The sequence below is a fragment of the Meriones unguiculatus genome, chromosome X (genome assembly GCF_030254825.1).
Source record: "Meriones unguiculatus strain TT.TT164.6M chromosome X, Bangor_MerUng_6.1, whole genome shotgun sequence".
NCBI lineage: Eukaryota > Metazoa > Chordata > Mammalia > Rodentia > Muridae > Meriones > Meriones unguiculatus.
The window spans coordinates 65,483,329-65,627,507 of record NC_083369.1 but is presented as its reverse complement, the minus strand read 5'-3'; the positions used below and the strand labels follow the sequence as shown (position 1 = coordinate 65,627,507).

General features: G+C 38.1%; 1 protein-coding gene across 6 annotated transcripts; it reads left to right on the top strand.

Moving 5' to 3' along the window:
• Nucleotides 1–55,956: 55,956 nt before the first annotated feature.
• Acsl4 (acyl-CoA synthetase long chain family member 4) lies at nt 55,957–137,117 on the top strand. 6 transcript variants are annotated; one of them, XM_021662811.2, is made up of 16 exons: nt 55,957–56,212; nt 97,084–97,145; nt 103,471–104,001; nt 104,346–104,523; nt 105,439–105,548; nt 107,192–107,330; nt 109,522–109,672; nt 109,781–109,904; nt 111,567–111,638; nt 116,120–116,259; nt 117,330–117,502; nt 121,112–121,186; nt 122,887–123,078; nt 126,218–126,332; nt 126,978–127,135; nt 134,312–137,117. In XM_021662811.2, the coding sequence occupies exons 3-16, from the start codon at nt 103,651–103,653 to the stop codon at nt 134,467–134,469; spliced, it is 2,136 nt and encodes a 711-aa protein (XP_021518486.1). In that variant the 5' UTR covers nt 55,957–56,212; nt 97,084–97,145; nt 103,471–103,650; the 3' UTR covers nt 134,470–137,117. The 6 variants fall into 6 exon arrangements, with proteins under 6 accessions (XP_021518486.1, XP_060231377.1, XP_021518489.1 ...); XM_060375397.1 differs by having other exon boundaries at nt 56,151–56,212; nt 103,765–104,001; XM_060375396.1 differs by having other exon boundaries at nt 56,173–56,212; nt 103,762–104,001.
• Nucleotides 137,118–144,179: the final 7,062 nt, after the last annotated feature.

The following is a 144,179-nucleotide window of genomic DNA, read 5'->3' as shown; positions in this document are numbered from 1 at the left end:
ACACTGTGGGCACAGGCCAAGGAACACAGATCTACCCCAAGAGCCTCCAAAGGGAGTACACATCCTTGCCAACACCTTTAGTCCAGTGACATTTGTTTAACACTTCTGGCCTTCTGAACTGTATATAACAAACATGGTTGTTGTCTAAAATCATTAATTATGATAATTTGTTCCAGAAGCAACAAGATTTAATACATGAAGGTACTCAATAAACTTTGCAACTTGACAGATTCATTTTTTAAAAATTATTTTACCTATTCCAAGTCTTTTTTTATATTATTTTAGGCTAGCCATGTTTGTATTGTTTATATACATATCTACAGAAATGCCTTGTTTGATTTAAAAAAAGGGGGTCCTTACACATTCAAATACTTGTTTTTAGACTGCCCCTATACTCCCGGTTCCTTGTTGATAAGGCTACAATTTATGTCTTTTTTTCTTTACCTTTAGAAATGGAGTTCTTATCATCCAACTTAATTATTATGTACAAACTGACTGTACACGGTTGGTGGAAGAACAGGCCAGATAGGATTGTTAAATATTATCATCTCCAAAATGCCTAAAGACATTAGATAAGTATCTGAAGTCCTAGCTGTTAGTAGGCATGGCATAGAAATTGATTCAAAACAACTTCTACCTTTCAGTAGATTGCATTGTTTATATATTGTTGTACAATACTGCTACAATTTGCATTAAAAGGACAATTAGTACCAGGTTTTTTTTTTTTTTTTTCTGAACAAAGAGTAGACTGTTTCTATCTCGATTAGAAACTTAGCAACTCTAGAATCACATTAGGGAGAGCCAGGCCCACTGGAATAGAGCAGGTGATCTGAGAAGTTTCCAAAACTTTTAGTTCAATAGGTATTTATGATCCAAGGAGAGGACATTTTGACCAGTGGGTAGCACATCAGTAAAGCATAACAACATACAATAAAAATATATTTTGGTAGAGTGGGATGGTTCCTTAATGCACTATGAGCTATCACTCAAAGAGGGGCAAGAGCACTCTATGTAAAGATGAACGTTGAAGCCTGGCACAGTGGCACATGCCTGTAATGCCAACATTCATGGAGGTGAGGCAGGTGGATCTCTGTGATTTTGAGGCCAGCCTGGTCTACAAAGTGAGCACAGCCAAGGCTACAGAGAGAAATCTTGTCTCGGAAAAAAAAAATTGAACACTGAGGTTGGAGTCCTGCAAAAGTAAGCCAACAAATTCTTGGGGCTACCTGAATCCAGAAGATTCAAGAAGAGGAGTGTGATGATTTTGAATATTTAACCTCCAGAATTGTTCACTGAAGCCCTCCTGTTATGTGAGGCTTTGCCATGAAAGTCTTCAGAAATGAACACTCAATATATAAGCTCTCTGTTTACACTAGCATTACTGCTGGGCATTAACTTTTCATCATATCAGGCATAAATAAAACTGAGTGAAATACAGATGAATGTTTCAAATAGTTCACTGGAATTTATGTTGATCCTAAGCTGCCAATGTTTGCTTTGGAAAAAGCTACAGCTTCCTTAATAATTGATACTTAATTCTGATTCATGTGGAAAAAAATCAATGCCTCCTGCCCAAGATACTGTGCTGACAGATAAGACACAGTTCCAGGTTCCACAAAATTAATACTTTTCAAAATGCACATCTGATCCAGAGTGGGCTCAGAATGCTTATTTGGAGGAGAGAGAGAGAGAGAGAGAGAGAGAGAGAGAGAGAGAGAGAGAGAGAGGCAACACAAATGTCTCAGGGTGAAGTAAAACAGGAAGCAAGCAAAGAGAAAGCAGACAGCAGCCAGAAAGAGGAAACCAGAGGTTATAAGATAATAGTCTTTTTGTTCTTAGAATCATTATGTAATCCCCCCAAAGAACAAATTCAGTGCCTGAAATAAGCTATTTCATAGGATGCATATGGATATAAGCAGGAAAAATAGATGAAGACTTCTTTTATTCTGGTTCATAATACTAGTTAATAATTATAATTAGTTAGTTATTGTGAGAAACAACGTGCTATGGTCTCTGAAAGTCCATGCATACTTTCAATGACTATGCCAAGAATCCAAAACCCCCATTTATCTTTAGCGAGGCCTTTTCTCAGAGATTTGTTAGGAAGTGTGTGATCAGGGCTGGGAAGATGGCTCAGTGGTTAATAGCACTTGTTGCTCTTGCAAAGGACTCAGTTTTGGTTCTGTCTTAGAGTTTTTATTGTTATTATGAAACACCATGACTAAGAAGCAAGTTGGGGAAGAAAGGGTTTGTGTGGCTTTATGTGGCTTATACACTTCCACATTGCTGTTCATCACCAAAAGAAGTCAGGATGGGAACTCAGGAAGGGAAGAATCCTTGAGGCCAAAGCTGATGCAGAGAATGTATAGAGGTGCTACCTGCTGGCTTGTCCTTTATGACTTTTTCAACCTGCTTTCTTATAGAATCCAGGACTACTAGCTCACTAATGGTACCACCCACAATGGACTGGGCCCTCCCCATTGGTCACTAATTAAGAAAATGCAGTACAACTGGATCTCATGTAGGCATTTTCTCAGTTGAGACTCCATCCTCTCTGATAACTCTAGCTTGTGTCTAGTTGGCATAAAACTAGCCAGTACAATCTTCTAGCATCCACACTGCAACACACAACCATCCATAAATTCCAGTTTCAAGGAAATGAATACATACAAAAAAAATAAATATTTTTAAAAAAATTATGTAACCTTGAAAGAGTAGGCAACCTGTTTTTCTAGACCAAAAAAAAAAAAAAAAAAAAAAAAAAGGAGATTGCTCACTACCTACGGTGTAAGCTATACATTTTCCAAGTTCTGTGTTTCTTGATTTGGTTGCAAATTCTCCATCTATCTGGGTTCTCATCTATCATTTGTATAGGACTTGAGGGCAAGGGGAACCAATGTGAAAATGCTGATGCTTGTGGTATTGAGTGTGCTCAAAGTAAAACCCTTTATTCCTAAAACAGTAGCCTCATGCTTTCTGCCACTATTCATGATGTTTTGATGAGTTAGATTGCTAGCTGCCAGGTAGATAAAAATCCCAGATGCTGAAAATAACAAGCCATTGCCATCTATTCTGAAAAATACAGAAACAGATGCTAATAATCTAAAAATTAAAAAAAAACAATGCTATTTATCAAGAACTTGCAATGTGCCAGGCATGATTTTATGTACTTTATACAGTTTATATAATTTGGTTCTGTACTGGCTGGTTTTGTGTGTCAACATGACACAAGCTAGAGTCATCAAACAGGAAGGAGCCTCAGATGAGGAAATGCATCCATGAGATCCAGCTGTAAGGCATTTTCTTAATTAGTTATCAATGGTGGAGAGCTCCACTCACTGTGAGTCGTGCCATCCCTGGGCAGGTGGTCCTGGGTTCTATAAGAAAGCAGGCTGAGAAAGCCTGGAGAAGCAAGCACCCTTCTGTGGCCTCTGCATCAGCTCCTACCTCCAAGTCCCTGCCCTGTTTGTGTTTGAGTTCCTGTCCTAACTTCCTTCAGTGATAAACAGCAATGTGGAAATGTAAACCAACAGACCCTTTCCTTTCCAACTTGCATTTTGGTCATGGTGTTTCATGACAGCAATAAAACCCTAACTAAAATAAATAACAACAAGCTCTCTCTCTCCTCTTTTGAGACAGCATCAAACTGTCATTCTAGCTGAACTGGAACTCACTATTTGATTGCTGAGAAGACACACTATGACCATAGCAACTCTTATAAAAGAAACTCTTACAAAACTGCTTACAGTTTTAGAGGCTTAGTCCACATCATGGCAGGGAGAATGGCAGCATGGTAGGCATGGTGCTAGAGAAGTAGTTGCAAACTACATCCTGATCTGAACGGGGGTGGGGAACACCTCCTAAACCTTCTAATGCTATCCAAGTATTCTGTTCCCTGGTAACTAGGCATTCAAATATATGAGCATGTGGGACCATTTTTATTCAAACCACTGCATTCCACCTCCAGCCCTCACAGGCTTATAGCCATATCATAATGCAAAAGAATGCATTCAGTCCAACCTCAAAAGTCCCCATTGTCTATCACAGTCTCAATACTGTTTAAAAGCCCAAGTCCAAAGTCTCTTCTGAGACTTGTGGCAATCTCCTAACTGTAATGCCCTGTAAAATTAAAAAAACAAACAAACAAATAAAAAAACAAAAACAAAGCATTTCACATATTTACAACATACAATGGCACAGAATATACAGTACCGTTCCAAGAGCGTGGAAAGAGAAGATAGAAAATACAGGACTAACTCAAGACCAAAACCCAGCATGGCAAACTTCAAATTCTGCATCTCCATGTGTGATGTCAAAGTGCTCTTCAGATCTCCAATTGCTTTCATCTTTGTTGACTGTGACTCTCTCTCTTTCTCTCTCACTGTTTCTATACCTGGTTTGCAACTTTCCTAAGCATATATACCATGATTCTGACATCTCCAAAATCTTGGGATTTCCAAGGCAATCTAGGCCTCACTTCCATAGCTTCATACAATGGCCTCTCTGGGTCTCTGTGCATGAACACCACTGACACATGCCTGGCCTCAGTGGCTTTCCTTAGCCACAGAGAAAGACTCCACAGCCCCTTCCTTCTATCCTTGACTCTAAAGCCAGAACCACATGGCTGAAATTGCCAAGTTATACTGCTTGATGATGCCTAAATCAGTCTCCTCATTCAATTACATCTACTACAGATTTTTGTTTTTGGTAAGTTTTTTCAGTGCTTAGGCTTTTCTTTAATTCCTTGTCACAGTTTGGAAGCTTAATCGGGTGGAGTCTTGCCCCGAGATAACCAATTGTTTATTCCATTTAACCTCAGGCTTTTCTTTAAACTTTTTATCTCCTTGAGCACTAGACTTGGCTCCACTGGACTTTCTGGTGTTCCTTTTCTTCTCAAACTGTACATTTTCTATTTTTCCTTGCTCAGCACGCTCCTTTTCATTATAGATCTGAATAACAGTGACCACTAATAACCTCATGATGACAGAGTCAATATAGGTTGTCTTGAAATCTCCCCTACCAAAGCAATTTAATCCAAAATTCTTCACTTTAGTCACCAGTAGACTTTTGAACAAGGAAGTTATTTTCCAATATATCACAAGAATGGTCTGCAACACCTCTCTCTCTCTAACTAATATTCTTCCCACTGAAACTTCTTTAGCTGGCACTCCACAGTTCAAATCTCCCTCAGCACCATCTTTCATGTTTCTACTAGGATGAACCACTAAGCACTGCTTCTAGTCCACTTTTTTAGTCCAAACTCCCAAAGTCTTTCATATTCCTCAAACAAAAACACAGTCATGCCTGTCATGGCAATACCCCAGTTTGTGAAACCAACTTAGTCAGTATTAGTCTTAGTCAGTGATTTGTTGTTATGAAGAGACAGATGACCACAGTAACTCTTATAAGAGAAAGCATTTAATTGGGGACTTACAGTTTCAGAGGTTTAGTCCATTATCATCATGGTGAGAAGCATGGCAGCAGGTGTGGCGGGAATGGTAGGCATGGTGCTAGGGAAGTAGTTGAAAGCTACATCCTGATCCAAAGGCAGAAAGACAGATACTGGGCTTGGAATGGGCTTTTGAGACCTCAAAGCCCACCCGAAGTGACAGAGTTCCTCTAACAAGGCCAGATCTCCTAATCCTTCTAATATTATCAAAGAATTCTACTCTGCCATGAGTCTATGGGGGGGAGAGGCATTCTTATCTAAACCACTACAATTACTATACTTCTTCCTTGACAAATCCTCCACCACCCTTTACCTATACTTTTTTAATGTCATTCCTTATTCTTATCATAAAAGACCACCATTAAAAATGTGAAACAAAAGAAATTTAAAAAGTGTGAAACTGGCTCAATGCCCAAACATCCCATTTTTCCTTCCAGCATAGTAGTTAATAACCCAAACCTCTAGAGCCAGCCTCCAATCACTAGCTGGGTAACCTTAGGGGAAATTATTTAATCTCTCATTGTCTTAATTTCTATTTTTGTAAAAGCAGCTTTGATAATAGCAGGCACCTCCTAGAATTGCTATAAGACTCAAGTGGATTAATAAAATATACATAATTTTCAACAGTGCCAAACACAGTAATAGTCCAATAAGAATTAGCTATTAATTTAATGTTTCTGAAAGCAGAGTAATCCTGAAATTAGGCTTCCTGCCATATAATTTCCCATTTGATGGTGATTATGCTAACCACCCTCAATCTCATTAACATCAGTTTCAACTGAATGAATATCATTCAAAAAGTACATACTGTTCCTATAACAGAAGAATATTCCAATTCAGTTGAAGAATTTACCCTGACAGGGACCTACCATTGGTAAGTGTAACAAGGAATTCAAAGAAAGTTTAAGTATTGCCCTGATCAATAAAAAATTACATGCTACCGAGGAGATAAAATTAATAAATAAAGTATTAAATAACTTCTTTATTTTTTTTCAACCAACTTTTAATAAAGTGGAAAGGAGAAGTCATGAGACCACATGCTGAACTAACCACAAGGCAAGGCTATGTCATCTAGCTAAAAGTGAACAAACCTAACTGGCAAAATTTGTTTATTAAAATCTCTTTACTTTTTCTTTCACCATCCTGTGCCTCTGAATAGATACCAATATCAACACGAATAAAATGCACATCCTGACACAATGCACTTCACTTTAGGATCACAGTTAATTTTGCTTTTGAAAAACAGTTTGGCACAGCATAACTTCCTTTTCACCACAGTTTTACATCACCTTTATGCTTAGTAAACCTTGTTCCTCTTTACTTAGTTTCCATATCAGCAAAGGCAACCTGTTTCTTCCCAACATAGTTTTTCCAGATTTATTTATTTATTCATTCATTCATTTATTCATTCACTTTACAGCCTGATCTCAGTCCCTTTCCTCTTCTCCTTCCAGTCCTAACTTCATACTCCTTTCCCCATTTCCCCCTCCCATGGATATCAACCCAAACCCGGTACATCAAGTCCTACTAGGACTAAGCACATCTTCTCTCACTGAGGCCAGGAAAGGCAGCCCATCTAGGGGAAAGAAATCTAGAGGCAGGCAACATAGTCAGAGACAACACCTACTCCCATTGTTAGAGGATCACCAAGATGCATATCTGTTACCTATGTGTAGGGGGTCTTGGTCCAGATCATGCACGCCTCTGGTTGTTGGTTCACTCTCTGTGAGCCCCAATGGGCCCAGGTTAGTTTACTCTGTAGGCCTTCTAGTGGTGTTTTTGACTACTCCCTCCCCCGTTCCTTATATCCTTCCTCCCACTCTTCCACTATATTCCCCAGAATGACTAAATTATACTAAACATTCCTTGGCTGAGTATAAGGAAATGCTGGACTGTCTATATATCACAACTTCTTATCAGTATATTATCAGTTCAGAGACAGGTAAGAGTAGTGGAACTACTTAAGCTAACAAAGTTTTATATGGTATAAGTAAGAGTCAGGTCTTAAAGCACAGGCAACATTTTCTTAAGAAGAGGAGGAATGAGTGGAAACTATATTTACACCAGGTGTGGTGGTGCACGCCTGTAATTAACACTCAGGGAAGCAGAGTTTGAGGCCAGCTTCCTTTACAAAGTGATTCTATGACAGCCAGGGCTACACAGAAAAACCCTGTCTTGAAAAACCAAAACCAAACCAAAATAAACAATCAAACAAAAAAAAAAAAAACAAAACAAACTAACAAAATAAAACAAAAATCCATCAATGAAAAAAGAAAACTATATTTGCTTAACACTTTCTTCTTTGTACAATTCTTTTCTATAGATTTGTTTCTAATTTATGACAAGTGTTTGAGACAGAGAAAAAGGAATTTTTACTATCTTGTCCCATAGGTATATTCTGAAAATGTGGTTCTAGAGCCAGTAAGCAGAAGCCATTAACTACTTCCTCCCCCCTCCCCCGGGAGGGGGGCTCTCCCTGAAAGGATCTTATACATGTTAATCATGATTTTCATGCAAGTATATAAAAAGTGAACAGGTGTTAAAATTTATATTTAGTGGCCAAGGATATAGTACACCGATAGAGAACTTACTGAACATGTGTGAGACTCTGAATTCAATCCCTAGCAATGTAAACGAGAAAGTATGTTCAATTCATTTTTAATGAGAGAACCAGTAAGATGCCATAGCCAGTTTATATGAGTAGTTAATTATCATGTGTATGTACAGTAAAGGAAGATGGAAATAAATTTGGAAATGAGAAGGAAAGCCAGTTAAGCTCCAAGAAGACTATTATCTTCAACTTTGAGAGTGGTAAAGTTGCTAAAGTGAAATGAAAGACTGGAATTAGCTATCCCAGAAGTGTGTAGACCTGTTTATTCTTTCTCAGAGTCCCTTCACCAAATTAGGCACTTCGCCATGATGCAACAAGGAGGCCTTCCCCCTATGTGACCCTTTGATCTTCAAGCTTCCATCCTCCACAGCCATTAGTCAAATAAATGCCCAGTTTGTAGTTTGCCAAGAATGCCTGTCTGTCTTATTTGTTACAACATCACAATATAAAGGAAGGGAGTCATGCACTGTTACAGATATAACCACATACAAGATGAAATAGTAAACAGTACAAGGCCATAGCTTTGAAGGTGGGAGTTAGAGATATCTGGCAACATCCTTCGAATTCCCACACTACTCTAGAACTCCTTGAGATCAGTTTTATGTAGTATAGTCATTCGGGGGTGGGGGGCTGCTCTAATCCAGGATAATTTTGAGTTTAAGAAAGATCAAATGCCAGGGTTTCAAAGTTGTTAAGTGTTAGATGGTGGTGAGTACATTCCAGCCTGAGCAATTTCATGAGCCACAAACTCAGAAATTTAAATCACTATTTGTTTATTTATACCTAACACAGACTTTAAGATAAAAGAGATCAATATAAATGCATTTTTTCCTTACTCCCAGAAACTAGGGGTACTGTGTGACCAGACAAGACATTTTATTGAAGTCCTGATGAAGGGTTTGTGCAATCATGTATTTATGAATGCCACACATACAGGCAAATACATGAATATGTGGATTTCCCTTTAAACAATAATTACTTACATGATGTGATACACATATTCATACATAAAATAGTCCCCCATGGATGCAAGCACCTACATGATGTGCTCTGAGAGGTGATCTAAAGCTTTACTGCTTCCAGATGTCTCTGTCATGGTTTTATTCTTTGTGGCACCCCCATTATTAATGTTGCTGCTCTTGGGAAAGAGCTCCAGAATGTTCTTAAATTGCAACAGACTCCTTCAAAAAGACCTAACAAGAGTGGGATATAAGGTCTAGAATGCAGAGACAATAGGCTTGAGAAGGATGCCCTGTAGGCTGTTCTGGAAAGCCCTGGAAATGCCATGGGAGGTAAAGCCACTGAAAAGAAGGCTCAGGACCAAGAAGGGCACACAAGAAAGCATAAATACATAAGAAGAAAAAGTTGACAATTGCACAAATTGGTGCTGACCTTATTGCAGTATGGAATAATACAGATACATTAAGAATTACCCTGAGCAGATGCCTGTGGCACATATTTATAGTCCATACTACTTGGAAGGCTAAGGAAGGAGGATAACTTGAGACCAGAAGCTAAAGGCAAGTTAGGGCAAAAGAGCAAGAGACTCTGTTGGAGGGGAAAAAAACAAAACAAAACATACATACTGTGTAGAAGAACGAAGGCTCAAAACTCCAAGTCACCTATTGTATAATCTTGGTATCTGGTTGAAGAATATTTGGTTGAGAATTGATAGTCTGAAACTAGAGCTACAAATTAGGTATTAATTGTGGAAAAACTGGTTTTATCATCCAGGATTGAAAACGTAAATGCAAATAACCAAGAGAGCCATCTGTAAAACCATTTGAATCTTAATCATCTTTGTGATCTAGGTAGTCATTAAATGTCTTTTGGTGCACTGGGCTGGAGCAAATGAGCAGGCTTTGCCCATGTGCTATTTATAATCTCATGATGGAAGTAGAGAAGGCAAAGGCAGAACTGGAAAATGGATAACTTATGTTAATTTAGTAAGTCATGTTTATTTATTTATTTATTTATTTATTTATTTATTTATTGAGTACAAACGAGAAGATAAGTACATTTGACAGAGTTGAGGGAAGAATCTAGACTGTGTAGTTATTATACCTTTTCAGGCCATATCTAAGAGTGACAGACTTTTTAAAAGTATGTAAGTGATAGGGAGGAGTTGATAGACTCAACTTTTTAGCAGCATATTCATAGGTGGGATTTAAGTGAATGTAAAAATTATTCATTTTAGGCAAATCTTTATCCCAATTGTACTACCCAGATTCAGAAATTCAGATCATGTGTTATTAAGCATAATTAATGTATCTAGCAGGACTTTTTGAAAAACAAAAAGTCATAATTAGTTTTATAGGATCAAAATATATCCACATTCCTTACTGGCAGAAACTGGGGCCACTAGAAGAGCAGAGAAGATATTTTAATCAAGTCTTAATGAAGGGTTTGTACTGACATGCACTTATAAAAGTTGTGCTCATATTCAAATGTTTGAATATGTGGCTCATCCTTTAAAATATAATTATATATTTATGGGAGGTGACACAAATAGTAAAGCATAGACTTGGCCTTCCGTGTAAGCAGTCACCTACATAGTGACTACATAGTCGCATTTCCTTGAGGAAGCACACACAAGAGATACACTGTATCTTTGTGTCCTTGCCCCTCTTTCACACCCAAATCAAGTAAAAAGTGACATCAGAGCAATGGTTTGGAAAGGAAGCAGAAAACACTCTGCTCTGCTCTACAGTTTGCCGGTGTTGTTCCTAAGGTTTTAATTGTGGTCTGTTCTTTGATTGTGGGATAGGCCTATGCTTGTTCCCTAGGTGAATGAGACGTCTTAATTTAAGGGTGAGGTAAGGTATCAAAAAGAGTTGAGGTCATACCTCTCAGCGTTGTCTTTCAGTCCTGATTTATAACTGATGTTTTTCACTGCTTTATGTGACTCTGGAATCCATGTCTCTGAAACTTTCAGAATAGAAAGAGGGAAAGATGTGTTACCAATTGTTCTCTTAAAACTCAGTAGAGAAATGAGAAGACTTATCAGAAGTGGAGAGAACTGTTAAGAGGGTCAGGCAGAAAATTCCCACAAGCCTCATGAAGAAGCTCCAACCTCACTGTTCTATTTTGTTTACTGTAGTGTTTATCACTAGCATATGCTGTTTTGCCATGGTGTCTCAACTATTGTGAAGGACCACTTTTCACTTATTAAAAAATTCAAAGCTACTATGAAGTGATTATTTTAAAAATAATATTTAAAATGTATATTAACTGTACACCTTAATAGGGTTCACTCTGACATTTCAAGCATACTCTCATTCATTTGGTCATATTCAGCTCCCTTTGATTTTTCCCTATTTTCTACGCTTTCGCTCTACTTCCCATATCTTTACCCTTCCAAGTACTCCTCTATTAATTTACTGACACTCTTTTTAAAATTAAATTATTTTTTATTAATTACATTTTGTTCCCTCTGTATCCCAACTGTAGCCCCCCTCCATTCACTCCCAATCCCACCCTCCCTCTTCTTCTCCTATACCCCTCCCCCAGTCCAATGATAGGGGAGGGCCTCCTCCCCTTCCATCTAACCCTAGTCTATCAGGTCTCATCAGGACAGGCTGCATTGTCTTACTAAGTGGACTGGTAAGGTTGTTCTCCCCTCAGTTGGGGGTGATCAAAGAGCCAATCCATGAGTTCATGTCAGAGACACTCCCTGTTCCCATTACTGGGAAACCCTCTTGGACACTGAGCTGCTATGGGCTACTTCTGTGCAGGAGTTCTAGGTTATCTCCATGCATGGTCCTTGTTTGGAGTATCAGTCTCACAAAAGACCTCTGTGCCCAGATTTTTTGGTTCCGTTGCTCTCCTTGTGGAGCTCCTGTCCTCTCCAGTTCTTTCTATCTTCCCCTTCTTTCATAGGATTCCCTGCACTCTGCCCAAAGTTTGGTTATGAGTCTCAACATCTGCTTTGGTACCCTGCTGGGTAGAGCCTTTCAGACGCCCTCTGGGGTAGGCTCCTGTCCTGTTGCTTGTTTTTTTCTGTCTTCTGATATCCATCCCTTTTGCTTTTCTGAGTGAGGTTTGAGCATCTTACCCAGGGTCCTCCATCTTGCTCAGCTTCTTTAGGTATACAGATTTTAATATGAGTATCCTATATTATATGTCTAGTATCCACTGATAAGTGAGTATATACTATGTGTGTCTTTCTGCTTCTGGGATACCTCACTCAGGATGATCTTCTCTAGTTCACACCATTTGCTTACAAATTTCATGATATTCTTGTTCTAATTGTTGAGCAGTATTCTGTTGTGTAAATGTGCCACAATTTCTGTATCCATTCCTCAACTGAGGAACATCTGGGTTGTTTCCAGCTTCTGGCTATTATGGATAAAGCTGCTACAAACACGGTTGAGCAAATGTCCTTTTTGTATACTTGAGCATCTTTTGTATATATGTCCAGGGGTGGTATAGCTGGATCTTGAGGTAGCACTATTCCTAATTTTATGAGAAAGTGCCAGATTCTTTCCAGAATGGTTGTACAAGTTTACATTCCCACCAGCAATGGAGGAGGGTTCTCCTTTCTCCACATCCTCTCCAGCATGTGTTGTCAATTGAATTTTTGATCTTAGCCATTCAGATGCATGTAAGGTGAAATCTCAGGGTCGTGCTATGAACATTCCTCTTAGCACTATTTTGATTGTATCACATAAGTTTATGTAAGCAGTGCCTTCGTTTTCATTGAATTCTAGGAAGTCTTTAATTTCTTTCTTTTTTTCTTCCCTAACCCAGCTGTCATTGAATAGTGAGTGGTTCAGTTTCCATGTGTGTGTTTAGGCTCTTTGCTATTTCTGTTGTTGAGGTCCAGCTTTAGTCCATGGTAGTCAGATAGGATACAAGGGATAATTTCAATCTTCTTATATCAATTGATGCTTGCTTCGTGACCAACTATATGGTCTATTTTGGAGAAGGATCCATGAGGGACTGAGAGGAAGGTAAATTCTTTTACATTTGGGTGAAAGGTTCAGCTTCATGACCTTTGTTAGAGTCATTGTTTCTTTGTTTAATTTTTGTGTTGTTGACCTGTCCTTTGTTGAGAGAAGGGTGTTGAAGTCTCCCACTATTAATGTGTGGGGATCTATGTGTGGTTTAAATATTTTTTTAATATTTCTTTTACAAATGTGGGTATCTTTTTATTTAGGGCATAGATATTCAGAATTGAGATATCTTCTTGGTGGAATTTTCCTTAGATGAGTATGAAGTGTCCTTCCCCATCTCTTTTGATGAATTTTGGTTGAAAATCTATTTTATTAGATATTAGAATGGCTACTCCTGCTTTTTCTTGGGTCCATTTTCTTGGGAAACTCTCTTCCGGCCCTTTATTCTCAGGTAATATCTATCTTTCTGACTTGGGTATGTTTCTTTTATGCAACAGATTCTTGTGTTGTTTATGCATCCGTTCTGTTAGTCTGTGTCTTTTTATTGGAGAGTTGAGTCCATTGATATTGAGAGAGATTAATGACCAGTGGCTGTTAGATACTTTGATTTTGCTGTTGGTTGTGGTAGTGTGTTTGTGTGCTTGGCTACTTTACTTTTGCTGTAGTGAGGTTATTTATTTCCTGTGTTTCCTGAAGGTAGTTAGCTTTCCTGGTTGTATTTTTCTTTCTAGTATCTTCTGTAAGGCTGGATTTGTGCGTAGATATTGTTTAAATTGCTTTTGTCTTTGAATATCTTGTTTTCTCCATCTATGATGACTGAGAGTTTTGCTGGCGATAGTAACCTGGGTTGACATCTGTGTTCTCTTAGGGTCTGCATGATACCCGTCCAGACCCTTCTGGCTTTCATAGTCTCTTTTGAGAAGTCAGGTATGATTCAAATGGGTTTACCATTATATCTTACTTGGCCTTTTTCCTTTGCAGCTTTTAGTAATTTTTCTTTGTTCTGTATGCTTACTATTTTGATTATTATGTGACAGGAGGATTTTCTTTTCTGGTCTAATTTATTATTATTAGGCCTCTTGCATTCTTATATGCCTCTCCTTTAAATTGGGGAAATTTTCTTCTGTGATTTTGTCGAAAATATTTTCTGGGCCTTGGAGATAGTATCTTCTTTTTCCTTTCTTCCTATTATTCTTAGGTTTTGTCTTTTCGTGTTGTCTTGGATTTCTTGGAATGTCTGTGTCAGGATTTTTTTTTAGATTTATTATTTTCTTTGATGGATTCATCGATTTCGTCCATTGTATCTTCCGCACCTTGGATTCTTTCTTACATCTCTTGTTGTCTGTTGGTTATGCTTACCTCTGTAGTTCTTGTTTTCTTTCCTAAGTTCTCCCTCTCCATGATTTCCTCTGTTTCTGTTTTCTTTAATTTTTCTAATTCTATCTTCATATCTTGAACTATTTTGTTGATTTCCTTCACCTGTCTGACTGTATTTTCCTGTTTTCCCTTCAATTCCTTCACATGATTGTTTGAACATTCCTCTGTTTCTTTTATTTCTTTCAGTGATTTAATCATTTCTTCTCTGAAGGCCACAAAGTGTTCTGCTGCATTTTCCTGTATTTCTTTACAGATGGCCATAATCTGTTTGACTTTATTTTCCTTAATTTCTTTACTCATTTTATTTGTTACCTCCATTATCTTCTTCATAAGCATAGATGTAAGGTCATCTTATTGAATTTCACTTATGATTGGATGTCCAGGGCTACTTGCCCCTGGTTAACTGGGTTCTGGAGATGGCATATCGCTTTGGTTTTGTTGGTTAAGCTTTTCCTCTGGCCTCTACCCATCGGGATGTCTCAGGTGTTGGCTATTATTTTCTGGTGCCTCCTGGAATCCTGGGGTCCTGTGAATCTTCTTAGCAGGAATATGGTTTTTCCTGAAGGAGGCCTCCTTAGATTTTTGGGTATGGTCACCAAATGTCCGGTGCTTCTCAGGAAATGCCACAGCTCACCTCAGGCATATGGACCTGTGTGGTAATTGTAGTCAAGGGGGTTCCCCTCTCACTAGGAGATATCCTGGAGACAGCTGCCCTGCTGCTGGGTTTCTTGCTCTGAATTTAGTCAGCTGCTGCTGCTGTTCTTACACTGTGTTTTTCTGGGAGCAGCTTTCTTGAAGAACCAGGGAGCCCCGTGGTTTGGTCAGTTTAGCTAGGGAGAACTGTTTGCACTCTGAAGCAATATCTGGGAGCTGATCCCGTGAATCTCAGACTTCTCTAGGTCTGAGTTTGGAGCTCTGTGCCCCAGTACCCAATGGTAATCAGTGGCAGGTGAGTACAGCATTCATGTGTGCTGCAGGAGTCTGGAGCCAGGAGCCTCCAGGAACCCAGAAACTTTTCCAGAGCTGGGTGTTCTGAGGTTGGACCTGATGTTTCCCCCATTGTGGGTTTTTTTCCTCCCCTACAGGGAGACCCAGTCTGTGGTGTTTTGGAGTCCACAGTTCAGTCTGGGATGGTGAGTAGAGTACACAGGCGCAGGGGAATTGGCTCCTAGCTGGAGACTGGGCACCTGCAGGAACCTCGGAACTTTTCCTAAGAACTTTTCGGCTGAGTGCCCAGAGATCGGACCTGATGCTTCCCTTATTGTGGGATTTCCTCCTGACAGGGAAGCTCAGTCTCTGGTTTCCTGTGGCCCACAGTTCTGTCTGGGATGGTGAGTTAGGCATGCAGGCAGGTCTCTGGGCTAGCGGCTGAGTGCCTGCTGGACCACAGGACCTTTTCCAGGGATTGTCTGGGCGACCTGAGTTCGGTCTTGATTGTTTCCTTCACCGTGGGGGTTTTCTCTCGACTGGAAATCCCGGTCTCTGGTGTTGTGGTACCCACACTTCAGTTGGGATGGTGATCAGAGTACACAGGTGTATGGCTCTGGACTGGTGACTGAATGTCGGCCAGAACCTGGCAACTCTTCAGGGGTTTAGCTGGGTGTCCTGAGAATGGACCCCATTGTTTCTCACACCATGGCGTTTTCTCTCACCTGGGAAATGCAATTGCTGGTGTTTTAGGACCCAGAGTTCAGTCTATTGGTCGCTGTGCAGTCACTGCTGTCCTGCTCTTCAGATACATTATCCTCCTGGCGCCACCATCTTGGATCCCTCCCTCATGTCACTCTTTTAATCTTAGTTCCAAAGTATGAGAGAAAACATGTAATATACATTCTGTCTTTGGTTTATTTTGTTTAACACAACTTTTCATACACTTTCCTGCAAAAATAAAAAAAAAATACCCACAATTTCCTCATTTTGTATGTAGGTACAACATTTTCCCCATTAATTAATTTATTTACTTACTTTATATCCTGATCAGAGTACCTCTCTCCTCCCTGTCCTATGCTCACATCCCTCTCACATCCTCCTTCCTATGGGTACCAATCCACCCTGGTACATCAAGTCTCAGCAGAACTAAGCACATCTTCTCCCACTGATGGAAGATAAAATAGCCCAGGTAAGGCAAATTGATCCAAAGGCAAGCAACATAGTCAGAGACATCCCAGCTCCAATTGTTAGGGGACCCACATGAAGACCAGGCTGCCCATCTACTACATATGTATAGGGTACATAGGTCCAGCCCATGCTTGCTCTTTGGTTTGTGGTTCAGTCTCTGTGAGCCCCCATGGGCCCAGGCTAGTTTATTCTGTAAGTTTTCTTGTGGTATGCTTGACTCCTCTAGCTCCCTCTATCCTTCCTTCCACTCTTCCACAGCACTCCCAGAGTTAAGCTTATTGTTTGGTTGTGGGTCTCAACATCTGTTTTCGTCAGCTGCGGGATGAAGCCTCTCGGAAGATTCTGGGCTCCTATCTGCAGAACATAGTATCATTAATACTATCAGGGGTTGGATCTCACAAGTGGGGCTAGTCATTGGTTGGCCATTTCCTCAATTTCTGTTCCCTCTTTATCCCTGCATCTTGTACACAGGACAAATTTTGGGTCAAAGGTTTTGTAGGTGGGTTGGTGTCTCCCTCCCTCCACTGGGAGTCCTGCCTGGCTACAGGAGGTGGCCATTTCAGGCAGAGTTCATAAAGGATTTTGCTCTCACTTTTTTGGGCTGTTATGTCTTTAGGATAAAAAATGGAAACAATTTGGATCACTAGAGCTGTTTACACTTTGCCTCTGGCCTTACTGGGGCACCAGAGTTCCTTTTCTGAGGTCAACTGAACTAACCTTTTTTTCCCCAGCTTGCTCTGTTAAAGCTACAAGTTTCATGTTTCATATCTACTTGAAGATACTACCATGTCAGTGTCAGTTATGAAGGGAACAATATTGACATAGAGGAGCTCAAATTCCTTAAATATTAAACTTTTTACATTAAAAATATTTAGTTTAATTTTTTGAACCTAAAATATAATTAAATCATTTTCCTCCTTTCTTTCCCTAACCCTGCTCTCTCTCAATTTCATGACCTCTATTTCTTTAGTTGTTGTTTTTGTATATAAATATGTAATACCTTTACCTAAATATATACATTCAACCTGTTTAGTCTGTTTAGCATTATTTGAATGTATTATTTCAGGGCTAACCACTGACATTGGATAAACAATTAAGGGATTTTCTGGGAAAACTATGTTTCCTACTTTTAGCATTCCTTAGTTACCTGTAGTTCTATGTTGTTTTTATTTTTTTGGGAGGGGTGGTCCTTTCTTAGATATGGTCTCACTCTGTGGGCCAGGCTGACTAACAATCTACAGAGAGTCCCCTGCCTCTGTATGAGGGAGTAGGTTTCATGACATTTACATGTCAACATGTAGTCTATTTTGTTCACTTATAATTTTAGTAATTATAAGACATCATAATTTTTTGAGGATAGTCGGTGGATGGGAGGAAAAAAGAAGGCATAAGAAATAAGAATGGAAGGAGTTTTATTATATCGTCATATTAAAAGAAAGCTGAGTGAAGAATAAGGCATTTCCCCACACAAACCAAGGCCATCTGTCAGGTCCTTGGCAGAACTGAACAAGAAAAAAAGAATATTAAGTATGAAGTTCTCACTCTCAATTAAAAGTCATTTTGTTCTTCAGTAATGAGTAAAAAAATCATAGCTATTTACTTAGTATAAGCTGACTGTCCTTGGGCATTCTGAACTGAATAGAGAGGGTTGTTTATTTAATAACTGGAATAAAATTATTTTGTTATTATCAGCCACTTGCTGTGTGTCTTTTTATGCATTTACATTTAAATGATTCACTTCTTAGTGGGGAGCCTCACCTGGAAAATCTTACTGTCCCTAGCTACATATTTAAATATACTCCAGAGATGAGAAATGTTGGAATAGTCATTTAAGGAGAAGTTAACCTTTTGAGAAGATGGTGTTAAAAGGTTTCTAGCTGAAGGCATCATGCTGCCTTGTTCAGTTTCTAAAGTATAAAGCCTTGATTCTGTTTCTGAAGAACACTTCCATAGCTTTGGTCATAAGAAGACTATGTGGGTAAAATACCATTGAAACTTAGATTCACCATGCATACTATAGAAGCATTTTCTTGTGACATTTGTTTTCCACCTACATCCCTAATACCATGTTACAGATGAATCATTTTACTTTCTTTTTCTATTATTTGAGCTTTTTCTTTTTTTTTCTGAGTATGTATGTATGTGTGTGTGAAGGTTTGTTCATATATGCTTTCTACCGAATGCCATGTACAAGTTACTCTTCATGTTATCGTGATGAAATACCTAACATGAACACCTTAAAGGAGGAAAGATTTATTGTGCCCAGAGTTTCAGGGTATTCCTTCTTTGGTGACAAGAAGTATGGGTAGAGTAAAAAGAAGCAGAGAAAAGGGAAGAGGCCAGCACAGTACTTAGCTTTGAAGGACTTGCCCTCGGTGACTTATTAATTCCAATTTCTTACTGTTTACCACCTTCCAATAATGTCATCATATTTGGAAGCCATAAAGGGGTTAGTCCATGCATTAGTTCATAGCCCTCATGTTCTAATCAGCTCTGAAAAGTCCTTCACAGATGTAACCAGAGATTTGCTTTTCTAATATTCCAGGCATTTCTCAAGCCAGCCAAATTAGCCATTGCAGAGCATTTGGTTATGTGGTTATTTGGTTATGTTCTTTTGGTTAATATGTAGTAACTGTCTAAAGTTTTGCTAGCCTTTGTTTTCGGATGAGTAAAACTTCTGGTCCAAGAAAAAGTCTGTGATTTAAACATCATTCAAATCAATCTCTTTCTTCTTTTCTTCCTCTCTCTTTAACCTCTTTCAACCAAGACATTTATCTAAGTCTAATTCAGACATCCAAACAGGTCCTTTGAATAGTCACTACTTTTCTGGATGCTCAAGATTCTTGAATTGGCCTAATTGAGGGCTGAATCCTCTCGATAGGGAAGCAACAGTAGAAAGGCTCCATGAACTTTATAAGATTTCAAGAGGAAATTCAAAGTTCTCTCAAGTCATCAAGAGATCAAGGATTTGGGATGAAGGCATTTGATTCGAGACAGTAGAAAGGAGCTAGCTTTTTATTTGTGTATAGAAAAAAACATTGCTTATATTCAATACTTTATAAGACATAATGCCTTGTGTTTTCCAATGGGTGATTTTCAAAATTTTCATTAACATATATTAATTATGCCCAGTGATGAATTTCATTATGCCGTGTTAATACAAGTATATAATGTATTTTGACCACATTTACTAACCCCCTTTACCTTATGGCGTGTCTCTTGCTCCTGCCAATCCCCTTTCCCTTCACAACTAGTTCAATTCTTACTCCTCCCTCTCTCTTGGTGTGTGTGTGTGTGTGTGTGTGTGTGTGTGTGTGTGTGTGTGTGTGTAAATCAGGGATTTAATTAAGGTTACTTGCAGGAGCATGGGTGAAAGGTTATTTACAGAAGCATAGCCAAATTACTAGTGACTATACCACTGACAAAAATATTTCTACCTCACCTAGTAACCATTACCTGACTTACATCAGGGAGGAGTGTTCCATTTATAGCTGAGTATTTAGGTCTCTTAGTCTTGGCACTTTGACCAGTTATGAATATCCACCATTGTCCAATGCAAAAAGAAACGTTTCCTCTGATAGGAATGATCTATAGATATCCATGCATTTTAACTCATCTTATTAAATCTTCCCAACCTAGCAGGTGAAGAAGTTAATAATATTACCACAAGGAAACAAAAATCAAAAGAATAAACAATTACCTTAACATACTGTCCCAAACTCTTCCAACTGGAAGGGTAACTTTAACACAAAGGGGAATTTACTTGTTCATGTAACTGAATGATTCTTGGCAGAATTGACAGAAACTTTCCAGGTACTACAGCTTTAGAGAATAGAATAGTCTCAATATTGCCAGGACTTTTTTTTTTTTTTTATAGCTACTTGTTTTTGTTTCTTCTTGTCATTGCTCACTTTCATTCTGTACACAGGCTCTCTCTGGAGTGGAGAGTGTCCTCACTCATATGTTGTTAGAGTTCATGATCCAAGTGAGGGCTGTCTTTACTTAAGGCACTTTTGATAAGAACTCCAAGTTGCTTAGCTTGAACTATGTGTGTAATTCTTTGGGCTAGTGCCCTTTTCTCAAACAATGAAACACTTTGGTCGGAGAAGGCCTGAATCCTGTGCTCTCACCTTCATAGCCAGATGGGATGGGTACATCCAGATTTCCAGCTTACAAAGAAGATAAGGAAGCAATACAAAAAAAGGGGGATAATGTTAAGAAAAGATCATTAGGAATGTAGTGGGTATGTAGGGAAAAAAACCAACAGTCATTACATGCTACCAAACAAAAATTCCACTTTGTTATTTCAAAACATTACAGTAAAAGAATACAAAGAGAAGAAAAAAAAACTGGCTGAACATATAGAAGTATTTAAAATTTTTTTAAAGATTTGGGTATTCTGATTCTAGTCTATCAGATCTCATCAGGACTGGCTGCATTGTCATCTTCTGTGGCCTGGTAAGAAGGAAGGAGAGGAGGACCTCCCCTATCAGTGGACTTGGGGAGGGGCATGCGTGAAGAAGGGGGAGGGAAGGTGAGATTAGGAGGGGAGGGGGGAGGGGCTTATGGGGGGATACAAAGCGAATAAAGTGTAATTAATAGAAGTTAAAAAAATATAGCTACCTTCCACTGAACTAGACAGTAAAAGATTTTGCAAAAATGTAAAACATTGTTACTTTTTCCTGATTCTTTTGTGTTATAAAATACAATTTTAAATAAAACACATTTATATTAAAGATGATCAGTTTCACACACACTATATGTACACACACATATATGTATATGTATATGCATGTGTATGTGTATGTATAGGTATATACATGCATTAGAAGTCAGGATATGTGAAAGAATAAGAATGACTTATATGTCTCCCAAGGGCTTTAATGGCTCTAGGGAAGTCAGTTTGTCATTACCAGACAAGAGTCTTCTCCCTCCTCATATCTGGTCAGTTTACTTATCTCATACCAGCTACCAGCCTTCTTCCTTGATATTCCAGACCCTGGCACTTTAACCTTTAAGCCCTTCTTTTAACCCCAGCTACTGTTATCACTACAATATATATAACAATTTTCAGTTTTCATCATGGGCCCTTTCTCTTTATTATTCCCAGTTTTTAGATGAAGAAAATGGGGCACAAGAACACTACGTTCTTTTCAGATTTGCACATCGGATTCTAGCTAAAGAGCCATGTTGGACTGATGCTAGTGTGTGTGTATGTGTGTGCACGCAGGCTCTCACATGCACGTGTGAATGCCTGTCTTGCAATTCATCCTCCCTACCATCCTTTCTTAATTTCTCTACCCAGATGTCTTTATCCTCTTCCCAATACCTTTATCCTTCTGTAATTATCCATTTTATGTTTCTAAGTCAGCATTGTTGTTGTTTTAGGTTTCCACATGAGAGAAAAAAGAAAAAGAAAGAGAGAAAATATACAATGTTTGTGCTTCCCAATTTTGGTTATTTGGCTTAACAAGATGACCTTAAGTTCTATTCAAATTATGTAATTTTACTTTTTTTTTAAATCAGTGAATAAAACTTCAGTGTGTGTATATTTGTGTGTGTGTGTCATTTTATTTTTATTTATTTATTGATGGGCATATAGGATAGTTTTTTTTGTCTATTGTGACTACTGTCATACAAAAAAATGGAGATACAGGTATCTCTGTGTTATGCATCTTAGATTTCTCTGGGTATATACTCAGGAATAAAATCAGCTTTGGGTTTCAATTCACATTTTCAGGGAAGATATTTATAGAACTTTGCATGGCTGTGTATTTGTTTTTGTTTCTGTGATTATGTGACCAATGCTTGTTCCTATTCTCACCTGATGGAAATACAAATTCTATTAAAGGGACAAGATCTGTTTTCACTCAGCATTATAGATCATAGTAGAGTACCTGGCCTTAGTAAATTTGTTGCAATTATGTGTTAAATGAAGGAGAGGATAAATTGTACACTTGTAATGTTTTCTCTTGTCATTGCAGGCCTCTAATACTATTGCAGATAACGTAGGTGGATAAATGCACCTATCCTTACATCTCTTAAATTCTTCTCACCCCCTGTATCTCTTCTGCAATTTGTATATTTTTTTGTGATAACTCACCAAGATTGTCCATTTGAGGTCTGAAAGGCTAGAATAATTAGTTAAAACATGGTTAAATTCATGCTTAAATGGTTGAATTGGTTAAATTTATTCAGTTTCATTTGTTTTTGCAAAGAAAGTTTTTTTAATTTTATTTTTCTTATTAGTTACATTTTGTTAACTCTGTGTCCTAGCTGTATCCTGTTCCCTCATTCCCTCCCCAACCCCACACTCCCTCCTTGGTCCCCTCCTTCCCCCTTTCCAAGTCCACTGATAGGGGAGGAGGTTGCCCCTCCCCTTTCATTTGATCCTGTTTTATCAGGTATCTTCATGGCTAGCTGCAAAGTCCTCCTCTGTGGCCTAACAGGACTGCTCCTCCCCTGGGGGTGGGGTGAGGAGGTCAAAGAGCCTGCCCTTGAGATCCTGTTAGAAATAGTCCTTGTTCTCCTTACTTTGGAAAACTACTTGGTTACTGAGCTACCACGGGCCACGTCTGAGCAGAAGTTCTAGGTTATATCCATAGGTGGTCCTTGGTTGAGTGTCAGTCTCAGAAAAGACCCTGTGCCCGGATATATTTGGTCCTTGTAGAGCTCCTATCCTTTCCATATCATACTAACTCCCCTTCTTTCATATGATTCCCTGGGTTTGGTTGTTTTACTGTAAAAAACTCTTCGAGAAAATGTTTGCTACTTCCTGCTTTACACAAATGAATGTATTTGTTGGAAAACCATCTTGTGTATCTCAGGCTTGTCTTCAACTCACTAGTTAGCCAAGAATGACCTGGAACTATTGTTCCTCCTTCCTTTACCTCTCAAGTGCTATTTTTGTGACACCATTCCTATGAAAAATACATTTTCAATGCTCCAGATCTGTGTTTATCTTCCCACATATTCCTGGACTTCCTGGTTAGTTAAGCATGTAAAACAGTCATTGTGTGTGAGATCTTGAAACAAAAGTGATGTTGGGCAGCTGACAGTCTTTCCATGCCATCTTCACAAAAAAATTTATTTGTAGTCTTGACCCATACTCAGCTGACTCTTTTGGCCAATAACAGCTAACTGAATTTTTCTTTGTTTTTCATGCTTTCTTTTTATTCTTTTTCTTCTGGTCTTCTCTCTTTTACCTTGTCTCTTCTTTTCCTTGTTCTTCTTTTTCCTTTTCTTCCCTTGCCTTTAACAGTACTTGGATGCAATCTTTCCTCACCCACTTCATATATGACAGGCAAGCTTTCTGCCATTAAGCTACGGCCCCTACTCAGTATTTCTGATGTACAGCAGGTTCAGTTCTTAGCATCTTGCACAGATTACATCACTTTTTACTCACAACTCTGTAGTGTACAGAACATTATTGTTTTCACTAAAGTAGATTAATATGGTAAGACACAAAGGCTGTACCACATACTATTGTCACATTGATTATGCAAGTACTTGAGAAGGAATTTTACCTGAGATCTTGCTCAAGACAAGACACCATGCTCTTAAACGCTGTGCATTCCAATCTGCTTGAAGCCTTCTCTCTAAAAGAGCCATCTTATTCATGATTTCTAAATAGAAAGACACTTTTCCATGGTATAGAATTTAAGTAGGGCCACTCAATTTGAGGGTAGGATATAGAAGGCTTTTTCAAATGTAATGTTCTGTAAAGTGTCCCACCCACACAATTCAGTTAATGAATGTCTTTATTATTGTTGGAAGAAAAACGACAATGAGGAGGACAAGCTAGAAAACAAAGAAGTCTTTACCAGGAGTGTTATTTCATGCCAGCCCATTGTTAGAACAACAACAAAATGCTTCTGGGTATAGACTTGACAGTCTGGGGATCTGATTACCCCTTACTAGTTAAGCAAAAGTATAAATATCTCAAAACTTTGATCATTGCTCTTTTAATACAGGACAGAAGCAAGCATTAATCAATTAAAGCTAAAACTAAGTCAAGAATCCATATTCTTTAAAGCTTAAAAACAGGGAAAATACATTTCATTTACCTAAACATGACTGCAGTATCTAACTTGTTTTACTCAATTTTCTGACAGGATTTAACAGATCTCTTCAGAACAGTTCTGTCACAACTTCATCCAAAACCAAAGGTTGACATTATTTGGCTTCTTTCTACATTTTAATCACAGTTATTATGTGCTCTAGATAGTTCAATGGTATATTCTGAAAGACCCTCTCTTCTCCTTATAAACTAATCATATGATCTGAAGATACAGGTGCAGTAGAACCTAATTATCTAAACACTAACCAATTCAAGATCTCCTCTCCTAACAGATAAGCCACCCTGTTTTATGGCCACACACAGTTCCCATTAAATTTTCTGTTATGACTATAGCATTTAGAGTCAGCACTGACAACACTAAGACCCTACGTTCTCTGTATTCTGCTTTGTATGGCAATGGGCACACTCACTTTTTAATGTAGTCTATTATGGGACTTGGTTATTGTAAAATCTATTCTGAATATGCTAGTAGCTATCACAAAACACTTGATTTGGTGAGTTTACTAGTTTAAGGAGCAAGTAAATGGTTTGTCCAATTCCCACCAACAGCCTCATATTGTTTTAATGATGAAGAAATTTGTAAAGCTACCAGAATTTTCAACATAGCTGGATTTCCTCAAAAGTTCCATTACTATTTTGTATTGATGGCAAAAAGTACTTTTGATATATGAAAATACATAAAAACTCTGATGTTGCTCTCCATATTTTTGCAAATAATTACACACAGAAATATACTTATTTCGTGTCTTATTCTATTACTTGCTTAATTAATTTATTGTGTATATGAGTGCTTGCTTTACAGAGTCCTTTGTCTCCTCCTTTATCTTTAATATCAAACTCAGGTCAAGTTGAGTATGAAGGGATGCGTTATGTATTGAACTGTTATGCTAGCTCCTTGATGACCTATTAGAAATCTGTTGGATTCCTTGTTGTCTGTACACCGTGGTTCTTTTTTTCCAGGCGAAGAAACAGTAGAAATAAGAACCATTCATTCTACAACTACTTGTTGTATGCCTATTGTGTGGCAGCCTGTGGTCTAAGTGTTCAGAACATTGCAGTGGAACAATTCAATGGGGGAAACTCTGTTCTTGTAGAGCTTACATTCTTGTAAGAAAAACAACAGGAAGTAAGTACAGGGATTGAGGCATACTCAGTAGTAAAATGTTTATCCAGTAGATACAAGGCTACAACAAAAGATATCAGGGGATACAAAGTGCCACAGAGGGTAGCTGGGGAAAGCCTCATGACAGTATATAGCATATAGCATATAGTATATAGTATATAGCATATGATGAGATCTTAATGAGGAGAGAGATGTCAGGGAATTGAATTCAAAGTGAACAGTAGCAACTAAAGTAGTTGGGGAAAGATACTTCTTGAGGTTTTGTAGGAAAAATATGGAAGCTGAAAGGACTAAATGACCTAAGGAAGAGAGGAATGAGGTGAATGAGGCAGAGAGACATCTGGCCGGGTCAAATTTTTTTTTGTGTGTGTGCGGGTGTGTGTTTATAATATGATTAAAAACTAATCTCAGTTTTATACTTTTTGTTTCAGAGTTTCCATTTGTGAACTGGATGATTAATTAGGAATGTTTTATTTAGATATCTTGATATTTAGTTGTGGTGGTGGAAACAGCTTGCCTGTATCTGAGTTAGCTCAGAAGTCTTCAGTTTCACAGGAAACATGATTCAGAAAATAAAAAAACGAGCAGGAATTGATGCATGTATGGTGGGAGAGTTATCACTGAAACAAGCTAGTTCTCAGAAAGCAGCTTGGTTTTTGGCATGATAGTGTCTGACATTTAAAAAAAATGCTTTCATGTGGCTGGAGAGATAGGACTTAGGTTCATTTCCTAGCATCCACATGGCAGCACACACTTGTCTGTAACTTCACTTCCAGGGAACCTGAGAAAACAACAATACACGTAAAATGAAAATTAAAAAAAAATTTAAAATCCTTTCAGATCTGTGATCTCATCTGATTTTCAGAATTCCCAAGACATGAGGGAGGCCAGGGGTCATGCTGATATGGAATTGGAGGGAGTTTGTATAATTTGACCCACAATCACTCAACACATGAGTCATTTATCCAAGGCTCAGACTCCTGACTTTCAACACACTCATTGCTCTCCCCACCAAAAAAGACGGTTGAGTAAATTTTGACTCAGAGGTCAACATTCTGAATCAATCAAATTATTAACTTGTTTCTCTTACCTCCAAGGGCATAAACACATGAGCTAACAAAGAAGGAGGAGCCCCTTGTTTTTTTCCCCTTCCTTTATTATTTTTTTTTCCCTCAGAGTAGAGTCATAGACAGGCTGCCTGCATATGATTCTAAAAGTATAGCTCTATTCTCAAAGAAGAGCTGGCTGGGTAAGGCACTGACCAACTTGAAAATCACAAGAGTTAACTGTTCACTCCATTTCCTACCCTGGCAGGTAGAATACTAGAGCACCCTATGTTAAAACTACCATGGCTTCCACTTACCATGCTCTGATCATAGACCCAAAATTCTAAAAGATTCTAGCTCAGCTCCCTTTGTGTTATAGTTTTGATGGTTTTGCTTTGTTCAGTATTTTGACATATTAAGTGTATGTCACCTTATTCTCCACTAATTCTCTGTTAGCATTTTCCTGATGATAGTTGGTAAAAAGTAAAAGTAACCATACTGGCACAGTACCCTTCAACAAATAAAATCTTGATTTGCATCAGAGAGAGTCATTTTTTGGACACTGCCAAAAAATTGGGTAACCAAGGAGAACAAGGAATTCCCGAATTCTAAATTCCAGAAATTGAAAATAATCCATGAGTCAGTAAACTTCTATGACGAAGACTGAGGCCTAACTCTTAGTTATTTCCCATTTCATCTCTACTTATCCCACAGATAGGAACCTTATTATCTAAAGATGAATTCTACATTGTACTCATAAGTGCTCTGCATCCTACATTTCTAAATCAAACCTCTCGGCTCACCTTCAGAACGCTATATCCAGTTATATACTTGACCTCTTCTTGGGATGTCACCAAGCACCCTCAGCCTCAAATAACTTCCTTCCTGGTCTCAGAGGCTTGTTCTAGCATTCCGTACCATTGTTGTTAGGGATTCTTGGATATCTACCTGTCCTCCCTAGCCCCAAGCCTGTGGCTTGTTAAAGCTTTTGACTTCCTAAAAACATTCAGAATCAATTGATTTATTTCTGTCTCCATAAACTCCACAGGACCATCACCTGTCAGCTAGACTACTCTGTTTCCCTCCCTTATCTCACACATATATGTTTCCTCCCTTTCACTCTGTTCTCACTGCCTCAAAGGTAGTTTTTCTGTGATGAATACTAGAGCATCCTTAAGTTAAAACTGCCATGGCTTCCACTTACCATGCTCTCTCTGATCATAGACCCAAAATTCTTTAATGTAGCCTACCAGGTCCTGAGTGATCTAATATAGGCTTGTTTTGCAGCTTCATCTTAAATTCCTTCAATCTCCACACACATTAAAAACAAAACAAAACCGGGGTCTTATTACATACAGCAATCCAGCCTCATACTTACAATTTTTCTGTCTCCTGAGATGATAGGTATGGGTCATCACAGCCATCTAATCTTTACATTCTTAGCCATTTAGATCCCTTTGGATGTAGATCATTTGTATATTTTGATTTCTTTATTAGAACTGAATACATATTTTCTGTATTTCCAAACTCTCTTTAATTATCTTCCAGATTCAACTTTAAGAAATGTCCTTCAGATAGCTTTCCTTGGTTCCTTGACTAGGCCAATCAGCCTGTTATAAGGTATAACAGAACTGTGTGGTTAGGCTACTTGAAGACTTTGTTAAGTCAAAAGAATTTATAAGCCATGTGGTGCATGCCTTTAGTCTTTACACTCAGGAGGAGAAGGCAGGTTGATCTCTGAGTTTGAAGCCAGTCTGGTCTACAAAGTTGAGGACAGCCAAGGCTGTAACATAGAGAAATCCTGTTTCAGGAAAACAACAATATGAACCACCAAAAACCAAAACAAAACAAATTTATAGATAAATATCAGGGAGTGACAGTCAGCTGAAAAGAGCTGTAGCCCTTGCCTTCCTTGTCAAAGACATCACTATTAACTCTTTAGCAAACGTTTCTTTTCCCTTCTCTTTCTTCCACTCCCTACTATCCCTTGTCTCCTTACATTTCTTTTCTTACCTTTCCATCCATTCACATTCCTTGTTTTCTGCTATGTAACCGTAGTTTCTGAAACAGAAGTATGCTATGTCCTGCAGGCTGGATTGAAATTCACTACTTAGTCCAGACTGGCCTTAACTTTGAGATCCTCCCATGAGCTGAGATTGCAGTCATACCCCAGCCCTTTTTCTTATCTTTATGTGATCTTGTGGATCATGTCTCTAAAAAGAGTCAAGCCACCTCCTACTCTGTAAAGTTGTACAGTAAAGGGGCTTGTCTGTCTAAAAAACAGCCCTACTGTTGGGCAGTGGTAGTGCCCTCCTTTAATCCAAGAACTCACGAGGCAGAGGCAGGCAAATCTCTGAGTTCAAGGTCAGCCTGGTCTACAGAGGGAATTCCAGGACAGCTAAAGATACACAGAGAAACTCTGCCTCAAATCAAACAAGCAAACAAACAAACACAGCCTTTTCAAGTTGTCTACCAACTAAGGGGACTAAGCTTTGGACAGCAAAGCTTCCTTCAGGAAGCTGCTGTTCCAAGAATAGGCAAAGGGGTAGATGACCTTGCAAGCTAATGTTCTGGGTCTTCCTGGCTTAGTGTATGTCACTAGAAATACATTCCGTGAGGGCAAGATTTCACCATGGGTTCCCAGTACTTACCACAAAGCACACAGCAAGTCCCTAACAAACACATAAGGAATGAATGACTGAGCTTGTTCCAGTAAATTGGGTCAGTACTTTTTTTTCACAGAGTACTAAGTAATAGATATTTTCAGCTTTTTAATCCTTCGTTAAACTACTGACTGAATTGCACGTCCTTGCCCAAGTTCAGATAGCTTCCTTAGGTTTTATAATGGTATGTTGTATGATTGAAGCAGAATGCTCCAGCCAATTTAAACATTAGTGTAATAAGAGAAATAAACACAGTTGTATAACTGGAATTTCTAATGTAAATCTTTGAAAATGTTATAACCTAATTGTGTCATTGCAACAATTAGTTGTTAATTTTTTATTTTGTTTTAGCTTCTTTTAGATAGATAATAGGCATTAACAAACAGATCAATTTTTAGGAATAGAATTAAACAGAAAGTACTGACTTCTTACATGCACCCTGACGCTGAACATGCATAGTCTCCCACTACCAACACCACCCTCCAAAGTGGAGCTTTGCTGTAACTGATGAATCGACACTGATGCCTCATTATAGCCAAAAGTCAACAGTTCACATCAGGTCTCACTGATTATGTTGAACAGTCTATGGACTCAATGCATGCTGCAAGGTTTTATTGTACATGGAGTCCCTACTGAATTGCTTTCTTCATACCTACTGATAGGATTGATATTATTAACTTATTTTTTTTCTCTTTAAAGCTTTTTGTGGGACTGGATTACATTTTAATTGATTTCCTAATATTGAACCAGGCTTATAGATCTAAGTATAGATCCACTGGCTATGGGTTGTAATTTTTTTATATTATTTGCTGATATTTTATTGAAGAATTTTATATCTATGTCCATATGAGATATTAATCTATAGTTTTATTTTCAGGTAATGTCTGCCTGATTTGGATATTGGGATAAAGCTAGCCTGTAAAAGAGAGTATATAAAATTATTTCAATTTCTTCCTTGATTACTTGGTACAGTTCATCAGTGAAACAATTTGGCTCTGCTGCTACCTGGGAATATTATTGATTACTAATTCCATTTTAGTAGGTTTAAAAGTTGTCAATTTGTATTTGATTGTGTAATTCCTATGCATTTAGGCAGATGATAGGTAGGAATCAGCCAAAAATTTTCTAAGATACCACACTTTTCATAGTCCATTTCTGTCACTTTGATATCCACAGACTGTGCTTTTATATTTTTAATTTTTTTCTTTATTATTACTTATTACAATTTATTCATTTTGTATTATGGCTGTGGGCCCCTCCCTCATCTCCTCCCAGTCCTATTTTCCCTCCTTCTTCTACTCCCATGCCCCTCCCCAAGTCCACTGATAGGGGAGGTACTCCTCCCCTTCCATCTGATCCTAGCCTATCAGGTCTCATCTGGACTGGCTGCATTGTCTTCCTATATGGCCTGGTAAGGCTGCACCCCTCAGGGGGAGGTGATCAAAGAGCAGGCCACTGAGTCGTCCATGTCAGAGACAGCCCCTGGTCTCCTTTCAAGGTAACTCACATGAGACTGAGCTGCCTATGGGCTACATCTGGGCATAGGGTCTAGGTTCTCTCCATGCATGGTCCCTGGCTGATTCATCAGTCCTTGCAGGCTCCCCTGAGCCCAGACATTTTCTTTAGCTCTGTTGGTCTTCTTGTGGTTCTCCTGTCCCTTCCAGGTCTTTTTACCCCTACTTCTTCCAGAAGATTCCTTGCACTAGGTCCAAAGTTTGGCTATGAATCTTAGCATCTGTTTCGATACCTTGATGGGTAGTCTTTCAGAGGCCCCCTGTGGAAAGCTCCTGTCCTGTTCTCTGTCTTCTCCTACTTTTGATATCTAGGATTGGTAGAATTAACATAGTGAAAATGGCCATCCTACCAAAAGCAATCTACAGATTCAGTGCAATCCCCATCAAAATACAAACACAACACTTTACAGATCTTGAAAGAACAATTGTTGCTATAATGTTCTTGTGCAATGTATACAATTTACCTTTGCTTATTCAAATACTGATTTCTCTATCCCATTATCTGGTTTTAATCCAGACATTGCATTGTGATGTTTATTTTAAGCAGCACCTGTCTCAAGTTTGTGTAAACATGACACCATTTGTTCTTTGTATTTTCAATAAAACAACCAGCCAATGTTATGTAATGGACAGAATAAGGTGGGACATCCTGGTCCAGAGGGGAGGAGAAAGAAGCAAGTGAGAGGGTTGGAGAGTAGAGATTGGCAGGAGAGGAGTTGGAACCATGAGGAGAGATCAGTTGGACCTAAGATTTGAATAAAAGCAAGTATAATTTTGGAAATTCTGAATGGGAGGAAGCTATGCAGGCTTGGAGATTTCAGATGGAGTAATCATTGCCCAGCATTGTGCTCTAGATTAACTAAATACATCTTAGTTTCTGTGTGGAGATTTGGGTATACAGCTGGTTTAGGAATAACCGCTGATTAACTAAAAGATAAATCAATAATAAATATTAATATTTAACAGCAAACAATTCTCAAATTCATATGGGAAAACAAAAACCCAGAATAGCTAAAACAATCCTGTACAACGAAAGATCTTCTGGATGTATCTCCATCTCTGATATCAAACTGTACTATAGAGTAACAGTAATAAAAATGGCATGATATTGGCATAGAAACAGACTGGTGGATAAATAGGATCAAATTGAAGATCCAGAAATAAACTCACACACCTACAGATACTTGATTTTTGACAAGGAAGCCAAAACAATACAATGGAAAAAAAAAAAAAAGCATCTTCAACAAATGATGCTGGTCTAACCTATTATCTACATGTCGAAAAATGCAAGTAGATCCATATTTATTACCCTGCACAAAAGTAAAGTCTAAGTGGATCAAAGACCTCAACAGAAAACCAGACACACTAAACCTGTTAGAAAAAAAAAAGTGGGAAAGAGCCTTGAACTCATTGGCACAGTAGACAACTTCCTGAACAAAACACAAACAGCACAGGCTCTAAGATCAACAAGCAATAAATGGGACCTCAGAAACTGAAAAGCTTCTGCAAAGGACACTGTCATCAGAACAAAACGACAGCCTACAGATTGGGAAAAGATCACCAATTGTATATTTAACAGAGGGCTAATATCCAGACTATATAAAGAACTCAAAAATTTAAACAGGAACAAATCAAGTAATCCAATTAAAAAATGAGGTATAGAGCTAAACAGAGAATTGTCAATAAATAGGGGAATATTGAATGGCAGAGAAACACTTAAAGATAATGGTCAACATTCTTAGTTATCAGGGAAATGCAAATCAAAACGACCCTGAGATTTCACCTTACACCCATCAGAATAGCTAAGATCAAAAACTCAAGCGACAGCACATGCTGGAGAGGATGTGGAGAAAGGGGTATCCTCCTCCATTGCTGGTGGAAATGTAAACTTGTACAACCACTTAAGAAATCCATCTGGCGCTTTCTCAGACAGCCAGCAATAGTGCTACCTCAAGATCAGCTATACCACTCCTAGGCATATATCCAAAAAGATGCTTAAGTATACAACAAGGACATTTGCTCAGCCATGTTCATAGCAGCTTTATTCAAAATAACCAGAATCTGGACACAACCCAGTTGTCCCTCAGTTGAGAAATGAATACAGAAATTGTGGTACATTTATACATGGAACACTATTCAGCAATTAAAAACAATCACGAAATTTGCAGGCAAATGGTGGGATCTAGAAAAGATCATCCTGAGTGAGGTATCCCAGAAGCAGAAAGACACACATAGTATATATTCACATATAAGTGGATATTAGACATATAATATAGGATAAATATACTAAAATCTGTACCCCTAAAGAAGCTAAGCAAAAGGAGGACCCTGGGTAAGATGTTCAATCTTCATTCAGAAAGACAAATGGATAGACATCAGAAGCGGGAGAAAACAGGGAACAGGATAGGAGCCTACCACAGAGGGCCTCTGAAAGACTCTACCCAGCAGGTTATCAAATCATATGCTGAGACTCAGCCAAACTTTGGGCAGAATGCAGGGAATCTTATGAGAGAAGGGGAGATAGAAAGACCTGGAGAGAACAGGAGCTCCACAAGGAGAGCAACAGAACCAAAAACTCTAGGCATAGGTGTCTTTTGTGAGACTGATATTCCAAGCAAGAACCAGGCATGGAGATAACCTAGAACTCCTGCAGAGATATAGCCCATGGCAGCTCAGCGTCCAAGATGGTTCCCTAGTAATGGGAACAGGTAATGTCTCTGATATGAACTCAGGGGGCTGGCTCTTTGATCACCTCCACCTGAGAGGGGAGTAGTCTTACCAGGCCACAGAGGAAGACAATGCAGCTACTCCTGATGATACCTGAGAGACTAGGTTCAAATGGAAGGGTAGGAGGACCTCCCCTATCATTGGATTGGGGGAGTGTCATAGGAGAAGAACAGGGAGGAAGGGTGGAATTTAGAGGGGATCAGGGAGTGGACTACAGCTGGGATACAAAGTGAATAAACTCTAATTACCAAAAATAAAATTAAATCAAAAAAAGAAACTCAAGACTCAACTCTGATGACCTTTTGGTTTTTCTTAGTGTTCTCTTGCTGTGAAAAGACACTATGACTACAGCAACTCTTGTAAAAGAAAACATTTGATTCAGGCTTGCTTACAGTTTCAGAGGTTCAGTCCATTATTGGCATGGCAAGAAGTATGGACACACATAGACAGGCATGTTAGCTAAAAATTCTATACCAAGATCCACATGCAATCGAAAGAGACACTGGTCTTGCCTTGAGTTTTCGAAACCCCAAAGCTCACCCCTTATGACACACTTCTTCCAATAAGTCCACACCTTCTAATTCTTGTCTAGTAGTGCTACTTCTTAATGACCAAGGATTCAAATATATGAACCTAATTCAAATTCTAATTCAAACCACCACAGGATTAATGTTGTTTTAATACCATTTCTGCTTATTCTAATCCCCTGAGACATCTATTTTATAATTACAAGTTTTTTGCTTTAACACAATCAAAATTGGCACTAGTGTTTACTTCCTATTTCCACAAATATCTTAGCATGATATGTTTAACTTCTATGACACATACTGGTGAGTCATCTCAGGATTATTCATATTTGTTTTCTCCATCCTTTTACATCATATTATATCTATTTTCTATGTCACACACTCAGAATAAAAGAGCTTTGAATCTCATGCAAATTGCATGTTAGTTCAGAAACACATTAGAAGATAAGATCAAATTCTAATATCAGCTCTGAATGCCAATATTCTTCTACAACATACATGATAGATAGAGGAAAATTATAAAATTATAGTTCCCAACATTTTAATTGAATAAATTATTATGAATTGACTATGTGTCTCAGTTACTTATCTATTGTTGTGGGTAAACATCATGACTAAAGCAATTTTTAAAAGAAAGCATTTAAATTAGCTTATGGTTTCAAAGGGTTAGTGTCCACGATGGTAGAGTGAATAGCTGTGAATTCACATCTTGATCTACAACCCTAGAATGAGCACTGAGAATCTCAATTGTCTTTTGAAACCTTAGAGCCCACCCCCAGTGAGATACCTCCTCCAATAGGACCACATCTCTTAATCCTTCCCAAACAGTTTTACCAGTTGAGGACTAAATATTCAAATATGGACCTATAGAGTCCATTCTCATTCAAACCACCACAACAAAGTTTATAGGAATCTTCAAATTTTCAGGCAACTGAACATGTGACTAGAATCAAAGAAGTTTGTCTGTATTTCTTAACCATTTGTCATTTGAGACTAGATCTATACTTAGTTTACACTAGAATTGTATTGGTATTTACCACAATGCAGCAAATATGAATCTAAGCTGGCATGGTAGTTCATGCCTTTAATCTCAAGGTTTGCATGACAGAGGCATGCAGATCTCAGTTTTAGGCTAGCTTGGTCTACATATAGAGTCTCAAGACAGCCATGAATACGTAGAGAGATTCTATCTCAAAAAAATATAATTTGAATGCTTGTTTTTCTGCAATAAGTAAACAAGCGAAAGAAAATGAGATGGAAAAAAATATTGTTGTTATCTAAAGGTGACAAAAGTCTGGATTTTCAGACATCATAAATACCTGAAACTGAAAGAAGCAAAGGAGCTCCCTGCACAATATGTTTGTACAAGGATACTCAGCTTACGAAGGGGGATAAAGGAAATGTAAGCTAGAGGATTTTTCTGAAGGCAGGCTGTCCCTATTGATTTGGGAGAGTGTGATAAACACTAACAGAGGGGTATTTACAGAGGATCAGAGCAACAGCCAGTTATGCTCTTAGGAAAGAGAGCCCGAAGGGCTCTCAGAGAGCATGGTGGTTTAGGAAACACATACCATTTTTTTTTCTTTTTTTTTTTTCCTTTTTCTTTCTTCTTTCTATTCCTTCCTTCCTCCCTCCCTTCCTTCCTTCCTTCCTTCCTTCCTTCCTTCCTTCCTTCCTTCCTTCCTTTCCTTCCTTCTTCTTTCTTTCTTTCTTTCTTTCTTTCTTTCTTTCTTTCTTTCTTTCTTTCTTTCTTTCTTTCTTTCTTTCTTTCTTTCTTTTCTCTTTTGTGGTATTCTCTCACTATGTAACTTTGGCTGGCCTGGAAGTCTGTAGATCAGACTGGCATTGAATTCTCAAAGAGCCACCTGCCCTTGAGGGCTGGGATTATAAATGTGTATACTGTCATGCCCGGTCAGTATTTTTCTAAGATCAAACAAGATTGTAGAAGTCTCTGTTGTTTTTAGGATGGGGGCCTAGAAAACAAGAATTCTATGATCTAAATATTCTCTAGATGTTGAAATGTGATCACATGAAGCCCAAATTTTATCAGTTGCTATCCTCCACAAATTCAGAAAGGAAATGAACCCCCACCTAAAAAAAGACTACAGTTGTATCTTTTTCTGGGCCTCCTCAGCAGGGTCATTTACCACATGTTGTTAAGGGCTTCTCAGATTTTCACACTAGAATCTGCTAGCTGTCACTACCTCTGTTCCTAATGCCTGTTGTATAAACACTACTTGTCTGTCCAAGGGAGTAGCTTCCAAATTACACATGGTTTCTGGCTTTTGAGGTACTGGAATCTGGGGGCTGCTCATCCAACTCTATCACATTTTTTTTTCAATCACGAAAGTGATTATTTGAGACCAGCATCATAGAAAGTTCATAAAAATGGTTTCTTTGGCTTTTGGCTATATGATGTTCTTGCTGGGACTCAAAATCAAAGGATTCGCCAAAATATCAACCTCTTACTCTCCCAGTATTCTTTCTAATTGTCTTTCTCATGTTCTTCATACTCAGAAAAGAAAAAACATTGAGTAAAATCCTACTTATAAGTCTCTCTTTAACCCAGACCCCCCCAATCTCATTTTACAGTCTTGAGAAAAAGGGTAAAGAAAGGAATAGAGGAAGTGTCACTGATTTAAGGCAAGCTTTACGTACTAGCTTCAGCTTAACAGAAACTGCACTACACAGAAGAAAGGATAGGCTGTTAGGACTGGGGAAGAAGAAGAGCAAATCAAAGAGGGAAACTAATATAAAAGGAGACATTCCACCACAAAGAGCTTCAAACTTGAGTTAAGTTAAACCTTAACTACTAGTTAACATGGCTGTCTTTGCACAAAATGCTATAGAAATGGACTGAAAATTGCTGGGTTTGGCAGACATTGTTGATTTGAACGAATTCTATTTCATTCCTGTAGCTGAAGCCTTCTTATCCATAAATGAGCAAACCATCTTTTGCCACAAAGCAGCATTAACAGAAAAACAATATTATTTTTAACCTGAACTTATTGCAATGTCAACAAATTATAAGAAATTCTTTGTAGTAACTTATATCAGTATGCAGATTCCCCAAAAGAAAATGGAAGTTGAAGCGATAATTCACATTTTAAAGTTGATAAATTTATAGACTTGTTTTGTCAGCTAGTGTGCTGGCTATTTTTTGTTAAATTCACACAAACTATAGTCGCTGGGAAGAGATATTATCAACTGAAGAATTGTTTTTAACAGACTGGTTTGTGCGACTATCTGTGGGACATTTTATTGATTCCTGATTGATAAGGGAGGGCCGAGATCACTCTGGTAGAATTATTCCTGGGCAGGTTGGCCTGGGCTATGAAAGCATGGTAGCTGAATAAGTCATGGAAAGCAAGCCATGGAAAGCAAGTGCTTCTCTATGGTCTTTCCTTCCATTCTTGCCTCCAGGTTGTAATGTGCGATTTATGTTATACCTCAGAATTACTCTTTTTGACATGGTATCATTCAACTATTTATAAGTTCAGTGTTGTGGGACTTCAGAGAGAGACAGAGACAGACAGGGACAGAAAGACACACAGAGAGAAATAAAATAAAAGCACTTTAGTTAATTCCAAATGTCCCTGTAGGCAAAAAAAAGTATCCCTCTCTTTAGACTCTTTATAGTATGTCATTTTCTTTTTCATTATAGTAACCTTAACAATATTTTTTTACTAACTTCAACTATTCCCTGTTGTCAAAAAACAAAAACTCTTGATGTTCAAGAATTATTCTTCTAGCCCTCTGTGACTCTTTCACTCACAGCTTCAAGACCATTCTCAGTTTGCAATTTTGTCTAGCCCTTTGAAACAATTGAAGCCAGTGATTCAATGTCATTTCCCTTGTGTGTAATACTATCTGTCTTAATTCACTTTCTGTTGATGTGATAAGCACCATAACCAAAGCAATGTGAGGGGGAAAGAGTTTGCTTGTCTTACAGATTATATTTCATCACCATAGAAGTCAAAACAAAAATTCCCAGTAGGAACCTTGAGGAAAGAATGGAAGGAAAGACCTTTGGGGAACACTTGCTCTTCATTGCTTGCTCTTCATGACTCATTCAGCTACCATTCTTATATAGCCCAGGCCAACCTGCTCAGGAATAGTTCTACCCACAGTGATCTGGGCCGTCCTGTATCAATCAGGAATCAATAAAGCACCCATAGACAGGCTCACAGACCACTCTAATTAAGACAATTCATCAATTGATGTTCTCTCTCTCTCTCTCTTTCTCTCTCTCTCTCTCTCTCTCTCTGTGTGTGTGTGTGCGCGCACGCGAGCGTGCGTGCTCGCGCACTTGCCGAGGTTAGGGCAACATGCAGAAGTCAGTTCTTTCTTTTCATCATGTAAGTCTTAGGGATAAAACTCAGATCATCAGGCTTGGTGGCAATTAAAACAAAAGAAAAATTGTAAATAAATTTGATTATTTTAAAATCATAATTTATGAATTCAGAGGTAAGTAATTTATAAGCATAATATGTAATAGGGAATTTATGTTACATCTCAAAATAGCTGTATTTGGTATTGTGAATGAAGAACTCATTCAAGTATTTATAAATTCAGTGTTGTGAGGCTGCAGAGATGGCTCAGTGTGTAACAGTGTTTGCTGCCACCATTGTCCCATGTTGCTGCGTGCTGCAGCCATGATCAATCCCACCATGTTCTTCAACTGATGGCTGATGGCTAGCCCTTGGCTGCATCTCCTCTGAGCTGTTTGCAGACAGAATTCCAAAGACAGCAGAAAACTTTTTTGCTCTGAGCACTGGAGAGATTCCTCTTTCACAAAATTCCAGAATTTATGTATCAGGGAGGTGACTTCACATGCCATAATGGCCCTGGCAGCAGGTCCTTCTATAGGAAGAACCTTGATAACTTCATCCTGAAGCATACAGGTCCAGGCATCTTGTCGATGGCACTTTTTGTAATCTGGCCTGTGAAGACTGAGTGGCTGAATGGCAAGCATATAGTTTTCGGGAAGGTGAAAGAGCCCATGAGTGTTGTGGAAGCCATGGAGCATTTTTAGGTACAGGATGACAAGACCAGTAAGAAGATCACCATTTCTGACCTTGGGCAACCTTATTCTTTTGACTAGTGGCTCAGGAGATTACCCCCACCTTATCTGCTCATAATACCCTATAATCCCTGTTCTCCTCATTCTTCTCCAAGTCTAGCTATATTGCAGAATTAAGTTTATGATTATGAATAAAAACTAAAGAAGAACTGTTTATGTGGACTATTCCTATCACCCATACTAGGTGGCTTACAACTTCCTCTACCCCCAGCTCCAGGAGATCCAATGGCTTCTTATGGTCCTGTGAGGACACCCACACCCATGTGTGTACTCACACATGAAGACACAACACACACACAATTATGAAAAAGTAAATAAAATTATAAATTGTTAAATTCAGCTGTCTTGTTGTATGCCTGATGGTTGCATGCAGAGAGAAATGAGAAACAATCCAACTTAAATAAACAAGACTATCATTCCAGATCTTATTGAACACAATTTCATCCCAAGAAAGTTACTCTTCTAAGTTTTGTTTTCTTAGGTTTTGTCTTCTTGGATACTTCAATAGGTATTTATTTTTGAGACAGAGTGTCACTTGTGTAGCCAGCAATGGCTTGGAATTTTCTTTGTAACCAGCTGGCCTTAAGCTAACAACAATGCTTTAGCCTCCGGTGTACTGGGATTATAGGCATTTGCCACCATACACATATTTTTGAGAGCGTTTGGAGAATAAAGGATTTAAATCTTTAGTTTCAAGATTCCAGTGCAGATTCTTCTCATAACTCATAATTATGCATCTGAAGTTCAAATAATATAAAATTACATATTTTAAAGTAAACAGTATCATGACATTTTGTCCATTCATCATATTGTAAGTTATTAAACCTGTCATTCTAAAACCTTCACAAAAGCCCTAAGTAAAACTCCTTACCTATTTGGCAATCTCTCTCTTCACTTAGCTGTCTACCACCTACCATTTTGCATTGTGTCATTATGAAATTATTTTAGATATTCTACAAATGGAATCATACTATGAGACCTTTTGTGTTTGCCTTTTTTCACTTAGCATACTACTTTCAAGGCTCATCCATTTCATAGCATAAATCAGTGTTTCATTTAATTTCTATAGATAAAAATATTCTATTGAATAGATAAAACAAATCTGTTTGTTCAGTTATCAGCTGATAAATATTTGAGTTGGAAAATATGTGACTTAGTTTGACATTTTTGATCTCGTAAATAGTGTTGCTATGAACATATATATACATTTGTTCTCATGCTCATTTTCAGTTATTTTGGGTAAACATTTGGAAATGAGATTGTTGGATTATTCAGTAATGCTAGTTTTGACTTTTTGAGGAATAGATGAACTGTTTTCCCAGGCAGCAGCACCAGTTTGCTTTCCTGGCAGCAAAGTAGGAAGATTCCATTGTTAAAATGTCCTTGTCAATTCTTGTTATTTTTCAGTTAATTTTTCTTGTAATTTTTCAATATTTTTTAGACAACCATATGTATATAAAATTATATCTTCTCCCATTGTCCTTTTGTTGTATTTTCTCTAATGACTAATGATGTTGAATATGTTTTTACATGTTTCCTTTTTTTAACCATTTCCAATGTAGGTAACTCCCTATTTCAGAAATTTCACAAGTTCTTTTATATAGTGCAGAAGATGAAAAGATGAGAAGCAAACAAGAATGTGAAAAACAGTGATAAGAAATTATATTTACAGAAGCACAAATGTCCTCCTGCCCCTAACTCCCAAGAATTTCACTTTTAAAAATCAGCATTAGAAAGTCCTTTCTTGATATTAATCATACAGGCTTGCACTATTTGCCTATACAGCTAAACTATTACCAAGAATAAAGTGGCATATGTGAGATTTAAAAGAAAGCATCTGGAACGTACTTACTACGAAGCACATAAATCTCTTGCATACAAAGGATTTTGAAGCATGATATGAACCTTTGTAGAACATCTGCAGATAAAAAGACGAATAAATTGGGAAATTTCAGGAGATTCCTAAACGTATATCAAGAAAAAGAAATCCGTTTTTCTTCAAAAGTTATATTTGCTTTCAGGTAGGCATGGTGGCAGAAGCCTTTAATCTCAGCATTCTGGAGACAGGCAGGTGGATCTTTGTGAGTTCAAGTGCCGTTTGGTCTACATAGGAAGTTCCAGATCCACTCAGGCTACAAAATAGGGAGACCCTGTCTCAAACAAACAAACATTGTATTTGCTTCATTAGACACATTCCACATAAATTTAAAAGATTGTATTTTTTTTTAGATTTTGGCATTTTTTTAATCTAAGCAAGCTTACTATAACAAATGTGCTCATAGAAATTTTGCTTATGGTTAGATTAAGAATCCTCTGGGAAACTAGTATGAGGTGGGCAATGTAGCCCAATAGGATGAATGTTGAGCCTGTAGTACTGAAATGAGTTTTCTTTTCCTGTTTTGAAATAAGTACCTTGTAGCCTTGCATAAATTATTTATTGTCTTGGAGTTTCTTTGTAAACGAATAAAGGACTTGGATTGTACACAATTTTTAAAGTATTTTACAGCCCTAAAATTCCATTTGAAAGGTTTATGGTTGGTTACTTCACATTTCAAAGGCAAATGTGTTTTTTTTTTTCTTGTTCATATTTGTATTAAGTGAAAACTTGCTTCAGTCAAACCTGTATCAATAAAGCATGAGCCCAAGAACACAGACTTTGAAGTACCAAGACTTCTTTTGTTTTGTATACTAAATCAGTGATGATCTGCCCTTTGTGCTGGGGTTCTTAATCTGTGTTCTGCAATATGTGTAATATTTGTTTATCAAACACAGTGCAACTGGATCTGACAGGACATCCTTCTACTTTCTAGTCTGTGGATAAAATATTTTGCATCTTCTGAACTTTTCCAGTCCTTTAGTCCCATGACTTCTATGACCTTAAGTGATGTCACTTTGACTTTCATATGATCTGATGGTGTGTTTTTGTTCGCTACAGAGAACAAAACTTTTCTTGCTTGTAAGAAAAGTCTTAAAAATGTTAATGTGGGGGCCTCTGAAAGATTCTACCTAGCAGTGTATCAAAGCAGATACTAAGACTCATAATCAAACCTTCGGCAGAGTGCAGAGAATCATATGAAAGAAGGGGGAATTAGTATGACGTGGAAAGGATAGGAGCTCCACAAGGACCAAATATATCTGGGCACAGGGGTCTTTTCTGAGACTGACACTCCACCAAGGACCATGTATAGATATAACCTAGAACCTCTGCTCGGATATAACCCGTGGTAGCTCAGTAACCAATTGGTTTCCCATAGTAAGGGGAACAGGGACTATTTCTGACAGGAACTCAATGGCAGGCTCTTCGACCTTCCCACCCCCCAAGGGAGGAGTAGTCCTGCTAGGCCACAGAAGAGGACTTTGCAGCCAGTCCTGAAGATATCTGATAAAACAGATGAAAGGGGAGGAGGTCCTCCTCAATCAGTGGACTTGGAAAGGGGCAGGGAAGAGATGAGGGAGGGAGGGTGGGGTTGGGAGGGAATGAGGGAGCAGGATACAGCTGGGATACAGAGTTAATAAAATGTAACTAATAATAGAAATTAAAAAAAGAGGAAAATGTTAATGTGAAATACCCCCTCTTCCCACATATGGTCTCTCTTCATGCTCTCTAATGGATGTCTCACAGAAAAAGGTCAACTCATCACCATTATCTCTTTGTTACAATGTCAAGATTATAGACAAATTTATGCTCTGATGTATCTAAATGTAACATAATCCTTCCTAGATACATTGCATCTTCTGGACTGCTCACTAGAGGATCCAATTGTCAATGGAAGACACCATCTCAGTTGAGTATAATTGGCATGGTCATCACATTAGGTAGGATCAGTTCCCAGTTTTCAAGGTTTCCACATTTTCTTTTGAAATTAAAAATATTTTCATTGCAAATCAAAGCAACTCTGAGATTCCATCTTACCTTTATCAGAATGGCTAAGATCAAAAACTCAAGTGACAACACATGCTGAAGAGGATGTGGAGAAAAGGGAACCCTCCTCCATTGTTAGTGGTAATGTAAACATGTACAGCCACTTTGTAAATCAAGCTGGTGCTTTCTCAGACAATTAGAAATAGTGCTACCTCAAGATCCAGCTATGCCTCTCCTGGGCATATACCCAAAAGATACCCCATCATTCAATAAGGACATTTGCTCAACAATGTTCATAGCAGCTTTATTTGTAATAGCCAGAATCTGGAACCAGCCTAGATGTCCCTCAAAGGAGGGATGGATACTGAAATTTTGGTACATCTAACAATGGAATACTATTCAGTTATTAAAAACAAGGAAATCATGAAAATTGCAGGCAAATGGATAGAACTAGAAGAGATCATCTTGAGTGAGGTAACCCAGGAACAGAAAGACAGGCATGGTATGCACTCACTTATAAGCGTATATTATCTGTATAATATAGAACAGCCATCTACAGACCTAAAGAACCTAAAAAACACAGAGGACCCTAGAGAGGGTGCTTAAATCTCACTAAAAATGGCAAACAGGATAGACACCAGAAGCAGTGGAAGAGAGGAAACAGGATGGGAGTCTACTAAAGAGGGTCCTTTGAAAGGATTCACCCAACAGGGGATCAAAGTAGATGCTGAGACTTGGGGCCAAAATTTGGCCCAAGCACAGGGAGTCTTACAGAACAAGAGAGGGACAGGATTAGAGAGACATGGAGGGGACAGGAGCCCCACAAGAACACCAACAACTAAAAGATCTGAACCCAGGGGGTCCTGCAGAGACTGATACACCAATGGAGGACTATGCATGGAGAGGACATAGACCCTCTGCTCAGTTAGCAGCTCTGTCTCCATGTGGATCCCTGAGTGAGGGGAGCAGGGGCTGACTCTATCATGAACTTAGTTGATTGCTCTCTTATCATTTGCCCCTGATGATGCAGCCTTACCAGGCCACGGAGGAAGAAGATCCAAACAGTTCTGATAAGATTTTAAAAGATATGGGCAAATGGCAATAGTGGAGAATTACCTCTTTCAGTGGACTACAGGAAGAGGATGAAGGGAAGAGGGAGGAATGGTGGGATCGGGAGAGTTGAGGGAGGGGACTTCAATTGGGATATATAATGTATAAATTGTAAAGAAAAAATTAAAATTAAAAAAAATATTTTTCATACAATATATTTTGACCATGTTATTTCTTCTACCTCAACTCCCAATGCATTAGATAAAGGCACTATTAAAAGTCACTATCATGTAAATGTATGGGAGAGTTGATCTCATTTACATTATTTGTTGATTCTATCACTTCTCAACATTTTTTATTACCTCTTGGATATTCTTCCATGTTCATTTCCAGACATACTTTCTATCACCACTTTTCTTGTGTTTTTGCAAAGTCTTTCATTCATTCATTGGCCAGTCTGTTCATGACTCCAAACAGAAAATTCTGTAAGCCGATGAAAACCAGGGTATAGGAGAGGAAGGCACAACTGTAGCTGACCTGTCTTTAAAGGTTAGTGTTTAACTCAGCTCTCTCTTGTTACTGTTTTTCCAGTATAATGTTTAAATATATTGTACCTTTGGAGTATGGGGGACACTCCAAACTGAAATTTAAACCAAAGACATGACTTCTCTTTGCTCTGAAACAAGGTGTGTGGTTTTATTTCTGGGTCTTTGATTTGATTGCATTGATTCATCAGTCTGTTTCTATGCCAGTACCATGCAGTTTTTATTACTGTTGCTCTATAGTACAGCTTGAAATCAGGGATGGAGATACCTCCTGAATATCTTTTATTGTAGAGGATTGTTTTAGCCAGTCTGGGTTTCTTGTTATTCCATATGAAGTTGAGAATTTTTCTTTCAAGTTCTATAAAGAACTGTGTTGGTAATTTGATGGGAATTGAATCTGTCGATTGCTTTTGGTAAGATGGCCACCATACGACAAAAACACTTACTCAACTATGTTCATAGAAGCTTTATTTATAATAGAAAGAAACTGGAAACAACCCACATATCCCTCAATTAATAGATAAAAATACTGTGGTACATCTACACAATGGAATAATATTCAACTATTAAAAATAAGGACATCATGAAATTTGCAGACAAATGGGTGGATCTAGAATCCTGATCATCCTGAGTGAGATAACCCAGACCCAGAAAGACACAGATGATATATACTCACTTTTAAGTGATATTAGCCATATCACAATCCAAAGACATAAAGCAACTAAGTAACAAGGAGCACCCTAGATTGGATGCTTAATTCTCAATCAGAGGGGCAAAGAGATTAGACACTGGAAGAGATCTTTGGTAGGACAGGAGCCTACCAAAGATGTCCTCTGAAATACCCAGCAGGGGATGGAAGCAGATGCTGAGACTCACAGCCAAACTTTGGGAGTCTTATGGAAGAAGGGTGGGTTTTGAGGGTAGTAAGACACAGATGGGACAGGAGACCCACAAGGAGACCAACAAAGCTAAAAAAAATCTGAGCTCAGGTGGTCTGTCAGACTGATGCACTAACCGATGACCATACATGGAGAGGACCCCCACTTCAGATGCAGCAGATTGGCAGCTCAGTGTCCATATGGGTTCCTGACTAAGAAGAGCATGGGTTTCCTCTGTCATGAACTTGATTGCCTGCTCTTTCATCACTTCCCTCTGGCGATGTGTCCTTGCTAGCCCACAGAGGAAGAGGACGCAGGCAGTCCTGATGAGACTTGATACGCTAGGGTCTGATGGTTGGGGAGGAGGACTCCCCTTTTTCAGAAGTAGGGGAGAGGGATGGGGGTAAGCGGGAAGGAAGTGGGACCATGAAGAGTCTAGGGAAGGGGCTACAATTGTGAGGTAAATGGAATAAATTTAAAAAATAAATTTGAACAAACAAACAAAAAACAAGATGTGTGCCACCACCAACAGACTGGCTGATGGAGTTTTCAAAAATAAATATGTTTAATTTAAAAGTACAAATGATCAAAGAGCAGGCAGTCAATTTCATGACAGAGGCAGCCCCTGCTCCCCTTACTTGGTAACCCACATGGAAACAGAGCTGCCATCTGAGCAGGGGGTCTAGGTCCTTTCCATGCAAAGTCCTTGGTTGGTCCATCAGTCTCTGTAGGACCACTGGGCTCAGGTTTTTTGTAGCTTTGTTGGTTGTGGCTCTTCTCTCTCCTCTGTGTCCTTCTATCCCCCACTTCTTCGCTCTGTCCAAAGTTTGGCAGTGAGTCTCAGCTCTTTGATCACTTACCCCTGGCAATTCAGCCTTGCCAGGCCACAGAGGAAGAAGATCCAGATGAGACTTGATAAACCGTGGGCAGATGGCAGAGGAGGAAAACTCCGCCTTCAGTCAACTAGGGGAAGAGGATGGGGGGAAAGAGGGACAGAAGGTGGGACTGGAAGAAGCCAAGGGAGGGGGCTTCAATCAGGATATATAATGAATAAATTGTAAAAAAAAAAAAAAAAAGTGTAGCCCTTCACAGTTTATGGCTTCTGGTGGTTGGGTGGAAAAGGACTCAGATAGCTTTAAGAAGTGGCCACTGAGAGTTTGACCATGCTCCAATGAGCATATGGGCAACACAAAAGGGACTTGTGTGTTTTTTGGGGGTGAGAGGGCACAAGGGTAGACCTGGGAGGAATGAAAAGCAGGTATGATCAGGGTTATTTGTATGAAATGCTCAATTAATCAATAAAAATATTATCTCATGGTATAAAGTTCATGTGAGACTTTACAGCATCAGGGTATAAATTTGTTTTTAAAATATATATATTTATTTTATGTACACGGGTAGTTTGTCTGCATGTATATCTGCACACCAGAAAACAGCATTAGATAGTTGTGAGCTATGGGTGCTGGGATCTGAACTCAGGACTCTCAGAAAAGCAATTAGTGTTCTTAACCACCAAGCCATTTCTCCATCCATAAATTTTTGTTATTGGCCTTTTACTTATTATTAAGATTGAAGCCAGGTGTGTGGTACATTCCTGCAATCCCAGCAGTCAGGGAGGCAGAGACAGGTGTATCACTGTGAGTTCAAGTCCAGCCTACAATGTTAGTCTAGGAATGCCAAGGCTACACAGATTAAAAAAACCAAAAGAACAAAAAAGAATTGAAAGAAAAAGTATAGGCTCGGGACCTCCCAAACCAAGTTTTCAGCACAAAGGAGAATTATTTGCCACAGAGGGACAAAGAACAGGGACTAAGAGACAAAGACAGAAGATATAAAATGAGGGAGAAGGGATCAAAGAAGAGGGGAGAAAAGGGGAAAAGGAAATGGGCAAGAGGTATTTGTCCCAGAATAGAACAAAAGATTGCCTTTAGATAGAGAGAAGACATTTCCCTATGTGACACATAGGAAAATGACAGTTTGTAAAGGTACAAGGGGAAAACACATGTTAGGATGCGGTGTTTAATTTTTATTGGACACATTAATTAGTTGAGTCAAAGGAGGCTTCCTTTCATTGCTGGACTTCAGTACTTCAATAGCTGGACCTTGGTAGTCAGCCTCAGGAGGAGGAAGTGTCCAAATTAGCCCCAAATAGACCATGGGGGCTAGCTTTAGGAAACCATTTAACGGTTTTGATCAAGGCAGAGGGAATGAGAGAAAAGAACAAGGTGTACCAAAGCCATGGTCAACATGGTCAGGCTGGCCAGAGTCTCTCCAAAGATGATTACAAATTACTTTTTATTTTCTTTTGAAAATTAGCAGAAGAAGGAAGAGTATCTTTTTTTGTTGTTTAAATGTTTTTTGTTTCTTTTTTTCAATTAAATTTTTATTTTTTATATTAATTACAGTTTATTTACTTTGTATCCCAGCTATAGCCCCTTCCCTCATTCCCTCCCAATTCCACCCTCCTTCCCTCATCTCCTCTCTGCCCTTCTCTAAGTCCACTGATAGGGGGGGTACTCCTCCCCTTCCATCTGACCCAAGCTTATCAGGTCTCATTAGTTTAGATGTTTTGAGACAGGGTGTAGCCCTGGCTGTTCTGGAACTCACTTTGTAGACCAGGCTGGCCTTGAGATCAGAGATTCACCTGCCTCTGCCTCCCAAGTACTGGAATTAAAGGTGTGTGCCACTATCTAATATATGTGTCTAACTATCTTAATGTATGTGTCCGTTACCTTAAATTCTTATTATTTCAGTCAGTGAGTTTTAAATGTTCCAAAAGTAAAGAGAAACAGAAATTTATGAACAAAAATAGTCACAATGTATAATTGATAATGCTGGAAATATTTTAGAGACCAACTCAAATATCCTACACAGTCCTGGGAATAAATAAATTATGTGGGACATACATATTAGAGAATTAAGAAATACTGATGTCACATATGAGGAAGGGGCAAGTAGATCTCTTCAAATTCAAGGCCAGCCTGTTCTACAGCTCAGGTTCCAGGACAGCCTGGGCTACAGAGAGAGAAACCCTCTCTGAAAGAAACAAAAAAACAAACAACCCCCCCCCCAAAAAAAAAGAAAAGAAAAAAATTCCTTGTTCCTCTGCCTCCAGACTTTTAGTGTAGGCAGGAGAAAACTACTTAGACAATAAGGAACATTTTTTTTTCCTGACTATCAGATGAGCAAGCCTTTTGATTGCTATCTTTTAATTTTGTAAAGGATATGAAGAAACTGGCACACAAACACTCTGGCTGAGGCTTTTTCAAAAGACAGTTTGACAAGATCTTTAAAAACGTTGGTAGCATGTGCATCCTTTCTGACATAATTTCCACTTACTGAGGTGTACTTACGAAGAGATTTTGTTTTTGATTTTGCAGTGATGAGGACTAAATCTTGGGGTATTGTGCAGGCTGGACAAACATTACCATTAAGCTAGATCCAAAGCGCATATATATTATATGCTTAGCCAGATACAAAAAGATACATGTGCAAAGATGGTAATTGCAGTACTGATCCTAAGGGTGAAAAGCTAAGCAAAAATATTTTTATTATATTTCTTTCTTTTTTTCTAGACAAGGTCTCTCTGGTGTAGCCCTGGCTATCCTGTAATCACTCTGTACACCATGTTGACCTCAAACTCACGGAGATTGGCCTGCCTCTGCCTCCCAAGTGCTGGGATTAAAGCTGTGTGCCACCACCACCTGGCTTTATTAGATTTCTTAATTTTATTTTTTGTCTGACTATTTTTTCTGCATGTATGTTTGTGTACCAAATGCATACTTGGTGCCTGCTGAGGTCAGGAGGTAACATCAGATCCTGCAGAACTTGAGTTATAGATGGTTGTGAATCACCACTTGGATATTGGGGATTTAACCCAGATCTTCTGTAAGACCCACAAATTATAAATGACTGAGCCATGTTTACAGACCTGAGGCAAAAATCTTGAATGTTCATGTTGAAATGAGCTCTCAGGACTTTGAGGTTATTCGCAAATTCCAAAAGCTTCCTACCCAAGTAGCCTGGATTAGAAATGACTCTGAAAAATATTTAGGTTCACCTTCGCCATACATGTATAAATGTCTTCTCATGAAAAGGATCTAAAAAAGAAATAAGATGTTAGGGGCTGGAGAAATGGGTCAGTAGCTAAGATTGCTTCTGTTTCTGCAGATGACCTAAGCTCAGTTCCTAGAAGTAGGCTATTATGAAAAAAGGCCTTCCTTCTCTTTTCGGTGGGTTTATGTGATAATAATCTAAGACATACTTTGTCATTCATGTTTTTTTTTTTTTTTTTTTTTAAACTGATGAACATCCAGGACTTTTGCCCAGTTTTTGACCTTTAGAAATAAATGTGTTCTACTTTGCTTTCTGCTGCTGGGATAAAAGGCAGCTTGAGGAATTCAAGGGTTCCTTTCAGCTCACAGACCTTTATCAAGAAAAGCCACAGTAGGGACCTGGAGACAGGAACTGAAGGAGAGGCCATAGAGGGGCAATACTTGTTCCCCATAGCTTGCTCACTGCCTCCTCCCCCCACCCGGCTGTTTTTGTTTGTTTTTGAGACAGGGTTTCTCTGTGCAGCCTGGGCTCTCCTGGGACTTGCTCTGTAGATCAGGTTTGCCTTGAACTCACAGAGATCTACCTGCCTCTGTCTCCCAAGTGCTGAAATTCAGGCTCGTGCCACTACCGGTCAGGAGGTTAAAGGAACTAATGTGTGTAATATGTTTGCTTCTGTAGATGGCACATAGTAAATATTCGATGAGTGCCAGCTTTTATTATTTAAACATATTGCTAAAATGTTTTCTATTTGAATGACAGACCCTTTCTTTATATCATTTGGCATAGAGGGCTCAAGTGAAGCAGGTTTTTGTTTTTTTTTTTTTTTTGTTTTTGTTTTTTTTATCATAGCATTTTAACTTGAAGAATTGCACAGTGAAAATTTAGACATAATTGGGGGGGTATTTCATAGAATCCATAAAATAAGGGAATATTTAGACATTTTAGGGCACAGGGTGATTTATGGTTACACAAAACTTTGTGAAGTAAATGGCTCAAGGATTTTAGACCTTAGATTTAATATAAAAAAACAGTTAATAATTAAGAACCTGAAGAACAGCTCTTCTCATTGTAGCTTCTTTTATTTATTTATTTTTAAATTCTGCTGTGTAAAATGAGGTAGTTGCACCTGATAACTGTCTTGGACTTTTCCTCACTGTGAAAAATTACCTGCTAAACAAGTTCAGAGAAAGAACTTGTTTTTGTTCGTGGTTTTTTATTCATAGTGATAGTTTTGTTGATTTTGTGTGGAGAGGCAGAACATTCCTGAGGTGGGAGCATGTGGCAGAAGCTATTTACCTCACAGCAGCCAGAAATCAGAGAACAAAAGGAAGAGACCAAAGAGCAATTACGGCCAATGGGATGCCCCTCTGTAATCAACTTCTGCTAGCTAGGTCTTGTGTTCTAATGCTCCTGCTGCTTCCCTAAAAAATGGATGGCACCAGCAAGGGACTTAGTTCAACACTTGGCCCTGTGTTTCATATTAAAATCATAACAGTAATCCATAGCCAACATTTCTACACAAATACTACAAGCAGCTGAGTACATTTTCGTTGAGTCTTCCTTCTGAAGAGTTTTATGAGTGAGGTATGTTATTATCTCTACTTTGCAGGTGAAGAAGTGGAGATTGAGAAATAGGTTACATGACCAGGGTCATGGTGTAGGATGGTTGGCCCAAGTCCAAACCCAGGATGGTTTTCCCTCCTACTACCTCGCCTCTTTCATTGATCTCCCAGCTATAATAGTGGGTGATTCTGAGTAAAACATACTTTAAAATATCATTTTACTGGCCATTTAAGAATGTGACTTATTGGGATCTTCTTGTATGTTAGAGGAAAAGGATAATGGATTTGAGTGAGTCATAAGATTGGTGATCTTTTTATCTAATAAGACCAGATGAGAAGCATAAAGATAACTTTCTTCCAGCATCCTTTTCTCTCTCCCTTTCCCCCACCCCTCCCTGGCTTTATGAATAATAGAGTTTTTTTTTTGTTTGTTTTTGTTTTTTTCTTCTTGCGTAGGTTGCTAAAGTAATTTAAAAAGATCACTGCCAAGATTTATTTAGGGGACTTTGGAGTTAGTTTTAAAATGGACATTAAAGAAGTTTCAAACGAGAAACTAAAATGAAATTCACTTAAAATTCTGGTGCCAACAGCTGCAGGTACCTGTACAAGATCCAACTAGTCAACCTAGCCTTAGAGTTGGGGTCAGGTGTGATATTGACAATTGATAGATTCTGGGGAAAGGAGTTGTTTTTAAGGCTGTGGCCTCTAATAAATTGACCAAGGTCCAAGGAGCGGTCCCACCCCGTGAGTATATGGGTGGCACATATCAGAATCAGTGGGTCATAAAAACAAAGAAGACATGATGTTGGGAGAGGGATAGAGAGTGGAGGGGTAGATCTGGGAGGAGCTATGGGAAAGACTGTGTATGTGTGGGAGAATATGATCAAATTCTCTATGTGTTTGAAATGCTCCAGAAATTAATTAAAATATTATATTTTTAAAGACCTAGTGCCTTTATAGATTAACTTTGGAAGACCAGAGTCATTATACAAATCAACAGCATTAAGATTCCTGGTTTAGGGCATTAGATGGCTTTCTATTTGCTTGGGTCTTTCAATGAGTCTAAAAACTGATATTGGAATAAAAATAAATGATTATTAGAAAAGATAAAGAAACGTTCAAAACAGCATTTATATCTAACTAGTATACCTTTGACCACTTTTGTGGTTTGTTTTTTAATTTTTTATTTAACTTTTATTAATTACACTTTATTCATTTTGTATCCCCCCCATAAGCCCCTCCCTCCTCCCTTCCCAGTCCCACCCTCCCCCCCTTTCTGCATGCATGGCCTCCCCAAGTCCATTGTGTTTTTATTTGATAAAGGTAATCAAACCCAGTGGCTTACACCTACTAGGCAAGCAGAGTGTCACTGAACTCCATGTCTAGCCCTGTCTTTGACCAGTTTTGAAAAGTCACTTAGTTTATTATTTTGCTCAGAGTGAGATCATTTTGTGAGGTTTCTGGTTTCACTATTTGCTTCATAGGCACCACTAAAGAAAATATTTTGCCTGTTTAGCAGGTCTGTAAAATAAAGCTTGTTAATGACATAATTTGTATGTTCAAATATTATTACAAAGTCTTGCTGCTTGTGCAGAAGGAAATTATTATCCTTGTAACCCAAGAATTAAGCTTAAGATGCAAAGACTTGGTACACAGTCAATGAAGAACAGTTGTTTTCTGTCTTTCCATAAATAAATAATGCCAAGAGCAGTCTCGCTATCTATTTCAGCTTCTTATTACACAAGGGCAAAACAAGCAAGGGCTAAATAACAGTGTCTTTGAACAGAACATCCTTGTTCAAAAACTTCCAGACACTTTATTTCCCTTTAAAAAGCTTTTAAAGGAATTTCTAACATTAGCATACAAAGTGCTGGGCTTCATTTGGACATTTTCATACATATTTTGCTCTTATTTGTCCCTTTATCCTACTGTCCTCCTCACTCCTTTTTCCTATTGCTGGTGGCCCCTTCTCAGAACCTCTTCTGTTTTTCTATCGTATATATTTCTTTTTTAAATGTTGTATTTTAAATCTTGACACTTGCATCTTATCTTTTCCTAACTCTTTCTTTGTTTCTAATTTGATTTTGGTGGGATGTTACTGAGTGAACTTCACAGCAAACCCCTGGAAGTGGGAGGAATTCCAAGCTCTATTACTGGTTAGTTTTGTGACCTAACACATTGTTTCATTTGCATCTGTTTTTTTTTTCATCTTTCACAGATAGTGATCTTCCATCCCTGTAAGGCATAAAAATGTTGTAACTGCTCTAAAATGTCAGACAGCAGCTTGGGGGAGGGGTGAACGTTTTCCTCTAGGGTCATAGTTCTTAGAGATCTTTTCTTGCTTCCCTCTTTTCCTTCCCTCCTTTGCTCCCTCTTTCTACTCTTTCCTTCCTTCCTGTCATTGTTACTAGATATAATATGATCTCGAGACAGACATTTATTTGTAGCTCAGGTTAGCCTCAAACTTAGATTTGCCTCAGTCTACAGATATGGCATCACAGGCCTGTGCCACTACTCCTGGCTCCTGGTTTTACTACTGAAAAAAAAAAAAAGATGGTTTTGTTGACTTAGAACAATGCTCAAGCCCAGGCATGGCTTTAATCCCAGCACTCAGGGAGGCAGAGGCAGGCCGATAGCTTTGAATTCAAGGCCAGTCTTCTCTACAAATTGAGTGCAGAAGAGCCAAAGCTACACAGAGATGCCATCTCTCGTAAAACCAAAAAGAAAAAAAACAAACCAAACCAAACCAAACAAACAAACAAACAAAAAAAAACAATGCTCGAGATAAGTGTTTAGGAAGAATGAATGAAGTAAGCATAATGCCTATGGGAGTCATCATTGGCCTGGCCCTAAGATAATATAGAAGTCACTTAAGCTGTTGTAAAGTACAAATGACATCTCTCATAAGGATGAGTTTTATGGCAAGGTAGCATATGCTTTTAATCCCAGCAGTCAGAGAGGCAGAGGCAAGGGGATCTCTGTGAGTTTGAAGCCAGCCTGGTCTACAAAGAGAGTCCAGGACAGCCAAGGCTACATAGAAAAATGCTGTCTCAAAAAACCAAAAGCAGTTTTTTTTTTGTTTTTTTTTTTTTTTTAAATACAAGTAGCTTCTTGGTCTGATTATGTTATGCACACATATGTATATGTATATATTATCAAAACCTGATAGCGTCTCTTCTTTATTTACACCTTGTAAAGCTGGAAAAACTTCTGTAAGCTGAGGACTGAGTTCAGAAGAGTTTATTAAAAATGTCTGTGCTATGTGATTGATGATGAAGAAAACTAGAAAAAAATATTCATTAATTATAAGTTCTTTTACTGTTTGGTCCAACAGGTTGGTTTATATGTGCTACATGTATTTTAATTCCTTAACTAAACTCTAAGTTTGTTGAAAGAGTGGATATTTGTTCCTCCAATTTCTTTTGTCTTAACCCTAGAACCAATGACGGTGTCTGTACACTATAGGTACCTATGGAATATATAGCCAACTAATAATTATCTGTTTCTGGTATTACCACAAGATCTCATAAAAATAAAGATGACAATTAAATTTGTTGTTTGAAGTCCTGAGCTTTCTAGGTCAATCTTGAGAAAGGAAAAGTACATGAGTGCTTAAACAATATTTTATATGCACATTATATACAAGATGGTGGATCTGTTGGGAATAAAATGAGTACTACAGCTTTAGCATAATAATATTCAAACAAGCTGGGAATCTCTACTCCCAGCCAAGCATACTACCAGTGTCCTTTGGGATTCTTCTTAAAAATCTAAAATGCAAAAATTTCACCTAACTGAGATCCAGATCAAAACATCTGGGGATTATTTCTCTAGGTACTCTTATTTGAACAAACATCTCAGATGACTATAATGCACACTAAGGCTTAAGAACTACTGTAGCCCGCAGTCTGAGGTGAGCAATTTTCTTGTGTTTGTGTGTAGTTGTGTACATCACATACAGTCATTTTATAAGGAAAATTAAAAATAGCAAGTAAAAACACCCATAATAAGCAGAAAAAAGCAGCCAGTTAGCCCTTACGCATCACAGAACTGGAATAATAGTTGACATTTATTCCTTTTGGTAATATATTCTTGGCAATATGTGTGGCTTTTTCGCAATTACAGTCTGTCTTGAAACCCCAAGATAGCCTCTGGAATTTATTTAGAACAATGATTTCTTAAGTCTTTGGGAAGAAAAAGAACTTTTTATCAAGAACAGGCTTGGAAGCAATAGAATCTCACAGGATGGCCTTGACTTCTTATCAGTTGTGGACTCTTGCCTAGACTGAGTGACATGCAAACCTTGCCTTCAGGAGCCTGAGGGAGCAGGGATCTTAACACAGCTCAAGGCAGGATAAAAGGATGAGTGGCTTTGGCTCGGTGTTTCAGGAGCTAGAATCCAGCAAACGGGTTCGTCCTATAGGAAGCACAAGGCAGTCCAAAGATAATATCTACTAAAGGCAGTTGGAAGATGACCTCGGGGGAACTTTCATCTTGGGTGGAGTACTGTGAAGCCCGCTAGGGTGTGGGCTGGTTCTGCACCTCTCCGCCATCAGGTGCCAAGCCTTCGCGGGCGCTTTTGGCCAGCATTATGGGACTCCTGGCTCCAGGCTCTGCGCTCTGGAGAGCATTTAGCGACCTGCGACCCCTCCGTCGCAGCTCTCCTCCTCTGCAGCTGTCTACATCTCCGCCAGCCTCCGCCTCTTTGGTAGTGACGTCCTTAGCAAGCGGGGGCGGGTGCGTGGGTGGGCCGAGCCGGCGGTCGCCTGCGATTCGGCGGGCTCAGCCACACCACCGCGCTCCCCCGCTCCGCCCGCCCCTCAGGGCTGTCTTTTCCGGGCTTGCGCTGGGCCCCGCCTCCGTTGGCCGTCCGGGTTGTGCGCGCGCCGCTGCAGCGCTTTTTTTTTTTTCCTGCTGGCCTCCGCGGGGCCCCTCCTTGCAAGGCAGCTCCAGAGCTAGCGGGCACGCGGACTCCTCTCCGTGAGCTTCCTTCCCCAGAAGGCCAGACCCAGTGGCGGAAACGTGGTGGGCGAGGCAGCACCTTCGGTGAGTGATCCTAGGTTGGGGAGGCTGCGGCCACTGTGCCCGCTGTGCCCGTGCCCAGGAGGGGCCCCCGATCCCTGGTAGATCCTTACCTGAGCGGGCTAGGGGTCAGAGGGGCGCTAGGCTTCCCGGCCGGGGCTTCTGGCTCATGGAGTTCCTCAGATTCGCGTAAATAACTACTGTCACTGTCTCCTCCTTGGATGCTCTCCCGGATCCTCCAGAACCTCGTCCGGATCTTCCCTGTACCCCGAGAGCCAAGAGAACTCTTCCTCTCGGGAGTACCTGGCTTTGCTACGACTCAGTTGATAGGAGCACACCAAGTGCCTGCTAGACCTCCAAACGACCTTTAGGGTGCCCCTAGACTTCAGCTCCATTTTGTCCTCTCCCAGTCACTCTGTTACAGGGTCCAGGCACCCGCTGGTGTGCGTGGGCTGGTGTCTCTGGCTCTAGAACCATCTGCCCTTCTAAAATTTGAGGAAGGTGCCTTTGCTTTCGATAGATACCCTCTCAGCATCCATACCTTTAGGTATGTTAACAAACAGCTGGTTCCTAGCTGAAGCATGTACCGTGTGTTCTTCCGGTCCTCATCCCGGCGATCAGTAGATGCTATATATTTAATATAAGGTTTATTCACTTCCTCTTCCTCTCATTCGAGTACCAGTACCGAAAAGAACTGTGGCTAATGTCTATAGAAAAAAAAAAGGAAAAAAAAAAAAAAACTTAGGAGAATGTGATTCATTGCTTAACCGGTTACATATTTGAAATCAGACGTCATTTCTTTTCACTCCAGCATCTTCTTTGAAGACATTTTCTTTTTTTACCATTCTCTTGAAATTAATTTCCTTCTTTGTACTTTTCATCTTAAAAAAAAAAAAGTCAATCCTCGCTCAAGAGAAAGGACGGTAAGGATCGGATTAAGGGGAAATGAACCTTGTTGAAGAAGTAAGCAGTTTGCTTTACTGGTTAATGGTTTAATCAACCGCTCCGTTTCCTCTTCTGTGAAAATATGCCCAGCTGTCATGCAGTTGGATTCAAGCATATCCGAGGTACTTTTTTTTCTGTTTTGTTTGTTGGACCTCTAAATTCATGCGTAGTAACATGTTGCTACGGTTATTTAACCCAAGAAAGCCATTTCCTGAGCTTACCTGTAACTTTAGTTTTTCTTTTTCACTTCCAACAAACAAGGCTTCCAAATGTTCTTGCTGTATAAATCAGCAAGTGCCGATCAGTTACAGTGCTGCTATAGAGCATGTCAAGCAAAATTTAAAATGTAAGGCCTCTTCTCTCTTTTTATTCTTATGTTTTATTTATTTGCTTATTTATTTATTTTTACAATTGATTCATTATAGGTCCCGATTGAAGCCCCTCCCTCAACTCCTCCCAGCCCCTCCCTCCCTCCTTATCCCCCATCCCCTTACCCTAGTCTATTGAAAGGGGGAGTTCTTCTCTGCCATCTGCCTATAGCTTATCAAGTCTCATCAGGACTGTCTGGATCCTCTTCCCTGTGGGCTGGCAAGGCCGTTTCGCCAGGGGCAAGTGGTCAGCCAGGGGCAAGTGATCGAAGAGCAGGCAATCGAGTTCATGACAGAGGCAGCCCCTGCGCCTCTTACTAGGGAACCCACATGGAGACTGAGTTTCCACTTGGCTACATCTGAGCCGGGGGTCTAGGTCCTCTTCATGCATAGTCCTTGGTTGGTGCATCAGTCTCTGCAGGACCCCCTGGGCTCAGATTTTTTAGCTTTGTTGGTCACCTTGTGGAGCTCCTGTCCCCTCCATGTCTTATCCCCCACTTCTTCCATAAGATTCCCTGCACTCTGCCCAAAGTTTGTCTGCGAGTCTCAGCATCTGCTTTGATACCCTGTTGGGTGAATCCTATCAGAGGACCCTCTATAGGAGACTCCCACCCTGTTTCTTCTCTTCCACCACTTCTGGTGTTTATCTTGTTTGCCATTCTGAATGAGACTTAAGCATTCTCCCTAGGGTCCTCCTTAGTGTTTAGCCTATTTAGATTTGTAGATTTTAGTATGGCTATCCTATATGATACTGCTAATACCTGCTTATAAGTGAGTATATACCGTGCTTGTCTTTCTGGGTCTGGGTTACCTCACTCAGGATGATCTCATTCCATCTTAGGATGATCAGAATGGCTAAGATCAAAAGCTCCAGTGACAACACATATTGGAGAGGATGTGGAGAAAGGGGAAACCTCCTCCATTGCTGATGGGAGTGCAAACTTGTAAAACCACTTTGAAAATCAATCTGGCACTTTCTTAGAAAATTGGGATTAGCACTACCTTAAGTTCCATCTCTACCACTCCTGGGTGTATACCCAAAAGATTCCTCACCATTCAACAAGGACATTTGTTCAGCTGTATTCATAACATCTTTGTTTGTAATAGTCAGAATCTGGAAACAACCTAGATGTCCCTAAGAGGAGGAATGGATACAGAAATTGTGGCACATTTACATAATAGAATACTACTAAGATATTAAAAACAAGGAAATCATGAAATTTTCAGGCAAAGGCCTCTTCTTTTAAATTGCTCCTCTTTTCAGCCAAATCTACATAAGTCCAAACATGTTAGACTCCTGTTTGAATTTACACTCTCCACCATTTCCATGGAAGAACTAGCGTTATATTGTCAGTATACTTGCAAACTGGGATAAAGTACCTTGACATAAGTAACAAAACAAAACACAGAAGGGTATAATTCAAAAGTTGGAGTGATTTTATCTTTGTGGGTTCTTTTAAAAATATTAAAACTATTGGGTAGGGATGTGATAGGTAGAGAAAGAACAAAATCTTGCCTATTTAGGTGGCAAGAGACCTGAATCTGCACTCTGGAGAAGCTCTAATTCTACCTTCATAGCTGAATTTTGCTTTTCTTAGTTTTCACATACATAAATTAAATGACTGTATGGTTGTAGGATGATCCATAAACACCCCATTTTGGAGTCTGTTTTAAAAATAATGAGATTTTAATGAATGTATATATATTTTAGTGCACTTCACATTAAGGTTGTGGCCGAGTCTTGTTATATCACTTTAGGACATTTTCTCAAAGGTCTGCATATTCTGCATAGCTTCAATCAGTATATGCTTAGTTGTGATTTTAACCCCAGCACTAGGGAAGCAGAGGCTGGGTAATTTCCATGTTTGAAGCAGATCTCTAAATTCAAAGCCATCCTGGTCTACAGAGCAAGTTTCAGGAAAGCCAAGCTTACACAGAGAAACTTTGTCTCAAAAAACCAAAACAAGGTATGCTGAATTTTTAATTCATCCTGACTTAATGAGTGGAAGTACATAAATTCAAAAGCAGTTTTATAAATGTTACATTAATTTCCACTTACAAAAGAAAAGTAGTTACCTAACTGAGTTTTAGACACTAATGGCCATTAGAAACATGTAAGAGGATGTAAACATAGTGCCTTAAAATTGTAACTGGCTAGTAACTTTAACTGTATACAGAGGGACTGGAGTGAGATCAGTGGTTAAGAGCAATGGCTGCCATTTTAGAGGAACCATGTTCGATTTTCAGCCTGCACATGGTGGCTCACTGCCTTCTGTAACTCCCAGTCCATCACCCTCTGACATCTGTGAGCACCAGACATCCATGTGGTCCATAGACAAACACGTAGGCAAAACACCTATATACATAATATAAAAATAGTTAGGTGGGTGTGGCGGCACACGCTTTTAATCTTTGCACTTTTGGGGAGACAGAGGCAGGCAGACTTCAGTGAGGCCAGCTTGTATATATAGAGTTTCAGAACATCCAGGAACCCATAGAACCTGTCTCAAACAAAAACAATAAAAATATATTGAAAAAATTAAGAAGAATACTCATTCCATTTATAAATTCATTCCACTTTCTTGTTCTTAATGGCTCACATTTTGTGTTGGACCTTCAGAAGATGATAAGAGGACAATACCTGTTCTATGAAATTGTAGCCTGAGAGGAAGGTGTGGTTTTAGTGAGACATGTGGACATATAGTTTATTTTATTAAAAATAGTAATGTTTAAGTCGATGAACAAAATCCCCTCAAAGTTAAGTTTCAATAGGGAAGGAGCTAATCATATTCTGATATGGACTGTTTATTTTATTTTATTTTATTTTATTTTATGTTATTTTATTTTTGTTTCTCTGTGTAATAGTCCTGGCTGTATTGAAGATCCACCTGCCTCTGCCTCCAGAGTACTGAGATTAAAGGCTTGTTCCACTAAATCTGGGCTGTACTGTTGGCTGTTGTGGCATTACTTGTTCTCTTCCTTGACTTTCCATAGGAAAAATGTAAGATTTGTTTTCCACTACTGGCTGATATTATATATTTTATACTTTCTCTTTTGATTATGAATTCTGGTATTGTTCTAGGTTGTCATACAATTTTAAGAAGTAACACCCCATATCTGATTTCATCCAATGTTTGTATCATAATTAATTATAATAAACAGCACAACTAAGAAGTCTTTATTTTTATGGATGTGTGCTTGCCACATGTATGTAGATGTGTGCCTAATCAGAAGAGGGACTGGATGCCTTGGAGCTAGAGTATAAGCATTATGAGCTGCCTGACATAGGTGCAAGCACTCTTAACTGCTAAGCCATCTTCCAGCCTCAATATTTTACCACTTTAGCATGCACTTTGTGTGTGTGTGTGTGTGTGTGTCTCTGTGTGTGTGTGTGTATGTGTAGTTCTGCATACTGCTACCATGTGTAGCTTTCTGTGATCACTCCAGGCAAGCCATAGAACAATTCTATCCCTTTTATATTTACAATTATCTCCTATCTCTCATATGTCTGGTGCCCATGTTCCTTGTCATTTCAGGAACACTAGATAAATGGGAACAGAGACTGTAACCATTTTAGACTGCCTCCTACCACTAGCATGATTATTTAGAGATTCATGAGATTTATATCCTTAATCAATAATCTGCTTCTTTTCATTACTGAGTAGTATGGCATGTCATAGATGTTTGTTTAACTCTACACCTATCAAAAGAACCTCTGATGTTTCCATGTATGAACATAAATTTTTCACTTCTGGGATAATTTCCTAATAATACAATTGCCAGGTAATACAGTAGTTGCACGTTTAGGTTTCAAAGTAACTGATTTCCATAAGGCTATCATTTTATATTTCAATTAGCAATATATGAATGACTTGTGACTTTGTCAGCTTTTAGCCTTGTTGCTACTTTTTTTCCTTGGCTGTTCTGATTCTATGTAGTGATAACTCTCTTCATACTTTTAATTTACACTACTTTAATAGTTCATTATCTGCATTTGCTGCCATTAGGTAATTTTTTTTATTTGCTTACTATATTTGTGCTTTATTGTTGTTTTTAGACAGGGACTTTATGTAGCCTTGGCTGTCCTGGAACTCTACATAGATAGAACAGGCTGCACTTGATTTTAGAGTTCTGCCTACCTCTGCCTTCCAAGTGCCTTCCAATTTGCCTGGTTTAAGGTTGTAATTTAATTACAACATTTCTTGCTTCCTTTCCTCCCTGTAAACCCTTTTACCAGCTCCTCCCCATTTTCCTTCAAAAATATGACCTCTTTTCTCATTAATTGTTGCACGTATATATGTTTGTGTACACACACACACACACAACACACACACACACACTTAAATATAATCTATTGAGTCTGTGTGATATAACTTTGTGTTTATGTTTCCAGCCCCAATGTATAAACACAAAACATTCCCCCACCTAAGGCTCAGAGAGTATTTGTGGGGGAGGAGGCCAGAAAGATTGTGTGAGCCAGAATATCAAGGAATTTGCTAAGTGATTGTGTCTCCTAGTAACACCAGAAACTGTATCCATAAACCTCAACAACATGACCACCCAAATGTGAGCTGAACGAGGAGGACACCAATGAAAATGCCAAAATGGACAGGGACTAGGGCTCAACCCTTCACAAGACTATAGGCAACTGAGTAAAGCTGGAAGCAGGAAAGGTGGTGCTCCCCAGGGAAGAGCATACCAATTGGTTCTTCTGTGCCTAATGGTCAGCCCTGAAAACACACTGCTAAGTCTTTTCAAACTTATTCTTTGAGGATTTCATACATGTGTACTCATTATTGTTCATAGTCACTCCTACTTCCCCCCTACCTATTCCTCCTGTATCTCACCCCCTCCATACTATATTGCCCTCCCACTTTTAGTGACATGAAAGCGTGGGTCTGGTGCCATCCACTGGGACATAGACAACTTAACAGGTCACTGCTAGGTCTTCAGGAAAATATCTGTCATCCTTTTGTCTATTTTTGTGTTGGATTATTTGAAATTGTTGAGTATTAAATGCACCTTTTATAATTTAGGTGCTGGCCTTTTGTTATATGGCTTTAAAGTACATTCTTTCACTTTGTGGCTTGTGTTTCCAGTATCCTCACAGTGACTTTGCAGAACTTTAATTTGGACTGATGAAACAAGGAAAAACATTGCTTGCAGGGAAAAATAATATTTTTTAGCACATGATGTGTGCTTCTGGTGTCAAGGGGGTCTTATATATTTGCACTATTTAATTCTACTTTTTGTGTTCTGCCTTACATCCATTATTTTATACTGTAAGCAGTGTATTTACTATATCAATAGTTCTGGAACACACATATGTTCTGTGCCAAGTGGCTTTGAGCTTACCATGTGAAACTGCTTATATATGCTCTTACCATACTAAAATGACTACTCTCCGTAAAGTACAGTGTCTACCTTATCAGTTGTCAAATGCAACATAGAATTAAACAGACATATTAATAGGTTTCACTTTCTAAATTAAAAATATTTTGGCAAAACCATAGTTTTCAGCAAAGTTTTCTTTTTAAAGTTATCCAAATCACAAGTGTTTGTTCTCATTTAAACACAGTTTGAAAGTATATTCCTGCATTTTAAGTAGTGAAGTTATCTTAACTATACACTTAGTAGTCCCTTTTTACTTACTCTTCCTGAATAAAATACTATTTTTTTATGGTCATTACTTGTCATTTGTTTTAACTGCTTATTTTGTATGATGTGGAGATAGAGCCCAGAATATTGTACTTCCGAGGCAAGTGCTGTACCCTAACCCTTAACTGTTTTTTTTTACAGTGAATGTTAGTTTTAGGTGTTGCTTGTACTATCTCATTTTAAAAATTGTAGGTACTGGGGCCTGGAGAGATGGCTAAGGGGTTAAGAAGACTGGCTCTTCCTCCAAAGGTCCTGAGTTCAATTCCTAGTAAACACATTATGGCTCATAACCATCATAGTGAGATCTGGTGCCCTCTTTTGGTGTGTAGGCATACATGCAGGTAGAATGCTGTATAAATAATAAATAAATCTTAAAGAAAATTGTGGGTACCAGTATTATGGAGAAAATTTGCTGGACTAGTGACTAATTTTAAGAATACTCATTTTTTTTTTAATGGTGGGACTGTAGTAATCACCTGTCTCTTTGCTGTTACCATATCTGCTCTAGTAAGTACAGTTAGGGTATCAAATTCATATGAGAAAAAAAGAGCAAACTGGTGTAAGTCAGGGGACAGAAAAACACTCTCTTTGGCCAAATCCCATCCATCACCTGTTTCTGTAAATAAACTCTAGTTGGAACAGAGCCATATGTCTCCATTTACGTATTGTCTGGAAGTACTCTCAGAGACCCTGTGGCCTCCTAAGTCTGTTTACTCTCTGGACCATTATAGAAAAAAAAATTCTGTTGAACTCCCAGATAAGACAACCTTAAGTAGGATCGATTTTTTTTTTTTTTTCTATTTTATAAAGGAAAACTTTGAGCCTTTGCTTTTATTTCTGTGGTTCAGAAGACTGCATTCATTTTCTTCACCAAGCCTGGCAGTAGAATTATTAAGGCATGGGTAGAGAACTGGGAAGGTTGGTTTTTGTTGTTGAGGTGTAGGTTATTTCAGGGTGAATTTTGTCTTACAGATACGGTAACTGGTAACTAGTATGATTCTAATAGAGGCCTACGCAGTTAGGTTCTTCCAAACCAGACTGGTAATGAGTGAGCTGGGCATGGCTACAGTTTTGCAACAGAAACTGCTCTGTGGCCTTTAAATACACAGTAGGAGGCTACCAAATTGAACTTCCACTGTGGTTTATTATTTTGTTTGCACAACTTCCTTCTTTTGTTAACTTGACACTTTAGTTCTTTTAAATGTCTTAAGTGTCATGCTGAAAATGGAAATGAAGTTGGGACACTTGTCTGTACATTTGGAAGGAAGTGGATCCCATCATATGCAGAAGCATATTAAATATGTTTTTAAACATAAATGCATATTTAAAAAAGACTCATGAAAAACATAAAAACAGTACAATAAAATAAAAAAGACAAGTGGCAGATTTGGGGAATAGCTTCTAAATATGTCATAGAAACATCAGTTTACCTGGTTCACTGTGTTAAAGGATGATCACTGAGCTTGTAAACCTACCAGCCGGGAAATATGCTTTACTACTGAACCTGCATATTGTTGGTGTGTATGCATTTGTTTTGCTTTGTGTGTGGTAGGCAACTGCTTCACCACTGAGGTAGGTTTCTATGTAGTGTTTTAAAAATATATGACTTAATATTTTATAAACTGATGAACTATGAATGGGCAGAGTTGGCATTCTTTCTGAAACAAGTGAAAAGATACAGTGTGTGGGATTTGCTTCATATCATATCACAGGTAGATGATGGAGGTGGTAAGTGGATATTGAAGAAAACATAGTTCAACACATAGATAATTGTTGAAACTGGTAATGATTCTGTTAGGTTTATTCTAATGAATGACGCTGCATTGTTTTTAGGAAGAGTTGATGAGTAAAAATTGCTAAAAATAGTAACTAATTAGGTGTAGGTAAGACAGTATAAAATTTATGTAAATGCAGAAATTTGAAAATTGTCTGCATGCTCATTGCTTTGCAAGTATTTTTATCCTAAAATTTCAGATTAAATTTCTTTGCAATCAAGAGAAACATGGCTTCTTGGCTGTATATCAAAAGTTTGGTGAATGAGTATACCTTTGAAACTGATAAAATGAAAAGAAGATAACCTGAAATGTTTGCTGTGATGTGTTATGAATAGTTATTCGCTTGAATTGACCTTTTATATTAACTGTTCTAATTCAAATTAGATAAAAAGTTCTGTATAATAAGCATAATATATAGCAAACCTATTGATCCATGAGAAAGATGTGCACAAAACATAGCAAACTCCAGAAAACCAGAAAAGAATTTGTACAAATATTTTGCTGTGCAGTAGAGTATCAGAGAAAAAAGAGAAAAGAAAAATTTCCATCAGAAAGACCTAGATGAACTGACACAGTCATTTTAGAGTATGGTAAAGGAGTCACACCATGATTCCACTTATCTGAAAGCTAACAAAGGTTATCATGTTTATAGATAATAATAAAAAAAAGCTTTGATTGACAGCACACTGCAAAATTATCCCTAGAGGAAAAGGGAGTGGTGTTAGAGGAAACCTGTTATTCTATATAAATCTATAATGTAGTTAACAGTTTTAATTGCTTTTTTGTTGGTACTTGTGTGAGTTAATAAGTAACATTTGCCCACTGAAGGGTTTTATATAGCAAATGTATTGGCTTGTACTGAGTGAACATTCAGGTGTTTTCATAAAACATATATTTTTTTTTGCCTGCGGATCTGCTTGTGCATACATGTTTGCATCTATGAATGATAAGTGTCTATATGAATGCAAACATGTATGTACAAGCATCTGCATCAGCAAGTAAACAATGGATCTGAGCATGGTATTATACTCTTGTATTTGTATTTTCAAAATAGAAAATTTAGGAGAGTCTCCATGGGAGAAAAAATTTCTTTTTCTCTTAGTTCTATGATGGGGCTATGTTCTAAGAACGTGTTAGTTGATTTCATCATTGTGTGAATATCACAGATTGTATTTATGCAAAGCTAGGTGGTAGAGCCCATTGTGTACATAGTACACATAATTGCATTCTGTGGTTCAGATATGATTAGAACACAATGGGCTTGCTTATACCAGCATTATCACAAATGTGACTAATGGATTTTGCCACCACCTTTCTTGGCAATAGGAATTTGTGAAATTCATTATAGTCTTATGGGAGCACCATCATGGATGTATTCTGTGGTGGTAATGTCTATACAGACCTTGGCTGTATTAAAATTGTAGTTATAGGTCAGAGGCTAAGACTGCATGCTTTGCAAACATGAGGACTGAGTTCAAATTCCCATGTAAAAAAAGTCAGGCATGGCTGAAGACTCTCCATAGCCTCATTCTTAGGGAGTGGGGTAGGAGTAGAGATGGTGATAGGAGGCTCACTGGATTGCTGGTCACAAGCCTAGTTCTATTTTCTGCGACAGACCCCATTTAAAGAAAATAACGTACAGAGGAGTAGAGCAAAACACCTGATGTCTCTTGGCTTCTACATGTACATGGGGGCTTATTCTTGCATATACATGCACATGTGCACATATAACACACAGACACACACAGACACACAAATATAAAATTTATTGCTAAAGTGACAAGGTATAAGTGCAATATGTGGAATGTCATTACGATTTTGGGTGTGTGAACTTGGACTGTCGTGAAAAATATTCAAACTGAACCTGTGTTGCTTATTTTGTTTAAAGAAGAAAACAGTAGGTGTGTCTAGATTTTGGCTAAAGATGTGTGTAGTAAAGGACTTTATTTTGCAACTTAGAAAAGTAAAGAAAATCTAGGTGTCTGTAGCAACATGAATCTTTGTCTATGATAGGTCTGTTTTGTTGTTGCATATAAAATTGAGATGGGAGAATCATGCTAAAGGACCAAGTTCCATTTGATGAATTTGAGCATGTATGTCTGTATGCTGCTTTTTCATGAAGCTTTAATTAAACAACAAGACCCATTAAAACCTCCTGAGTTTATACTATGGGACTTAGAAACAAACATGTTACTTTTGTTGCAGTTGTTTCTGAGCAAGGCTGTAACTATACAGCCCAAGACGTTACTATGTAGTCCAGGCTAGCCTCAAATACACTTTAGGGCACCTGCCCTAGCCTCTCAAAGGCTGAGATTGTAGAAGGATGCCACTCACCTTAGGTAAATTATATATATATTTTTCATAATATTTTTGTTCTTTTAATCATTTTCCACAAACTAAGTAGGACATTTTATTTTAAAAGATTATATGTAGACAAGGTGTTTCATATAAAAAAATCTTCATAGTACTTGTATTTTTGTTACAATTGTAACAGCCTGTTTTTCCAAGGCTGTCTCCCTGTCTCTTGGCCTTGTGGAGTTTGATTTCATTACAGAAGGATTTTCTACTCATAGGTGCAGTTAATAAGGTAACATACATTATAGGAGAATAAAGTTAAAGGTTTATTTTTCTTACTTGAATAACAAGAAAAGGTGTTGAAAAGTTACTAGTGAATTATGGTGGTTTTAAATGAGGCTAGCGCAGGGGGAGGCATACTGAAATACCTGTTTTCTTTTAGTTTTTTTGGGTATTTCCTTTAATGTATGGTTACATTATTGAAATACTATGACAAAGTGACTGCAGGCTTTTGCAGGGTCATTCATCTAAGAAAGCCTGGAGAAGTGAACAGAGGGTGTTGATGCTGAGGGGAGGGCGAATATTACTTGTGCTTCGAATGTGGTAGTAATTTCTGCTTCTCAGTTGAACAAAAAGGTTAAAAGATCTCTCAGACAGGAAACAGGAACTTGGTGATTGAGCTTAAAACCCAGTTATGGCTTAGAAGAGAAGAAAGAGGGCACAGTAATAGCACTGGGATGAATCCAAGTAAAAGATTCTGGATTCCACATGGCCACAGAAGCTATGGAGTCAAGAAGTAAGTTAAAAGAATAGTTAAAAAACCTTAGCTTTACTGAAGGATAGAACTGAACAGTAGTCATAGCACTTGCTTCAGAAAGTGGAGCAGAGAAGAGAAAAATAGGCCAGGCATAATGATATTCTTAGAGTTGGAACTAGAGACTTTCGGATTTGCTAGCTTAGCCTAGGATGATTTTAAAGTCTTTGGTGGAATATTTGGGATACAGAGAGTATCAGGTACCAAGAAAAGACCAAAAAGGGTTCAGAAAGTATTAGAATCCTCTATGGCCAGACGGCTTCTTACAAAATTGTATTCATTGCTTTTCTGTTGCTGTGATAAAATACCATGATGAAAAGCAACTTAATGAAAAAAGTTTATCTTGGCTCACAGTTCTAGAAGGATAGGAGTCCATCATGGAAAGGAGGCATGGCAACATGGGGCAGATAGGGCAGCAGGAGCAGGAAGCTCAGAGATTACATCTTCAACCTTGAACATGAAGCAGAGAGAGCCTGGGCTTCTCAAAGCCCATCCCAGTGATAAACTGACCTCCAGCAAGGCTGCATCATTTCCCCCAACAGTGCCACCTACTGGGGGTCAAGTTTTCAACTACCTGATCGTGTCAGGGAAATTCTCATTCAAACCATCTTAGAAAGGAAGGTTACAATTTCTTGGAAACAGGTTATTTCCATAACTGGAACCTAGAAAAAGCACCTCCGGTGCACCTTTTATGAGTTATACAATCCTTAATTGGGAAGCCATGTGGTGTTTATTTCCACACACACACACACACACAAAATTAATGACTTCATTCAAATACAATGATACATGCTATGCTTTGTTTTTTTCATTAAACAAAATGCCTGTTATCCTAAGGATGTTATAGTTCACAATTAACCCCTAGAAATTTTTGGACTCTTAGTTTTTGTTTTTAGTGTCAAGCATATATGGCCAGGATTTTCATATGCAACTAAGTTTTAAAAATTATATATATATATATATATATATATATATATATATATACAGATTACTTTTTAATATTTTTATACCAAGAGATTAAATATTAAATTAGTTATACAGAGTATTTTTCTTTTCCAAAGAATTCCTCTTTATCTGCAGTTTCACTTTCTAGTTTCACTTGCCTGAAAGTATTAAATGAAAAATTTCAAATGTAAACAATTTGAGTTTTTTTTTAACATTTTGAGTTTTAAACAAAATTTTACCACAATACTTATTATAATTATTTTACTAGTCCCTATTGCCGTTAATCTCTTTCTCTGCCAAAATTATAAATTAAACTTCATTATAGAGATGTGCATACAGGGAAGGACTAGTATAGATAAAGTATGGTACTATCCAACACTCCAAGCATGTAAGGAATGTCTTCTATTTTTCTCCCTGGATAACAGGATTGCGTATTTCCTTACAGGTTAAAAGTACAGGCTGTTTTAGAAGAGACAACTGTAAACTTTTGTGGTGAATTTTCTGCCTTCTTTTTTAATCCCTGTATTCATCCATTTATGTTTTGAGATAGGATCTCACTATGTGTTTGAAGTTAGCTGGAACGCTCTATTTATTATTTGTGGGCATGTGCCTTTGTACACATGGAGCTCTAAGGACAGTTCTTGAGAATAGACTCTCTCCTGCCACCTTGTGGTCTCTGGGGGTCAGACTCTGTCAGGCCTGCAGGTGGGAACCTCTACTCCTGCTGGCCTGTTTTTAAGCAACAAGACATTAATTTTTTTTTTAATTTTTTTCTTCACAATTTATTCATTATATGTCCCAATTGAAGCCTCCTCCTTCAACTCCCTCTACTCTCACCTTCCCTTCCTATTTCCCCCAACCCCTTCCTCTATTCAATTTAAAAGCGTAGTTTTTCATTATTCCCATCTACCCATAGTTTTTTAAGTCTCAAAAGGATTGCTTGGATCCTCTTCCTCCGTGGCCTGGCAAGTGATCATAGAGCAGTCAGCTGAGTTCATGATAGAGGCAGCCCCTGTTCCCCTCACTTAGGGATCCACATGGAGACTGAGCTGCTAATTGGCCACATCTGAGCAGGTGGGTCTATGTCCTCTCCATATGGTCTATGTCCTCTCCTCCTTTGGTGCTTAAATCTCTGCAGGACCCCCTGGGCTCAGATCTTTTAGTTTTGTTGGTGTCCTTGTGGGGCTCCTGTACCCTCCATGTCCCTGTTCCTACCCCTCTCTTCCATAAGACTCCCTGTGCTCTGCCCAAAATTTGGCTCTGAGTCCCAGCATCTACTTTGATTCCCTGTTGGGTGGAGCCATTCAGAGGTCCCTCTATAATAGGCTCCCATCCTGTTTCCTCTCTTCCACCACTTCTGGTGTCAATCCTGTTTGCCATTCTGAATGAGATTTAAGCATCCTCCCTAGGGTCCTCCTCAGTGTTTAGCTTCTTTAGGTCTGTAGATGGATGTCCTATATTATATGGCTAATATCTGCTTATAAGTAAGTATATACCATGCCTGTCTTTCTGTTTCTGGGTTAGGTGACTCAGGATGATCTCTTCTAGTTCCAACCAAATAATCTAGTTAAAAAGTGGAGTACAGCGCTAAGCAGAGAATTCTCAACAGAGGAATATAGAATGGCAGAGAAACACTTAAAGAAATGCTCAACATCCTTTGTCATCAGGGAAATGCAAATCAAAACGAAACTGAGATTTCACCTTACACCCATTAGAATGGCTAAGATCAAAAGCTCAAGTGACAACACATGCTGGAGAGGATATGGAGAAAGGGAAACCCTCCTCCATTGCTGGTGGGAGTGCAAACTTGTACAACCACTTTGGAAATCAATCTGGTGCTTTCAGAAAATTGGGACTAGCATTACCTCAAGATCCAGCTATACCACTGCTGGGCATATACCCAAAAGATGCCCCACCATTTCAGTAAGGACATTTGTTCAGCAATGTTCATCGCAGCTTTATTTGTAACACCAAAAAATCTGGAAACAACCTAGATGTCACTCAGCAGAGGAATGAAACAGAAATTGTGATGCATTTACGCAATGGAACCCTACTGAGCTATTAAAAACAAGGAAATAATGACATTTGCAGGCAACAGGACTTACAGCCTTCTCCTTACAGTCCTTTTGGGACTTGCCCTAGGAAGACCTGAATCACTGGTAATTGTTAGGCCTTGAAGTACAAAATAGTTTGATAAAAAAGATATGTGTCCTTTAGTACAATAGGGACAACTATTATACATAGTGGAAGAGATAGGCATGAGAACTCCAGAAATACTGGTAGTTCTTATATTTGTGAGAAAAAAATTCCTGTTGCAGGATAGCTGCCCAGTTCCTGCCTTATTTCTGTATCACCCTACATTGCTACCATATTCTTTGGTTATATGAAATATTTCTCTGTAACCATTGGCCTAGTGCTACAATGATAAAATTTAGTAAAATGGGCACTTATTCTTAACAAATAACTTTCAGAAAGCTGGTGTTTTTCTCAAAACAACGTAAACTGTAAGGACCATGCAGTCTTTTGTTTTATCCTTGTAGGGTGAAAGTTTCCAGCTATAAAACCTGTATATGGGGGGGCTTGTGATTGTCATTGAAGGACTATGTTGTTCAAGACACTTCCTGAAGGAAAGAGAAGGTGGATGATGTACAAAGTCATTACCAAAGATGAGGAAGTGACAGCGAAGGTCTAAGACTCAGGGTGTCCTTTCAATTGTGAAAATGAGAAATTTGCAATTCAGTTGTTCTATGATATTTAAAGAGCAAGTTGTGTCAACCGGACACAATCTGGAGTCACTGGGAAAGAAGGAAACTTAGTTGAGAAAATGCATGAGTCAGATTGCCTAGAGTTAAATCAGGTATTGTTTTGAGTAATGATTGATGTGGGATGACCTAGCACACTGGGGCCATTGCCACCCTTTGGTAGGTGGTCCTGGGTTGTTTAAGAAAAGAGACTAAGCAAGCCAAGAGGGACAAGCCAGTAATCAGTGTTCCTTTATGGCCTCTGCTTCAGTTCCTCAAGTTTCTGCCTTGATCCTTGAGTGATGGACTATAAGCTGTAGATGAAATAAGCTCTTTTCTTCCCAAGTTACTATTGGTCATGCTACCTATGACTATATAACAGCAATAGAAAGCAAAGTAGGGCAGCTTTCTTCTGCTAACTAGAATGTTGTGAAGCCCTGCAGTATTTAACTTGACGAACATAGTCTCCAGTAAAATTATGCAAATGTAAATATAAAATTAGTATTGTCATATAGCATTCATAATGGAACTGTGGTGACTTTAATAGATAGCAAGCAACTAATTTGGAAGTAGTAGCTTTGGTTACAGTTTTTTTTTTCTTTTTTTACGTAGATGTCCATTTCTCCAGCTTTGCATCATTCCTGGCTAAGGAAAAAAACATTTTACATCATTTAAAAATATTTTGTAACATAAATAAAATAAAATGAAATATTTCCTTTGTTTAGGAGGAATGAGTACAAATTTAAGATGGAAGATAGGAAATTAGTTCTTAGACTTGTCAGCTGGTTGGTTGAAAAAACAAACAAACTTGTGAACTTTTTACCCCGTACTCCTAAGGAATAGGATTGACTTCTGCCTCTAGGGATAAAGAAAAGAAAAATGGAAGAGGGGAACTGGAGAGGTGTCTCAGTGGTTAAGAGCACTGTCTACTCTTCCAGAGGACACAGGTTCAATTCCAAGTACTCACATGGCAGCTCACACCTGTCTTAACTCCAGTTCCAGGAGACCTGGCATCCTCACACAGACATACATTGAGGCAAAACACCAGTTCACAGAAAATAAAAATAAATAAGTCGCAAAGAAAAATGGTAGTTCAATTTTGGATAGTTACTTATTTGGCTTGTAGCTGTCCAGTAGACTGATTCTCTAAGGTGTGTCTACCATTTGGACCTTGCAACAAGATGTTGTCATTGACAAAGTTCGTGTCTGAGAACTGCACAATTGAGTTATAATAACAAATTGTAAAACCAGTTCATATTTTATATTGGGCCAGATTCATAGCTATCCTTGTCAACATTCAACCCAGAGGCTACAAGGTTCTATACATTGCCTAGAGTTTAGTTCCCAGCCAGGTCTGAGAGCACCTGTTCTTTCTGGTTTCACTGGCACTGCCCCAGTGCTGCTGAAATGTCAGGATTTTACCTGCACTGGTCACCTGGCCTCCAGCCTCTGTGTTCTATCTTCAAGCATATTGGTCCTGAAAACTGTAAAATAAGGGCATGAAAAGGTACCATTACCCTCTTTAAAAACTTTTGCTCTTTAATTACCTCCCCCTGAGGGGGAAGCAGCCTTACCAGGCCACAGAGGAAGACACTGCAGCCATTCCTGATGTGATCTGATAGACTAGGATTAGAAGGAAGGAAAAGAAGACCTCCCCTATCAGTGGACTTGGGGAAGGGCATGCATGCAGAGGGGAGAGGAAGGGAGGGATTGGGATGGGAGGAGGGAGGGAACCACAGAGGGGATACAAAGTGAATAAAGTGTAATTAATAAAGAATCAAAAAAAAAACTTCTTTGGTCTGGAGAGAGTCTTAGTGGTTAAGAGCACTTGTTGCTCTTGCATAGAACCCCTGTTTTGTTCCTAGAATCCACATGGCAGCTAACAGTCCTCTGTAACTCCAGGAAATCCAGTGCACTCTTCTGACCTCCATGGGTACCAGGCATGAAAGTGGTGTACAGCCATGCATGCAGGCAAACCACTGAGAAACATAAGAAAAACATAAATCTAAAAATAATATTAACTGCAAGTTGCTTTCAGAAAGCCAGCAGAGCTCCAGATGATTAAAAATTACTTATCTGAGATTAAATAATCACAGAGGTAACTGCAAAGGGATGTCTTAAAGGCACTTTTCATTGTTGATCCAGCATTGTTGATCTGTAAATGTATTACGGATTTATGGGCAGTATTCACCATTACTAAATACCACCATTTTTACATTCTGCAGGGTTGTTTCTTAGCTGACCGCTACATGCTAATACATACCTCACCTTCCTTAAACAGTGTTTCATTGGATAGAAGAAGGCTTCTCCTTAGCTTGCCATTTTTAGTACTCTGGATGCTTCACTTTTACTCTGTTCTTATTTATATTTTCGTTATTTTTCAGTACCAGAGACTGTGCTATATAAATGCTTTACTATCAAGCTGTATCCCCAGCCCTAAACATTTATTTTTGGCACTCTAGATATGTGTCTTATAGTAAAGCATTTTAAATACTTAGGCAATAGAACTTCTCTTGGATATGGTCCGGTCCAATATGAATCTAACCTATTCCAATTTTTTGACTTCCTAAAATAATATAACCAAATGGGAGTGTTTGTAATAGTTAGCTGGTCAATACATTAGTAAGTTCAGCTTTCTGTTTGTGCTTTTTGATAGCAGTAACAAGTGTAACTGGATACTCAGTGGCTGTAATTAATAAACTTTAAAAAGTCTATAGTGGATGAGAGGGTTACCTCATATGTAACCTGCTCCTGTTGTACTTTTTTATCCATATTAGGCTGCTGTCTACCTAAAGTGTTGTTTATTGAACACCAAGTTCCATTAGAGCAGAGAATATTTCTTAAATAAATGCTTGCCATGCATTTGTAACTACTAAGGATTTAGTAAACTAAATTTTTGTTTGAAGGGTTGTTACTGACTATGCCTTTTAATTCCTTCCCCAGTCAGCTCTCCATGTTATGGTGGTTACAAAACCAAATCAGTAGACACTTAATGTTTATTTCCTTCTTCAGTGAACTTGGTACAGCAGAGAGGTATTATTTGTATATTTAAAAGAGAGTCAATAATATAATTGTCTCTACAATTTTGTGTTGGGATATTAGAAAGTATGATGGCTTATTGCTCAAGAGTTTAGTTTACATATTCTTTTTTTAAATTTTTTATTTATTTTTTTTCTTTTTGAGACAGGGTTTCTCTGTGTAGTCTTGGCCATCCTGGACTCTCCTAGTAGACCAGGCTGGCCTTAAACTCACAGCAGTGCACCTGCCTCTGCCTCCCTAAGTACTGGGATTAAAGACGTGTTCTACCACTGCCCGGCATGTTCATTTATTTGTTTCTTTGTTTGTTTGCTCATTCATTTATTTTGGTTTTTCAAGACAGTGTAACATTGGCTGTCCTGGACTTGCTTTGTAGACCAGGCTGGCCTTGGCCTCACAGAGCTCCACCTGCCTCTGTCCACCCTGCCTCTGCCTCCCCAAGTGCTAGGATTACAGGCCACAGCACCCAGGTAGTTTACACATTCTTATGCACATTTAGGGATATCTTAACCAAATACCTTCTTTCTTATTTATTAAAACATTTAGTGTATACTCTGTATTTTTTTAATATGGCACTAAAAGCAATCTTACTGCTTTAAATGAACATTTTTTTTATTTGGAACAATATTACACTCATAGTAAATGTATTACAGATGGTGCTACAGTCCATGTATAATTGATAACAGTTTCCCCTAATTTTAATATTGTACGTAGCCTAAGAGTGGTGAAGTAACTAAGACAATTAGAATTCACTGTGTATTTCCTAGGTATTGTTTTCTGCCGAAGCATCCAAAAATATTGTATATATTTATTTTAGAATATATAGGTAAAGTTATAAAAATAAAGTACTTCTACTCAGAGACAATTGATATTTTTCATACCTTTAAACAGACATCTTTTGTCTATGTTTTCCAATGGAGAATATAAATTCATTTCACACAAAATATGGATTTCCCTAAAAGATAGGCTGCCAAAATATTTTAAATACATTTAAAAAATTTGGCCTATTTTTACACTTAAATATAACTATTCTGCTTTTTCTTTGTTAAACTTCTTCTCATGTGTGTTTTTTAATGTAATTTATTCTTTCACCTTACTTTGTTGTATCTCTTTATTTAGTTAATTCTTTATTACTTTATGTAAAAGGCCAGCTATGTATGTGTTTCCAATTCTTTTTTACCAAACAAAGCAAAGAAATATTAACTTTTAGCACTAGTACTGCTTAATATATATGTGTGTCACGTTGAACCATTTAAATTTGTGGGTTTTTAAAAAGTTGTATGTATTGGATTTTTGACTGTCATAGTTTAATGTGGTTTGCCCTGAATTTTGCAAATGCTTTCCAGGTTTTTCTCTTCCTTTCTCCATTGAGAATTTTCACATTTAGAATAGTGTGCTGATACAAATCTTTAGGCCAAAGTCTTAAATAACTTACCTTCCACAAGTCTCTGATAAACATAATGTCCCTAAGACCTACTCCTATGACTAGAGAACTTGAACTTGAAAGTGTTGTCTACCAATATAGAAACAGACTGGAACTTTCAGTTTAAGCTTTGTTGAAAAGCCTGATGATTGATCTCTCTCCAGGGTTCATTTCTGCATTGGCTAGCTGGTGACAGTGCTGCCACCCAGTGGCAATTTATAGACCTGCTGCTATTATTGCTTCAATATTTTCCACTATTCAAATACTTTTTCTTGTATGTTCTTCTGTGTTCATAGTTTTGCCTCCTGTTTCTTTTGTCCAGTCATGTAGCTTATATTTGAGGGTTTCAGCTGACATTCAGGGAGCTGAACACTAGCTGTATATTGTGGCTCTGATAGTCTAGTTAAATAAAGACTTTGGAATATGGGACACGATATTAATAATAAGTGTAAACATACTGAGCAGCCTTTTGTTTGCTCTGTTTTATGAAGTTACGGTTCTTTGCACAAAAGGGCATATACTTTGTGCATGGTAAGAATTAATGTGTTTAATGTTTAATGGAAAACTTCTCATTGTATGAGAAGAAACATTCCTATAAGTATGTGAAGAGGCTCATACTCCTACCTAGCCTGAAAGCTGTAGCTTAGAAATCCTTCCTTGATTTCCTCTTGCCGTCTTCTGTCTTGTCATTTCATTCAATATTCATTTAAGGAATACTTACTGAGCATCTACTTGGGGCCTACCTTGCACCTGTGTTGTGCTACTGAGTGTTATAGTGCTGATTAACACAAATATGACTTCTACTTTCTTTTTTTAATAAAGTATTTATCTATCTATCTATCTATCTATCTATCTATCTATCTATCTATCTATCTATCTATCTATCGAATGTTCTGCCTACATGTATGTCTGTGTGAGGGTGTCAGATCCCCTGGAACTAGAATTACAGAGAATTGTAAATCACCGTATCTCTAGCCCTCCATCTCCAATGAGAGAACCACAGAAGAACACGAACAGAAGTGTAAGTGCAGAGCTCAAGGGTGTTTTGAGGGCCAATGTCGAATGCACGTGACATAAATGGGGAGTCAGGTTTTCTACTAGTACAGCTTAAATTAAGACCTAAAGGAAGCCAAACAATGGAAGAGTAAAGTAGTCATGGCAGAAGAAAAGTTATGTGGTTGGAAAGGTGAATGGAAAATGAAAGTTAACACTTTTGAGAAAATATCAGTTCATAATTGCAAAAGCTGTAGTTACAAGTTGTGTTCTCTCCATTTTATAGTTGCGGTAACTAGAGCTAAGATGTTACCAACCCTCTCATAAATGGCACAGCCAGTAATGAAAGATAGGCTGCCTACCTGTGGCATATTGACTCCTTCATGCTTCAGGTTGTCTCCCAGCTGAGGTGTAGTGTTATAGTGGAGCCTTAAGCTTGGGTGGAGCACTGCACCTGTGAGTCAGTGCTCTTTTCTCTCATTTCTTCCTATGCTAACCAGTAGACTGCACTAGAGACTCAAATTATTACCGTTCCAGCAGCTGGCATTTATAGGATATGCATTAGTTTAAAAACATCCAGATTTGCTTGAGTCTTTTGTCATTGGCTGGTTGTCAAACAAGCATTATTTGACATGCATTGCTCAGGTGTCCAGAAAAATTTAGATGAGAAATTATAACTCGTTATGTTTTTTTGAAAAAGCACAAAATGTACATTACTTGCAAAGGTTAGAACTTTTGTTTGATTTCTAATGTTAACTTGGCAACTTTTTTTCTAATTTCTAAAGTTAAATTCAAACTCACTTGCAAAAATAAGGCTATCACCCTTTAAACTTGTATGAGTGTTAAAAAAAAAACTATAAATATAGATATTCCTTCCAGTGCCTCAGTTTTATCTTAAAATATAAACTTTTAAGTGAGGAATTTAATTTGAAATCAACAATTGAGGTGTTATTCTAGACTCTAGCTAGGATATAAATGTTCAGTTATACATAAACTAAAATTGCAGATTTCAGAAGACTGTAGTATGTGCACTCAAACATGTCAAAGAGTAAAAGAAGAGGGGAGGAAGAGAGAGACAGAAGAGGGAGAGGGAGTTAGTATAATGGCATATAGCTAGTGTCCTCGTTAGTTACATATTTCACATGAGCATGAATTCAAAGAGGAGTTTGTACATGGAAGCATTTTTCATTTAATGAAGGCTAGTTTGGAATACTGTGTCTATATATCATTTTTTGTTGTATGTGGAACCAAAGTAGGGGATAGCTAGAGACCTTTTGGCTTTTCTAGATAAGGTTTCTATGTGTAACAAGACCCTTGGCTGTCCTGGACTTGCTTCATAGACCAGGCTGTCCTCATAGAAATCCACTTGCCTCTACCTTCCAAGAACTGGGATTAAAGGCATGCGCCACCACACGCAGCCTTCTTTTTTGATAAAGATTTTCTTTTTTTTTTTTCAATTTTTTAAAATTTTTTATTCAATTTTATTTTTTTCGTATCAGTTACATTTTATTAACTCTGTATCCCAGCCGTGTCCCACTCCCTCATTCCCTCCCAATCCCACCCTCCCTCCCTCATCTCCACCGAGCCCCTTTCCAAGTCCACTGATAGGGGAGGACCTCCTCCCCATTCATCTGATCCTGTTTTATCAGGTATCTTCGGGACTGGCTGCAAAGCCCTCCTCTGTGGTGTAACAGGACTGCTCCTCCCTTGGGGGGTGGGGAGGTCAAAGAGCCAGTCATTGAGTTCCTCTTAGAAATAGTCCTTGTTCCCCTCACTATGGGAAACCAATTGGTTACTGAGCTACCACAGGCTACATCTGAGCGGAGGTTCTAGGTTATATCCATACATGGTCCTTGGTTGAATGTCAGTCTCAGAAAAGACCCTGTGCCCAGATATATTTGGTCCTTGTGGAGCTCCTATCCTTTCCCCATCATACTAACTCCCCTTTTTTCATATGATTCCCTGTACTCTGCTGAAGGTTTGGTCATGAGTCTTTGTATCTGCTTTGAAAACACTGCTAGTTAGGGTCTTTCAGATGCGCTCTGTAGACTCCTGTCAAACGTTCAATGCATATCCCATCTGTCTTTCTAAACGAGGATTGATCATCTTACCCCATGTCCGCTCTCTTGATTATCTTTTTTAGGTGTATAGATTTCATTATGTTTATCATATCTTATAGGTCTATATAAGTGAGTATATACCGTGTTTGTCTTTCTCCTTCTGGGATATTTCACTCAGAATGATCTTTTCTAGATCCCACCATTTGCCTGCAAATTTCATGATTTCCTCCTTTTTGATTGCTGAGTAGTATTCCATTGTGTAAAGATACCACAATTTCTGCATCTATTCTTCAGTTGAGGGGCATCTGGGCTGTTTCCAGCTTCTAGCTATTACAAATAAAGCTGCTACAAACATGGTTGAGAAAATGTCTTTATTGTGTAGTTGAGCCCCTTTTGGGTATATACCTAGGAGTGGTATGGCTGGATCTTGAAGAAGCATTATTCTTAGTTGTCAGAGAAAGCGCCAGATTGATTTCCAGAGTGGTTTTACCAGTTTACATTCCCACCAGCAGTGGAGGAGGGTTTCCCTTTCTCCACAACCTCTCCGCATGTGTTGTCACTTGAGTTTTTCATCTTGGCCATTCTCATGGGTGTAAGGTGAAATCTCAGGGTCGTTTTGATTTGCATGTCCCTGATGTCTAATGAGGTTGAGCATTTTTTTAAGTGTTTCTCTGCCATTCGATATTCCTCTGTCGAGAATTCTCTGTTTAGCTCTGTTCCCCATTTTTTAATTGGATTACTTGGTTTGCTGCTTTTCAGCTTCTTTAGTTCTTTGTATATACTGTATATTAGTCCTCTGTCAGATAAAGGGTTAGTGAAGATTCTTTCCCAATCTGTAGGCAGTCGTTTTGTTTTGATGACGGTGTCCTTTGCTTTACAGAAGCTTTTCAGTTTCATGAGGTTCCATTTATTGATTGTTGCTCTTAGAGCCTGTGCTGTTGGTGTTCTGTTCAGGAAGTTGTCTCCTGTGCCAATGAGTTCTAGGCTGTTCCCCACTTTTTCTTCTAACAGATTTAGAGTATCTGCTTTTATGTTGAGGTCTTCGATCCACTTGGACTTTAGTTTTGTGCAGGGTGATAAATATGGATCTATTTTCATTTTTCTGCATGTAGACATCCAGTTGGACCAGCACCATTTGTTGAAGACGCTGTCTTTTTTCCATTGAATGGTTTTGGTTTCTTTGTCAAAAATTGAGTATTCATAAGTGTGTGGGTTTATTTCTGGGTCTTCTATGCGGTTCTATTGATCCTCCTTTCTGTTTTTATGCCAGTACCATGCAGTTTTTATTACTATTGCTCTGTAGTGTAACTTGAGATCGGGGATGGAGCTACCTCCAGATGATCTGTTGTTGTATAGGATTGTTTTGGAGATTCTGGGTTTTTTATTTCTCCATATGAAGCTGAGAATCTTTCTTTTTCAAGGTCTGTAAAGAATTGAGTTTGTATTTTGATGGGAATTGCATTGAATCTGTAGATTGCTTTTGGCAGGATGGCCATTTTCACAATATTAATCCTACCAATCCATGAGCACAGGAGATCTTTCCATCTTCTGATATCTTCTTCAATTTCTTTCTTCAGAGACTTGAAGTTTTTCTCAAACAAGTCTTTCACTTGCTTGGTTAGTGTCACCCAACAAAGTCCAACACCCATTCATGTTTAAAGTATTAGAGAGATCAGGGATACAAGGTACTTACCTAAACATAGTAAAGGCAATATACAGCAAGCCTATAGCCAACATCAAACTCAATGGACAGAAAATTAAATCAATCCCACTGAAATCAGGGACAAGACAAGGCTGCCCACTCTCCCCATATATCTTCAACATAGTACTTGAAGTCCTAGCCAGAGCAATAAGACAACTAAAGGAGATCAAGGGGATACAAATCGGAAAGGAAGAGGTCAAAGTGTCACTATTCCCAGATAGTGTCATCTATTTGCAGATGATATGATAGTATACCTGAGTGACCCCAAAAACTCTACCAGGGAACTCCTACAGCTGATGAACACCTTCAGCAAAGTGGCAGGATACAAAATCAACTCAAAAAAATCAGAAGCCCTCCTGTATACCAAAGACAAAAGGGCCAAGAAAGAAATCAGGGAAACAACACCCTTCACAATAGCCACTAATAACATAACGATTTTCTTTATTAATTTTATGTAGATGATTATTCTATCTGCATGTACACCTGCATGCCAGAAGAGGGCATTCGAGGGTGTAGATGTTTGTGAGCCACCATGTGGTTGCTGGGAATTGAACTCTTAATCCATTCTTGATGAATCATGTTTTTGAATATAGCTTCTCAAATGTTGGTTTCCTGCAGTTACATAAAAACAGTGAAGCAGTTTCCTTTAACGTGGACATACAACATTATGTTTTGAGTAATCTATTGTGTATTGCAATAAAATCATGTGCGTAGCACTTGTAGTCCTTTCATAATTGTCAGTATTGTGAACTTCCTGCAGATAGGCCCTGTTGAGGTTATTGCAGGACACTTTCATAGATGTTTTGGCCTCACAGGAAGTGAGATTACTTAATGATACTTTGTTGTTGCCTAGAACATTTTGAAATGAAAAGTTTGAAGAACAGAAATGATTCAGCCTCTTCTGTGGCTTACTTTGTGTTTGTGAAGTCAGCCAGTACACATTTGTGAGGGATCACATTTGCTTAGAATGTCTGAAGCAACACCGTGTTAGGTAAGGTGATAGCCTCTGAAATTTTGAATATTTGTTTCCAGTAGCCAGATGGTAAACAAGAAGACTAATAAAGAGCTCACTACTGAAATCCCCTCTCCAAAGACCCTCTGATTACCAGTGTAAAAACCAGCGCTCTGGGCATACTACACACAGACATTAAAACAGTAGCTTCTATTAAAACAGTAGTAGTCTTCTATAGATATAGGGGTTTAAGTCTGGTCAATTAGAAATGTTTTCATTATGAAATGAAAGAATGTATAATGTGCTATCTATTAAGCATTATGCAATTGACTTCGTTTTTTCTTATTCTTGATTGTTTTAATAGGAAAGGTAAATGGAACTGTGGTATCCACAGAAATTATTCACACTTTCAATTGTGTGTGGAACACTTGATAATTGTTGGCTTTTTTTAAAAAACCATCTATTCCTTTAGTGGTAGTTAAAATATTTCTGGGTGTGACTCATGTAGGATCAAAACAGTAGTATGTTTTTTAAACTTCTATCTATCATCTCTGTCCATCCATCCATCCATCCATCCATCCATCCATCCATCCATCTGGATGAAACTAAGGCACCTAACCTACTTGGTAAGCACTCTTCCACTGAACTGCAGCAAACCTGTGCCTTTGTTAGTCTCATTTTTAACACAGGGAATGGCAAGGATGCTTAGTCTTAGGCAAATAGCATTATAACTATAATAAGAAAAATGTTTATTTGACTTCGACTCTGGTTTAAAAATGAAAATATTGGGCAGTGGTGGTACACTCTTTAATTCTAGCACTCAGGCAGCAGACACAGGGAGGTCTCTGAGTTTTACGTCAGAGTGAGTTCCAGGACAGCCAGGGCTACACAGAGATACCTTGTCTTGTAAATCCCCCACAGCAAAAGAAAAAAAAAAAAGAGGAAGTATTCTATCTACTTCTGTTATTAATATCAACTTCTATTAAATCAACTTTTGACTGCTTTTAAATATCACATATTCCTATGAGTAGGGTCAAACACCTTTGGAGACATTGATTTTCTTTTAACACACACACCAGCATACATTAGAAATAACTGAAAGTCTTGCTTATTATTAGTGATACAAGGAACATACTGTATTCTCTGTGGAAGCTTTAAAAAAATCTTAGACAGCCAAGGCTACATAGAGAAACCCTGTCTCAATACTAAAAAAAAAAGAAAGAAAGAGAAAGAAGATAAAATTAAAAGCCACCTACAGCTCTGTAATCTAGACGTTTCCATTTTGAAGTGTTGCTTGGATGAGTTTCAGAAAGTTGGTGTTGGACTTGATTTTCTCATATCCATAAACATTATTCTTTAACAGTGATGCACTTGGTGATTGTAGAGTATTTGGTACCATGAGTACATCATTATTTTACCAATCTCCTTTTGAAGTCTTTTCTAATTTTCTTGGTATTTCTTCCACAGTTGCTATATTTCACTTTATTTTTTATGTGTGTATGTGTGCGTCTCTGTCTGTCATTTCCTAAAGACATTCTTAGAAGTATAAACTTAAATTAACAGGTCATGAAATGAGCTAAGACCTCTTGACACACTTTGCCAAATTCTTTTCAATAAAAATGCCAATTTGTACTTTTCTGTCATTTACTTTTTCCTTTTTTTCTTTTTCTTTCTGGTACAGGGTTTCCTGTAGCCCTGGCGGTCCCGAAACTCGCTATGTAGACCAGGCTGGCCTTGAAATTAGAGATCTGCCTCTTTTGAATGCTGGGATTAAAGACATGGCATTCGCTATGTAGACCAGGCTGGCCTTGAAATTAGAGATCCGCCTCTTTTGAATGCTGGGATTAAAGATATGGCATGTACTACCATATCTAGCCAATTTCTACTGTTTTCAATCCTTATATACAAAAAGCTCTTTTTTTTTCTGACTTTGTTGGCACTAATCTATTTTAGTTGGTCCTATGTTACCTGTTTTATCAAATAAAAATTAGTCATGCAGCATTGGAAGTAGATGCACATGAATGAAAATACTAGACTGTAAAGAGCTGGTCATCCCTGGTGACACTTTCACGGACAGGCTGTATTTTAAGCTATAACACCTGTTTTTTTTTCTTTTGTTTGTTTGTTTTTTTCCCTTTGGTCTTTTTGTTATTTTGTCTTTTTTTTTTTTTTTTCCAGAGCTGAGGACCGAACCCAGGGCCTTGAGCTTGCTAGGCAAGCGCTCTACCACTGAGCTAAATCCCCAACCCCAACACCTGTTTTTGTAAAGATATATTTTCTTAAATAGTGTACAGAGGAAATTGCAAAAGTTCTCCTAAAATTAGTGCTCCATAATCACTTATTGCTCATTATGTTAGTCATTTCTATGATCACACCTATTAAGACTTTTTTTTTCCATATGACTTTTTATAACTTCTGGATGAAAAAAAAACTCACAAATTTTGTGGAAAGTCGTAATTGCACTGTTTCCTTACCAAGATCTTCTAGGTAATGAGCATTTCTTTGAATGTATTAAGATCTTTAATGTTTTTAAATGTAAAAACGTGGGAAACCCATATTCATCCACGGTATCAGCACACTTCTTGAATCAACTTGCCAGGTAGAGACTTAGTAGTCCATTCTCTGCTGCTTTGCAGTTTAGTAGATTTGAGTCACTGTTGTTATGTAGTAGAACTGTTCATCTATTAAAAGCGACTCTCACCTAGTGGTTGTTTTAAAACAGTCAACTTGAAAGAGCTTTACTTGTTCTGCTACCAGTGGCAGATCCAGCTTGACCATCATTAAAAAAATGTGTGCTCTGGAGACTTCTGAAAAGAGAAAGGTGTTGACTCGTTTTGCATCCTCATTGCTGCACATGTTTGTTTGAGTTCATTTTAAGTTGGAGAGCTGTCATAGCTCTACAAACAATTGTTCTACAAATAGACAATAATTACTATTCTATCTTTAAAGGTTTCTGAGGCATGATTGACATATAAAAGTTGAACATGTATATATGTTTTCTGAGACAGGATTTTTCAGTGTAGCTTTGGCCATCCTAGAACTACCTTTGTACATCTGGCTGGCCTCAAACTCACAGAGGTCCACCTGCCTCTGCCTCTGGAGTTCTGGGATTAAAGGCATGCGCCGCCACTGCCTGGCAAAAGTTGAATATATTTAATGTGTACAGCTTGATAAGTTGACAGATACACAATAAAATCACCACCACAGTCTGTCCAAAAAAAGCAATCAATTACCCTCTGAATTTTCCTCTCATCTTATTATTTACAGAATTTACAGAATTCTGAAGAATTCTTTATTTATTATTAATATTATTATTAAAGAATACTTTAACAAAAGTTGTCTCTACCCATTTTTAAGTATGTGAGACAGTATTGTTATCTGTAGTCACAATATTGCAGAATAGATCTCTAGGAATTATCTTGCATAACTGAAATTTTATGTTCTTTGACTACTACAACCTTATTTCTCCCTTAGACCCCAGTACACCACTGTTCTGTCCTCTGCTTCGATGAAATTGGCTCTGTTTGATTCTGTATATAAGTACTGTTTCATGTATTCCTATGCCTTGCTTATTTCCCTTAGCATAATGCTCCCTTGATGTATATATTGGAAGAGTTCCCTTTCAAACTGAGTTCAGTTCTTTCCATTCTAATATTTTGTTCAGGTGTTGTGTGACCTGTAATTCCAGTACTCAGGCGGATAGGAATTAGGATTGCTAAGTCTGAAGCCAGCCTGGGCTACAGAGAAAGGTTATACCTAAAATAATTGCTTATTTTGTCTTTGAAATCCCTAACATTGTTAATAAGGAGTGGAATTTGTCCACAGTTTTTCTCAGTTGAAGTCTGGAACTCACATTGTAGCTCAGGCACTTAATAAAGCTATATCTAGCTGTGTACTAATTACTGGGGGAGAAGCTATATAAAATAATAATAATAGAACTATTAACTGGGGTGAGTTTCTTTTGGCATTAAAATTAGACTGTCAGTATAGCTCAGATAAACGTAGTTCTAATAAATAAGTAAATATGTCATGTAGAATAGGCTTGTCTTGAACTCACAGAGATCCACCCAATACAGCCATCCTAAGTTGTATGCCACTATGCCTGGCTTTTGTTTTTGTATTTATAATAAATATTAATGTTTATATTATATATTATTAACACATATTTAAGTAGGTACTTCGAGACCATGCAACATTCAGCTTCAACTTTCAAATTTTCCTGTTGGTTCACCAATTTGTGGGTATGGGCAGTTCCTGTGGAGAGCAGAAGAAAACATTGTTAGACCCTTACAACAGTAGTTACAGATAGTTGTAAGCCACCCAATATGAGTGCTGGGAACTGAACTCAGGTCCTTTGCAAGAGCAGTAAGAGGTTTTAACCACCATTGGGCTGTCTCTCCAGGTTCCAAGTATACACTTCTTATTTTATGGAAAAATTGGAAGATACGAAATTGTCATGAAAGTACAAAAAGCATACAAATATTAAAACATCTAGACTTACTGTTTGGCATAAACGTTGTGAATATGCAAAACTCAAACATGCATAATGGACCATAATTGTTTTGAACATCAGTATTTTAAAGTTTTAAGCTGTATTTCAGTATAGGAGGTTTTTTTTGTTTTGTTTTGTTTTGTTTTGTTTTGTTTTGTTTTGTGTTGTGTTGTTTGGTTTAGGCTTCATGAGCACTTAACCAATAGAGGATTGTCTGCTTCTTTAATGAAATATATAAAACACCATTATTGTTTAGGGAAATGTTTTGAATTGGCCTGGCTTGAATTTACTTTTAGGTTTGAACACAGTGTACTGATTTCCTTTATATTTTTCCACTCCTCTGAAACACCTTATTTTCAACCTAACATTGATGCTTGAGACATTAAATACAGCAGAGAAGCTCATGCCTGGAAAATTTCCAGTAGATGCTATCACAAGTTTAGTATTTACTTGACTTTTAAAAGAATGTTGTAAATGTTCGTTAACAGACTAATTTACTTACAGAGAGGGCCCAAACCAAACACTATAACCAAACACTGTAATGGTTTGTTTTTGAAGTTTGTTCCCAAGTATGAGTTTATCTGAAGTCCCATGTATTAGTAATACTTTGGGCTCTCTCTGGAAAAAAAAATTCTTTTATTAACTTTCTCATTAGCTTTATGGATGTGGTTTTTCTCCTTTATATTTGGTAAATTAGAATTTCTCAGTTCTGTTTCTTGTATAATTGTAAATCTTTGACACTATATTTTTCCGTACCACTAGGTTATTATTCAGTAGAAACAAACCATAGTGTATGCTTTCAGTGTGTGAAAATTTTGCTAAGCTAAGACATGTCAGCTTTTTTATATTAAAAACCCATGACTATTCATGAAAAAGAAAATATCGAGTAAAGTTGCCTTATAATTTTAGCAGAATCATCTCTGTTTCTCATCATCTGTAAATTGAACCCGCTTGTGATAACTTGCTTGGTTTTCTATATTCAGTTACTTATTTGAGTAGAATGACTGATTTGTAGGGGGAGGATGGAAAGTTCAAGAGTAGTTCCGTTGTGTAAGAAACTGGTTGGCTAGATAAGAAAATGTGATTTGGTTTCCTTTTCTCTGCTGGGTAGCCATTACAGTCTTTATTTTCCTATTTGGTTCTAGGTGTTGCCATGCTAGTAGTCCCCACTCTAGTTGGGTGAACCTGGGAGAATGGAGCCTAAGAATGAGGCAGACTAAAGTTTCATGCAATAGCCACCTTTATTCAGAACATATTAGGCAATATATACACTGAGCATTAAGGAGACTTACATGAGTAAGGCATTCAGTCACAGGAACAGGCCACATGTAGCAAAAATCTTTTTTCCACAGAAGCATATAAATAACAACAGCTGAAGTAAACTCATTTTTATCAGCTACACCTAGGAGGAGCACACACTTTCCAAGAACAATTCCGTGGTTTTGAAGAAAGTGAGAACACAAACCTCTTAGTGTTGTCTTGGAGTGTTCTCACAAGCGCTCAGAATCCCCCTTGCACTACTCCACTTTTGGACCGTGTTCTGACACTAAGAAATCAAACCCAGTGCCACATATGCTAAGCACAGGCTCTATCATGAACTATATCTGTAGCCCCCTTTTCTTATGAAAGAAATGGCTTTTAAAGTTGTCGACATTGAGAAATATTTTCTGCCTTTTCTGAATTTTTTAAAACTTTATTTATGTTATGTGTATGAGTGTTTGTCTAGCACATGCCTGGTACCTTTGAAGGTCAGAAGAGGGTGTTGGATCACCTGAACTCTAACACTGAGTTACCCTGAGCCACCACATGAGTTCTGAGAACTGATCCCAGATCTCCTGCAAGAGCAACATGTGCTCTTAACCTCTTAGCCATCTGTCTAGCCCCTTCTCTTTTTGTGTTTTGTGTGACTGGTTTTGCACCGTTGCTTTGCCAAGCTGGTTTAGAGCTAGAGACTAGAGATGAGTAGGCTTACTCTGCTGAGAAGGGGTCTCTGATGCTAATATTTACTGATAGAATTATTTTCTAAATTAAGGAAAGTAATGAATAGTTTTTAATATACCCTTCCACCCTCTTTCTTTCTACCTCTTCCTGCCATCTAAAGATCTTTAAATTATTTTATAGTTTGGTGATTTTAAAAATTATTATTATATTGCAATTACCTTAATTTTCTGTAAGAGAATTATATGGTTTGTGTACAAAACTGAAGTATTTCTTCTACAAAATTCACCTTGTGAACTCTTTGGACTTTGCTTTAGTATGTTATCTGCATTGCTGACCCCATGTTAATACAAACTGGAGAAAAATAAGAGCATCTCAAATAGTATGACTTTCATATAAGCAGACCCTTGCCTCAGACCCATATAGTAACTAGCTCCAGTACCCTCTCCCCAGAAGTGTATCATAAATATTAACTTGAAGTTGGAGAAAGTTCTATTAAATATAAGAGAAGTTATCACTTTTTGGTTAAATATTTCTATAAAAAAACATTCTTTGTTTTACACTACTACTAGTTCAAAAGAAGAAAACTAATGGGTCCAGTTAACACCAGCTAGTTTGATAATAATGGAATGAAAAATGCAAATAAACCACTAAAAATATGACTCCTGTCTCTTGCCATTGTCTCAAGAGTTTTGGCCTCTGTCTCTCTTTTGAGTCCCACTCAGTTAACTTATGTGAGCTCCTAGTGTTTCTCCTTGGAATCAAGCACTCATCTCACTGGTTGCTTGTTTTGCACTTGGTAAGTGCTTTATCCTGAGCACAAAAAATGTGAGATGTCACCTTTTTTTCTTTTGCAAGGATTCTTGTCTCATGTTATTCTACTAATAAATGTAGAATCAGATCACAGGAGATATACCTATTCTTAAAAGGGAAAGAAGACATCTGTAAGTACGTGTCCTTTAGGACTTAAAATGTCTAATTATACCTACACTTAGAGGCTATGAAGGGAAAAACCTCACCAATATCTATGTTAAAAAGGCAATATTGGGAGAAGATAGGAAAACATGTTTATGCAATTTCTAGAATTTCAACCATATGTAACCCAGTTATAGAATGGGAGCATTCCTTTCTTTCCGTCATATTCTAATGTAGAGTTATAGATTAGAGTTTCAGTTTTGAGCACTGAGGTATCCAAGCTATTTTGGCAGGCTAGGAAGCTTCCTTCCCTGTTAAATGGGTTGGATAGAAAGCACACAATCAGTGATTTATTATAGCAATTTAAGCAGGTCTCATCTCAGAAATTAAAGCTTATTGCACCTTAGTGGTTATTTTTCAAACAGATTTAAACATCTATGTGATGTACATAAATTTAAATATCAGCATTGTCTTTCACTGAAGTGTTTATTCTGGACCATGATGTGGAGAGTCAAATGCAATGAAGCACTTGAAGTCATAATATTTGAGACTGAGAACTTGAAAATTACCCAGTGCAGTCATTTCCAAATGTAGATTTTTAGGCCACTGTTAGCTAGTGGAGAAGTTTTTACTAGTCCACTCTGAAGCATGGCAAAAGGAACAATAGGCATGGATTCTCATTTTATTGCCTAGCCATTTTCATTGTAAAGATATACCACTCTCACTTTGGAGAGGTAATGATTTACTTTATTTTATAAAATGATGGTGATGGTAAATGGAAGGAGTATTTTTAACACTAACACCTGGCAACAAAATAGCTCTGTGTCATTACCCTTATCCTTACAAACCAAACTAGTCTTTGATGTGTTGAAATTTGAATCCAGCTTTCTAATTTTACAGATGAGAAACGACAGGCTCATTTGTTTCAGACTTGATAGCTCAGGAGCTCCGAGGTTGCCTCTAGTATTTCTGGTATTTTGAGAATCGGTCTTGTTGTACTAAGTTATGAACTTGAAACAGACGATGGAGTAGTTCTTCTATGCTAATAACTGATTTTTTAAGCATGAAGAAATTCAAAAGACCTAATATTCTTTTTTTTTTAATTTTTCATCAATTACACTTTATTCATTCTGCATCCCCCCCATAAGCTCCTCCCTCCTCCCCTCCCAATCCCACCCTCCCTCCTCCCTCTGCATGCATGCCACTCCCCAAGTCCACTGATAGGGGAGGTTCTCTCCTTTCTGATCTTAGTCTATCAGTTCACATCAAAAGTGGCTGCATTGTCATCTTCTGTGGCCTGGTAAGGCTGCTCCCCCCCAGAGGGAGGTGATCAAAGAGCAGGCCAATCAGATTGTCAGAGGCAGTCCCTCTTCACATTACTATGTAACCCAATTGGACTCTGAACTGCCCTCGGCTACATCTGTGCAGGGGTTCTGGGTTATCTCTATGAATAGTCCTTGGTTGGAGTATGAGTCTCTGGGAAGTTCCCTGTGTTCAAATTTTCTTGTTCTGTTGCTCTCCTTGTGGAGACCCTGTCCTCTCCAGCTCTTACTATTTCCCAGTTATTACATAAAATTCCCTTCACTCTGCCCAACAGTTGCCCATCAGGCTCAGCATCTGCATTGATAGTCTGTAGGGCAGAGGCTTTCAGAGGCCCTCTGTGGGAGGTTCCTAGGTTGTTTCCTGTTTTCTTCTTCTTCTGATGTCCATCCTCTTTGCCTTTCCGAATGGGGATTGGACATTTTTGTTAGGGTCCTCTCTCTTGCTTAGTTTCTTTAGATGCACAGGTTTTAGTGGGTTTGTCCTATGTTGTATGTCTATATGAGTGAGTATATACCATGTGTGTCTTTTTGCTTCTGGGACAACTCACTCAGGATGATCCTTTCCAGATCCCACCATTTACCTGCAAATTTCATGATTTCCTTATTTTTCATTGCTGAGTAATATTCCATTGTGTAGATGTACCACAATTTCTGCATCCATTCTTCAGTTGAGGGGCATCTGGGTTGTTTCCAGCTTCTGGCTATTACAAATAAAGCTGCTACAAACATGGTTGAGCAAATGTCCTTTTTGTGTACTTGAGCCTCTTTTGGATATATGCCCAGGAGTGGTATGGCTGGATCTTGAGGAAGCGCTATTCCTAGTTGTCTGAGAAAGCGCCAGATTGATTTCCAGAGTGGTTGTACCAGTTTACATTCCCACCAGCAGTGGAGAAGGGTTCCCCTTTCTCCACATCCTCTCCAGCATGTGTTGTCACTTGAGTTTTTGATCTTGGCCATTATCATGGGTGTAAGGTGAAATCTCAGAGTTGTTTTGATTTGCATTTCCCTAATGGCTAGTGAGGTTGAGCATTTCTTTAAGTGCTTCTCTGCCATTCAGTATTCCTCTACAGAGAATGCTCTGTTTAGCTCTGTTCCCCATTTTTTAAGTGGATTACTTGGTTTGCTGCTTTTCAGCTTCTTTAGTTCTTTATATATACTGGATATGAGTCCTCTGTCAGATAAAGGGTTGGTGAAGATTCTTTCCCAATCTGTAGGCGGTCGCTTTGTTTTGATGACAGTGTCCTTTGCTTTGCAGAAGCTCTTCAGTTTCATGAGGTCCCATTTATTGATTGTTGCTCTTAGAGCCTGTGCTGTTGGTGTTCTGTTCAAGAAGTTTTCCCCTGTACCAATGAGTTCTAGGGTATTTCCCACTTTTTTTCAAGCCGATTTAATGTGTCTGGTTTTATGTTGAGGTCTTTGATCCACTTGGACTTCAGTTTTGTGCAGGGTGATAAGTATGGATCTATTTTCATTTTTCTACATGTAGACATCCAGTTGGACCAGCACCATTTGTTGAAGATGCTATCTTTTTTCCATCGAATGGTTTTGGCATCTTTGTCAAAGATCAGGTGTCCATAAGTGTGTGGGTTTATTTCTGGGTCTTCTGTTCGGTTCCATTGATCCACTGTTCTGTTTCTATGCCAGTACCATGCAGTTTTTATAGCTGTTGCTCTATAGTACAACTTGAGATCAGGGATGGAGATACCTCCAGAAGATCTTTTATTGTAGAGGATTGTTTTAGCAATTCTGGGTTTCTTGTTATTCCATATGAAGTTGAGAATTTTTCTTTCCAGGTCTGTAAAGAATTGTGTTGGTAATTTGATGGGAATTGCATTGAATCTGTAGATGGCTTTTGGTAAGATGGCCATTTTTACTATGTTAATCTTGCCAAGCCATGAGCATGGGAGATCTTTCCATCTTCTCATATCTTCTTCTAATTCTTTCTTCAGAGATTTGAAATTTTTTTCATACATGTCTTTGACTTCCTTGGTTAGGGTTACTCCGAGGTACCTTATGTCATTTGTGGCTATTTTGAAGGGTGTTGTTTCCCTAATTTCTTTCTCAGCCCTTTTGTCAAAAGACCTCATATTCTTACATCCCTAAATTGATGGCTCCTTGTTGGTTTACATTAGAAGAATCTTAAACATGGCCACAGAGGAGGCCAAAGTTAGCTACCTGTGCATTCAGCTTCCTGGGGTTCTGTGCTATAATAGGATTGACAAAGTAGATAGTGTATCAGTAAGCTTAGCATTTCCCTTGGAGAAGAGACTGCTGCCTTTGAGGATGGGGATTGGGGTAATAAATGAAGCTTCTTTGGTTATCTATCCAGAGTTTGCTACCTTTTTTCTCATGCTTGGATGCCTACCTCCACACACAGGTACACATTTATAGCAACTGACCCACAACCATTGATCTTGGCCAATCCAAATGTAGCTGATCTAGGCTTGGGCAGAAAAAAATACTCTGAACGTTAAGAGTAAGGATTATTAGTGAGTTGGCAGAACACCTGGCCAGTTATGTTCAGTTTTCAGACAGTGCCCTATGGCACTTTGGAGGCTCTCCATTTACTGTCACAATTTTGCTCCAGCTATCTCAGAATAGGTTTCAAAATAAAAATAATTTCTTTGTTCCCCTTTGCCTCATTTACCTTGGTGAAACATGGGCCAGGTAAGCAACACAAATGTAAGAAGAAAGTAGAATATATTCCTGACCGTAACATGGAAATGCTAACTTTAAGAGCTCTTTTCCATGATTTTTTTTTTGTATTTGACTTTGTGTGATTTCTTTTTTCAGCCAAGAATTCGTTATTATTATTATTATTTTTGCAATATCCAATTGAATTGTTAAAGTAAAAGTGCCATTGGGATATTATTTCATGTGGCCGTTTCTCCTTTACCGTCATTGACTGCCCATCAGATTGATTTCAGTCTTCAACAAATATATCAGCTTGAGTTTTTTTTTCTCTTTCTCTCTCTCTCTTCCTTCCTTCCTTCCTTCCTTCCTTCCTTCCTTCCTTCCTTCTTTCTTTCTTTCTATTCCTTCCTTCCTTCCTTTCTTTCTATTCCTTCCTTCCTTCCTTCCTTCCTTCCTTCCTTCCTTCCTTCCTTTCTTCCCTCCCTCCCTCCTTCCTTCTTTCCTTCCCTATCTCCCTCTCTCCCTTCTTTCTTTCTTTCTTTCTTTCTTTCTTTCTTTCTTTCTTTCTTTCTTTCTCTTTCTTCTTCCTTCCCTCCCTCTCTCCCTTCTTCCTTCCCTCCCTCCCTCCCTTCTTTCTTCCTTCTTTCCCTCCCTCCTTTCTTTCTTCCTTTCTTTCTCTTTCTTTTCCTTCCTTCCTTCCTTCCTTCCTTCCTTCCCTCCCTCCCTCCCTCCCTCCCTTCTTTCCTTCCTTCCTTCCTTCTCTCCCTCCTTCCCTCCTTCCTTCCTTCCTTCCTTCCTTCCTTCCTTCCTTCTCTCCCTCCTTCCTTCCTTCCTTCCTTCCTTCCTTCCTTCCTTCTTTCCTTCCTTCCTTTTTTTGAGACACAGTTTCTCTGAGTAGTCCTGCCAGTCCTGGAACTCACACTGTATACCAGGCTGGCCTTAATCTCAGAGATTCACTTGCCTCTGTCTCCCGAGTTCTGGGATTAAAGGCATGTGCCACCATTGCCCAGCGAATTTTTTTTTCTTTTGTCTTACTCATAAGATATATGTGATATTGAAGATCAATGTGTGTTCTTAAAAACCAAAACCCAAAACAAAACGGCCAACATGATACAAATATATATCAGGTTGGTTAGGCAGCTGAACTGAAGAGATTTATTTGGCCTCTTTATAAGAAATGGTTTAAAATGATTTTAGCAGTATGAAGGAAGTACTGGGAAACAACGTTGGCTAACAACCAGCTGATTAAACTGCCTCCACCTCTATCAAATAGGGAGGGCAAGCAGTGATTTTATTTTGTGAGTGTGTGTATGTGTGTTTTAATAAATAGTTGCACAATTCTACCTTTAACGCAAAAGCATTCCTGTGGGAAATTCTTCTGGTTACAGTTTTTTGTTTGTTTGTTTGGTTGGTTGGTTTTTAAGCATAGATTCATAGTTGAGAACCATCCATCAGTTGTTTATTAAATAATTAATTTTATTTTATTTTATGTACATTACTGTGAAGGTGTCAGATCCCTTGGAACTGCCATTACAGACAGTTGTGAGCTGCAATGTGGGTGCTGGCAATTGAACCCAGGTCCATTGGAAAATCAGGCAGTGCTCCACTGAGCCATCTCTCCAGCCCCTATCCATTAGTTGTAATAGTTCATTATAATTAATATGTAAGGTAATAGGAAATCGATGCATAGATTACAGACAAATTGTGTTTATTTCTTATTTAATAAAACCCATTACTATAACAACTTTAAAGTTGGAACTGTGTTACTGAGGTTAACATATATTAAAATTAAAACTAATGTGTTCCAACAGAGAAAACAGAACTAAAGGCTTTATGGACAGAATGAATGTCTACACAGTCATGCAATAGGTCTTTTTTTTTTTTTTTTTTGCAGCAAGGCTTTGTTTACAGAAACCTGTATACGTTATTTCTTAGCTGCCATTGTAGAGTTCTGACATTATTTTTGTGCTACCTGCTTCCCTTTTGCAGCCTTAAACCATTTCTAAGTCTTTCCAAATACTTAACTCCTGAGATGGTTTTGTGTTTAATGAACTTGGACTGTAATATCATGTTTTACTGGTAGGTGCCACCTTCTAATATATTTCTCCTTTGAGTTCCTTAACTTTGGATTAAATTACATATAGTCAATTATCAACTGAAGAAATACACAATTTTAAAATATTTAAAAATCAGTTGTTTCTTACCACTTAAAATGAGTACTAGACATAATCCTACACTGTATAGATGTGAAGTGTGTAGGCAGTAACATTGGCTCCTAGATCTCCACATTTCAACATACATTACACTAACCTATGGCCTAGATGTGATGCATGCTGGGGATCTTCTTAAGGCATTATGTTGGGAGGGAGCTAGAGCAAAAGCAAGCATATTCACCATGGCTGCTGGGGTGCTTTCTTTCCTGGGAAAAGCTGGGAAGAGACTGGCAGAATGGCGACTTCAGGAGTTAATGCTTCTCCAGGTGATGAAGTAAACAGGTTTGGCTAATCTTGGGAGAGACGTACTCAAAGATCATTTGTAATCATGAAATACTTTAAAGCAAAACAATAACTAGTTATAGGTGTACACACACTCTCCAAGATTTTTATTTTGTCCTGTTTTTAGTTTTAACAACTGAGTTTCAAATCTGATTACACAAATTATTTTGTATTGGTTAAAATGATTGTTTGCAGCATAACAATTTTAGTTTGGTGAGCCTGAACAGGGGAGTCTGAAATGTGTGTGTATGTGTGTGTGTGTGTGTATTCATTCATAGGATGATTTAGTGTTGCAGATTATCTGATAGCAAGAGATATTGTTAGCTAATCTCGGTTCATTTATTGTGTTAAAATATTAGTGTTTTGTAAGTTTTGATGTTAAGCTGTGAAACATTAAATTATAATGCATCTCATGTTACTTGCCAAATGTAGGTCTTCACAGGTCTTCGTAGTATGTGAGTTCTCTCATGGTTCAAAATCAGAATGTCTGTAACAGTGTGTGAAATACTTTTTTTTTTTATAAAGTTCTCCATCCTTTTATAAAATCTTGGTGATGCAACATTCTATTTAGAAATATGATCTTTTAAAATATAGCAGGTATTCTTATCTGTTTAATCTGTTGAAATTTTATGATTTAGTGTTTCGTAGATGCAACTATGGGCAAACTTTCTTTAGTTGATATTTAATTTACTCGTAAATAACCCATGATTTGGCAATGTGAGTAAAATGATATTTGTATAGTTGACTGTTGATTTTCAACTTATTTAATATTTTTGTAAATCCTTAGTGCAGTGGTTCTCTACTTTTCCTAATGCTGCGGCCCTTTAATATAGTTCTTCATGGTGTGACTGCCAACCATACAGTTATTTTCATTGTTACTTAGTAACTGTAATTTTGCTACTGTTATAAATCATAATGTAAATATTTGTATTTTCTGCTGGTTTTAGGCAACCACTGTGAAAGGGCCATTTGATCCCCAAAGGGGTTTTGACCCATAGGTTGAGAACCACTGCTTTATTATAACAGCTAGTTTGTTACTTTGGTGGCAGATGCATTGATCCTTGCTTTGTTTTGTTCATTTTCTAAAACTTTTGTTAAAAGTATCTTGGTATTAATCATCTTAAATGTATTCTGTCACATGCTTCTGGTGGAGAAATTTCTTCTTTCCAATTCAGACTTTACTCCATGTGTAGCGTTTACTTTGGGTCCTAGAGCTGTATGCATTGCTAATGCTTTTTGTGTTTAACCTGTCTCAGGGTGTTGAAGTAACTGGAATGAAATACTTACTAAATTTGACATCAGAACAAAGTAAATAAAAGTGTATCTGATTCTTCACGAAACTTTCTAGAATTTGCTAGATAGCTAAAGGCTTTTTTGTTCTGTCTCATACAGTGCCTTTGGAAGAAGGACAAATCAGTGCTCAAAATTGTTGCTATTATTTCTTCCTGTATAAGGTTTGTTACTTTTACTTCCTATGAGTTCCAGTATGGTAGATGGTAGAGATAGAGCATACACACTTGCATGCTACAGTCTAAATTCTACTCAGCTGTGCTTTGGCAAACTGTACTCTCTCTGAGTTTCTTATATCTGTAAATAAAGAGGTCACCTTAAAGGGCTTCTCTGACTAATTAAATGAAAATATATCTCAAAGTCGTTCCAACAGTAAATGCTCAGTAATTATTTATGAAGGTGATTCCTACCTGGAATAATAAAGTTTTGAAGGCACAATTAATTGTCCCATAAGTGGATGCTATCCTGAAGCAGAAGTTCTTCTATCACTTTACTTTAAGGAAACACAACTCAATTTGCACCCTAATAACATAGAAGTGCAGTATACTTTTTATACAGGAAAGGACAGCATAGTTTTATAAGGTGCATCAGTAAAAAAAAAAAAAAAAAAAGAAATCACAAAGTGCAAACTGTGGAAATTTTCTGCTCTTTTCACACTAATCTTTAACCTTTGCAGTGGGGAGTTTCAGTTTTATGTTTTCCATTAAACATCGAATAACTGTTTCAAGTTCATTTTAATTACCAAGGATTTTAAGAGCATCATGTTTTGTAGAATTTTGACACAATATTTTAAAAGTATAGCTAAAGTTAAATATATTCAGATCATTTTGTTTGTATATACAGTGTCTAATTCTGGCCAGTTCCACATATGTTCTTATTCAGTACATTTATTGAACAGCTGACACATAGAGATAGAGTTACTATTCTTCTTGGTAAGGTTTTAGCAGCAAAACCCCTCACCATGAAGCTTCTATCATAATGGAGACATAGACAATAAACATGAAAAATATGACCCAATAGTATATTAGTGAAAAGAGGTAAGGAGAAAAAAATGAAGTAAGGGGCCTGGAGAGGTGGCTCAGAGGTTAAGAACCTTGGCTGTTCTTTTGAAAGGTCCTGAGTTCAATTCCCAGCAACCACATAGCAACTTGTAACCATCTATGAGTCAATCTGGTGCCCTCTCTGGCCTGCAGGCAGAATGATGTATAAATAATAAAACATCTTTAAAAAAAAATGAAGCAAGGAAGGGAGTGCTGTAAAAGTAGTTTTTAAATAGGTGGCTAGAGAAGGTCTAACTGGGAAGATGTTACTTATTAAAGAAGGAAAATAAAGAAAGAAGTAATGTACATGTATAGGTAGAAAGTATAACTGCAAAAAACCCTGAGTCACAGTATGGTATATCCCACAGACAGTAATAAACATGTGGGGCTATAGCAGTGTGCTAGAGGGCTTAGTAGAAAGTGAATTCAGAAAGTGAATTCAAGGAACAGGCGATATACAAAAAGAGGCAAGGCAGGATAAATTATACTTGCAGAATGATCAGTGGCTATGCTTTGGTATTTAATTGGCCTGTACATCTAATTTGAAATTTAAGGGAATCATGGTCATATGTAATATTTCAATTGGTGAAACTAAATGAGATCAGTGCAAGTATGAGTGTAGATAGAGAAGCAATTAGAAGATTGAGCACTGTAGTATTGAGGGGTTAGGAAAATGAGGACAAGGAAGGAAGGCTTCCAATGACAGAGAATAGGAAGAACATTTAAATCTGGTGTCTTGAATAAAGGGAAGAAAAGAAAAAAAACCAGTTGTATTAAAGGCTGCTTTGGGTGAAGGAAGATGACTGAAGCTTTAATTGACATTTGGGTCTAACAGTGTGAAGGACATTGGTGGAACTGATCAGATCACTTCACTTGTGTGGTAGGGGACAAAGACGTGAGTATAGTGGATACCAGAGAAAACAAGATATGGGAACTGGGTTACAGATTGTACAGATAGCTTTTTTTAAAATTTTTTTAAAACTTTTAAAAAGATTTATTTATTTATTTATTTATTTATTTATTTATGTATTTATTTTACGGCATTCTGCTTGCATGTGTGCCTGAGCACCAGAAGAGGGCACAAGATGTCTCTATAGATGATTATGAGCCACCATGTGTTTGCTGAGAATTGAACTCTGGACCTTTAGAAGAACAGCCAGTGTTCTTAACTTCTGAGCATCTCTCCGGTCCCCCAGATAGCTCTTTTTTTTTTCTTTTTTTTATTATTATTATTAATCACACTTTATTCATTTTGTATCCCCCCATAAGCCCCTCTCTCCTTCCCTTCCGATCCCACCCTTCCTCCCCTTTCTGCATGCATGCCCCTCCCCAAGTCAGATAGCTCTTTTTAAGGATTTATTTTTTGTTTGTTTTGTTTCTCGAGACAGGGTTTCTCTGTGTAGCCTTGGCTATCCTGGACTCACTTTGTAGACCAACTCACCTCAAACTCTCTGAGATCTGCCTGCCTCTGGCTCACAGAGTGTTGGGATTACAGGTGTGCACCACTGTGCCCAGCTTCTTTTTAAGGATTTCTAAAGAAAAGACGAAATGGGTTATAATTGACAGTTAGGTACAAGAGAAAGAATGTTTTTTTTTGTTTGTTTGTTTGTTTGTCTGCTTTGTTTTGTTTTTGAGACAAGGTTTCTCTGTATAACCCTGGTTATCCTGGAACTCACCCTGCAGACCAGGCTAGCCTTGAACTCAGAGATCTGCCTGCCTCTACTTCCCGAATGCTGGGATTAAAGGTGAGCACCACCATGACTGGTTGAAGACTGGATTTTAAGATGAAATAAATGTTAAGCTGTTAGAAGAATGTTGATAGGAATGATTCAGTAGAGAAGCAGAGTGGCAAGAATGGCTAGAGCAGTACCACCATCCAAAGACACAATGTCCAGGTAAATAGGTAGGAGCACTGACAGTTCATCCGGTTACAGAAGAGAAGTGAGCATATGGTCATGGACATATGGACATAGGGCTGTGGGGTGTTGAGGAGGCTGATGCTGGCTTACTCTTGAATTAGCTACAAAATAGTAAATCAGGACAGCAACTGAGAATAAAGGTGTAGGGGGCATGATGGTGAAATCAATAGTTCAGTATGGTTTCTTTGTATCATCTAGTGAGACACTCAGCACAGTGATATATTGCTGCAAATTAAGCTGTATGGGCATAGGTACAGATTAGGTAGAGACTTGGGTTGACCCAGCTTGTGATTTAACTGGGTTATGAGAGATTGGGGCAGAGACTGATTCTGATTGCCCACGGATTTAAGTAAGGAAGACAAAGGGTTCCTCCAAGAAAACTATCAAGTAAGTAACTCAGGTAGTATTTCCATTTTTCAGATGAAGCTGATACAGAGCTTTTCAAGCTCTCACCTGTTAACAGTAGACACTGAGGTGAGACCCGAGGTCACCTGGCTCACTCAATTGTGCTCATTGCCTGGAATATCCAGTTTGTAGACAATAGTTCACTTTAGTACAACAGCAGAATATTTATGTGTATGTCTGTACCTTCATGTAGAAGACATTTCCCTCCTACCAAGACTTAAAACCAGTATTATTAGACTATATATAGATATGGATTATAAATTACTAAAAACATAAAATCAGTTTACAGCCAAATGAATTATAAGACTCTCAGTGGCCACTTCCTAATTCTTTGTATTTGCTGCCCTAAGTTTAACAATTTGTCACTTGAGAGTGGGGTGGTACTGTTCCTTATGGACATTGTATAAATTTGAAGACATGGTTTTTTTGTCTTCAACTATTATCCCAGAGAATGTATATACTCAAGTATTATTTTCAAATTCTCTTTTGTACTTTTTAAATAATCCATTATTATGTCTTAAGGTTTCTCTTGCTGTGAAGAGACATGATGACCACAGCAACTCTTATAAAGGAAAACATTTAATTTGTGCTTCTTTACAGTTCGGAGATTTATTCCATTGTCATCATGGCAGGAAGTATGGTAGGATGCAGGCAGATATGGTACTGAAGAGTTATCTAAGAGTTCTACATACAGATTGGCAGGCAACAAGAAGAGAATGAAATACTGCGCCTAGCTTGAGCACCTTAGACCTCAAAGCCTGCTCCAGTGACACACTTCTTTTAACAAGACCACACCTACTGCAACAAGGCCACACCTCCTAATAGAGTTGTTTTCTATGAGCCTATAGGGGCCATTTTTCTTCAAACCACCACACATTAAGAACTTAACTTTAAGACAGGAAGTGGTGGTGTTGCCTTTAATCTCAGCACTTGGGAAGCCAAGGCAGATGCATTTCTGATTTGAGGCCAACCTGGTCTACATAGTGAGTTACTGGACAGCCAGGACTATACAGAAAAGCCCTGTCTACAAAAAGAAAGAACTTAATTTTTAAAATATATGCATATGGATAGCTTGTCTGTGACTGACTTTTAAGGCTTATGAAGAAGTAAGAAAACTCTTGTGTTACAAGAGAAATGTTGGAAGAAAGCTGGTGGCAAATACCTGTAGTCCTTGTAGCTGGGAGCTAGAGCCAGGAGAATCTCTGAGTTTAGGCAGCTCAGTGTCCAAGTGGGTACCCTAGTAATGAGAACAGGGGCTGTCTCTGACATGAATTTAGTGGCGGCTCTTTGATCACCTCCACCTGAAGGGGGAGCAGCCTTACCAGGCCACAGAGAAAGACAATGTAGCCAGTCCTGATGAGACTTAATAGGCTAGGATCAGATGGAAGGGGAGGAGGAGCTTCCTTATCAGTGAACTGGTGGAGGGGCATGGGAGGAGAAGAGGGAGGTAGGATGGGATTGGGAGGGAAAAAGAGAGGGGGCTACAACTGGGATACAAAGTGAATAAATTGTAAAAAAAAAAAAAATTAAAAAAAGATTTAAAAAATATCCAGCCTGGTCTGTCTTGTGAGTTCTTGGGTAGCCAGGAATACATAGTGAGACCTTGCCTCAAAAAACAAAACAAAACAAAAACTCAAAACATTGGTTTAGAGCCACTGCTCTGTGCTTTAAAAGTTAGCTGCCTAGATGTATAGAGATGATGATGTAATCAAGTAGCAGAGTAAAGGGTACATAGATTTAGTAATGTAGGAAAGTAGATAAAGGAAAGATTATTGTAGACTTAGGCAGTTAAGAAATTTCTGATGGGTGTTTGGAAACTTGGCTTTGCAACAGACATGTGACATGTCACTTGAAGAAGTGAGTAACTAGATAGACTTGTCAGTGAGACCAAGAAAGCAATATCTAGGTTTAGTGTAAATCGGAATTTAAACTTGCAAAGTCCCAAATAAACCATGTAGGCCTAAAATTTGTAGATAGGGGTTGATATTGTCTATTTGAGTTCATGAAATGATGCCTGGAATCTCTTGAATCCATAGGGTAGAGTTCATAAGTTTCATGGGGTTTTCAAAAGGATTAATTTCTTAAAGAAAATTAAGGCCTACTGATTTGCCTGACCACAAAGGATTGTTTGTTCAAAGTTACATAGTCAGGCATCGGCAGAGACACATACTGAAACTTAAGTGACTCTTAAGTTTCTTATTAATTTCACCACAGTATGGTCCAGGTTACATCTATCATTAATCTCTCTTATGTACTCTTGGTCATTTTGAATTTTCTCTGAACCCTGCCTGCACCTACTGTTAGTGCTGCACACTGCAGTGTTGTTGGATATTTCGTCAGTGCTTTTCAGTGGCAATGCTTTAGTAATAAAACTCCAGGGAGCTCTGAGTTCCTTGGATATAACCCCTGCTTCACCTAGAATAACTCCATGGAGCTGGGTGGTGGAGCACACCTTTAATCCCAGCACCCAGGAGCCAGAGACAGGTGGATCTCTGAGTTGGAGGTCAGCCTAGTCTACAGAGTGAGTTCCACGACAACAAGGCCTACATAGAGAAACCCTGTCTTAGAAAAATAAAAGTAATTGAATAACTCAGTTTGCAGACTGCCTTGGGTATCTTAACTCACAATAGGCCAGGGCTAGAACTTGACACTATTTCAGATCTACACTCTTCCCAGGCAGCTGGTAGTTTTGAACACAATATGTAAGAAATAACTATAATAATATTGTTCTCATTTGGAGAAGATGGTGGTCAGCATTATCTCAGAAGTTTACCCTAATAAAGAAGTAAGGATAACATCTCTTGGGTGTTCTTTGCATCCGCATGCATTGATGAGAGCATGAAATTGCTGTTACTTGCCTGATTTAGGGACGAATATAGAGTACTGTTATATCTCAACCTAGATAAAAATGAAATTTTAGAAGTTCTTGCACTAAAATATGTTTATGTCAATAAATACTAAACTTGAAAATGCCAGCATCTCATGCCAGTTACTTCATAATTCTATATCAAATCAATTATATAAACTAATAAAGGTCTGAGTATTTAAATTAATTGTGCTATCACCTTGCTAATATTCTTTTTTTTTTCCCTATTCTCTGCCTGGTTCATTGTCTTTACCTACAGGTATACTTTATTGTCGGCTTCCAAAGATTACTAACCTTTATCTGTATCGCTAAAATTGAACTACTTTGGCTATACTGCTACTCTTACTGCCGCTTCCATTACTGCCTTCTTCAGAAACCTAAGGCTTTAAGAAGCCAAAGAATAACAACTAATAAGCGCCATATTAGAAGCCTTTCCACTATGAAACTTAAGCTCAATGTGCTCACCATTATATTGCTGCCTGTCCACTTGTTAATAACAATATACAGTGCCCTTATATTTATTCCATGGTATTTTCTTACCAATGCCAAGAAGAAAAAAGCTATGGCAAAGAGAATAAAAGCTAAGCCCACTTCAGACAAACCTGGAAGTCCATATCGCTCTGTCACGCACTTCGACTCACTAGCTGTCATAGACATCCCTGGAGCAGACACTCTGGATAAATTGTTTGACCATGCTGTAGCCAAGTTTGGGAAGAAGGATAGTCTTGGGACCAGAGAAATCCTAAGTGAAGAAAATGAAATGCAGCCAAACGGAAAAGTTTTTAAGAAGGTAAAGCTTTTCTGTCTTTTTTATTTGTTTTAATGACAGAGGTACAGTTTACTTTGTCATAAGTAAAGTGCTTTTAAGAATGCATGCAGAAAGGGGGGGAGGGTGGGACCGGGAGGGGAGGAGGGAGGGGCGTATGGGGGGATACAAAATGAATAAAGTGTAATTAATAAATTTTTTTTAAAAAAAGAATGTTGGCATTGTGTTCCAGTGCATGGTGAATTCTCAGAGGTCTCATAGCTTCTGAGTATTTACGTAATGGGAGTTTTGAGAGTTCTATGTTTTGAATAATATTTTAATTGCTTATTTGAATATTCTGATGGTGGAAAACGTCTCACTATTAACAGTTAATTCTCGGGAATTATAAATGGATAAACTATCTTGAAGTAAACTGCAGAGTGAATAACTTTGGAAGTGGACTCACTGCATTGGGACTGAAACCAAAGAACACCATCGCCATTTTCTGTGAGACCAGGGCAGAGTGGATGATTGCAGCACAGACCTGCTTTAAGTACAACTTTCCCCGTAAGTGCCTTGTGCTTTTTACGGGGGCAGGGGAGGCTTTGCTTAAATGTGAAGTGTGTTCTGAGATGCTTCTGCTTTTGAAGTGGCCTGATTTTGAAAAGTAAAACATTTTCTTAGCATAGTTGAAATTATGGTTTTGTTCCTCAGCACTGAAAAATAAGTGTATACACACACACACACATACACACACACGCACACACGCACACACGCACACACGCACACAGACACACACTTGAAAGAGGAAATAAGAGTCCTACAGGTTAAGTGTAGGGATCAACTGTTATTTCAAACAAAGATGCGTGCTACACGTTCCCATATGTCCTCTTCACCTATCTTCAACAAGCAATAAAAAAAGTTGCCTGTTACTGTGTGGGCTATTTCTAGTTAGCAGAAGCAAGCTAAATCAGTTTAGCAGGTGTAACACAATTCCAACTGATTTTACTGTTAGTTTATACTGTTGTCTGGCGGGTACTCTGGGACACATCTGCCAGCCTCGCTTGGAAACGTACTGAAATCACTAGTGGCATTAGAATTTGAACCCAATAAAAAAACTTTTTAAAGGGCTAAGGACATTATTTGTGGCTGATCTTCTGACCTGAGATCTTGAAATTTTCGAAAATTGTTTTATCTGTTCTTTGGGGCAATGACCAATGAAAAGCATATGCCACAGGTGAGTTGTTTCTGGGTTATACTCTGATAGGACTTCAGCCAGGACCTGCTGACCTTGCATATTTCAGTTTGATTCCTGGGAATTTGTATAGCTAAGTTTTGAGGTACCTGGAAACTATGAAATCAAATCAAATTACAAAGTGCTTTTGTGTGTATAGTGTTGCTGTCTGTAAGGCCTGGCTTAAAAATCATGTCATCCTCAAAAGAGTTAAGTGTACAATTTTTGTGTTTATCTTTCTTATATAGTTGTGACTTTATATGCCACACTTGGCAAAGATGCTGTAGTTCATGGATTAAATGAATCTGAAGCTTCCTATCTGATTACTAGTGTTGAACTCCTGGAAAGCAAACTGAAGGTAAATATGAAATTTAATTATTTAAAATTTCTATTAAAGTTTAAAACAGTATGTAAAAATGTATGTGTAAATATGTGTTACCATGTGATATTTCAGTGTATGTTTGCACTGTGTAATGTTCAAATCAGCTTAAAACGTGTTTTCATAAATATTTTTCATTTTTTTTATGATGAAACATGAGGATCCTTTCAGTTTTTTGAAATATATCATATTATCAGTATAGCCAACCTGCTGTGCAGTAACACCATATCTTCTTCCTCCATATCCAGCTACAACTTAGTACCCATTAATCTGTCCTAGCACTGTTCTTGTTCTACCCAGTTTCTGGGAACTACAACTCTACCCTCAACTTCAATTGGATAAAGTTTTCTTACATTTTACATGGATGAGATTATATACTACTTATCTTTTTATGCCTGCCTTAGTCCACTTATACTAATAATCTTTAATTGCAACCACATTGTTGCAAATAGTAGGCTCTTATTCTTTTCATGGTTGAATAGTATTCCAATGTATATAGGTAACAGGTTTTCTTTATCCATGAGTTGATAGCCTGTATCCATTCCTTGACTATTGTGAATAGTACAATATTGATTTTTGAGAGCATAAATGACATTGACATAATGATTTCATTCATTTGGGTTTTCTAATATTAAGATTGGGGTCATATAGAAATCCTATTTTTAAGTTTTGGAGGACTGTCTGCACTGTTTTTTATTTTTTTAAATAAATGACAATATTGATGTAGATTTTCATTTACCGTGTGGTACAAGGATTCTCCTTGCTCCATAGACTTACTTATGCCTTTTGCCTTTTTGATAATAGTAATTCTCTTGGGAGTTAAGTAAAATTTCATGTGATTTTTGACTTACATTTCCATGATGATTCGTGATGCTGAGAATTTTTTCCATGTATCTGTTGGTTCTTTGTGTAACTCCTTTTGAGAAATATTTGCATAGCCCTATTGCCCATTTTTACTTGCATTCTTTGTCTTTTTGTTACTGAGTCTCTGAATCTATATCATGTCACATGTAGGGTTTGCAGTATTTTATCCTGCTCTGTAGTTTCTTCCTGTTTTGATGACTATTTCCTTTACTGTTTAGAAACTTTAGTTTCACACAATGCCATTGTCTTCTTTTGCTTTGGTTTTATATGCTTTGGAGTTTATCCAAGAAAAAAAAAATAACAGAAACAATTGAAAAAAACTCCTTCATTTCAATATGCTGAAACATTTTTTCAGACTGAGCCATCTCCCCAGACCCTGTTTAACTTTTGAAGAACTCATTTGTGGTCTCTTCACCTTTTGTATTGAAGTCTATTTCATTTAGCTCTATTCTTTATTCTTTTCTTTTGGGTTTGATTTGTTGTTGATTTTTCTGGATTTTTTTAGACTCAGTGATGTTTTATTGTTTAATGTTGTTGCTATTATTTTTAATGTTTTGGTTTTAGTTGTTAACATCCTAAAGCTATGGGTGTTTTATTTAATGCTTATTTATGTTTATAATACTAAAACACCCTAAATTTTTCTGTAATTATCATTGATCATGAAATTCACTTTAGTAGATATTTTTCAGTCCTTTCAGTTAATAGGAATTTTTACAGTGTGCCAAATTGAAAAGCTAGCTTTTATTTATTTTTCACAGGCGGCATTATTAGATATCAATTGTGTCAAACATATCATTTATGTGGATAATAAGACTATCAATAAAGCAGAGTACCCTGAAGGGTTTGAGATTCACAGCATGCAATCAGTAGAAGAGTTGGGATCTAAGCCAGAAAACTGTAAGTAAATCAATTGAACTTAATTTCCTCATAAATTAATATTTGTTAATTTAGCAGATCAATATGACATTAATAAAAAGATGTGTCATTAGCAAAAATGCTGGAGTTGTTTGATTTTATAAGTCATCAAAACTGCATATGTCTGAAAATTTCCTTTCTCCTGAAGAAGGCAATCTTGGATGAATTGCTTGAAGACAGCTAGGAGACTTTAGGTTAGAGATGAGGCAGGTTTTTTTTTTTTTCTTCAAAACAATGGTCAGACTATCATGTTCATATTTATATCATAGGTAAGAAGCTCTGAAGCCAAATATTTTATTCTTTCTCCTGTTCTAGATAGTAAGCATGCCTGTTATTCACTCTGGAGAGTATATATCTTTTTTGATTAAATTTTTTATATTAATTACAGTTTATTCACTTTGTATCCCAGCTGTAACCCCCTCCCTCATTCCCTTCCAATCCCACCCTCCTTCCTTCATCTCCTCCCATGCCCCTCTCCAAGTCCATGGATAGGGGACGTCCTCGTCCCCTTCCCTCTGACTCTAGCTTATCAAGTCTTATCAGAACTGGCTGCATTGTCCTCCTCTGTGGCCTGGCAAAGGCTGCTCCCCCATCAGGGGAGGCGGTCAAAGAGCTAGCCATTGAGTTCATGTCAGAGACAGTCTCTGATCCCCTTGCTAGGGAATCCACTTGGAAACTGAGCTGTCATGGGCTACATCTGAGCAGGAGTTCTAGGTTATATCTATGAATGGTCCTTGGTTGGATAAACCTACAAAAATCTGTACACTTAAAGAAGCTGAGCTAGAAGGAGGACCCTAGGTAAGATGATCAATCCTCACTCAGAAAGGCAAAGGGACGAACATTGGAAGAAGGTTGGAAACAGGACAGGAGCCTACCACAGAGGCCCTCTGAAAGTCTCTACCTACCAGTGTGTCAAAGCAGATACTGAGACTCATAACCAAACTTTGGGCAGAGTGCAGGAAATCTTAGGAAAGAAGGGGGCGATAGCAAGATCTGGAGAGGATAGGAGCTCCACAAGGAGAGCAACATAATCAAAATATCTGGGCACAGGGGTCTTTTCTGAGAGTATATATCTTAGCGTACATCCTTTGAAAGGACAGTCCAATGCAAAACCAATGTGTCTACTGGCTTGATGCACAGAATTATAAAGACCTGTGGAGAATGGCCTGCTATCACTAGGTTCTTACTATGAGATTGGTACATGCTTGACTGGGAAATTGGGATCTGCAGGGTCTACTACTGCCCTTTCTGAGGATCCACTAGAGCATTTGACATAAGCTTAGATGATAGTTATTAGTCCTCACAATTTTGAGTTCTGACATGGATCACTGACATCCATTTATCTCCCAGATAGATAGGATCTATATATTATTGTGATACTACTTTACTTGAGTATAATCATGTGTCATAATAACAGCTGTTATATGTAGAGTTATGACACATGTTGTAGTTTATGCTATTACCTGTGTAGGTAATTATTATGAGGACATGTTCTGCATGTTTACCCAAAAATAGATGAGAAATGTCATATTGGGTGCTTGGGATCTGAGAACAAAAGAATGTGCCCACTTGCTGTTGCGTCAGTCGATCCTCAGATCATGATCATTAGCACCCTGAGTGAGCATTGGAGTCGGCCTGTTTAAGTATAGAACTCTGAGCTTGGTTGTTTCGGTGATATGCCTTGTTTTACCTCCCATTTCCTCAGATGAGGTTTCTCTGTGTAGCCCTGGTTGTCATGGAACTTGCTCTGTAGACAAGGCTGGTCTTGAACTCAGAGATTTGCATGCCTCTGCCTCCGGAATGCTGGGGTTAAAGGTTGTTGCTACCATGCCTGGCCCCAAACCTTTATCTAGAGCTAAGGAAGCTATACAGGATGCTATCTTTCCAGTTTTCACAGTCTTAGAAATCCTTCCCAATTCTGTGTATAGCACTGTGAAAAGGCTTAGTCAGATGGGGCTTAGGCTAAATATTCTAAAAATAGGCTGGATTGCGTTTGAAATCTTTATTTCAGTCAACTGGAATTTGATAACCATTTTTACTTTTTGTTAATCCAGAGTCATTTTGAAATCTGTATCATTATATAAAATGAAAATACCTTCTTATCAAGTAATTAAAGTTGTGAACTGAAGAAAATGTGCTTTTTCATTTTTTTTCTTTTCTTTTTTTTTTTTAGCAAGCATTCCTCCAAATAGACCAACTCCTTCAGACATGGCCATTGTCATGTACACTAGCGGTTCTACTGGCCGACCCAAGGGAGTGATGATGCATCATAGCAATCTGATAGCTGGAATGACAGGCCAGTGTGAAAGAATACCTGGACTAGGGTAAGAGAGGATTGTTCAACTTTATTAGAAATTCAGAGTTAATAATTAACTTATTTGTTTAAGCTGCCTTTTCAAGAGTGGCTAATATGTTTCCTTATTTGGTTTTAGACCAAAGGACACATATATTGGCTACTTACCTTTGGCTCATGTGCTGGAACTGACAGCAGAAATATCATGCTTCACCTATGGCTGTAGGATTGGATATTCATCTCCACTTACACTGTCTGACCAGGTGATAATTTTTTCTGGGGGGAGGGGCGGTTCATGATTATTCATTTAATAAAAAGTTTCTGTGGCATTCAACATAGGTTTCCATGGTAATATGATATTAAAATTGACTTCAGCCCATATTTAAAATTATTTTGGAATAATTCGTCTCTTCTTTTGGTATTAGATTTTACGCTGGAGACTTATACTAGAAAGTGTAATTCACTGAACTTTTGACATGCTGTTCTGGACCAACTGGTTCTTCCGAAGAGGTGTAGGTTTTAGGCCTAGTTTTCTTCTGAAATTATTCTGGACCTGTGCCACTAGCCACATCTTTAAATAGACATTGCTTTTCAGAGATCCTCCTGCCTCTATCTCTTGAGTGCTGGGATAAAAGGCATGCACCATTACCACCCTTGGTTTTTTGTTTTATTTAGCCAAATTTCAGGTTCCTGATACCTATGTGACCAATTGCTCTCATGCTGGACAGCACAGATACCAGATATTTGCACCTTTGCAGAAAATTCAGTTAGATAGCAGGGGAGCATCTCCAAGAATAGCCCTCAGCTATATACTGAACCAGGGTTCTCCTTTGTCTCTATTGTCCATAGCAAAAAGTCCAGCAATAGGCAGCACTAACTCATAGTTTAAGCACATTTGAAATTACACACAGAAAAGTGATTTAAGAAAAGGAAGAGAGAGAGAAAAAACTTGCTCTACCAGTAGAACCCATGTGCCACTTCTTATGGATCCCACTTCTTCTTTTTTTTATTTTTTTTTGAATTTTATTTTATTCTTATCAGTTACATTTTATTAACTCTGTATCCCAGCCGTGTCCCGCTCCCTCATTCCTTCCCAGTCCCTCCCTTCCTCCCTCCCTCATCTCCACCGTGCCCCTTTCCAAGTCCACTGATGGGGGGGACCTCCTCCCCATTCATCTGATCCTGTTTTATCAGGTATCTTCAGGACTGGATCCCACTTCTTAAGCTAGTTTTCTTTCCTGTATTAGCCTGGTTAATACGTTTCATTTACATTTATAAACTAGTAAATCACCTTATGAGAGATTCTGATTTTTATCTACTTTTTTCAGCATTGATAAATGACTTTATCAATCTTCTACCTGTGATTAATCAGACATTTGAAATCCCAAATGTTATTTGTACATGTAAGAAATTGTGCACATTAACATGTCTGTGTGCATGTTGCCAGTTGGCCACTGGCATGGTCGTTCCCATGCTACTTACCAGATTATTATGAAATTATTTCTGTATGATGTTAATTGATGTCTGTAGTGGTCATTTTGAGATAAATCTTTGCCTACTCATTAGTTAAAAAGTAACCTTCGATTTTGTTTTAATGATTAGTATAGTTTTAATGGAGCTTTGTAAAAAATAATTATTTTCTTGCAAATGCAGTCTGTTATAATTGATGGTACATTATTAATACAAATCCCAATTACATTGTTATCCTGGGTCAGTGTCTCTGCTAGGGAAGGTTGAGATGTGTTAGAAACTAAAGCAACAGAATAAAATACAAAACATGTACTCTTTGGACTTGAAATAGATGGACGTAATGAAAGATTAAATCCCATGTGTAAATACTGTTTTTGTTATTAATACTTGAATTAGATCTTTCACCCCCCATTTTTTGCTAACATCAGTTTTTTTTTTTTTTTTCATTAATGCAGTCCAGCAAAATCAAGAAAGGAAGCAAAGGTGATTGTACTGTCCTGAAACCCACACTTATGGCTGCTGTTCCGGTGAGTACAGAATAGTTGTGCAAATAGCAAAGGCTCACTCACACAAGTTTTTGCTCGAATTTCTAATTTTTAAAGTGTAATACTGTTAGGTATATGTGTCCTCTTAAGAATGATTTTACTTTGAAATGTTGGCATAGGTGATTCCTAAAATGATAGAAATACCAACATTGAAAATGTATGCCTATGTGTGTTTGCTGATGCTTGAAAATTCAAGATGAAAATGATCTTCTAAGTACCTAGAATGAGGCATGGTCCTAATGTCTTAAGGTAGAAATGTATTCTACACATCGTTTTATTTAATCTTATAAATCAAAGCAATTAAGGAAGTCCTCGACCATCCAAGATTATGGCTCAGGTTGGTGAGAGAGCTGAATCTAAGGGGCAGCACTTCTCACATCACACAAAGGTAGCATCTGATCTATCACCTTCCTGAAGTTCTTCCTAAAGAAATATCTCCATCAATTAGATCAGAGCCCTTGTGACAATATGGTCTCTGGAAATAATTTCACAGACATCTAGATCATCTAGTCATCTTGCAATCCCAGTGATTGTTGTTTGGATTAGGACAACTGAAGGTCCTCTTCAAAGATTGATTTTTTGCTGGCCTATGAGCTCAGCAGCTGTCCAGGACTTGTGAACAGTCTCTTTCCCATTGGTTGAATCAGGTATTTTCCACGGCTTGTTTTCCTTGTTCACATTGATAGTGATATTTCCTTATCTAAGAATGCTCAACAGTCTGTGTCACAGAGTATTGGTATTTCATTAAACCTGGTTGCTTTCCTTAAATCCTCCCGTTGCTTTGCAAATGGCCTTTTAAAAGAAGCTCCTTATTCATATTTTCTGAGTTTCTTACCTTGCTAGACGAGAGCACAGTGAAAATGTTAGCATTGTTGATATTTACTAAGAGAATATAGAATACAACACTACTTCTAATTAACAATAACTAGATGGAACATGGTAAATTTCTATTTTGAGCTAACTAAACCCTGCCACTTTGTAACTGTGTTGGACATTTTATTCATAAGACCTTCCATGCCTAAGATTAGTAAGTAGTAGAAGTAGTTCTCACACACTGGCTTTCTTCCCATGTATTTTCTTTTGTGTCTGTAATTTTTGGATGCCTCCAACTTATAAGGGGGTGGTTGTATGTTAAAGTCCTCTGAGGGAATCACTGGGATTTCTCAGTCACAGACCTACAGAAATACTCAAGTGATACAGTAGTGATTCTTTTTATGGAAATGGAGAAGACAACTTTATGTATATATACCATGCTTGACTATGATGGCAGCACTTTAAAGGTATGGTTCTGCTGACCTCCATTTGTTTTTGGCTCTGCTTTAATACTGAAAGAAACATTCATAAATATGCATTATAACACATCTTAGTTAATGCTGATGATTGATGCCTTCAGTATTTAGAACCAGGTATTTATGAACAGCTGTGCTTTCTTGTTTTCTGTTAAACATTTTTTTTTTCAAATCATCACTTAGTAATTGAGGTAGTTTTGCCTTGTACTTATTAGTCTGAGTCAGTATATCCCAAACCTCACTCTATCTATAATTTGTAAGTAACTATTACCAAGAATCTTAATATTTTAAAATTTTGTTTCAAAGTAGAAGAGAAATGCCTAACTAACAAGGATATAAGATTTTTAGGAAACTGTTAAGACCCTTGCCATTAGGAGAAAACTAATGGGATTTGATTCAACATAGTTAGGTATTTTGCTGCTATCTGAGAATAAGAAAATTTATTTGAAATACTTTATTTCAAAAACTCTCTGAGAGCCGAATGAATTATTTCCATGCTAAGATTTTTACACAAAATTTTAATTTATTTGAGAATAATACAGTATATTTTGATCATACTTGCTGCTCTCCCCTAAGTCCTTCCACATCCACCTTCCTTATTCTACCCACCCAAACTTGAGGGTTTTTTTTTCTTTTTAAAAATTTATTTTTAATTTATATATTTACATTTTTCTTTTTAATTTTATTCACTTTACATCCTTGTAGCCCCATCCCTCCTTTCCTCCTAGTCCTACCCTCTCTCCCTCCCTCCTCCCCTTTCCCTTTCTCTCAGAAAAAAGGAGCTCCCTTTCCCATCCACCGCAGCTCATCAAGTTGCATCAGGACTAAGCATGTCCTCTTCCCCTGTGGCCTGACAAGGGAGTCCCACCAGGTGAAAGTGATTTAAAAGCTAGCAAGTGAGTCTGTGTCTGATGCAGTTTCCACTTCCCCTTCTAGAGTACCCGTTTGAAGCCTAAGCTGCACATCTGCTACATCTTTGTAGGGGGTCTAGGTCCAGTTCATGCATGGTCCTTGGTTGATGCTTCAGTCTCAGTAAGCCCCTTTGGGCCCTGATTAGTTTGCTTTTTTGGTTTTCCTGTGGAGATCCTGTCAGCTTCAGGTCCTTTTCTCTTTCCTCCCATTTCACTTTTCCCCAAGAGTCCCTAGGTGTCGACCAATGTGTGAATCTCAGCATCTGTTTTGAGGCTCTGCTGGGTAGGACCTCTCAGAGGACAACTCTGACAGGCTTAGCCCAGTATGGTGTCGGGAGGTTGACACTCTTCAATAGGGTGGGCCAGTTATTGGTTTGCTGTTCCCTCTATTTGCTCTATTTTTTATCTCTGCACATCTTGTAGGCAGGGTAAATTTTGGGTTGAAGTTTTTGTGGGTAGGTTGGTATTCCCTGCCCTTTACCAGAAGACTGGTTGTAGCTAGAGGGTGTTCTCTTCAGTCTCTATGACCTCTGCTACTACTAGGAGTCTTTGCTTGAGTCACCCTCATATCCTCCCAGGAGCCTACCTGACTTAGGTCTCCAGCTTGTCACAGGGATATCCCAACCCCAGTTTCTCTTTTGTCTACAGGCCTTCTTTTCTCTTGCTCTGGCTCTCCTCAGTTCTGATCTCCACCCTCTTAACTTTCTGTGCCCTCTCTCTTACCCTTTCTGTTCCCTCTTCCTGTTCCCTCTTTTCAGCCATTACTGAGGTTTTTTTTTTTTTTTTTAATTCTTTTTTGTTGTTGTTTTGTTTTAAACCATTGAATCTAGTTTGTGTTGCCCAACTACTCTTGGGAATGGAACCTATCCTGGAATATGGTTGTCTTATCAGGGGTCACACACTATAAAAGAAAACAGATTCTTCTTCTCCAGAAGATATCAGATGCCAATACTTTTTACACAGTAGTATGATTTTTTTGCCCTGGACCCATGGTGGGATTTTGTCTGGCTTGAGCTTGCACTGAACTTTTGCATGTTACAATCACTGTGAGTTGATATATTCATCTGCCCTGTTGTATCTGAAAACTGATTTCTTGAAGTTACTGACCACTTCTGCCTTTTACAGTCTTTCAGTCTGTCCTTCTGCAAAGTTCCCCCATCTCTCTGCGTGGAACATATATATATCTGTCTTAGTTAGGTTTCCTGTTTCTGTGATGAAACAACATGACCAAACAGTAATTTGAGGAGGAAAGGGTTTAATTGGCTTACAGTTCTACATTGTAGCCCATCGTTGGAGGAAGTCAGGGCAGCAACTCAAACAGGGCAGGAACCTGGAGGCAAGAGATGATACAGAGATCATGGAGGGATGCTGTGCACTGGCTTGGTACATATGGCTTGTTCGGCCTGCTTTCTTATAGATCCCAGGACCACCAGGCAAGGGATGGCACCACCCACATTCCTAATTGTGTCAATCACTACTTGAGTAATTGTGTTGAGCTGACAAACAAAACCAGTCAGTAGAATCTCATTTAGAGCTGAGCATTCCATGGTCTTTTCTGCATAGAGGTCTATTAATCACTTTACGTGTTTTAAAGACTTTGTTGTTTTTTGAGACCAGGTTACTCTGTGTAGCCCTGTCTGTCCTGAACTCTCTTTGTAGACCAAGCTGACCTTAAACTCACAGAGATCCTCCTGCTTTTGCCTCCCAGAGTGCTAGGATTAAAGGCATGCACCACCACAACTGGCTACTGTTTTAAAGATTTTTTTTGATCAACTTACTATGTTGAACCAAAGTAAATCTTACACTTGTGGGGAGTCTTTTTAAAATTTAATTTTTATTTTATTTTACATTGTGTATGTTTATGGGATACTGTGTGCTAATGTGTATTGTCTTTAGTTTCCTAGATGTACTGACCACAGCAATGAAATTAGTTCTGTTATGAAGGAAATAAGTATGTCCATTATCCCAGAGACCTCCTCTTAAGACAGCATTTCTCAACATGTAGGTTGCAACCTCCACAGGGGTTGCATATCAGATATTTACATTATGATTCATAACAATAGCAAAATTAATTATGAAGTAGCAACAAATAATTTTATGGTTAGGAGTCACCACCACATGAGGAACTGTATTAAAGGGTTGCAGCATAGGAAGATTGAGAACCACTGACCTAAGAGGTTGTATCAAGGTATCATCAAGTTGAGACTGTCTTTGATGGTGTTGTAATTCTTTCAGATTGTTTAGTATTTTGTTTATCTTGCAGGAAATCATGGATAGAATTTACAAGAATGTTATGAGCAAGGTTCAAGAAATGAATTATGTTCAGAAAACCCTATTCAAAATAGGTTATGATTACAAATTAGAGCAAATCAAAAAAGGATATGATGCACCTCTTTGTAATCTGTAAGTAAATTTCAGAAACATTGTATTTTGATCCTGTACTGTATTCTGTTTGGTATGATATAGTATGGTATCCAGATTTTGACATTTTCCAGTATGGCTTCAAAGTTCTTGACCTAAGTAACCCTCCTGCCTCAGCTTTTCAAAATCTGGCACCATGAGCATGTGTCGATGTGCCTATAAAATTTTGCATGTTTTAGTCTGAAAGATGACCAAGTAAATGGTATATTCCTTTAGTTTGAATATTCTGATAAGGTTTAAAATCTCAGTTTATTCTTTATTCTATATCTTATTGTTTATACAAGATTGAAAAGACTGTGGGTTAATTAATTTTAATAATGAAGTGAATAATTATTAATTAGACCTCTTGAAAAACTGGAATACAGTTTTGGATAAAAACATTGAAGTTTAAACCTATGTATAGTATATATGTAACATATCACTGTATACACACATACACAAAAGTAATTTTTCCTTTTTTTAATAATTTTATTTTATGTGCATTAGTGTGAAAGTGTCAGATCCCTTGAAATTGGCATTACAGACAGTTATAAACTGTCATGTGAGTGCTGGGAATTGAACCCAGGTCCTTTGGAAGAATAGACAGTGCTCTTAACCACTGAGCCATTGTTCTAGCCCCCAAAAGTGATTTTCAAGATGTATTCTGTATGCATTTTTCTCTTTTATTGTGTTCATAGAATTATAATAACTTGATGATTATAACAATAAAACTGTATCAGTGGAATTTTTCACTAAAAGACTCATAAGGTAATTGACCTAATGCTTCATAGAAAGCTTAAATTTTTTTCTTTGACATCATTTTCTTTAGTTTAGCATGTCTGTATCAGAGCACAATTCCACATATTGTACATTTGGATTTTGGGGAAGGGCTGAATGCTTTTCCAGCAAATTTTGAAGGTGTTTTTCGCTGATGCTTTGTTACCCTCCATTACCATCATGATTTGGAGATGTCTTTGGTCAGCCACAGTTTTGAGAACTTTACCACAGTTTTTAAGTTGGGTATCAAGAATGTGTAACAGCATGACTATTTCTTTTTTTCCTTTCTTTTCAAGGTTACTCTTTAAAAAGGTGAAGGCTCTTCTGGGAGGGAATGTCAGAATGATGCTGTCTGGCGGGGCACCACTGTCTCCTCAGACACACCGATTCATGAATGTGTGCTTCTGCTGCCCTATTGGTCAGGGCTATGGACTGACAGAATCATGTGGAGCTGGGACAGTTACTGAAGGTAAACATCAGTGAAGTATTTGTATTGTGGAGAATACCCTAATGCTATGACCTTCTAATATTGTCCCTCATGTTGTAGTGACCTCCAACCATAAAATAATTGCTGGTGCTCCTTCATAAATGTAATTTTACTGCTGTTATGAATTGTAGTGTAAATATTTTTGGATATAGAGGTTTGTCAAAGGGGTTGTGACCAATAGCTTAAGAACCACGCTTTTTTTTATTTTATTTTTCTTTTTAGTTACATTTTGTTAACTCTGTGTCCCAGCTGTATCCCGCTCCGTCATTCCCTCCCCAACCCCACACTCCCTTCCTGGTCTCCTCCCTGCCCCTTTCCAAGTCCGCTGATAGGGGAGGACCTCCTCCCCTTTCATTTGACCCTGTTTTTTCAGGTATCTTCAAGGCTGGCTGCAAAGTCCTCCTCTGTGGCCTAACAGGACTGCTCCTCCCCTGGGGGGGCGGAGGTCAAAGAGCCTGCCCTTGAGATCCTGAAGAACCACTCTTATAGACAATATATCCATAGCTAAGCACTCACAGCTACTTATACCGGACACTTATGATTCTCTGCATTAACCATTATCTACTTCAAAAAGATTTTTTCTAACCAATATTGAGAGCAGCACAAATCTATAGGTGTACATACACATAGACAATTTGATGGTAGCATGATCTCAATAATCATGTTGGATAATTGTACTCTTAGAGAGAAGTATCCCTCTTATATCTCTCCTCTCTCTCTCTCTCTCTCTCTCTCTCTCTCTCTCTCTCTTTTTCATTGTCTTCTGTCTCTCTCTCTCTCTCTTTCATTGTCTTCTGTTACCTTCAATTCCCAAAGAAAGAGTGTCTCAGCCTTGGCCCTCTTCAAATTTTGACCAATAATTCTTTGTTGTTGCATTCTCTTTTGTGTACTTAATGGTATTAACAGTCACATTACTAGTAGCAACTTGCTCACTCATGCTGTGAAAATGAAACATATCTTCAAATATTGCCACATATCTTCTGAGCACACAAAAATCCTGCCAGGTTGAGAAGCACTGGGTTATATAGGAATCTTTTTTTAAGATTTTTTTTCCTTGTTTGAGCTTGTATAGGTCTTTTGCATGTTGTCCCATTCTTGAGTTTATATGCATATCAGCCTGATTGATATGAGATGATAAAGGGAAAATGTTTTCTTCAATGGAGTATTATAATCAAGGACAGGACTCATTCCAGGAGTAGTTGGCCAACACAAAACAGACTCTCATTTGTGTGTGTGGGGGGGAGCTTTTTTGGAAGAGAAGTTGTCTTACTGGTTTTTTGTTTGTTTTGGTTTTCTTTTTGGAGTTGTGTGATAAGGAGGTTCAGAGGAATAAGGAGGTGAAGGAGTATCATCAAAATACATTGCATAAAAATTTTTAAATGACATATTTTATACTTGTGCCTGTGTTCATATGCATGCACGCCTGTTAGTGCAAGTATCCACAGAGCCCAGAAGAGTATGTTGGATCTATTGTCGCTAAATTTACAGGTGGTTGCATATAAGCCACCTGAATTTGGTGCAAACTAAAAGCTAGTCCTCTGCAAGAACAACATAGGGTCTTAACCTTTGAGCCCTTTCTGCAGCTGAGGAACTTTTTTTTTTGAAGGAGATTACTATCACTTTACATTGGTTATGTCCAAAAGTAATAACTTTATTCCAATCCAAACTGTCAACCTATTATTAAATTATTTGTGTCAGCATTATCATGTCTTTGAAATCATTCCAGGCATTAATCAACTTTGAAGTACACAAACTGTTTACTATCTTTAACTTCAATCAGATCTTTTCATTCTTTCACTAACTTTTTGCCAAAGTTGTCATCTCAACCTTTATTGCTTCAAACAGCCCTTTAGTTTGTCCTCTCTGCTTTTATTAGGCACATCACATCTATTCCACCCACTGTTTGACAGATCTGAATACATCTTTACCTATTTTTTTACTATGTCTTTGATCTAGCACAGTTACGCCTATCTATCATCTTACACACCTGTCTTTTTCTCTCTAGGCAAGCCAACCATCTCTTTTGACATAGATTTTGGGTCTTAACCTCACTGTAATTTCTCTTTTTGGGGGATACCCATTTTGTTGACTAGTTATAGCCAATCATTATTGGCCACCTTTTATAAGGTCTTTTCAGGCTACTTCATTTTATATTGGTCTTTCTGGTATGTAGAGTATTATCATGCTTGTTATAGAAGTCTTCAAATGAAAGGCACAGGCAGTAAGTAAAGCAATGCAAGTATTCCATAGAGATTAGAGTTTGTGTCCCTAAAGTGGGAGAGTGACCCATGTTTTTTTGACTATTTTCTTAGGTAAATGACGTACCCACAGGGATAAGTTGAACATTCACTTATATGTCATTGTAGAGTGAATTAATTTTTTGAGTCTATAGTTTAATTAAACAATCCCTTCCCTTTATTCCCTCCCAACCCTCTTATGTCCTGCTCCCCAAACTCTCTTTAAAATTTTTTTGCCTGCTGTTATCACCTAGAAAGCCCACAAAGTAGGAATGTGAGGTGTCAAAACCACAATGTAAATGATACTGTGAATCCAAAGATTTTTGAGGTTCCTTTGTTTATCCACACTGTGGGTAGAGCCCTGTCACCTTAGTTCTTGATACAGTGGGAACAATCTGTGTGTGGCCTCAAGGACATTTAACTGCAAAAGACATTCTCACTGTCATGAGATACAGCATCCAAGACACAGTGGCAGTTTTCTTATATTTCTTGGCTATCTAATATGTAACTCCTTTTTGAGACTTCTCAAGGTCCAATTATTGATTTCATAACTGTCTGTGGGATAAGGCAACTGGTAATCTTACAAACTGAAGCTATTTTGTAAGGAATGAGGCCAAGGTTTTGTAGTAGGCTTTCAGGACTCACATCCTTCTCCTAGCTCCTCAGATCATTTCTGTCATCACTTGTCCATGCAAATGAGGTTTTAAGTTTCTCTTCCCTGTTTCATATAAATTTCTTTCTGAGTAGTCTATTGGTAAGGCCTCTGAGGGCTGGGTCACATCATCCTTTGTATGTTAGCTCACATGTTTAATATATTACTGGGTTCATAATAAGCCATCTGAAGATGTGATTATTGCTAGGAATAGTCACAGATTGCCAAGGAAGAGCTAATGCCATTGTGATGATGATGACTGAGAATAGTGGTTAAAGTTCCTTGACCATTTTCTTTGTGACAATGCCTTCATTGTTACGTTTAATCTTCACAGCATGTACTTATGTGAAGTTAGTGTGTTTATAAGTGAAGAAATGGCAGCTAAAGCTAATTAATTTGTCTGAAATGTTTAGTGAGTAATAGAGCAGCAATTCTTGTCACATTCTGTTGTGGCAGAATCCTGGGTAGATAATGGTGGACCTAGTCCTTCCCTTGTAGCATATTTTTTAAATGTAATTATCTAAAATATAGCTCCTAAAATAAAAAAATATAGTATGGAAACAGGAGTCCAAATGCTGTAAAATGAAGAACTGGCACTTCCCCTTTGACCTCATTTGTCATCTTTTAGACTCAGTGTTTCTCTAGTGGCTTGCTGTGCATATTGGAACCATTGTATGCTAATTGTTGCTTTTTCTTTCGTAGTTACTGACTATACTACTGGAAGAGTTGGAGCTCCTCTTATTTGCTGTGAAATTAAGCTGAAAGACTGGCAGGAAGGTAAAGGTTTCACACAAGTTCTTATGACTCTAGATGTTCTGAAAATCTCTGCGAGCCTCAATACTTCTATTTCGTTGAAGTGAGAGCTGTCTGTCATAACAAGTGATTCTTTCGTTTTGCCTGTTCCCTGTGATTTCCCTGTCTCAGTGGAGAAAATGTGATTTTCAGTTTAGGAAATGCTTGATGGCAAGGTGGAACTTTCCCTGGGTTTGGAAAAGATGAGACACCTTTTGAAGTACAACTCTGCTAGTGATGACATTGATGCTGACTTAAAAACCCTGGATTTTCAGGTGGCAGAAAGACACACATATACCACAAGGTCTTGACCCTAGCAGATTTCCATAGTCAAGACCCATGTATATAACATTTAGATGAAACCAGAACCAGACTCACACTAATGATAATTCTTTTTACAAAGAGCTGGAGACAGAAGTAAATGAATTTTCCTGTGATAGAGGTGATAAAAGATAATAAGCAGATGCTGAGACTCATAGTCAAACTTTGGGCAGAGTGCAGGGAAAGACCTGAAAGTGGCAGAAACTCCACAAGGAGAGCAGCAGAACCAAAAAAATCTGGGCACAGGGGTCTTTTCTGAGATTGATACTCCAACCAAGGACTATGCATGAAGATAACCTAGAATTCCTGCATACATGTAGTCCATGGCAGCTCAGTGTCCAAGAGTGTTCCCTAGTAAGGGAAACAGGGACTGTCTCTGACATGCACTCAGTGGCTGGCTCTTTGATCATCTCCCACTGAGGAGGTGGCAGCCTTACCAGGCCACAGAGGAAGACAATGCAGATAGTCCTGATGAGACCTGATAGGCTAGGGTCAGACGGAAGGAGAGAAGGAACTCCTCTATCAGTGGACTGGGGGAGGGGCATAGGAGGAGAAGAAGGAGGAAGGGTGGGGCTTGGAGGGGATGAGGGAGGGAGATACAGCTCGGATACAAAGGGAATAAATTGTAGTAAATAAAAAATAAATTAAAAAGATAGTAAATATTAATTACAGTAAAGTAGATTATTAAATTAACAAATAATTAAACAACCTTGCCATGCCAGAAAGAACTGATAACAACTACCAGACAGTAATTGTCTGGTCACTGTTTAAGTCTGTAAAATTTTTCTCATTTCTCATTCTCTGTTGCTTAACGCTATTGCTTGTCTTAGGTACTGTCTGTTGTCTTTAAGTGAAACTTCCCTGATCTAAAATCTGAGAAGAATTAATAGCATCATATCGGTGACTTACTTAAAACAGCTTTAAGTGTTGCTCTTGTTTGGGATGGCTTCATCTTAAGAGTCCTGTGACCTCTAAGCTTTCATTATGTCCTGGGTTTGAAGTTAGGTGTCATGGGAAGGTTTGGGTAGGAGGTCTTCAGTGGTGATTATCATAGAGTTTTCTCTGATGTCCCTCAAATCATTCCCTTATTATACTCAGGTAACTGACTAAATGTAAATTATGATTCATTCATAAACATAATATAAAATTAAGAATAACAAGGAAACTTTAAAAATTAAGGAAGGGTTGTTGAGATGACTTAGTAGTTACATGTTCTCTAGCCTGATGGTCTGAGTCTCTGACTTAATGTACACTGTGCCATGTGGACATGTACACATGCACACAAAATAATTGTATTAAAGGATTTATGAAAGATGATGAATTTTGGTTTTGGATAATAACTGATTATTGAAAATTATTTCTAGGTGGTTATACAGTTCATGATAAACCAAACCCCAGAGGTGAGATTGTGATTGGTGGCCAGAATATCTCGATGGGATATTTTAAAAATGAAGAGAAAACAGCAGAAGATTATTCTGTGGATGAAAATGGACAAAGGTGGTTTTGCACTGGTGATATTGGAGAATTCCATCCTGATGGATGCTTACAGATTATAGGTCAGTATATCGTTTTTTGTTTCTGTTTTTTTTTTTTTTTTTTTTTTTTTTCATTTTGTAAGTTAAGTGAACCTGAAAGATAATATAGGTCAGGTCATCAGCATGGTTGGTAAATTGATTTGTTACAGCTTTCTGTAAGTTATGTTACTTGTGACCGCATCTGTGAAATAGAACTGCCACCTACCTCACAGGGCAGTTCCTAGCCTTAGATGTGTTCGTAATATGAAATGTTCATAGACATGCCTGAATCATTTTAAATAGTAGCAATAGTAGTAGCAGTGATTGAGGATGGGGGGAAAGGACAGGAAAATTCAGTAATGAGAAAACAAAAAATTATTCAGGAAAGATCTGTTTGCTTAACTCCATGGGGACTAGCTATTTCCTGTGACGAACATACTATTCTAGGCCTTGCCTCCCCCCTTATTGCCTAATAATCACCATACATCCATCGCTTTATCTGTCTGTGAGAGTTAGAAAATGGTTATATCAATCTTCAGCACCATGCTACTCGTTTGAAAATGTGTGTTGCTGGCATTTCCATTCAAAACACTACTCCAAAAGTAGTAGTGACTCCAAAGAAAGTACTTTCTTCACTTTAAAACAGGCAAAGGTTTAAACACTGACTCACTGTAAGTGCCACTCTGTGGTGTCTATCCTGTTTTCTAGTGCTATATTCACTCAGTCATACTTCTAGTGACTCATTTAATCTGCTACTGAGCTTCACAGCATCTGGGAAGAATGTAATTAGAGATTTTCTGGAAAGTTCTGTCTTCATCTTTAACACTGATCTGCTGACTCATTTAAAAAATGATAAACTTGCCCCCCGCAACTTGATAATCACATTCATAGTTCTTCCTGTTCCCGTCTACTGGAGAGCAGAACTAGGGGTTCATGTATGCTAGAGGAGTAATATATTATGGATCTACATCCTAAACCCTTTTTGGTTCTGTCAGCACAACTTGTTTTTGAGACATGGTTGTATTAGGTGGCCAAAACTAGCTCTATACTCACTATGTAGTGTAGTCTGGCTGAACTCACAAGCCTCATGCTTCAGACTTTTTAAGAATAAGAGTTATACCCATGTGCCACTATGTCTGGCTTCTCTTCAATGTGTGTTTGTGTGTTTGTGTGTGTGTGTGTGTGTGTGTGTGTATGTTTGATATTTGTACTTGTTCCTACACATTCATGCACAAAGATGTGTGGGTGAATCTAGAGGACAGAGGTTGAAGAGTTATTTGTCTTTTTGATCACTTTCTGGCCTTTGAGACAGTATCTCACTGAACCTGGAACTCATCAATTTGTCTGGGTTCCCTGGCCATTGAGCTTCAGGAATCTGCCAATCTATACCCCAGTACTAGGCTTAAACATTCATGCCACTGCCCAGCTTTTATGTGGGTGCTGGAGATCTGAACTCAGGTCATCATGCTTTCCAGCCAGGCACTTAGTATACCAACCATCTCTGCATCCCCTCCTCTGTGTATGTGTGTGCATGTATTAGACAATTATTTTTATTATTCTAATGCCGTGTATTTGTGCATTACATACACAAACCTTACATTTGTGCATTCTGGAAAAGGTAAACAATTATGTTCCAAATATATAAATATTGTTAACATATATGCACATACAATGCATGTGCACACTGGTGCTGCAGGTTTAAAATGGAAAAGGAAGCCTTTAGATTTCATAGAATGTCAGAAAGGGTCTTTTGTAGAAAAGTACCTGGCATTGTCTTTTTTTAGAAAACCATTTTTTTTTTTTCATACAAGAATATAGTGTATTTTCATCACAACCCTCAACTCTCATCCTCCTACTCCTTGGTCTCCTTACTTTTGCTATTGCTAGGCAACGCATCATTCACACAAAGGATTTTAATACAGGATAATAGTTACTCAAGTCGAGCTATACTATGACAGTACTTTCTTATAGCATTGTCTCTTTACAAAGAAATTGTCAAATAGGGAAAGTGGGAATTAGCATTTGTTGAGTGTGCTTTCTATGGAAGATAACAAATGACATGTTTTTGTGAGATAGGCATCATTGTCCCCTATAGAAATGAAGTAGAGAGAGGTTAACTGCAGTGCCAAGCATCACAGAGCCTGTATGTGATGAACAGACTAAACTCCCATTCTACTGTAATGCTCTAGAGTTCTGTTCCTTCCTTTTGTGGCACTGTAAACAGGAGTTTAAGATTACTGTAACATCCAAGAGCATGGTAAGTTGTTACAGCTTAAGTATAGTGTATAACCATTAGCTAATACTTACTTAATTATACTCTTATCTAAGTCTTTTTTCATATAATATATTTTAATCATGTTTTCCCCTCCCCAAGTTTTCCCAGATCTTACCCACTTCTCTACCTATCCAACTTTGTGCTCCCTCACACTTGCATACACTCTCTTTCTCTCTTAAAAAAAAAAGACAAAATGAAAGTCAAATAAAAAAACAATAAGGAGAGGGGGAGGGGAGGGAGGAAAGAAGGCACAGAGAGACAGAGAGAGAGAAGAAACAAAAATAACATGGAGGGTTGATTTTGTTTTTGTTTTTTGTGGTGTGTGTGTGTGTGTGTGTGTGTGTGTGTGTGTGTGTGTGTGTGTTTGTGCTCTGACTGCTTTTAGGACCATGGCCTGCCCTGGTATGTGGTTGATATACCCAGTGACACTCCATTAGAGAAATCTGCTTTGAGATAGACTCTTGCTATGTACTTCAAACTGAACTTGAACCCACTATGAGGCCACACTGACCTGGATCTTATGATGCTCTTGCCATGGAAACCTGAATGCTAGATCTTTTATAACACTTGATTCATTTTTTTAGCAATATGTATGGGAAAATAATATATATAAAACAAGATTTTAGAGGAAATATCTTTGTAAATAAAGACTAAAGCAATAAAATTAAAATCAGAATTGTGTATGCCATAATGAAACAAACTGTGGATCTGCATTTTTATTGAAAATAAAATCTTCTTTCATACAATACATTATGACCACAGTTTCTACTCCTCCAGTTGCCCCCCATCTCCTTTCTCCCTTGATCCATTCCCTCTCTTCCATCTCCCTTCAGAAAAGAACAGGCTTCCAAGAAACAACAGCCAGTATCCAGTTTAACTTGAGGATCTATATTTTTATCATTATAGATCGGAAGAAAGATCTGGTGAAATTACAAGCGGGAGAATATGTATCTCTTGGGAAAGTTGAAGCTGCATTGAAGAATTGTCCACTGATTGACAACATCTGTGCTTTTGCCAAAAGGTAACTGTCTATTTGTCTGTCTGTCTGTCTATCTATCTAGTGTTTGTTGGGAGGAGCTCATGTGGGACTATTTCTGGGAGTTCTTTCCTATCACCACTTGGGTTCTGGAGATCAAACTTGGGTCATCAGGCTTGGTCACTTGCCAACCAAAGAGTAGTTGTTTTGTGTTTCATGTACTTACAGTAAAAAAAGAACATTATAAAATAAATTTGAGTATGTGTAAGGATGCAGATATCATCAATCTTCTAATAGAACTTTGATTGCAAATAGGAAAATAAACATGAAAAGTTCTTGAATTTATTTAACAGTATAACTCATTATTGCAGTTCTTTATTAGACATCTACCATGCCTTGCTAAGTGTTTGTCTAACTTAACCTATGCTTCAAGTTCATTCCTGTAGGATCTATAACATGAGACTTAGCATGAATAATTTTCCAGAAGTTCACATAGTTAGTACATGGTGGGCTCCATGTTTCAGTCCAACTTTTATTAAGTCAGAAGCCTGCATGATTAAGCAATTTCCCTTTTTATTAATATCATATGATACATATTTTAGAGATATCTCCAATGTACTGTTAAACTAAATAACTTCTGAATAATTATTCTCATTTTTATTTCTATTTTTAATATCTGTTATTTTTCAGTGATCAGTCCTATGTGATCAGTTTTGTGGTTCCTAATCAGAAAAAGTTGACCCTTCTGGCACAACAGAAGGGGATAGAAGGATCTTGGGTTGACATTTGCAATAACCCTGACATGGAAGCTGAAATATTAAAAGAAATTCGAGAAGCTGCAAATGCCAGTAAGTAAGAAATTGCTAAGCTTTTGAAGCCCATTAAAGTCATATAATAAATATTTTGTACATCACACTAAAAAATTCATACATATATACAGTGCATATTGGTCTTGGTTATATCCACTCCTTATTAACTCCCTGTAAGGCCTCCGTAAAAACTCTTCATATCTTTTTTTTTTTCCTAAAAATCTCAACTCCAGTGTTATGCATATATGTGTGTGGATATAAAATCAACTTAACAGTTGAAAAATATATACTTTTCAGTTCTTTGAGAATTTTGTTCATATATACAATGAATTTTAACCATATCTATCCCTTCCAATTCCTCTCAAGCCATTTCCAACAACAGCTCTCCCTCCCAACTTCATGTCTTCCTCTCTTAATAACTCACTAAGTCCAGTTAGTGCTGCCCACTTGTACCTGAGTGTCAGGTCATCCACTGAAGCATGGGCAATCTACCAGTGTACCCCAAGGAAGAGGTACAAACTGCCAATAACTCCTCAGCTAAGGATGGGGCCTTGAGAGACTCTGTCATCCATTTTGAAGTTTTGACTGGCTTGATTTTGTATAGGCCTTTGCAGGTATAACTGCAGCTGCTGTGAATTCATTTGTTCAATAGCTACTTCTTACAAGAAAGACAGCATTTCATGGCAATACTCACCACATCCTCCATCTTTTACATTCTTTCTACCTTTTCTTCCACAGTGTTCCTTGAGCCTTGGGCAGGAAGGTTGGGGTTTTGAGTCAGTCATCCTATTTATGGCTGAATTCTCAGTCTCTTCTCAGTTCCTTGACCAGTTTTGAGTTTGTACATGTATTGCTGCCTACTACAAAAACAAACTTCTTTGAGCAAGGTTGAGAGTAGTCCAGGCCTATGGATGGAAGCATAAATATTTATAAGGCAGTTGTTCTACATTCCTTTTTAACAAAACAACAGTAGGTTACCCCTAGAGCCAATGACATGCCCAGGCGTAGGTTTTTGACCAGATTTACAATACTGGAAGTGAATTCTTTCTAATGAGCTTTCCTCAAATCCGATTAGATGGCAGTTGGTTACTCTACACCTATGGCCCTATTGCTCTAGTGGGCACCATCTTGCCTGTCAGTTCAGTATTGAATCATTCCTTTATTATACTGAGGTATGTTCTCTCTATTCTGAGTTTCTTCAGGGCCTTTTTTTTTTAAGATTTATTATTGCCTGTGAGTGTCTGCACTGAAACTTTAATAGTGCCCACTGGACCTCTGTATTGGTCTGTACCACTGGTATGGGACTTTTCAGAGATGCAGATGCCCAGTAGTCATTCATGTTTCTATAAATACCCCTCCTTCACTGTGGTGGTTAGTCTTAATTGTCAACCTGAGAGGATTAGGAACAATATTGGAAAAAAATTTCTGGGCTTGTCTGTAAGGGATTGTATAGATTAGATTAACTGGAATAGAGATCAATGTGAGTGGTCTGAGGTTCCAGACTGAATAAAAAAGAAAAACCAAGAGTTCATCTTTCTCTGCTTCTTCTATGGTGATGCAATATGTACAGCTACCTCCTCCTGCTGCCACCATATTCTTCACATCATAATGGCATGTATCTTCTAGAACTGTGAGCCAACCCTTCCTTCCTAAATATATATATATATATATATATATATATATATATATATATATGTATATATATATGTATATATGTACTGCCTGCAGGCCAGAAGAGGGCACTAGATCTCATTATAGATAATTTTTGTGGTTGTTGTTGTTTTTAATTATAATTTTTTATTAATTACACTTTATTCACTTTGTATCCCCCCATAAGCCCCTCCCTCCTCCCCTCCTGATCCCACCCTCCCTCCCCTTTCTTCACGCATGCCCCTTCCAAAGTCCACTGATAGGGGAGGTCCTCCTCTCCTTCCTTCTGATCTTAGTCTATTAGTTCTCATCAGAAGTGGCTGCATTGTCATCTTCTGTGGCCTGGTAAGGCTGCTCCTCCCTCAGGGGGAGGTGATCAAAGAGCAGGCCAATCAGATTATGTCGGAGGCAGTCCCTCTTCCCATTACTATGTAACCCACTTGGGCACTGAACTACCATGGGCTACATCTGTGCAGGGGTTCTAGGTTATCTCCATGCATAGTACTTGGTTGGAGTATGAGTCTCTGGGAAGACCCCTGTGTTCAAATTTCTGGTTCTGTTGCTCTCTTTGTGGAGTTCCTGTCCTCTCCAGATCTTACTATTTCCCACTTCTTACATAAGATTCCATGCACACTGCCCAACAGTTGGCCATAAGTCTCAACATCTGCTTTGATAGTCTGCAGGGCTTTCAGAGCCTTTCAGAAGCCCTCCGTATACATAGATTTGAACCACCATATGGTTACTGGGGATTGAACTCAGAACTTTTGGAAGAACAGCCAGTGCTCTTAACCTCTGAGCCATCTCTATAGCCCTCTTCAGGGCCTTTTAACATTAAGGAATGTTGGGTTTTTTTGTTGTTTTTGTTTGTTGTTGGTTTGGTGTCCCATCCCTCGGGAGTTCAACAGGTTCCTAAAGAGGGGGGTGGAAAGAATGGGGGGAGGAAAACAGATGCAAGGAATGAAGCCAAGTCTGTTTGTCTGATCAAGACCTCTTTTATTAGAAATTTTTACCCAGCTTATACAGGGAGAAGGCAGGAAAAGGGGAAAGGCTAAATTATTGCTTCAGGAGATAAGAAGGAGTGCTTTCATAGCTTGAATATTGCACCTGCAAGGTATTGTAAGGATGTTTTCTTAAGATATCTCACGGATGCTCTAAAACTAACAGACAGATGTCCTCACAAATCTACCACCCGTGATTTAGGGTCCTAGGTAACTCTTTCACTAAATAGCTTTAGGTCTCCACTAAATGACCTTTGCTCACTATTTGGCTTTGGCTTCAGTAAATAGCGTTGTCTCCACTAAATAGCTTTGGCTCACTATTTGACTTTAGCTCCAGTAAATAGCTTTGGCTCTGGGCAGTTTGGTTAGGTTTGGTTTTTGGATTTTGAGACAGAGTTTTTCTATGTAGCCTTGGCTATCATCAAACTCAGAGATCTGCCTGCCTCTTCCCCATGAGCTCTGGGATTAAAGGTATGCACCACCATACCCAGAGCCTTTTTCCATCTATCAAGAGAACCATGTGATTTTTGACTTTGAGTCCAGTTATGGAATTCATAACACTGCCTCTCTGGAACAAAGCTAACTTGATCATGGTGAATGTTTTGTTGTATTCTTGAATTTTGTTGGCAAGTCTTTTGTTGATTTGTTTTTGTTTATGTTCATTGTGTTGGCCTATAATTTCTGTTTTGTTGTATCGTTGATTTTGATATTAGGGTATTAGTAGTTTCATAGTGTTTTATAATGCAATGCTTTTCTATTTTATGGACTAGTTTGAGAAGCATTAGCATTAGTCATTGAAGGTCTACTAAAAAGCATTAACGAATCTAATTGGACCTGGACATTTTTAGTTAGGAATTGCTGCTTCAATGACAATGATTGTAGATCTGCTTAAATTGTTTATCTAATCTTAAATTAATTTTTCTAGGTTATATATATATTGAGAAATTCACTGATTTCTTTTATATTTTCTAATTGAGTAGAACATATGTTTCTATGTTTTTTTCTATATTGTTTAATCTCGGTGATTCTGTGAGCTCTCTGGAGTTTCTCTTTGTTGACTTGTGGTCTTTTTCTGTTGTGATCAAGGGATTATTTCAATTTCCCTATTTTTTTCTTTTTCTTTTTGTTTTTTCCAAGTCAGTGTTTCTCTGTGTAGACAGCCAAGACAGTGTTTCTCTTGGCTGTACTGGATTTGCTTTGTAAACCAGGCTGGCCTTGAACTCTCGGAGATACACCTGCTTCTGCCACCCAGAGTGCTGGGATTAGAAGTGTGCACCACCATGCCTGGCTTCCTGATATTTTTTTTAAAGACTTGCTTTATGTCTTAATATATTTTGGCATTTCCATGGACTTCTGAGGAGAAACAAATGTGTAGTCTGCAGTGCTTGGAAGGAACTATCTGTAGATATCTATTAAGTCCATTTGATGATGTTACTTAACTCACATGTTTCTCTGTCTTTTTTGTTGTTGTTGGAATGAACTATCAATTGGTGAGAGTCAGGTGTCAAAGGCACCTATCACTATTGTGCTTGAGTAGGGTAAATTTCACTTTGCATCCACTAGAATTTTATGAAATTGAGTCCATGTGTATTTCTGTCATGTATGTTTAGAGTTGGAATGTCCACTTGCTAGGTTATTTGCTTAGTCAGTATAAAGTGACATTCTTTATCTTTTCTCAGTAGTTTGGGTTTGAAGTATTTTTTATTTTCCCAAGGAGAATAGGGAATTGTTTATTCTGGAGAAAAACTTTTATGCCTCTGAATCATAGATTTAAGATGCCTCAGATATGTTCAAATGAGTGAGGTAACATGTTTTTGAAGGTCTGTATGTAGTAATGGAGCAAAGAAAGTCATAAATTAAGATACTTTTCACATATGTAAGTGGGTGCATCAGGCAGGTTTACAGCAAAGCAAGGAAATCTTTGCAATAGGCCTGATGGTTGGTGAAGGCTGTGGATCTCTATATATTCCAAAGGATTTACATAATAGTTGTCAGAATGTCAAGAATTGGGCAATGAATAGACATTAGAACAGTGACATCTGCTGGTTTCTTAGTTTCTACTGTTCCTTGGGTGTTCATTCATATTTTTTAATTTAATTTTATTATTAGTTACATTTTATTAACTCTATCTCAGCTGTATCCCGCTCCCATATTCCCTCCCAATTCCACCCTCCCTCCCTCATCTCCTCCCTGCCCCTTTCCAAGTCCACTGATTGGGGAGGACCTCCTCCCCATTCATCTGACCCTGTTTTATTAGGTATCTTCAGGACTGGCTGCAAAGTCCTCCTCTGTGGCCTAGCAAGACTGCTCCTCCCTTCCATGTTTTCAAAGGAGTTACTTAAAACACTTCATAGGCTTCAGTGAAAAGTTACTCTTACTCATCTTTACCCCCTCTGGGATCACTCTATTTCTTTAATGATCTCTCATCTGTTGTATAGTAGTTGATTGCCATCATTCTGATAGCCAAAGAGAACAAGGTGTTTTGGTGGAGATGGAGTAAGCAAAACTCACTGAATCCTTTTTGGCAGCCTTATTCTTACTGTCTGTTGTGTCTCATGTGCTTGAGTCCAAAAAATAAACTAGTTGATAGGCTGGTGCTAGAAGGTTAGCAGCAGATGAGAAAGGACTTGAGTATCAACCCTACTCCTTTTTCTGTCATCGTTCTTCAGAGGCATACAGTGCTCAGGGTTCCCTGCCCTAGGCTTTGTATTGAGGATCCTTTTTGGCATCCTTTTTGGTTGGCAGTAGTTTTAGTCTTCTCTGATTCAGTTATTAGTAATACTTCTGTTTTTCTTCTCTAAACTTAATTGAACTTCCCATCTAGTGCCTTTTTCTCATTTTATTTACTTCACTGTAGTTAGTAAGATTAACTTAAAAATATTATTTTTAATAAATAATAATAATGAGACAATATCTCATTATATATTCCTGACTAGCCTAGCATTTACCAATTAAGTTAGGATAGCCTGAAACTTAGAGTGATGTTCTTACCTCTGCCTCCTGAGAAAAGATGTTATTTTAGGGTACTTATTTCCCAGGAACAGTAGAGATGAACCTTGTACTCTCTTGTTGAGTTTAAAACTATTTAACTGTTTGAATCTATTGTTTTGTTTTTAAGATTAAAGTAATCCTAGTAAGTACGGAAAGTAAAAGGAAATGAAAGTTTTTAGAACCAAATCTGTAGTTGAGATCTTCCTTGAGATCCAGATGTGAGCCAGGGAGCAGATATTTCGGGTACCTTTGTGTAACTGACTCAAAATGTGAGAATAGAGTAGATATTGGTAATTCAAGCAAGTTTTATGTTCTTTTGCTTTCTGTTTAAACATTATTTGGGCTAACACTATATTAGGTAATATATGAGAGATTACTTTTCATATTCAGCATCATATTCTCTCAAAGCAGTTTCTAATGTCACCAAGGCTGCCAGGTAGTAGCTTTGTAAATATGCACAAGTGTTATTTTAAGTCATTCCATTAAAAGAAAAAATCAAGCTTAGGGCTTGAGAGATGGCTCAGAGATTAAGAGCACTGGCTGTTCTTCCAAAGGTCCTGAGTTCAATTCCCAGCGACCATATAGTGGCTCATAACCATCTATAATAAGATATGGTGTCCTCTTCTGGCTTACAGGCAGAAGACTGTATAAACAATAAAATAAATAAGCAAATCTTTTTAAAAATATCAAGCTTGCATGCAGAATAACATATCTGTTCTTCAGAATTTTAAGAATGAGCTTATGTTAAAATATAAGAAGTAGGCTAATGTAGTTCAGTACTCTGTTCTGTTTATTATTGATGCTTTTATTTTTTTTGACAGAATCTCACTGTGTAACTTTTCTCCTGCCTAGACTGGAACTCAGAGATCCACCTGCTTATGCCTCCTGAGTGCTGGGATTAGCGGTATATGCCACCCACAGCTACTTCTATGTTAATTCCTTATACTTCTCCCAACATATATTGAGTTGCATAACTCCCACACAATGTATACATGTACTGTATCCTGTCTTACATTATTAAAACACTATCATTATACCAAATAAATAACATCTTGGTTTACATTTGACTATATAAAGCAACTTCCAAGGAATAGTTTTCTAAAGGCTTCATTTTTAATGGAATGATTTAGATTTGCATGTATTTATTGAGGGTTCTTGGTCTAGTCTATGGGTTACAGTCAATAAAACAAAGGCCCTAATTATATACAAAAAAAAAACCTTGTTTTCTTTTTTGTTTCAAGTAGTTAGAGAAATTCTGGATGTTAGTAGATATCTGAATGGAAAACCATCCCAGGCAGAGGAACAGCAGTTTGAAGACTCTGAAGGGGAAGATGTAGTATGTGGGTCTGTGCAAGCAAAACTGCCTATGCACACCTTGAGAAATGTGTCATGTTGTTAATAACTGTCTGTTAATAACTTACCAATAAATAATTTTTCTCTTTCATTGCATCATATAGGCTATCAGTTCTGAAAAATCTGTTTTAATCATTGTTTTTCTGTTCATTTCCCCTCTCTTTGTCCTTTCTACTTCCTCCTTATCTCTTTCCTATCCTTCTCTTCCTTTTTTTTATTTCAGTGAAATTGGAGCGATTTGAAATTCCAATCAAGGTTCGGTTAAGCCCAGAGCCATGGACCCCTGAAACTGGTTTGGTAACAGATGCCTTCAAACTGAAAAGGAAGGAACTGAAGAACCATTATCTCAAGGATATTGAGCGAATGTATGGGGGCAAATAAGATACAGCTCTTCTATTTACATTTGCACAGGAGGTGGCCTGATGGTTTTTTAGTTCTAGAGTTTAAGCCTTTGTTGATCTCTCTCTTAGAATGTAAGGTGTATCTTCTAAAGATATATTAAAAACAAAAACAACCCAAACTGGTTAAAATAGTTGAGTCTACTTTAACTTAGTTTTGCATAGTTCTAGTGAAACCGAAATAGATACACTTGTTTTTATAAAGAAAAGATACTTCATGCTAAAGAAAATAGAATTGGAGTAGATATAGTTGAGGAGATTTACAACTTCCAGTGTCTGTTGTCTTCCTAGTTCAGAAGTTTTAACAGTAATCATTACAAAATTATGGATTAACACTACTCAAAGCCGAAGTGCCGCAGGGCTTTAAAATTCTCTTCCAACCATTTATCTTGAAGGGCAAAAAGAATCAATAATATTGTAATATGGAATCAGTATCTTAGAAGGTATTTGAAGATCATAATCATCATGTAGGCTAGACATAGAATCATTGCAATATTGTGAATAATTACAGTGCCTGAAGTTAAGAATTATATATGTGTATATATATAATATATATATAATATATATATATACACACACACACCAAAAATATCTATTAATTTATTTAAAGGGAAGCTGAACTGCTTTTTGGGTGTCTGAGAACTAAAATCAGCAACTGTAATTATTTAAATGTCTTAACAGGATAAAATTTTGTAAAAATAACCTTTCTGTGTGTGATCTAGTGAAAGACTGAGACCAAGAGGAACATTATAAAAAGTCAATCAAAATTCAACAAGATACATTGCTTTTCTGTTCGAAAGCTCATGGAGTCATAAACACTCAGAATTAGGATCCTTGCATAGCACAGAACCTGGGAAAGAGACTCTGAAATTATCTTTGATAACAGGGCTTGATTTTAAAATGTGCTTATATTAAATCACATTTGTGTTTATGGTCTGTTTGCTGTTGCTGATTGATACTTGATCAGTAGAATGCTATTTAGAAAGCCTTTCCTTTTGTTTTAATTTCAGCAAAGCGGGTTATGATAAATGAAATGACTTCCTCAAAATCTTGTTCAGACATAACGGGTGATTAAATGTTTTGGATGAGCCTGGGGAAGTTAAAGGGAAGAAAACACTGTTACCACTTTTCCTGTTTGTGAAGAGTTTAGAAACTGGAAATGCTAGATTTGGGAGAAGGGCAGAGTTACTTGATTAAGAACTGTCTGTGCAGTAACTTAGAGTGTGGGTTTCTTTTTAATTCTTCAGTTAAAGTCTGGGAATATATTTTCTTGATAGATATTCTCACTTGAACCATAGTTACTGTAAAAAGTAAAAATTCTTAATACTGTTATTCTTTGCATTTTTTGTAATCATTTTATACACACACACACACACACACACACACACATATATATATATATGTTACTTACATTGCATTGTACAGATGTGGGCCACCACTGCAACAAAATGGGTTCTTTGTGCTCTAAAATATTTATAAAGAAATTATTTAAATGTTATGTATATGGTGGTAATAAAGAAAAAAATCATCTGGTATTATAAGCAACAGTGAATTTTTTTTTTTTTTGTAAAAGTTTCTCCTCAGTGTTCTGCAAAATAAAATTTGAGGCAAGTTTTCCCTGAAATTATATTTGAGTACTCTCATGCTTCCCAACTTGCCTTTGAAAACATTATCAAGTAGACTACTATTCAGCTTCTGTTTACTCCTGGCCCAGTGTTTATCCTTTCAGGGTGGTTTTCTTAGGCTTTTCCAATATGTGTTTCCTATTTGGAATGGTGACTTTAAAATGTGAGTGCATGCATACTATCTTATTTCAAATATTTGCACCCCACCCACTCCTATCTCCTGAAAGCTGGAACACTGCCAACTTCTCTGTTGACTAGGTCCTTAAGAATCACGTAATTAACACTTAAGGTTGGGTGCTGCTAATTCTTCATGAAAATCCAAACATGTTAAGGGACCAGGGAGATTCCACCACCCCCTGACTTTTCATCTGAAATATATATGTTTATGTAAACAAAAATATTTTCCATATTCATAGTGACTTTTTAAGTATTTGAGCCTAAAGATTTTAATCTCCATTTTTATACCTATTTAAATTGTTCACAGTTATTACATGTCAGCCATCAAATAAAGCTGTGCTTAATATTGATTATAAATTTGTGTGTTTCTAAGTTGAACACTCATGATTTTTGCTTTAATTACATAAAAGGGTCTGTTTCCTTGATATCTGTACTCTTTTTTTATGTAGACTGAAGGTATGATTGTATGACCTTTAAGAAATGAAATACAGATGAATGATTCATAAAATCCCAAGTGAGGGAGAGCCCTATTTCTTTGTTCATAGAGACTGATTAGTAATCTTTGCCTATATTTTCCTGGTAACATATGACAAATGTTTCTACAGTGACAAACTGAGGACAGGTTAAAGATTGTATGGAGTTTGGGAACTGGAGAGATATATTTTAATTTTGAATGTAGTTACAAATTTTGTATTCATATTTGTACTTTCTGTTAAAATGCACGATATCGGATTGTTACTTAGATTTTTGTGTTTACTCTTGAAAAGCTTTGTTCTTATTTTTAAGTTTGCACTTGAATCTTAAGAAATAAATCCACCCATGTTATCAAGCCAATTTGTTCTTTCTTATATGCCAACATAAAAATCTATAAATTACCTACGCCTTTTAAATACTGTGTTTGGGTGTATCGAATTTCAGTGGTTAGAACTCATTCTATGCCTAGCTTTGTGATCATAGGCAACCTCCTCCCCCAACCCCTATCTGTCACTCCTCTCTCTGTTTCTCTCCCCCCTTTCCCTGTGAACATCCCTCTCTCCCTTTTTCTTGATGCCTTTTGTATGCAAGACAAGAGTTCTACTCAAATATAGACTCTAAAAATCACTATTTGGTGCTAAGGGTGGCAAATAGGGTCTGTCTTGCCCCCCCCTCCTTGGCAGGAGAATTGCTGTGATCCCAGCTTGGCCTCAGACTTAGACTTCTGGGTCAGGTGTGGTGGTGGTGCATACCTTTAATACCAGCAGAGGGAGGCAGAGATAGGGGGATCTCTGAGGCCGGCTTGTTCTACAAATTGAGTTCAGTACAAGGACAGCCAGGGTTCTGTGACAGAGAAAGCCTCTCTTGGAAAAACAAACAAACCCAAAATAACAACAAAAATATAGGATCCTGACTTAGCCTCTTGTGTGCTGGGATTATAGGTGTGCACCACCACATACAACTAAACTTTTGTAAGAGAAGCACAGCACAGCCTAGCAGTGGCCTGCTTTTAGAAAGCGAAGCCATTAAATTCCTATCAAGTCCCAAACCTATTAGATTTGCTTCGTTTTAAAACACACCACTTAGGAAGTGCACCTGTGCATTGTCAAGTCCTGATGGATGCTGCAGGAAACAAGATGTCTTGTGCTGCCATCACATGTAGCAGATATTGTTTGTGTCTTAAAAGCAGAACTGTGAGCTGACGATTCTTGGGAATGGCAGAGACCCCTTTGCAGTTTAGTGTCTGAGAAGACTTCTTTGAAAATCTCCAGTATTAAACTAATGCAAAGGAGGCAAGAGTGAATCTCACCAAATTTTCCTACTAACAAGGAATATATATTCCTCCCCAACAGCCCTGAGGACCACATGGAGTGACATCATACCCCAGAAATCTCCAAAAGATTCCCTGTGTGCCTGAGATATTGATGCACTCTGTCTTCTGGGTGGCCCTAATTTCTGGGAGGTTGCATTTTTATCCACTTTTCTCAGGGGGTCAGTTTTTATTATCACATGTAATGGGCAGATAAAACAGCTGATGGACTCCTGTCATTAGCTTGGTAACACATAGTCTGTTGTTTTTTTTTTGTTTGTTTGTTTGTTTGTTTGTTTTTTTTTTTTGGTTGGTTGTTTTTTGTCTGTGGTCCCAAGCACAATGATTTGCTCTTAGCAAATCAATACCATGCTAGTCTCATACACTGTTACGTATGTATTGACCACAGTGTATAAGGATGGGTTAGGCTTAGGATGGGTTCAGTTTGTTTACCCTGGCATGTTAAAGATTTGTAGGGAAAGTGAACAATAGAGCTATAATCAGTCTGCTCATGCCATGTCACAGGCAGTTTGGAGAGCATGTTTCGAGGCAATGGAAATTTATCAGGCCCCATCACACGTATTTAACATATTGCTGGAATAATCATGAGCCACACTGAAGCATCATTGTCCAAGAACAAAGTAAAAATCTGATAGATTTCAGTTGACACAACTGGTCTTCATTTTCCCCGAGCCCTGTCTACTCACCATGGAAACAATTTCTTTCATGGTTTGGGGCCTGAAATGTTCCCATGTCATTTTCCAGCTCCAAAGCACCCAGATTCTTGCTACTCACAAGAATGGATACCTTCCTTCCCTGCTTAGGTAGGAGTGAAGGGAGGTGAGCCATACTTGTTCCTTGCATGTGTTGAGTATAGCGTTCCACAGGCACAAAGAGCAGAATGACTAGCAGACTGTCAAAGCTCAAAGCTCATCTGGGGCATGATACCTTTGCGGGCAGTATGCTCTGAGATTTCCCAGGTCAATTGAAAGCTTCCCTCCTGGCTCCATAGCACTACAACCTTATTGTTGAGAATGGAATAGCTACAGTTGCATGCTTACTATTAGGATCGGTGCTGAGTACATTTTCTCCTCCTGCCTGGAAGCAGCCCATGGAGTCAGGAGGGGCTGGAGAAGAGAAGCATGCCTGGAATGGCTACAACTGTATGTGGATCACATAACCTGGGAACAGTTGATGGCTAGTTCAACTTTACTTCCACAGAACAAAGAATATATACCCTTAGGGGAGTAGTTAGAGGTCTCCAAGAATAGATGTCATAATCGGTTGAAACTACGCACTTCAAGGATGCTTGATTTGCATTACACAGCGTGCTCCAATCATAAGAGTAGAATGTCAGTGCTTGATTAACATAGATAAGCTCAAGGAGGGGAGAGCTAGCCAGGAGCTTTGTCAGAGGCCAACTATCAAGTGTGGCTAGGGGAATCTATAATCTAAAGGCACTCTCCACATGAAGTCAGGCAGAGAGCAGGGGGCATCTCTGAGAGGAGCGAGTTCAGCCTTTATTGCCAAGGTCATAATGGCTATTTGGTCCAGGCAAGAACTGCAGCCTCAACCAGCAGGGTACCTCCAACAAGTACAAGTATTTTTGTTTTCAGCCTTTGCCACAGACTCCTATGGTAAGCACAATTGCTATTTCCGTTGTGCCTGTAATACTATGTGGCCAAGATACAACTCAGGCACAGGTTTGTATGAGACTAGATATGATGATGGTGATGATTATGATGGTGATGATGATTCTGTTTGGTAGTTTGTTTGGAGACAGGGTTTCTCAGTGTAACCCTTGTTGCCCTGGAACTCACTCTGTAGACCAGCTGGCCTTGAACTCAGAGATCCACCTGGTTCTGCCTCTGGAATGCTGACCTACACCTCTACCACATGCCTAGATTTGTTAGTCTTAAGCACTGTGCTTTTTTTTTTTTTTTTTTTTTTTTTTTTTTACCAACCTCTACCAGTGCTTTTAATGCCTCTCTGTTATAATGGTCTGGCTGGCATCTGCCAAACCTTTTGCCCTCTGGAATTTTAGTTCCACCACAGCAGGAACCACATCATTGGATCCTCCTTCGGGACCCCAATGACTAGAAATATATCTTTTTAGGTACATAATTTTTTAATTTTTTTCTTCACAATTTATTTACTATATATCCATATTGAAGCCCCCTCCCTCAACTCCCCCCATTCTACCCTCCCTTTTCCTCCCATCCCCTTCCCCTAGTCTGCTGAAAGGGGGAGTTCTTCACTAATCTGCCCATAGCTTGAATCCTCTTCCTCCTCCATGGCCTGGCAAGGCTGCATTATCAGGGATGAGGGATCAGAGATCAGTCAACTGAGTTCATGATAGAGGCAGCCTCTGCTCCCCTCACTCAGAGATCCACATGAAGACTGAGTTGCAAATCGGCCACATCTTAGCAGGGGGGCTAGGTCCTCTCCATGCATGTGGAAGAGAAGGAACAGGATGGGAGTCTACTACAAAGTGTCCTCTGAAAGGATTCACCCAACAGGGGATTGAAGCAGATGCTGAGACTCAGAGCCAAACTTCCTGCAGAGCACAGGGAGTCTTAAGAGGAAGAGAGGTTGAGTGTCAGTCTCAGAAAAGACCCTGTGCCCGGATATATTTGGTCCTTGTAGAGCTCCTATCCTTTCTATATCATACTAAGGACCATCTATGGATATAACCTAGAACTTCTGCTCGGATGTGGCCCGTGGTAGCTCAGTAACCAAGTAGTTTTCCAAAGTAAGGGGACCAAGGACTATTTCTAACAGGATCTCAAGGGCAGGCTCTTTGACCTCCCCACCCCATCCCCAGGGGAGGAGCAGTCCTGTTAGGCCACAGAGGAGGACTTTGCAGCCAGCCCTGAAGATACCTGATAAAAAACAGGGTCAAATGAAAGAGGAGGAGGTCCTCCCCTATCAGTGGACTTGGAAAGGGGCAGGGAGGAGACCAGGGAGGGAGTGTGGGGTTGGGGAGGGAATGAGGGAGCGGGATACAGCTGGGACACAGAGTTAACAAAATGTAACTAATAAGAAAAATAAAATTAAAAAAAAAAAGGAAGAGAGGGGTGGGATTAGAGGGACATGAAGGGGATAGGAACCCTGCAAAGAGACCAACGAAACTAAAAGATCTGAGCCCAGGGGTTCCTGCAGAAACTAATGCACCAAAGAAGGACCATGCATGGAGAGGACTAGAAATACTTTTAAAGAAATTTCTGAAGAGAAATGAAAACTCAAGTCTTCCGCCAGATGGTGGTGTGGGACTCCAAGAGAAAAGTACTCCTCACACTCCCACTTCCCGTTCCTTGTCCTACTAAATGCTCCAAGTATCAGCACATTTTCTTCCCTTGCTCAGAGAAGACTCAATGGGTAAGTGAGATGTTTTCCAGATAATGTCCAGGCAGGAACTGGCACAAATTCAACAATTTCATTTATGATCTATGTCTTTGCCCCAAAGGGAAGGTTAACCTTCACTTTTTTAGACGCATGCAAATCTTTCAAATACCTCCAAGGGCTTTGTACAATCTTGGCACCATGTACAAGCTAGAAATAAAATAAAGAATTGCCCAAAGCATGGAAGGAGGTTGAACCGTGGAATGGAAACACTTACTACCTAGAAAATGGTTATGTTTGATTCTGGTGGCTTTCCTATTAACTAAGCCATTTCTCTTATCTCCACCTTTGTTTTCTCAGCTGTGTGTAAACTAAAAAACAAAACAAAACAAAACAAAAAACTAAATGAAACTTCCTACTTGAATATACTTTCCCCTTGCTATCCTTTGTACACAGACAATAGATGGAAGAATTATAAAGCTGTGATAATGAAGATTTGATTCAAATCTCAGAATGATCACCTGTGTGATGTGGAACAAGTTACTAAACATCTTGGTTTCTTTACTTATTGGGCTACAGATTCTTTACCCATAGAGTGGAAATGAAACTGTACCTACTGTAGAGTTGTCATGTAGGACTCACTGAGATTCTTGATGGAAATTGCTTAATACACACTTTTAATAAAAGTGATTATCCCATGGGGCCGGTGCTCAGATATTAGCAGCTTGTGTGGATGTTCAATTAGCAATCATCAAACTTGAGGAGTTAGTTAAGAATCAGACTTTCTCTTAGAATTTTAAGGCAAATCCATTTCATAGATGCAAGACAAGGCTGTGAATAGGAATGAAGCAAAAGACTGCAAAGGTGATCACACGTGATTGAATGTGGGAGCATAGAACTATTTTCAAAAAAAAGTTTGACAGTTGCTTATAAAACTAAACTATATCTTTTCTACCCCCTAGATTTCTACCCCTACATATTTACCTAAAGAAAGGGGATACATACACCCTGAAGCACATTTCTATAATACCACTCACAGTAGCGTCTCTAATAGTTAGAAAATAAAAACAGCCTCGATGTGCATCAGTAGGAAAATGAATAAAAAGGCATCATGGAGCCCAGCTATCAAGTACTTGTCTCTCCCTGGTTGATGGAGGCAATTGCTTAGGAAGGGACAAGGAGGAACTTTGAGTAATGATAATGACATTTGAACATTTGCCAATTTCTTTAAAATGTATAATTAATATTTATATAGTTGATTGCATGTATATTTTAGTTCAAAAGGTAGGTAAAAAAAGAAATCAGTAAATATTGAGATATAAGTGAAGTGCTTAAGAGTGTAGTGTATTGATATTAGATAATGGATACATTGGTGGAGGGATGGGTAAGTGATGAATGGCTACCGCCAATATAGGAGCTCACCAGCTGGATGGCTTGTGCAAGACCCTTAAAATGGTACTCTGAGGAGCCCGTTGGGTAAGTTGCAACATAGCAAACAGCAAGCTGGGACTGCTTGCTGGCTTCTTCAGACAAGGCTTTGTACTCTAGTGCTTACAGCTTCAATCTAGAGACACGGTTCTTTCTAATTCAGAATTCTGTCTGGCTTCGTTGTCCACTGCTCATCCAGCTCCTCATCCTGGCACTATCTGCAGGTTTTCAATTCAGAAAGAAGTAAATGGGAGCCACAGACTATTCATCTATATGACTCACTCACTGATGTGTCTCTAGGATCCAACACAGGGCATGGCACAGAATAACATGCAAAAACTGTTGGGTGCATGCATGCTTGGAAGAAAGACAAAATGATGTGTTTTCCATCTGCAGTAGATACTTCATGAAGCTTTCCCAGTATTCTGGATTCCAGCAGTGTTTGCCATCTGTGCCTGTCCTTTGGCAATTAGCCAAACCCAACAATGTTCCATTCAACCAACTTGAATGGAGCTACTCTGTTGGCAAGAAAGATTCACAGTCTCAAGGAATGGGGAAAGCATTTCCTAGATCGTGGTGCCTTAATTGTTTTTAAGACAACCTGGATATGGATCAGAAGCAAATATATGATTATAAATGACTTCCCTTTGCCAACACTTGTGATTACCATTTAAGAAATAAATGAATCTTAGATGATCGATACATAGATTATTTAACTGGTATGAGTCAGAGGAGGTGGGCATTAAGGGTGGGAAGGATTTAGAAGGAATCCCTGTCTGATAGAATCAGTTTCATTAAGTGTAGAAGGGAAACAGGGTGGTATCTCAGCTACTCAGGACTGAACTAAGACTAGGATTTAAAGGGATGCCCAGTAGTCCCTGGTGTATCAAGGAAGCCAGAACTCCCCTCCTGCCTCCAATGTGTTGCTTTTTTTTCCTGTGGATTGACTTACCTAAACTTTATGACTACACATTTTTGTTTCCATTCTCTTATGCACATCTACCACACCCGATGGTACTGAACATTAATAATTTGCTTTTGTTTCGGTAATGCTTTTTTTTAATGGAATTAAGCATATCCTTGTATATCTTCAGTAAAATGCTGCTTTCATGGATTTAAAAATTATTATACTGAATTACATGGACATTTTCATTCAAGTACATAATGTACTTTGAACATATGCCCCTATATGTGGCTGCTCCCCCTTTATTACCTCTCCCTTTTTCATTTAGTTCTTTTTGTTCCCCTAGATTTGTTTTGCTTCTTCTTCATGTCATCTATACATATGTGATATCATGAATCTATAAAGCCTAGGATAGATATCAAACTTCTAAGAAT

What these genes read in the sequence shown, in the direction of transcription:
- Acsl4 (XM_021662811.2), top strand. Translation starts at nt 103,651, where the DNA reads ATGAAACTTAAGCTCAATGTGCTCACCATTATATTGCTGCCTGTCCAC. An exon ending in GATGCACCTCTTTGTAATCT is followed by an intron (nt 116,260 to 117,329) that starts GTAAGTAAATTT and finishes TTTCTTTTCAAG; the next exon opens with GTTACTCTTTAAAAAGGTGA. An exon ending in AGCTGGGACAGTTACTGAAG is followed by an intron (nt 117,503 to 121,111) that starts GTAAACATCAGT and finishes TTTCTTTCGTAG; the next exon opens with TTACTGACTATACTACTGGA.